Source organism: Xiphophorus couchianus, chromosome 12 (genome assembly GCF_001444195.1).
Source record: "Xiphophorus couchianus chromosome 12, X_couchianus-1.0, whole genome shotgun sequence".
Classification (NCBI taxonomy): domain Eukaryota; kingdom Metazoa; phylum Chordata; class Actinopteri; order Cyprinodontiformes; family Poeciliidae; genus Xiphophorus; species Xiphophorus couchianus.
This window is the reverse complement of record NC_040239.1, coordinates 26,322,976-26,447,475: the sequence shown is the minus strand read 5'-3', so window position 1 is coordinate 26,447,475 and position 124,500 is coordinate 26,322,976. Positions and strand designations below refer to the sequence as shown.

General features: G+C 39.7%; 5 protein-coding genes across 8 annotated transcripts; 3 read left to right on the top strand and 2 right to left on the bottom strand.

Annotated features, from left to right (window-relative positions):
* Window positions 1-28,372: 28,372 nt before the first annotated feature.
* htr7c (5-hydroxytryptamine (serotonin) receptor 7c) lies at window positions 28,373-65,804 on the bottom strand. Its single transcript, XM_028035070.1, has 2 exons — window positions 64,639-65,804; window positions 28,373-30,527 (listed from the first exon to the last, which is right to left on the bottom strand). Exons 1-2 carry the CDS (start codon window positions 65,112-65,114, stop codon window positions 29,789-29,791), a joined length of 1,215 nt encoding a protein of 404 aa, XP_027890871.1. The 5' UTR covers window positions 65,115-65,804; the 3' UTR covers window positions 28,373-29,788.
* A 7,778-nt stretch (window positions 65,805-73,582) lies between these two features.
* Window positions 73,583-90,862, top strand: piwil2 (piwi-like RNA-mediated gene silencing 2). The gene is made up of 24 exons (XM_028032854.1): window positions 73,583-73,697; window positions 76,579-76,989; window positions 77,070-77,163; window positions 77,495-77,606; window positions 78,169-78,332; window positions 78,459-78,549; window positions 78,905-79,015; window positions 79,194-79,311; window positions 79,868-79,992; window positions 80,220-80,300; window positions 80,379-80,492; window positions 81,949-82,137; window positions 82,297-82,381; window positions 82,811-82,903; window positions 83,658-83,798; window positions 85,013-85,126; window positions 85,219-85,407; window positions 86,185-86,286; window positions 86,425-86,541; window positions 87,648-87,736; window positions 87,911-88,016; window positions 89,417-89,670; window positions 89,749-89,856; window positions 90,415-90,862. The coding sequence occupies exons 2-24, from the start codon at window positions 76,579-76,581 to the stop codon at window positions 90,569-90,571; spliced, it is 3,165 nt and encodes a 1,054-aa protein (XP_027888655.1). The 5' UTR covers window positions 73,583-73,697; the 3' UTR covers window positions 90,572-90,862.
* Window positions 90,863-93,908: 3,046 nt separating this feature from the next.
* On the top strand, window positions 93,909-111,799 carry LOC114154375 (poly [ADP-ribose] polymerase tankyrase-1). Of its 2 annotated transcripts, XM_028033421.1 has the most exons (28): window positions 93,909-94,418; window positions 96,397-96,621; window positions 96,889-96,984; window positions 98,040-98,076; window positions 98,304-98,379; window positions 100,160-100,180; window positions 102,069-102,163; window positions 102,239-102,305; window positions 102,450-102,636; window positions 103,427-103,548; window positions 103,732-103,823; window positions 103,928-104,006; window positions 104,091-104,262; window positions 104,417-104,496; window positions 105,403-105,548; window positions 105,643-105,808; window positions 105,916-106,135; window positions 106,255-106,364; window positions 107,360-107,548; window positions 107,659-107,905; window positions 108,749-108,831; window positions 108,929-109,049; window positions 109,134-109,231; window positions 109,340-109,414; window positions 109,515-109,620; window positions 110,127-110,313; window positions 110,391-110,547; window positions 110,632-111,799. In XM_028033421.1, exons 1-28 carry the CDS (start codon window positions 93,968-93,970, stop codon window positions 110,716-110,718), a joined length of 3,792 nt encoding a protein of 1,263 aa, XP_027889222.1. In that variant the 5' UTR covers window positions 93,909-93,967; the 3' UTR covers window positions 110,719-111,799. The 2 variants fall into 2 exon arrangements, with proteins under 2 accessions (XP_027889222.1, XP_027889223.1); XM_028033422.1 differs by lacking the exon at window positions 100,160-100,180 and having other exon boundaries at window positions 110,632-110,801.
* Window positions 111,800-112,024: 225 nt separating this feature from the next.
* Window positions 112,025-118,906, top strand: idua (alpha-L-iduronidase). Its single transcript, XM_028033809.1, has 14 exons — window positions 112,025-112,328; window positions 113,402-113,542; window positions 113,678-113,760; window positions 113,851-113,958; window positions 114,338-114,433; window positions 114,589-114,791; window positions 115,734-115,913; window positions 116,027-116,243; window positions 117,024-117,233; window positions 117,306-117,427; window positions 117,552-117,677; window positions 118,159-118,235; window positions 118,364-118,464; window positions 118,580-118,906. Exons 1-14 carry the CDS (start codon window positions 112,069-112,071, stop codon window positions 118,678-118,680), a joined length of 2,025 nt encoding a protein of 674 aa, XP_027889610.1. The 5' UTR covers window positions 112,025-112,068; the 3' UTR covers window positions 118,681-118,906.
* LOC114154580 (purpurin-like) lies at window positions 118,883-122,397 on the bottom strand. 3 transcript variants are annotated; one of them, XM_028033811.1, is made up of 4 exons: window positions 120,100-122,397; window positions 119,559-119,907; window positions 119,267-119,479; window positions 118,883-119,181 (listed from the first exon to the last, which is right to left on the bottom strand). In XM_028033811.1, the coding sequence occupies exons 1-4, from the start codon at window positions 120,211-120,213 to the stop codon at window positions 119,171-119,173; spliced, it is 687 nt and encodes a 228-aa protein (XP_027889612.1). In that variant the 5' UTR covers window positions 120,214-122,397; the 3' UTR covers window positions 118,883-119,170. The 3 variants fall into 3 exon arrangements, with proteins under 3 accessions (XP_027889612.1, XP_027889613.1, XP_027889611.1); XM_028033812.1 differs by having other exon boundaries at window positions 118,883-119,479; window positions 119,559-119,671; window positions 119,771-119,907; XM_028033810.1 differs by having other exon boundaries at window positions 118,883-119,479; window positions 120,100-120,214; window positions 120,357-122,397.
* Window positions 122,398-124,500: the final 2,103 nt, after the last annotated feature.

The following is a 124,500-nucleotide window of genomic DNA, read 5'->3' as shown; positions in this document are numbered from 1 at the left end:
TGGTTTGAACTGAGAGAAATGCTATTCAAACATGAGCCAAAACTTAATCTCCATAAATGAGGCCTGGCTGACTGCTTGCGAATAATGGACATTCATTTTCTGCTTATGAACTGACCCGAATATTACAGCTTTTGTTTGGTACTTTGTCAGCCCCTGTGTTGTATCAAATGCAACAAAATGAGTGTGCTTGTAGGTCACAGGAGCTGAGAGACGTTACGCTGACATACTGAAATAAAAATACAACTCAGTCCCAGAGTGGAATAGCCAATACTTTCCCCAACTAACAGCAATAAATTCCATCACAAAAGTCAAGAAGTTTTCCAATCTGGAAAAATAAAGAAAAAGTAACTTAATAAAACTTAAAGCTGCTATCATATTTTGCTTGGTGTATCTGAAAACATGTTTGCATGGATCTAAATATTAAAAATAAACAAATCTCATTTGGTGAAACTTGAAGTCAACTTGAGCTGCTAAATGTATTCATCCTCCTCGTAGATTCACTTTTAAACCAATCTCTTAATTTTACCAAGGTTTACGAAAGACTAAGTTACATTTGTCGTGATGGTACCACTTCATTTTGTTGATTGTGTTTGTACTTGTTGGTTGCCTGACAATCTGGGGGTTACTACATAACATAACGCTCCAAACAGTCTGCAAGTCCCCAACAAAGTCAAATAATCACTTTCCACATTTATAGGAAATGCGGAGTAAATATTCAGCAGCGTAGACAGAGCGCCTGCATATTAGTACATGAGATTAAATAATGTTATCATGCCACTGTTGCAACATTCAATTTAAAACAATTGTGCAACTCCCATTGTAGAGGTTCGTCAGCAAACACAACCTCTGAAAATGGCTGAAAAGGTTAGAGTTCAGGGCTGCTGGTCTCAAGCTAGTATTCTTAGCAAGCATACACTGACTTGCAAACATCCTAACCCTTGCAATTTTCATTCTTTTCCTTTGTTTTCAATATACAATTGATGAAACTCAGAGTGGATGAAAAGCATTAAAATGTTAAATCTTGCAACAGATTGCCACAGGCCTGCGCTTTGACTGGGCCATTCTAAACCATTATCTCTTTGATCGAAGCCATTCCATTGTAGCTCTGGCTGTACGTTTAGAGAGGTTCTCCTGCTAACTACCTCTGTGCGGTATAAACTGTGTCTCTAAGGTGTTTAAGCCATTGAATTTTATTTATTTATTTTTTTTGACATGATGGAAATGTGTTGAAATGCCGCATGCTACAATTTGAGATGCATTAAAAGAGAATGCTGGAACATTAATCACTTAAAGTTGCCATAAGTCACCAAATGCAGCCCAGACAAACAGTGGGGACATTAGCCTGTTGCTAAAAAAAAAAAAGAAGAAAAAAGCTGATTTAGTTCAATTTCAAGTAAACGTCAACTCGAATTTTATTTTAGCAACCATAAAATCCCTTAAAATAAATCTATTTTCACCCTCTCCACAAAAGTGGTTTGGTCTCGGACCTGGCTCCTCACCTGAGGACGGTGAAGTCAAAACTGAAGCCTACAGGTAAACAAATGCAACGCGTTACTTCTCCCCACTTCCAAATCCAACGTTCTGAAGGCATTTTAATGCACTTCACTAAGAGCGGCTGCATAAAAGCAGCCGTATGAACCACACTGTCTGTGTGATGCAAACGGTACACAAACCCACCACCCACAATCATCACTCGTACTCTCAAAAGAAAAGAAGCGAAGGGCAAAAGCAGCTGGACTTCTGTTATTTCCTTTCATGTTGACAGACCGCTGTAAGATAAAATAGGAGAATAAAGCTCCACAGCTGAAACTTGGCCATTGTGCAGCTCTTTGGCACACAAGGGGAAAATAAATGGAAGTCTGATTACTGTAGAGGTTGGGCATTCAATAGTGGGGCCCCCAGGAAACAACAGCTGTAAATAATACCGTATGAAAGGGCACAAATAAATGGGGGCATTAGTGTCATAACAGGTTGCTTTTAAATTACCATACAGTCCCTGAGCTGCTCTCTGATAAATCAGACCCTTGTCGTTCTCAGAATTGCATGAATAAAGGAAACCTGCATGCTGAGCTGGCAGGAAGACCTTTTGAACAAATTGGCTGCAGCCAGTTTTCTTTGCACAGCCTGCCCTGACAGTAATTACAGCCCTGCGAGTAGTGTGTGATCGTGCTTGTTTGTACAGTAAGTGTGTAGAGAGCGAGGCTGGCTGCTGCGATAAAGTATGAGGCAGAGCCCCCCCTGGGCGAGAATTGCGGGTGCGGGATCATGCCACTGCTGAGATGACCTTTGGAGTAAAAGCCAGCTCCCCGACAAAAGTCTAGGCGAGCGCATGGTTTCTGGTGCATGGCGATGAACTCCTACGGCATGGCTGCAGCAGCCACGATTTTAACCAGATTTAATGCCACTGTAGGATGATTGAACCCACGACAGAGGAGAACACGTAGAGACAATGTGTCCTAAGAAGGAATAATATCTCGAAAATATTCCAAGAAGACATTTAAGCTGATCTGTGGGGGTCTGAGGTGTTGCACTAATGTCACAAATAAATTTGCTTAATGGAAACACGGCAATTTTGCAAAAACCCGTTTTTGATAAAAGTTTTTCTGAAGCGGTTTCTCGGCTGAATCAAATTTGGTTTATTTCGCAAAGCTGCGATGGAAAGACTTTTTTTTTCACGACATGAGTCACATGAGCAACAGCCGGATGTTGCTACTGACGCAAACCACAAAGAAGACGATAATAGAGCGCCGTGTTTTTTAATGGCTCACCGGGACATATTGACATTTGTAATGCTAACTCAGCTTCAGAGTGCCCTGCAGGCTCCACCCATGTTTTCAGCCCCGTGACATTCATATGTTAGATGTGTCTGTGCTCCAACACACCTGATTCAAATGGCTGAATTACCGTCAAGTGCTAATCACCCAATCATTTTGCAGGTGGTCATTACACCTAAAACCGGCTGAATCCTGAGGACTCGGGTTTGAGCTCCATTTACTCCCTGTGTGCATTGCTGCTTTAACAATTTAACCCAATGGTCAACTGTGATTAATAATCAGCGCTCAATGTTCTCTGGAGTGCAAAAGTTTTCACCCTTGGCTCAAACATGAAGTGGCCTTGAGTCTGAAATTTGATGAGAAACAATAACATTTGAAGAGAATCTACCAAGCTTGACATAAATGGCGACACGTGGATTTAAATTACTGCTGTCAAACAGCTCCAACAAGTTAAAGTTTAAATCATCGTGTACCACTTCGTGAATCAGTTAAGGAAAACGCTGCATCCTCACTCACTAATAGTTTGAAGTGAAATTTGCTTCTGTATTTTAAAATATTGTCACTGTAAAGAAACAGATGAACATACGACTCAACAGAGTGACTACGCTCACCTTGTTTCTCTCCCTCGCCACGTGTCTTTGTGTTCATTTCAAAACTACAGTAAATTAAAACTGTAGATATTATCTGTACCTTATCAAATTTAATATGTATTTTTTGGTGGCAGTAGGACTTCATTATTGCTCTTCTATATTAAATAAAAACGATTGGATTCTATACTAGTTTTAAATCTCTGTTAATACTGTGATGAAGTTTATCTTCAGTATTTTCATACAGTAATTATCTAACGTTGGCCTGTTCTCCCACTCGAGACATCTGTTCTCTCGTTTCACAAGACTATGGTTTGTTGTCTGGCGTGAAAAAACTGTGAACCAGCAGACGTCAGCGGTTCAGAGGAGCCCACCTGGAGCAAATGCACCAAGTAAAAGAATTCCTCTTCTTGTTCCAGCATAGATTTGAAGTATTTGTGCAAAGTTCGACGCGGCCGTTCCCGTGAGGCTTTCTGCATCATGTCGTGCAGAATCTGTGCTTTCTGAGTAGTAATCATATTGCACAGGTAGGTATTTTATCCAAACCTTCCACATAGTCTGTAAAAAAAATTACAAAAAATGTAAAAAGCATTAAGCGTTGTTAATCGTTACATCACTATGCAGCCACGATGGCGGATTTTATGTGCAGAAACCTTTAACATGAACATCTAACATGAACGTTTAAGATGTTCTTGTCTGCATTTTGGGCCAAACTGCTATTACTCACACAAACAACAAGCAAATCCATGTTATTTCTATGTGCTTGGATCTCGTGTAATAATTTTTTCTAGCTTCTGTAAACCCAAATTCATGCTGGAGTTACATAATGTTGTGTCACTGTAGAACCCTAGATTCAGGTCCAATGTAGGTGATAGGTATTTTCCTTTCGAACCTAAATAAAAGAAAGAACCACAGACAACGTATATGAATTTCATGTAGAGCTTTTGCAAAAGGAGAAGGCTCTGTCCATTCTTCCTCCGAAAAATCCACAGAGCATTCTGATCTGCTCTCACAAAGACTCCTGTTTTTATTATCAAAGAAGAACAGGCAAGGGGGCAGTCAGGAAAAACAACAGAGGTCGTAAAGCTTCTAACCTAAACATCTAACAACAACCCCCTTCCAGATGTGATATCTGATCAAAGGTCTGAGCCCGGTTCAAATCTCGGTCAGTACTGTCAAGAAAACAAAATACGACTGCTCACAGGTAGTTACTAAATTAAGAGGTGTTCTTGTAAAAGGATTTAAGGTCTGAGAAACTTAGTGTTATCTATTTCTCGTAAAGTTGAACAGACAGTAGTGACCTCCAGGTCATTTAAAGAAGAGAACACTTTAAACAGAAAATCACAAAGATCTTTAGACTTAATGTGAACTAAAGTAAGAATAAAATGATAATACCAAAAAATCTCTAACAGTAGGTCAACCATTCGCCGTGACCTACAGAAACCCTATTAAAAATGTGGTTCATGGGCAGAGACAGTGCACAACTGATCACAGCTCAATGTGACTATACGGCTGGGTAAGTTACAATTAATCTTTTTAACTTTAAAAAAAAAAAAAAAAGAAAGAAAAGCTTGCAGTAAGTCCCACTGAATAAACAATTTATGTCCAGGACTTGGTACTGAATTAGCTGCTAACAACATTAGCATTCTGGAAACAACCAAGCTAGGGTGTAAAAGTAATATATTTTGCATATGAATGCTTGTCTAAGAAACTGCCCAATAATCTGAAAATACAATTTAAACAATAAGATCCTTATCTATTAGAAGGTGGTCGCTGCAAACTCTGGGATTGTTAGTTTCTGCACCTCCTAATTTTTCCTGTACACTGCTGATCCACGTTTGTCTTCTTTTTTTCCATACATACATTCTTTTAAATTAACTCCCTTATGACCAACTACCTTCAGAACATGAAAATAATATTGATCTTTCTTTTAATTAGAGCAGTTTGAACCATATACGACTCAAACATTAAGCATTTTGAAGCTGGATCAGTGGAAAGTAAACTGGCTCCATTTCCTTCAGATGAAATCCCCAACTAGCACCAACGCCACACACTGCAGACTGCAGTCAGGAAGTAAATGCAGCCAGTTTACTTCTGTTGATCCAGGTTCAAAATGTCTAGAGTCTGTTGTGTACAATTGTTTCAACCTTTCTAATCAAGAAAAAAATAAAACATTATTTTCATGTTTTGAATGTAGTTGGTCACAAGGAGCTTAATGTTAAAAGATTACTAAAAACGATGAGAAAAATAGTGCATCACCAATGTACAGGTAAAAATAGGAAGTGCAGAAAGTAACAAGGTTTACAGTGTGGGAGCCATTTATCCTTTCTTGCGTATCACGTCACAGGCATTTATGCCCGGTTACTCGCTCGGCGCCAACTTTCAAGGCCACAGCATAAACATGAATACGTAGGTACCTATGGCAGGCAGTTTTACCATAAATTCGGTTTCGTCTGACTAGCAGCAGTAACATTCTAGGTATCTAAAAATGCATTTTCACTTGACAAAACTACATTTTGACTATCTGGAATGGCAATTTAAGATATGTGTATTAACATTCTGACTCGTAAGAATAATAATTCAAGATATGTTCAATTGCATGTAAACACAGAGATTGGAAATTGGTCAGAAACTTTGGCTTGTGATAAAATGACTCAAAAATGAATCATTTGTCAAACGTTACTTTAAAATCCATGTCCAATGATCCATAAAGATTACACATAAAGTACACAGAGGCATAAATACAAAAGTTTTTTGTTTTTTTTCCCCCAGATTTCCACGGGATCTCCAGCTGGTTGAGCCGTAACTGTGTGAACACAGTCATCATAATGTCCTGTCCACATTACGCTCAGTCCACCGCCCACGGAAATCAGAATATTTTATTTGACTTGAGAGAACATGCAGACCAAGAAATTGCATTATAATCCAATATGCTGGAAAGATAATTTAATCACTTGCATGGCCTTTCTTGTTGTTTCAGCAATCGTACATTAAATATCAGACAATTTTGGGGAGACATTTTTTTTTCTTTTTTTTCACAGCTGCACTGATACCTGACACCACATCAGGAATTACACCCACAGACAATTTGTTCATTTTTTTAATGAAATGAACCTGAGCAGCTGAAACATAAAGTATTGAAAACAACATATGTTGGTTAAAAAAAATATAGGATAGAGCTGCTATCCTATATATAATCCTGATCGGACAGTAATTTCTTGTTTCAAACGTCTCAGACTTAAAAAGTAACATTTGTGGATTAAGCCATGTTTAATTTTGCTTTGGGAACTAATGCAGTCAGAGAAAGGATTTGCATTTTTTTTACCTGAAAGATGTTAGCCGTTATCAAGTGAGGAAAAACCACAACAAAATCCTCCTGAACTTCAAATCAAGTATATCCTTGGCATGAGATAATGCCTTCTCAAGACAGGAATATCGCCAAAGCTTTTCATCACGCAGCTGCCGGGTTATTTTCATCAAAGCTTTGAAAAAAAAATACGTTTTTCACCCATTGTAATTACAGCACAGTGGTTAAAAGCCACTTTGCATGAGAGTTTTTCCAGAATGACTAAGATGTAAATGCGAATTAACATCAGGATTAAAGATAAAGAGGAAAGTCCCAAAGCAGGTAGTGCACGTCTCTGGGAAAGTGAACAGACGTGTTCACCCGTACTATTTGTGTCCGATCCGATTTTAAGCGCAGTGACGGCTCCGTCTGAAAGAAAAGGTCTCTCAGAAGCACGGTGATGTGAATGTTTAAAGAGCGCCCGTGTTGTGTTTTTTTTGGGTTTTTTTATGTTCTGTCAGGAAGCCTGTTTTCAGAGCAGTTTTCATTTCATCACCAAATCAGCACAGTGTGTGAAAGCATTGCTGGAAATGTGAAGCGTGTGAAGCAGATCGAGGTGGCCACTTGCTCACAGCAGCAACCCACAACAAGTGTCTGAATCCCACACTTCTTGTCAACACACTGTCAACAAAACAAAGGGTGGCTTTTGTATTCCTGGAGAGGAGAAGAATGCCGCGGCTATTAAAGGAAGCGGCGCAGGTCATGGAATTGCATTGGTGGACTGAGGAATTATTTTCTTCCTTTTGGTGCTTTTGTGACACAAACACAACCAGATTTGGGTCAAAGTGGGCCATGGGGCCCAGAGCCGGCGTTGGTGCCCGACCCACACAAGTTTCTTTTACGCATGCTAACTACAATAGACTGATGGTTCAGCATTTAAGTCTTTTGCAGATTTCTTCTGTTTTGCTCAAAAAACCTGAGGAAATATAAATTTCCATTTCCAATTTTTTGTTTGTTTGTTTAGCTGAGAAAAAAATACAACTTTAACCCATTTGGTCTTGTGAGAAAATGTTCCCTGAACACAATAAACACCACTGAGGCTTTGACTAGTAGTGACTCGTTTGACTTTGCTCTGGAGGAATTGACAGATTGGTTTGTTTGGGAATAGGCTGCATAATCTAAAAAAAACAGAAAGAAAAGAAGCAAACTTTGACTGGGACATCCTAAAACTTTTGTTCTACATTTCTTTTAAGATTCTGACCAGTGATTTCTTCCATTCAGAGATGGACTTGCTGATGTGCTTTGGATTACTGCCTTTCTGTTTAAAGGTGATTCATGTCACCACTGGGTGGTCAGACGTTTTCAGCCAGGCATTCTCGTTAAAGATTTTCTGGCATAGAGAATAATTCACGGTTCTATCAATCAATTTCTACTTTTATTTTCAGGATATTTCCTCAAAGTCTTGGGATCATCGAGATATTGTTCGGGGGGGAAACTTCCACGGACGCCATTTTTGTTTTCTTGTTGATTTTCTTAACTTTCACTCGTTCCGTTGAGAGCTGCAGTTTTTTTTTGTGATGAGTCAACGAGTCATTGATGTATTCTTGGGGCAACTGGAAAAGTTCAACACTGTTGGTCCGTTTGCCTATAAAAGCTGGAGTTCCAAACAATTAGAAATGGTTCTGTAAACCCTTCAGTCATAATTCGATGGCTTTGTTTTTCATTTTCTTTCAAATTTCTTCAGACCTGATTGTTTTTTCAGATCTTTAGCTTACGTCACCCTGCCAGGCAGGTTCTGCTCATAGCGAGGAAGAGCTTTTGCGTTTCAATTCATGGTGTAAAATAATGGAACAAGTTAAATAAGGAGTTAAAACAAAGTCAAACTTTAATACAATTTAAAAGGAAAAATAAGGAGGTCATTTTCACAAGATATAGAAATATGGGTCAGAGTTTATATGTAAACTGTGTCTAATGCATATGAGTGTGTGTGTATGGATGCATATATTTAGACATATGTAAACCCAGATAAAATGGAAAATTTACATCTTTTTTTTTAATTTGATTTAATAATGAGGGTCCGTCTGAAAATATTGTATGAGTTTATGGGATAGGAGTTCATAAGTCCATAAGTTCTCACTCCTTCCTTCTGCTTTTCGAGCATATTAAGATTATTGTCATACATAAATATGTGTCTTCCGCATTCCTTGTTCATATGTGCCATTTTTAACTTCTATAATGTTCAAAATAAATAAATAAAATAAAAAATAAGAAGGGATTTCTTCGTTTTACTGGTCAAGCAGCTACCAGATCGGGAAGTTAGCGTTGACACTGAACCTGCTGTGTTCACCAAAATGTACCAAAAACAAACAAACAAAAAAAGTTAGCATGAAACATGTTCTTTTAGCCTGCTAATTCTGCATTGTTATTCCGATGACAAAAATCAACTAAATCTCATCATGGTGATATGCACTTAGCCACTTATAAAATACTCTGTTTCTAAATCAAGCATTTGTTTCAAAAAGTCAACAAATATCTTGGCCCACACTTTGAAGCTCCTGCTAACACAATAAAAAAATATATAAATAAATGTCTTCAGAGTGACTAAAAAACCATAAAGTGATACACAAGCATACAAACAAAAAATAAACTCTTTTGTGCAGTCAGATTTCAATCTTTTGGTTTTTGGCTTTTTGTCGCATTTCACTTCCTAACATGACATTTAAAAAATTTTTAAATCATGTTTACAGTAAAATAAGCTTTTCCTCTTGTTGACCTAATCTATCTAACCGAAAGGCGCCTGCTTGCTGACGACCGGCTTTGCCTGCTACGATCTTCTGTTGCTTCATCTGCTTCCTGACCTGCCCCCGGGCGCCATCGTCGCCTCCGACTGTGATGACGGACCTGAAAAGGGAGCAACAATTGACGCACATGAGGGGAAGCTAACTGAGAGGATTCTGTTCTTCTTTCCGAAGTGTGAAAACTGAGGGTGTTCGAACAGAGTAGTGTTATTTTTCTTTCATGCAATTGTCTTAGTCATGCTGTTTATTTTATTCTTTTTACAATTTGCTCTACATCAGTGGTCAGTTTGTAGTGACAGATCAGAGGTTTGTAGCACATTTCTTTGAAGTGACAATTGGAAGGGTTTTTTTTTTTCCCCGCCCCCCAGGACTCAGTAAATGTTTGATTTTCTGCCTTGTTTTCCACTTTGTTAGTGTTTTTTTTTTACACTGCATTGACTTGTTCCTACCTGAATGTGGCATATTACTCTGAAGTAGAAATAAAGTTGAATATATTAATTTTCTATTGTCACGTTTTTTACCTGAAGGGGTTGTTTGGAGCATCAGGTAGACTGTGAAACAGTGACTAGCTTAAAATAAAATCATGCACCAAAATATAGTATAACTTCACTCTCTGTTTTTATTTTGATGATGATTCTGGTCTTGAGGACCAGATGATAACCCTAACGCTAACGTGTCTAACGCTAAGTAAATTTAGATGCTTTCTAAATTCATATTTTGGGTAGTAGCGCAATGTGTGTCCAAATTCAGGAGCGACATTCTCCTAAAGTCGTTGAGACAAAGGCTGTGCAAATTCACATGTTTCTTCAACAAACGTTTCACTCCAATTTGAAGGACTGCTCTGGTCTTCTGTATCCTTTGCTGTTTGCTCTTTCCCAAGATGCATTGCAGGCCAAAAGCAAGATCTTTGTCCCTGTGACAAAGGCGGACCAAGCAGAATAGGAATAGAGCTTCAAATGCAAGTACTGTTTATTAAAATCTGGCAGGACAAAAGTCAAAAACTGAAAGAGGTTGTGTTGTTAGGTTTTTGTCATTTGCACATATGCTTTATTTATTTATCCAATGAAATTAATTAAAAAGGAGTAACAACACAAAACAATGACAAATGAAGCTCAGCTGGATTTTGAGCTCTGCTAGCTTGCGACTAGCATCGCCACGGTTGCTATGTGACATTGATTGCTAATTAGCAGTTCCAAGAAGTTCTGAAAAATTTAGAAATACAATAATACATACATCCTTAAAAATGTTTCGATGATAAGTTAAGCGAATCGTGAATAACACCAGTTAGTTTTCTCGCACGTGAAGTAAAAAGATTTATCTTCTGACTTTTCATGTACCTTCTTTACCAGTATTGAATCCAACCCAACAGCGTTTTTATTGGAGCATAACAAAAAAATCTATGATTTCAGCAGAAGTAGAATGACCTCAGTCACTCTATAAATTGACAACAATGTTAAATATTTTCCAGGAGCTGATGGCAACAACAACCCAAAAGACCAAGAGACTCATTTCTAGGTCCACTGCAACTCCAGTGCTCTGCAACCTGTACAAGCATTGCCGTCTCGCATCGCTTCCCGCATAAGTCAGTCGCACACCAAAATATCTCAATTTAAACACTTCCAAAGAGGCGCATGCGGCGTGCTGTTTTGCCGTGACGTTACAGTAGGCCGCTGTTTTACAGGTCAAGTCAGTGAGCTCGAGCGATTCACAGAAAACCTGACTTACAAAACACACTTAAGCCTGAAGCATCTCTTCATGATGTAATCCAAACATGTCCAAACATTTTAGCTCAGCTGTGTCGTTCTTCAGTGAACCCCCTCGCTGAGCTGCTACTCATGTATTGTTGCTGCTCTCAGAGAAGAGGTGGAAAGCAGGAAGCAAAATGTCCCGACTGCACAGAAATCGACGGTCTGTTTGAGACAGAGAGCCATCAAGCTTGTTTCTGTTTCTCTCAGACAGCTGCCGTTTGTCCGGCCACTCGCCCCACTGTATGGATTTATTGGGGACGAGAAGGTCAGAGAAGGAGACGGACATCTGTTGAAGCCTTTCAGATGTTTTTCATTGCTAAGAGTGAATTAGCTAAAGGAAAAGGGGCCACAACAAAAACGGACTGAAAACCACTTAAATCTCTGAACGTCGCAGCGGAATATATGTAAACTTTATCTTATAAACCTTTAAACTTTTGTCACGTTTGTGTAGGTCAGTCATTCTTTTTACAAACAAGATGATGATAAAATAATGGTAGGAAGCATTGCACCACTAGAGATCTTCCTCTGGGAATCACATGCTGAAAACCAAACACTTACAGTATTTCTGCTCAGATTAACCGTCTGATATGAAAAGCAAAGCAGAACAAATATAGCAATTTAAATGAATGTATTGTAGTTCACTGTACACTAGCTTTCAACATTTAAGACCCATTACATATTGTTCCTTTCTCAACACGTGATTCACGCAGGGCGATAGTTTGTGACGCACTGTGTCCTATAACCTGCATTTCTGATAAATAAGAGAGAAATCTTCTATAGGTAATGTATTAACAGCTTATAAACTCTTAAAACAGTAACATAATAAAATATAAACAACATGTACTATTACTTTAATGTATGAATATAGCACCGAGTTAATGTCGATTCTTTTTCATAAAATAAAAAAAATGCTGAAAAAGCATTGATCTTAGTTCATTCACTCTGTTGCAACTAAAAAAAATAACCCTTTAAGCAGGTTCATAAATGTTCTGAGCAGGAGAACTTGGCTCAGACACAAGATTTAAATGTCTTCCCACATGTTTCTCTGAGCCAATCGTCCATGTGGGTTAGTGTTAGCGCAAACATGCAAAGACAGCCTCAGAAATTCACACATTCTTTGACGAACTCTCCACGTCTAATTTATTTGCTGCTTCTGCACTAAAGGCTTATTAGCCTTTTTGGAAATAAACTGACAAAGATATTCAGTGTACATACCTGATATATACTGTTTGTGCTACTTGAGTAATAAAGTAATACATCTAAAGAAATCTGGGAACACTTTGTATGTAAAAGAAAAAAAAAAAAAAATATATATATATATATATATATATTCAAAATGATGGGTGTACATAATTTTTGAACCCACTTGTTCAGGGGAAAGCAAGTGGGTTCAGTGAATATTGTGTTTGATATTTTTGAAAATATCAAAACACTTTTCAGTGAGCTTACTTATATAAAATATTTCTAATAAAGTTTGTTCCTATTTTTTTTTTGTTTATTGTATAAACTCAGTGGAGAAAAAAAAGCGATCCCTTAGCTTTATGGCTGTGGGGATGAAGGACTTTGTGAATGAAATATGAAGGAGGGAATACAGAATACAAAGCTGTGAAGAAGCAGATTTAATACGTTTGTAATATTTTATATTACAAAAATATAGAATGATTTAGCGTAGCACAGTGGTGCAGTGGGTAGAGCTGTTGCCTTGCAGCAAGAAGGTCCTGGGTTCGATTCCAGGGTTCTCTGGCTTCCTCCCACAGTCCAAATTGGTTAATTGGTCTCTCTAAATTCTCCCTAGGTGTGTGTGTGTGTGTGTGTGTATGCGACAGACTGGCGACCTGTCCAGGTTGACCCCGCCTCTCGCCCGAAACGTTAGCTGGAGATAGGCACCAGCACCTCCCGACCCCACTAGGGGTCTTTTGTCTTTAGAAAATGGATGGATGGATGTTTTAGCACTTTTTTTGAGAAGAACAAACTAGGGGACAATGATAATATCCTCTCTCTTATGTAAAGTAAGAGAGAGGTTTTGTTGTTTGTTGAATAGGGAGCGCTCTATTAGCCTTCTGTGTAGTGTTGCCCTCAAAATGGTTAGATTCTGAAATTGTGTCTCTTTGTCTCTTTGTTTATTCTAAAAAGCAAAAGAAACCAGAACATTAGCAGTGTAATCAGCACACACTGAACAAACTCTGTTTTGCAGATGACCTAATTAAGATTATTCAATCTGAGGCAAAGACTTAATTATGCTTACCAGTAAGTTCTACAGTACATTACAAACATGTTACAAAATACCTTTTTTTTTCTTCTCTTCATCTCTCACTTTTTTTTAGCTTTCATCCACAAATTAGTTTTTTATAAGTTGGAATAAAAAGTAAAAATTTTAAAGACAGCATAGAATAATATCTGTAGAAACTGGCATTTCTAAAAACTGTTACCAATACATTGGTCCAGAGACTGGAAAAAATGAAATAAGTTCATTTCTTTTTTCTCATACTAAAATGTTCCAGATCTCTGGGGGCGGGGGAATGAATATGAGACAACGTTAATGTTAGAATGGGTCTTAGTCTTTGATAAAGCGTGAGGCTTCAGGCAGAGATAAGGTTATTTATTCAGCAGCATCAAAACAGGGACACAAACAGGCAGAGAACCATGTTCAGCAGGTCACATACAGTCTTAGCAGCAATAGTTTTAACAGGCAGCCTTTTATAGACTACTTCATCCTACAATTAACAGAGCCATCGTGAAACATGGTAAACAAAACATAAAAACACTAACAAACATCTAGAAAATGCCTAAAATTTGATCAACAACCATTACCTGCTGCTTGATGCATATCTAAAAACACGTTTTCAATCCCAGATTTAAATGTATAACATTTAACCCAAAGGTGCATAGTTTACTTCTCCAATTCACAATCCATAAATGGTCTATTGTAATTGACAGAATGTCTCTTACGTCCACCAAAAAAGAACATTTGGTGGCCTAAATATATTCAAAAACTCGCTAAAAGGGAGACATTGTGAATCATAGGTCAATTTTTTGCCATTTTTCACATTTACTCGACTCAAACATTAACAGCTATTGGCTTCATCTTAGGTCAGTATATGCAGTTGAGCAATGGGGGATTAAAAGTTATCAAAATGTTGAATCTTTGTGAAAGCTTGGCAATCGAAACACTGCAACTTTCACATGCATAGGCCAAATTGCACCAAACTCTATATGACTCATCCATGTTGGATGCCCACTGATGCTATGTAGTTATATGCTGACATCATTAAGACTCAAAACAGGAAGAAGTCACTTTTTTGTTGGGAAACTCCATCTCTGACCCTATGTACTTAATCAACATAATACTGTGTCAGACGACAGATGACATGTTGGTCTTACTGGATTTAAAGCACAAAATCTTTTCACTGGAGGGTGTGGCCGCGGCTGCCGGGCGAAATCAGACATCGCACCATTTTCATACGTTTTGCTTCAAATTCCATATATTTCAGTCAATCTGCAGTGAAATCGTAAAATCATCCATTTCATATTAATGCGGATCCTCAGTTGTCAGTTGTTATTGCCTGTTTGTATTTGTGTAGTTGTGTGATTTGGAGAAACAGACAATATAAAATGTGGAAGTAGGACGCAAAAGCCAAACAGGACAAAAAGAAGTGCCTTCTGTTGGTACAGCTCTATCCACTGAAAGGAGAATATGATAAACTCTATTGAAAAAGTGACAGAACAGCTCAGGTATAAATGTCACTATTTGATATATTGTACAATAGCATAAGCTAATTTGCATCCGAAGTCCCTTGACAGGTTACAAAATATATATACAAAACAATAATGAAACTAATAAAAATGTTTGTCATGTTAGGAACTCTCTTAAGGCCTAGAGTGCTGCTTTTAGTCTTTGGACTCTTTGCGAATACGAGCCCTGATCTTTTTTTCTGGTTGATCTCCTCTATCAGTGCGACAGCGGTGTTGCAGAGCGGACAGGCAGGTGACAGATCAGTGGGAAGCTGCTAACTGCTTTGAGCTGTTTGTTCCAAATGGGCAGCAAGGAAATTCAAGGGGCATGTTGTAGGAGGAAGAAGCCATGGCAGGAAAATGAATGAATGAGTGGGAATGAACTGCTGAAGACCAGGAACTGTGCATCAGTGTGAGGATGACTGATTTTCAGTCAGAGAAAATGACCACACAAGGTAACCGTCTGAACACAGGCAGATATGAAAGCAAAGAAGCAGCAAGAGGAGTCTGATTATCACTCATGTGAGCGAAACAATCTGGCGTCTGCCTCGGGGAAAAGCGACATACTTTAAGATCCTCCCGAGGAGCCTTGATGAGTTCCAGCAACGCTGACCTCACCTGTCACACCCTGCAAAGAAGAGAGAGAGAGAGAGAGGAAAAACACAACATCCACGCAGATATGACCTATAGGCTGATAACATTAAAATGGAAACATAAATTAAAAGAAAGGTCGTTTTCTGTTTGGAAAGCCCGTTTGTAAATTAAGCAGCAGAGGTGAATATGAAGGTTGGACCCATGAAAACCTGCCAAAGTTTCACATGCGCTGCAAAGAGAAACACTCATCTGGACTATTTGTTATCGCTACTTTTATTTCATCTTTGTTTTACCACGATAAAACACTATTGAGATTACAAACCTCTTTTCCAAGGGAGTCCTGGCCAAGAGGCAGCAACAAATACAATACAAAAATGAATGTACTAACATTTGTTATATACTTCGGCTCAGTGACGAGGTAAACACAAGAGATCATTCGTTCCTCTACAACTTCCGAGAATCACCTCCTGATTACTTCTGTATTTGCAACTCATTCGCCAACGGTCGCCAGCGTTTCTAGGCATTTGGCTAACTGGGTTACATCTATAAAATGTCTCACACATCAGACTAGAATTAAGTCTAATCAACAATAAGTAAGAGAAATCATTTTAGATGTCATTATTTTGGGACTAAATCCATTAGAACCGCCAGAGATTTCTTGGTGAGTTTGTAACATCGTGAAAATGCCTGACTGTAAAACCTTTGAACTCAGAGAGAGCGAATATAATTTTGCAACATGACTGCATGTGTTTCCTTTCAGCCTAATAACATCTCACACTCCGTCATTTGAAAAAAAAAAGAAAATGCCGTGTTATTTTGGAAATGAAGTCCCTGTTGTTCGGTGAGGTTTTATCGACAGGCTGTTGAGTGAAAAGCGGATGTTGTCGCTGCGCAGCGAAGCTCAGGCTCAGTTTAACCTTTGATTTCACCAAAACTCAGAGTCCACCTTCCACATGACATTCACCTTAATGAAACAAAAACTGTGTGTAAGTAAAGCGCTTCCTGCAAAGCAGACAGTGGAACTTGCAAGTCTTATGAATTCTGATATGAGCCTTAAGTGCACAGACATTACATTCGTCTCCTGACTTACTTTAGTGGATTTTTCTTATAAATTATGCTCTCTTTTTTTCCTTTTAAGGAACTGTGGGGATAAAAGCCTTCACGGTGAGAACAGAAACCGGCTCCCCCTGTATTACTGATAATAAGCTGCCGTTCTATTGATTTTGAGAAAGACAAGACTCCCTGCACCTGTCACCTCGCAGTTTGCGTGATGCACTTAAACGAGGAGGTGGTGGGTTATTTTTGTCGGCTTATGTGAGTCAACAGGCTTGAGCGAGATCTTACAAAAGATGAACAATATTGCTACTGATGTGTTTGAGGGAGTAGGGGGGGAGGAGGCAAATATGGACTTTTAATTTTCAATCAGCGGTGATTGTAGTGTGTTCTGGAAAATTCCAGCTCATTTTCCTGATCGTATCCGCTCCTTCGTGCCTTCGAATCAATAAGAAGCGCCGACCAGCTGAGCTCCAGTGTCTGGGAGCACTCAAACCCCACGAAGGGAGCGGTAACCAGTGCCGTCCTTTGAAGACTCTCTCACCAAGGTGATGCGGGTCGCACGCATCAGCCTCTGCAGAACACCGCTGCCCACGAAAAGGTCACGAACGCTTTAGAAACGTCACAAAGGCGACGTCTCATCACTCGGTAGCAAAGCTGGGAGCAGGACTACGCTGTGAAATATCAGTGCAGAGAAAAGAATGTGTTAAACGGCACATCTGATCAGGTACAGAGAATAGTAGAATAGCGCTCTATAATATTTTGTTGCGTTGACATATGGTAACTAGCTTCCAACTCATGGTGATGACGCCACCTGTTTAGCCTTCAGTGTGTCCTCGCAGACAAAGCAGGCTAATAATAAGACTGATGACGTTCTCTGAATTTACCGCTAATTTGATAAACAAAAGGTTCTTTTCAAGACAGTGGTCTCCAACCACCGAGCCCACACATACGGGCTCCGGCCCTAACGTCCAGTTTTAAAGTGTAAATCTCAACAAGAGCAAGAAAAACCTAAAAATGTTGATATTATGAAATGGCCTTTCCATTGATTTTCAATGCAGATAAAAAAAATAAAACATGTTAGTTTTTTTGTTTTATTTTTTTGTGAAGTGTCATTTGGGACTCCACAAAAGTCTGTTGGAAAAATAAAATAAATTGTTTTCCTAAAACATACCCATCAAAAATCCTAACAGGTACATGTTGAATAGATTTATAATGGCATATAAAAATGTATAATCTTGGTTAATCGTCTAGATACACAGGGAAAGTGCTTGAGCTTTGTGAAAGTAAGTAGGTTGAGTTTTTAGAAGGACTTCTCGTCTACTGAAATATCTCTGTTTCGTTTCAGGATTTATCAGAACAGGTCTTTTTTGAACTCATATAGTTTAAGGGGTAAGAAAATGTTTGGTTTTGCCAAACAACATGTCATGGATTATTTCTTGCACTACTTCAAACCCTCGAACTACGTGTTTACCTACAGTAAATAACAGCAGCACTTATTTGTTGTATTTTTCTCAGTGTCTGAGCGAAATGAAGGACTGCATTTAGTAGCATCTGCAATATAATGGCATGACAATATTTAGATTTCCTCCATCTACTATGTCGTCACCTTCTTAAATTAATGGCCTATGAGTAATTTTTTGCACAAAGTAACAACAAAAAAATCACCACCTCTTTCTTTCCAAAAGATGTTTAGGCAAAAATAATAATAATTTTTGGCTAAAAATGACTTAGGCCATTAAGGTGGCAAGATGTAGCATTAAATTAAAGTGACTTTTAGCGGTCAAACATATTGTGAGAAAACTAACAGCAGGGAGAATTTTTGAGTTTGAATGAGATTTCATTACTATTATTACTTCAGGTCCCCCTTGAAAATGAGATCTAGATCTCAAAGGGGTTTACCTGATTAAATAAAGGAATAATAAATAAATAATTACAACTTGAAGCATTTTGTTTCAAAAGTGAGGCAAAAACTTCACTTGCTCATGTAAGGAAGAATATTCTAATTCCACTGTTGATGGGAGAAAATATGCCAATTCATGCCCATGTGGATCAAAGTAACAATGCTTGTCAGAACAGGAGCAGAACTGACAAAGTTTGCTTGAACGCTGCCGTAATTTTAGTTTTTTTTAACTGGCAATTAAAAAGAAGGCCTCTTGGCTCTCTAACCCATTCCTCAAATTGTTACGTAAATTTTCACTCTTTCAGCTCAAACTGAATATTGAAATTTTCTATTTCATTTTTGGATTCTTAGGCACCTTTTGCCCATTTTCATTCTTTCACGTTCTCCTTTTATAGTTGACATGAAAATTAAGTTAGCTATCACAAGCCACAGTGGTAAAAATGATTAAAAAAAACAACAACATTCCTTTAAGAAGACCTGTTTGTGTGGTCATATTCCTGCTACCCACCACTGGCAGCGAATCTGAGCGAGTCGTCCGCTGTGAGAATCCGCATTGTTGAGCAGAGCGGCGATTTAAGACAAGGACAAGGTGTCAACAATGAGAAATCCTTGCGTTGGCTCGACCTCGCAGCTCAGCGGCAATGTGTGGTGACAAGAGGCAGGTGGCTGACGCCTGCCGTAACCGGTTCGGACAGCGCAGGAACACCTGAGTGTTCTTGAATTTCCATGCTCTCAGACCAACTGCTGTCAGTCTTCATTTGGCATCTCGCTGCACCGCCAGAGTCCTAACAAACTGACAAAGGCAAGCTGTGCAGTTTAGTTACCACCTCACCCACACTTCATGACTACACTCGGCTCTCGTGCTTCTGCCGCACACCCTCACTCAAAGCGACTTTTATCCCACTTAGTGACTGAATAAAGATGAATCGAAATCCTAATAGCAATTTAGAGGTTTCCCGTCACTGTATTTCATTAGAGTTGGTTTCTTTGCATTTGCTTTTAAACAAATGCCATGCTTTTCTTTGAGACTTCATTCACAAATATGCAGTTGAAATCTGATGTTTAAGGAAACTGCACAGCCTTTTTTTTGTCACTCTTTGACATAGGATGCCAAAATATGCTAAAAAAAAAAACACTGACATTGTTGTCCGTAAGCCCCAACTGGCACCAGACCGCACAAGCAGTCTCCAAAAATTAAGATCTTAGTCCCTGAGAGTACAATGAAACCAAAATCTGTTTTTATATTGCCTTTGGAGTAAAGGCTTATTGCTCTTTAAGTGGCTTTTTGGTTCACGTCAGTCTGGGACTCGTTTCTATGTGAATAATGGCACTCTCTTACCAGCTTTATCCAGCAGCTACCCAAGGTCTTTTGCTTTTATTTTCGCACATGGGTGTTTATACTTGCACGCAATTGCTTCAACGGATGAACGTGGCACTTTAAGACTTTTGGAAATTGCATTCAAGGCTCATAAAGACTCATGGAGGCCCACAGATCTCTTCCTAATTTGCTGAAATTTGCATTTCACTCAACAGTCTGGCTGAGGCGTTACCTTCACAGTTTAAATTAACGTTTCAGAAGCTTGCTAAGGCCAGACGTCAACATTTGTGAGATGTGTTGTTTTCTTTAGGTAGTGTAAGCAAATATGTGGTTTTAACTAAGTACATGCAGGAATCAGAGCTTACACTGATTACACAAATCTGCTAAGAAATGTGCATTTGAGAAAAGTCTTCATCAAATCCACAACGCAAAAAAAAAAAAGGTAAAGATGTAAGATCTTAGTCATGTGACATATTGTAAAACAGGAATCAAATTATTAAGGACATCTCAGTCTCACTAATAAGTTATAATTCAATAACTTGCCACAAAAATAACAATTTACAGATCTGTTAACATCTTACAGATCTTAACAGGAAATTATTTTGCTGAAAGCCAGCTAAAAATGACTGAAAACAACTAGAGCTTCCAGTGAGTTGCTACAGCTGGAAGTTAAGGCCGTCCTTTTGCTCAGACGTGTATTTTTCTGTTTCTCAGACACAATCTTTGTTTTAAAACTGGCTTTTAAAGTGTAATTTATCTAGTTGTTTACAAGCACAAAAAAGAGAAAATCACGATTCAGGATATGATTCAAAAATTGTATTTGATATTTATTGTGGCAGTTAAGATTTTATTGACAATTATGGCTTTGACATAGTTTTAAAGTTGTCGTGGATTTGTTTTAATGTTTTTTTTATTTTTTCTATGCCTGCACAATTTACTTTAAGACAAGATGCAGGAGCCCAAGTCAAATTGCCAAATGACTGCTGTCGTTCTCAATTGTCACATTACGCCCATGGAGTCAAAATACTTTTTGCACTATGAGAGAGGTACACTAAATCATCGAGTCAGACGACCACTAGGGCTGCAGTGATTTATTTTACACAAAGTTGGAGCAGAATAGATGCACAAAACGAGTGCTTTGGGCATTATCTTGCATAAAAACTTCTCCTTCAACGAGACAATAGCGTCACATAAAAGATGAACTGTGGCACACAATTACTGCCAAAGAATAATGGTATTATTTTTGTTTTTATAGGCCAAGCTGTTTACGTGTCATTTCAGATGCAGCAATATCACAACAGCTGGGGGCAGAGGGCGGCCTATTATCCACAACCTCGGCCGACTGCTGTTTTCTTTCACTCCTCTCAAAAGGCAGAGAGAATGCAATCAAGGCAGTTGTGCAGATAACAAGCAGCTGACTGACCCTGGCGACTGTGTACAAGATGTACAAGAAAAATGGTGAATAACTAATGGCTGCTGAGCAGGTTTGACGCAGGCTGGGGGGGCGAATCAAAAATCAGCACACATTATCGGTTTGTTAGTAGTTAAACAGGTTTACTTTGTGCCGCTTTCTGATGTTTGTGTAAACTGAATAGACTGCGTAAGGATCGCATTTTATGACTTGCAGATGTTTTTAAAATGCAGGGGTTTCCTGTAAAGTTCCTGAGTAAAGCATATATTCAGAATCAGCTTCATTTGCCACGTTTGTGCACACAAACAAGGAATTTGAGTTTGGTTCAGCTTTGCTCTCAGTAAAGACATTTTAAATGTAAATATACAGAAAAGGCGAGGTAAAAAATTTTTTTTGTTTTCATGTAAATATGTACAAGCAAATCAGATTAGCCTGCTTTCTTGGAATCTATGAATGGTACCTATGAATTGAATCATCCGGTAACTTCCATCGAGTTACTGAGGGACTTTATTGTCCAAATGAGCCATGATGGAGTTCCCATGGGGGGTGTTATTGGGATGAATAGCCTGCCAAATGTGAATACAAGTGGTGTTTTGTTGGTGGACCTCTGTGCTAGGCGTGGGCTATCCATACACCATGTTCAAACACAAGGTGATTCATAAAAATGTTTGGTAGAAGGTCAACTTGTGTCAAAATTGGCCTGGTAGATGACAGATTCTGGAGTCTTTTAATCAGGCCTGCAGCTACATGTCTTGGACTCTCATGGGCAGAGTCTGTGGCGTCAGTAGAGCTGTCAGCTTATCACAATCTGGTTCCGAGTCAGATCCGGTGAGAGGCATAGACTGTTGGACAGACCTGGTCAACCTAAAATCATACTGGAAATATGCCAGTCCCCCAGTCTTTCACTCAGAAGCTCCTTTAATGTTCTGTTAGATTGGAGACATCCAATCAGAATGGACCATTTTCACAACCTCCACTGCAGATGGAGGAAGTTGTGTCATTGGTCCCTAGAGGAAGCAACCAGTGGCCTGATTGGTGGCTGACAGTACCGGAAGCTGCTATGCAGAATAAAAACACCATTGAAGCCTGGTTGTCTATGATGATTTCTGAAACGTTGGAGAGATACCGGCTTTCCAGATAGATTGCCATTTCTGTGGTGGTTATATCAACCCAAGCATGGCAATAGTTCTGAAAGGCTTCGGAGAAGAACTCTGTGGTGGTCTCAAAGAAGATGTGGAAACCACAACAGGAAAGAAAGACCAATGAGTTTGGTTTGGGGGCTTTTGGTTGGGGAAAGCTGCTGACTCAAACAGGCTATCGACTGGCTGGAGGATCTCCATGTACATCAATTAAAGGGCTATATAATCCATTCTGAACTGGCAATCAACTCAATTCTAACATGGCAGAATGGCTTCAGTCGTAGCTTTCCTTAGAATATAATGAAAAAAGTGTTTTGGGGGGCTGTTTTGGAATGGGGGCAAAAATCAGTTAACTTGACTTTACCACCTGAAAAAGCTTGAGCAGAGGCCGTCACGACGACACTGAATTCAAACATTAAAAATGACAGCTAAGATGTGATGCTGTCTCTCAAAACCCTGCACATTCCAAGCAAAGTGTCACAGTGTGATGACACGGAAGTGACAGCACGATTGTGGATGTGTATGGCAGCATTTCCATCCATACACACACACACACACACACACATGGGCGCGCACAAAATTTAGACACGGGAAACACTGATAAAATGCCAAATAGCGGACAGATTCATTTGATAAACGCTGCGTAGGAGGACTTCTTGGCAGCCTACATTCTGAACATGTGTGCAAAAGAGGACGAGGAGCCAACACTCGGAGACTTCAGAGCCTCCAGTAGCTAATGCACAAAATACGTGACAGCAAAATCCACACGGAGCGCGTGGAGAGAAGACTTTGAAGTGCACAGGGGTGGGTGCCCTCTATTCCTCTGATGCTGGAATCCTAAAAAGCTTCTTTTTTTTTTCCCTTCTTCCAGCAACACGACAACATGATTACTTAACACTGCCTCTAGATAATACGAGGAGAAATGAACTATTTTGGCTGTCGCTTTTGACACTGCGCGGATAGGTTCCTTGCGTGTTCTCCTTGCTTCGGGCCCATTCCCACAGGAAACGGCGCAGACTTCCAGCAGACTGGCACGCCGTGATTGGCTGATGGTGGTGACCGTGGGAGGAAGTTGATTTTTCAGGACACCCAACATAAATCGGATTATCATATAATTGACATGTTTACTGGTGTATTTATAGCTTCCACTTGGCTTGAAAGTGGGGAGCATGGCTACAGTCACACAGCACAATTACATTTGAGGATAAGACTGCTGGGTACACATGCCCACACCGGCACACAAATCTGATTTAAGTCAATACAGGCCTCAACAAATTTAACATGGTTGCAAATTGTTGCCATTTAGTGAACGAGCCCCTTTTATTGTAAATGCAGGGGCTTGATTTGAGTATTGTGCTTAAATAAAAGTACTAATATTCCACAGTGAAACTACGTAAGTGGATGTTTTGTTGAAATACACCTTAGGTATTGAATGGTGAGAGACGAAAAAGACTTGGTGGACTTGCAATAACCATTAGATTATGAGTTCTTCTACGCTGATGAAAAATAAAACTGTTTTTGTTTAGTTTGAGTTGATTGGACTGCAGTTTTTTGGTGGACCGCCACTGCTTGAGAGTGTTTCCATTCATTCCAGATTATTTTTTAATGATGACACAAATAAAATAACAGAACTTCTCAGGGAAAACAGCAATGTCTGAGTTTTCCCATTAGCTTTTGCACTTTCAAAGTGTTTGGAGCAATCTCACTTTCATCATCTGCATGGAAGTGCAGTGTATTATTGGTGTGCAATACTGGGAATTCTGGTGTTGATCCGATACTAAGTAATTACAGAGACAGTATCGCCAATACCAATACTGATACAATACATTTTTCTTTAAATGAATAATATGATGTTTCGACTTCATTTAGTTGATTTTGACTGTGATAAAATAAAAGACAAAGATTTTAGGCAAATAAAAAAAAATTATCAACTACATACAATATAAAAGAATGTAACATTATAGAAATAAAATAATAAAATAATTCCCAAATTGCCTTCTCCAACACACAACCATTTTCCATAATAACTGAGTCTGTAATACTATTTTTCCATTCAATAGTTAAAACAAGAGGGTTGTTATATTAATCATATTTAAATTTCACATTTGAGATATATAGCTATACACAAGAGTAGACTTTTGAGTTCCAATTAAAAAAACGTTTTTTCTGTCTCAATAAAAAAATATCAGTTTAATCGGTCTGCTAAAATTGCATCTCTGTTCACAGATTACACAGTAAAAGCATTTCTTTATGAGGGAGATAGCTTCGATATTCCCCTTTTTTATTTAGAAAATGAAGTTTGTGGATTAAATGTCATTATTGCTAAGGTAAATCGTTTGAAATATACATTAAACAGAATGGCTGAATGTCATGTTGCACATTTTCTATGTTTGTGTAAGAAAAGCAATAAAATTGTGTTACATTCTAAATCAGAATGCAAAATTATATAAATAATTTCACCAAGATGACTCTGGCTTTGAAAAAAAAAACATTAACATATTAATAATTTTGTACATATTAAAAAATCTGTTAATTAAAATACAGGGATTTTTATTTTTATTACATCTTTTTTTTTTTTTTTTAGTATTCAGTTAATAAATTGGCGTAGACGACTGGTGTGGACGACTCCGGCTTTGTAAAACTTATCAGTTCTGTGCATGAAAATGCTCCGTGTTATCAGCTATAATTAGCTGGTCATCAGAGTGTAATTGCCGAATTCGCTGTCTCACAAAGGCTGCTCGTAATCTCTGAGTGTTTGGGGTGTGAGGGACACAAAATTGCAGTTCTTGGGTCTGTTTGCCCATGCCTAATCAAAGCATCCCCACTTAATTACTGGGCTAGATCAAAAATAGCAAGGCAAAAGTGTCCATTACCTCGTCAACCCCCCGCAGCCTGTCAGAACCGGCGACGGAGCCCGTGGGCAGCTAATGTGAAAGACTCATCTGCTACTACCCTCTTCGTTCCCTCTGATGAATTATAGCTGCTTCCTCACACGTAAACATTTCACCCTCTTATCCTATTCACTGATAGTGATGAGACACATCAGGCAGAGAGTCACATTCACTGAGAGAGAGCGCCGTCTGCTTCCAGGCACGCTGGTTCTCATTCCCCAAGAGCAACACCTGCTGAGACATGCAACATGTTTTGGGCAATTCACAAGCTTCACTTGGACTGCATACTATTCTTTTTGTGTGTGTTTGTGTGTGAACACGGAAATGTCAGCAAGCTAGTTTGGGTCATGTTCCCAACTGTTTACTGTAGGGATCATCAAAGACTTTTATGCAAGTATTCCCCAAATTAACACACATATGACGCCTCCAGGCTCAAAATCATATGAGAAGAACCTGAGTTAGTTGAGTATTTATTTGTGTAACGCCTTTTATGTGAGTGCTTTTAATTTTGGGAGTTATCCCACAAAATCTTTTATGGCACAGAAAATACATAATGATTTAGCTAATGCTGCACTTTTACTGTATAAATATGACAACAGGTTTTAAACAGGAGAGGCTGGTAAAGATATGACACAGAAACGAGAGCTAATCTGAAATAATGCGTGTCGAACCACAAGCACCATGTTTCATCAAACGTGTTCTCTCCCGTAAAATACCTCAGAGTCACTGTATAACGTTCTCTAAGCCAAGACAATTGCGACATCGTTTTTTTTTTTCCTTATATTTGACACATTTGTCATGAATGATCATGAATATCTGTTTCACTTCTGTTTCCTCTGTTATGTTCACTGTAACAGAGAGGTGGGGCAGAACATGGCAGCGTCGTGAAGCTTGTCCTCCATTACAGACAAAAGAAGAAGAAATGGTGAAAATTATAGTTTTATGTGAAATTTGATGCTTTTTACTTAGATCAACATATATTTTGTGTTTCATAGAAAAGCCATAGATATACACTAGTGTGTTGTATTAACAGTATTTGAATATTTTGTGTAGTTCCTTCCTATGTGAACCTTGTGCTCCTGTGTTCTTTGCTTGTTAGTATTTCCTCCATTTCTTGTTTTTTACCTTCAAATGCTTTACAGGTTTGGTGTTATTCTTGATTTTAACATGACTTCAGAGGGAGTTACTCAAATAAATCAGATGACACTTTGTATCTGCAGTGAATTCCACTTCCCCCCTTTGTGAAAGTTAAAAGTTGGCGGAAAATACGAGAGTTTTGCTTACTTTGCAGACATAAAATATATTCTGAAATCCCAGCATTATCAATAAAATACCCATCTTGACTTTGTGAAAACCCCAGTGTAGAAAGTCTGTTTCAGATGTTGCTGTCCGGGCCAGACCCCCTGCCGCTGTTCATACCGACAAGCCTCAGAAATGTATTCATCTCAGACTGCGGTCGAACAACGGCGGCCGACTGCTGCACAAGATGAAAAGGCATAAAAAGACCTTCCAGTTGGTCAAAAGTTGCAGCTCAGAGTTTTACAATTGCAAATGTCATGACTAATATATCCAAAGTATCATCATATGTGAAAAATCTGAAGATTTCCCGTCATTCTGAAGCTAAAGCCCAACTAAGTTAGATTTTATACGTAGGAAATGTTGCAAAGCAAAAGAGAAAACGCTCCCAAAAAAAACACTAAATTAAAAGATGAACTCAGATAGCAATAATCTTCAAAATCTTTCTGCACACTCCAGACTTTGATTTACCAGCGTTCATTGTTCCTTGCCACAGCACAAACCATGTCAGATGTCAGACACCAACTCATCTCAGAGTCTCCGAACAGTTTGAGTCATGACAGCGATCAGGCCGCTGTCAACCCAGACTGAATAAAAGATCTCGCTCCAAGCAAACAGAGAATAAAAGCGATTTTTTGGGGTCACTGTCCCTTAACACATCTCCATAGTCTTTGTGAGTTGCACAATAAACATGGAAAAAAATATATTTTTTTTTAAATCTTCTGGCCTGCCTCAGAGTTTGGATTTATTTCAGATGGGGGACGAATCAAAGCTGGAAGGGAGGATAATGAATTTTTAATGATAATCTGCACGCATGAGGCATTTGATTGGGAAGTGTTGTGTGAGGACAGAATATTTAAAGATTAGTGAAGCATCCTCAGATCAAAAAGTAAATCTCAATCCGAGGAAGCAAAACCGGGAAGGTACAGCTCTGTGGAAAAGTATTTACCCCCCTTAGCGCTTTCTTCCGTTTTGCTTTATTGTCACACTTTCAAGTTAAGTGAGTAAAACAAAACATGGTTTTCAAATGATGATTTCAATTATGAATGGGGGGAAATATACTGCAACCAATCTGGTGATAATGTGGATTAGATGTGAGTAGTCAAATCTCTTTAGTCAAGTTAGCCTGAATAGAGCTAACAAGCTATTTCTAAGTCATTGGGTCTCCAATGAACCAAAGCGAAAGCCTCGTCCACAACTGATGAAAACATAGGAGAGAGGTAAATCTTCCCAGCCCACCAAATTTAGTCTAAACACATCAAGAAGGTCCAAAACAAATCCAGAGCAACAACTGAAACACCGCAGGAATAAATTGCCTCTTGGCTCGGTGTAAAGTAAGTAAGTTTTTCTCCTCTTCTAGATAATGACTCTCACTGTAGTTTGACTCTCAAGATCACACACATCTCTTTGTAACTCATTCTACACCGATTACTCATCTCCTCTTAGCTTTCTTTGGTTAATGGCATGAAGTCCTTAGGCCCATTCCATGTTGTAAGACAGGTTTTCTTTAAGTGTTTCCTTGATTTGTCAGGCTAATCCCTAATCTGGTGCCATTAACCCTCTGGTGAAATTAGGTTTGATCAGTTTCATCAAGATTTTACAAGAGGATTTTGATTTGGGTCCAGACTGGTTTGGAGAGCTTCTTCTTTCAGTAAATGAAATCAGGAACTGAAAATTGCAGTCTATACTTACTGAGTTTATCTTCGTCTAAACTTTAAAAAAATTTTTAAAAAGCTTACGGTGATCTGAATCTAGTAAGTGGGACAAAGAGTGGAAACATGTAAATGGGCAAAAGGAAGTCTTCTCAGAGCTGTACATGTGACATTACCTGTTAGGACACAGTTAAATTTGAAGTGCCTCTTTATTTACAAAGTGATGAAATACACTGCCGCTTTCTAGGAGGTTTCCTAAAACTAACGACAAAGCGATCACACTGAGCACTCATACGTGGTTTTCCACAGAATAATTTACATAATAAAAAATAGCAGTCAAAAAAAATAATACAGCAGTACATCTATGTTTGAAAAAACAATAACAAATGTACAGTATTTTCCAAAGAATTGAGGTAGAGAAAGCACACACTGTTCGATGATGGCATTGGACAAGGATTTTGTACAGGTCACAGCGGAGTTTAAAACGGGAGCGCAGTCAGGGGGGGAAGTGACCGCATCCTGATTTCCATGCGGGAGTGGAAACGTTTGTTGGCAACCGGTGGAAAACAAAGAGTCTCAGGAACAGACCGATTGTTCGAGTGGAAAGGTCAGGAGCTGCTGTGGAATGAGACCGATCCAGGCGGGATGACAAGAGTAAGAAAAACCCACAATATCAAGGTTCAGGACACATACGGTCAATGAATGAGGTCGTGTTCAGTTCAAGCGTGCGCCGCAGTGTTGGGCCAAAACCATGAAAACACTTCTTCACGCTTGCTTTTTTTTTTTTCCCCCTCAAATCCATGTTTTGGTTGATGTGCACGGTGACACGTGAGACAAATGTTTCATGCAGACACTCAACAGAACCCTCTTCTTCTTTTACAATAAAGAGCAATGCCATCATTAGACAGGACGGCACGCTTTATAACACCACTCCTCTCTCTTCTCCTTGATCTCAGCGACTGTTTTCGGTTCCTGCAACTTTTACGGAACTGCATGAGCGGTCCCATGTAAACGCTACCACGGGAAACAAGGGGACGTGAATATTATTGACTGCAATCTTTGCTGAAGGTGTTCATTTATGTGCCAACGGAGAAACTGAGGAGGCCTAAAAGACACGGTGCCACAAAAACAAAACACTCGTCTCTATAAAACATCACTTCGGTTTATGTACAGAAATCTGTTTGGATAATTTTTTTTGTTGTAGCTGAAAGCCCTAGGGTAATTGTTTTTGTTTACATGTCATTTCTTTCTCTTGCTCCAACATCACACCATAAATCAGGAGCCAGGATGTAATTGTTGGCATATGCACAAAAGCAGCTTCAGTTTAAGTGGCCCATCAAGGATCCACTATGTTGTTCTTTTGTTGTTGTTTTTTTTTCTCCTAAAATAGAAAGACTGAGTCATCTGCAAACTGAAGTAATCCTGCTGTCTCCATGGCTTCGCGGAGGCGCTTAAGAGCGACCAGCAGCAACTTTTTCTTTCTGTCAGTCTGTGTCTTATCTACAGGCCTGCTGTGTGCGCTCTGCCCTTTGTAGGCAACAAGTGCAGTTAAAAAATAAAAATAAAAAAAACTGGCCGCAAAGTATGCCGGTTAACCGTCCAGGCTTTACACCTTCAGAGCCTCGTGAACCCCCACTGCAGACAGCCGCCGGTTGATGTTGCGATAGCGGCAGCGGAGAAGGTCACGGTAGGTGGAGCGCAGGTCTCGGTTGAAGAAGGCGTAGATGAAGGGGTTCATCAGCGAGTTGGCGTAGCCCAGCCACAGCAGCGTGCGCTCCAGCCAGATGGGCACGCAGCTGCACTCCACCCCGCAGATGAACGGCCTGGCGGTGGTCAGGATGAAGAACGGCAGCCAGCACACGGCAAAAACGCCCACAATCACCCCGAGCGTGGTGGCCGCTTTCTGCTCCCGCTTGAAGATGGAGATGTTCTTGCGCTCGCGGTTCAGCAGGCGGGACAGGGCGGCGCACTCCTCGGCCACGCCGGGCGGCTTCAGGCCCTGCATGCGGAGCGCCTCGTTGGCCACCGTCTCCAGGCGCTCGCGCCGGGACAGGTCCGTGAAGCGGTGCTTGGCGCCGCTCTTGCGAGCCGCCCGGAAAATCTTGTAGTACATGAAGAGCATGACCAGCATAGGGATGTAGAAGGCTACGGCTGTGGAGTAGATGGTGTAGCCAAAGTCTTGGCTAATGAGGCACACACCGGCCGTGTGGACGTTTTTGGCCCAGCCGCAGAAAGGTGGCAGGGTGATGGATGCCGACACCAGCCACACTCCCAGGATCATTTTAGCCATCAGCTGGCCGTTCTGCCGTGCTGGGTAGGTGAGAGGCCGTGTGATCCCGAGATATCTGTATGAAAGGAAGCAGAAAGACATCAGGATTAATCTCAACAGGGGGGTTTCAGCAATAGCCAAGACATTAATAAGGCCCCTTGACTTTTTTTTTTCTTCTAAACTCTATGACCATGACGTAGGTTTATCATTCTCGTTGCAATGCAAAAGATTTACCATTTGATATATTTTGACTATAATGGAACTAATGGCAGGATCTGTAATGAAAGGCATTTTATTTGAAAACCATATATCCATTAATAGCATCGTGAAGACCAAACAAAGATAAAGTGGAGCGGTCTAAAGTAGGACCACAAGCCTCTCAGGGAACTCTGGATATATACGGAAGAAGGTTTTCTGGTTAGAAGAGACCAACATTGAAGTTTTGACCCTTACAATGCAACGTAATTAGCTCAAAGGCTCAAAGTCCAAGCAAAAATCCAATGGGAAAGTTGTGGCAAAGCTTTAAAGTTGCTGTTCACAGGCACTTTCTTTTCGGGCTGAGCTGTATTGCTAAGAGAAAAGGCCCCAAAGTTGGCATATGTCAGACAAACGTTGAAGTTTGTGGCTGAAACGCAACAAAATGTTAAAAAAGTAGAAAGTGCTTTTATCACTGAGAGGGCACCCAGACACACACGAGGTCTTTCTGTATATGGTGATATTAAATGCATTTCTTTGAGAGGTCATAGCTGTTGTCGTAGCCTCGAGACTTATCCCCGCTTTACTCCGGCTCCTAGAGCTTAGCAGCAGGAAAAAGGAGCCATCAATCAAACAGGCAGCACAGTGGATTCAAATAGCAGCTGAAGGGTGTCAGAGGAATAAAAATAGGTGTGAAAAGTGCGGATATGTGAAGAACAGAGAAAATAGTCACTATTCTCACAAAACGGGAAGAAAAACAAAATGTGTGTCTACTTCACACCATATTTTGGCTCAATGACCGCATTCATCTAAAGCAGCGAATGTGTCATTGATGAAAAGTTGTACATTTCAGGCTTTAAGTGCTTTCTTTGGTTTCTACTCTATTGTTAATCAAAAGATATAGAAAGGCTTCAGAGAGCAAGAGGCAATTCCCCAAACCGCCCTCCACCTTCGTAGTACAGCGGCGATGCTATCGCCAGTGAGAAAATCAAACTCGGCTCAGTCAGCTTAGGGAAGGATTTGTGCTCACGGGGAGAAGCTTTTAGACGTCGAGTTTGCTCTTCCTTTGTACTCGTTCGCTTTGGTGCTTGTCACTCACGCCAGGCGGCAAAAATTCGCAGGACAAACACCGCCTGACCCATGGGCATCGGTCCGAACGCTGTATTTATTTAAACTTTTAGTGACTCATGCAGGCATCTCTGCTTGTGAGCACATGGCAGCTTGATCAACACATGGCCGCAGGATCATTTAGGGTGGGCAATATGGCTGCCATGCACCGCAGGTGGAAACATTTGCTTTTAAGCACAGAACAGCCCAGCCCCCAGTCATGAGAACATTTGACACTGGTCAGGCTTTTTTTTTTTTAATCAGCGTTACTCTTTGGACCACATGCATGCATAATTTGAAGGTCACCCAAAGCATGTGGTCTGCATTCATTTCATATCAGAATACATCAGCATTGTCATGACAACAGGTGAAACACCCGTCAGTTTTTGTATGATACTTTAGCATTGCAGTTGCCTCTTTGCGTTGCTGTCGCTTGGACGCAATGTGCTTTAGAAATATAGGAAAAATCTTGCGCCACAAGACGACATACTGACTCAGATTTCCATTTAATCTCATATTAGTCACACGCACATCCTAAAGATCCCTTGGCTCAGGTTAGCTGAGCAAAATGGGTATTATCTAACAGATTTAGCTTACGCTGTCCTTAACCACATGTCTGAATGGTTTACTGAACTCGATTAAAACGCACTTAAGCCAGGAAGAGGGGGGATAAAAATAGTCAGATGGACATTATCAAACAGATATGAGACAAACATGGGGATTGGCTCTTGTCAAGCCAAAGGGGATTCTTAGATATACATAATGGATTGCCAGAAAGCCTCTCTGGCTGCATTATTGAATGATGAGAGCTGTCTGTGGGGGGAATTTTGTGTCTGGAGCTGTGGAGGGCAGTTTTCCACAACTATGACTCATATTCAGATTTGATTAGAGACCATTTTTTTTATTATTTAATCTCCCTAAGAAAAAGAAAAGGAATTTATTTGCCAACACTTGCTTTACAAAAGGACCTCCACCAATCTGGCGTAACATTACAAAGGCCTGGCTTAGAGTGTGTTGGTGACACCTTTTGCTAAAAAAAAAAAAAAAATACTGATTGTGTTCAGCCTTCTCATACCAGGCTTGTTTGTTTTTCTTTTTCCAGTACATCCCATAGATACCAAACCGAATGGAAATCTGGGATATTTGTGGAGCTCAAATTGATTGTTTTCTAAAACTATTCTTGAATTACTCCTGCTTTCTGTTCAGCATCCATCCGCAGGCAGCAGGGAGTGCTGTTTCTGTGTTCAGTCTGCGACAATGCCTTCGTTTGTGTTAGGTGTGAAAGTAACGCCCACATAGACGGAAGGACCCAGGATTTCCCAGATAAGCGCTGCAGACACACCTGGTCATCCACATGAAGCAAATGAAAGTGTGATTCATCAAACCACGGCAACATTTTCTAGTGTTTCAGACTCGCAGTAGACCGGGGTCGGCATGTGCATGCGCTGGTGTAAACGGCATGCTTTGACACCAGTGTTGATGCTCTTCAGAAACAGCATTAAATTTGAACTAGGGCTGTCCTGATAACAAATTTTATTGCGACAAATAATATTGTTGTTTTGAGGCCATTGTCAAGTAATATAATAGCACCTATGGAAGAATGACGCAACAACACTTTCTCAAAGACCGATAAACTTGAGAGTCTGATGAACATTTAAACAGTGGAAGTGGAGGACATTTTAAATATCCAAAATAGATAAACAAAACAGCAGAAACAACAAATAAAATGGATTCTGAAGTCTCTGTAGGCAAAATAGTGGGATAGTTGAGACCAAAGCACCAGACTGAAGGCCAGTTTTGGTTGAAAGAGAAAGAAAAGAGAAAAACGAGAAATGAAACAAATGGAAATTATTGAGTTTGTCTTAGTTTATCAAGCGATTAGCTGATTTGTTGTTTATTGTGACTAGCCTACTTCGAACCTTGTCCTTCGCCTTTCAGTGGTCATTATGTAACAGTTTTATTTGCTCCCTCTTTTTGCCATTCATCTGGCAAAAAGAAGGAGCAGCACCATCATATGTTGAGGTTGTTCATGCACAAAACACATTTTATTTCAATTCTAGCATAAACCTGTGAGAAAGAGTTTTAAAAAAACGGCTGTTGTGGTTTCCAAAATCCATGCTATTACTATCAGTTTAAGAAATAACTGGCTTTTTTGAGCTTTATATCCCATCAAAAAGTTGTTTGGTCATCGAAAACATACCCAGAGTGTTGCTTTGATTCTTTCTTTCCCCACTCAGCCTTTGTAAATGGCTTAACGGAGAAATACTGTGATGATGTGCTGAAGACGGGGCGTCAAAAACAGCAGGAGCTTCTTAAAGAGACAGACTCCCAATTTCAGCACATCAAATTGCGAGGTTCAATTTCTTGTAAGTAATGTTTGATATACACAGCATTTTTATAAGAACTGAAGATAATGTAGTTACTCGATAGTGCTTCACGTGCCTGGAAAATAAACAATATTCTTCAAAGACATTAGAATAATCTCCCACGGCGCGTACATCCATTTCATTAATGTTGCTTCGTCAGACTGTTTTTGGTATCGCTTCAAAATGTGCTGGAATTTTTTTTTTTTTTTTTTCTCCATACCATATTTCTGCTGTGACAGGACACCTCACAGCAGAAGCTCATAATCAAGTCAAGAACCAGTGGCGTCCGACTATAATCACCTCCCATTAAGCAGCATGAGCGGAACCAGAGAGCGTGGCGAACACACGGGGGAGTTTAGAGGCTTGTTTTCACATCTCCAGAGGATTTGGGGCATATCCGGCACCACAGCAGCCCCCAGGGATTACCCAGCCACTGACAAAGAGCCAGGCCATGCTAATGGAGAATTCCATTACTTCCGCCAGGCTGCCAGCCACAGCGTGGTAAAGTGAACTATTTTCTGCACTTAAAGGCCGGAAGAGGCCGTGGTGTGCAGCGGCAGTCGGTCATCAACCAGTGGCACCTCGCGAACCTTTCATAGCCAAGAGAGCACACATATTGAAATATTCAAACACAGGAGTTGGTTTGGAGGGCAAAGTCAAAGATTTAGAAACAGGTTTACCAGAAAGAAAAATAAACGCATAACAGGTCGGAGCGACAGTTCCCGTGGAAAAACGGTGCTCATTTGTCTCGCTCGGAAACGTCCTCCAGTGGACCGGAGGATAACTCAAAGCAATTCATTCAGAAAGTCTTGTCAAGTGTTGCCAGGTTTCCTGTCTCTGCCGGTGGCGTGTGAGTGAAATGGTCGCAGAGATCCACACGATGACGGGAGTTGCACCATTTTTGCGAAACGACCGTCTCCGAAAATCCTGAAAAGCGCAGCCTGGCTGCTTTTTTATCCATCACTCAGCTGCGGCTATTCACTGCTTTCACGCATGATTTGTTTTGTATAAAGAGACTGAGAGTATTGAAGGGGGGGGGGAAAAAGAGGAAGTCTGAAAACGCAAGTTTTTTCGCTCACTTCGTGGTCGAATGGAAAAGGAAGAATCTGAAAAGAAACTTATTTCTGTATTTTTATATTGACGTACATTTTTTTTTTATTTACTGGAATGAGTAAATACTCTTTATATCTTAAATTACCAATGAGTAGTCTGAATCTGCAGTATATATGTAGTAGATAAGAACCAAGCTCTTAATTTGGAGCTGTAGAGAAAGAATGAGAGACAGCATGATCCCCACAGCTCACCAAAAGAGACACTTTTTTTTTTTTTTGCCCCACTATCGTCATCTTTGCATCAGCCAGTTACACAGTCTGGGGTTGTTTTCCTGCAATGTACTTGCAATGGCATTGTTACCCATATCAGCGTATAAGAAGGTGTTGAACAGTAACCAAACCACTTTTTTGTCATAGCCTATTGTTCCAGTGGTTTATAGTGATATAAATGAGATGTCAGGTATAGTGTCAGAGAGATCACCGTTTTACTGTTCACAGAATTATAATGTGCTTCCCCTGGACACTATTGACTGGGGGGCGGGGACACTCCAACAGGTTTAGTTTGGCTAGTTTTTAGTCAAAGTATTTCTTCTCACAAAAAAACGTAAAGCATCATGGTAAGGAAACCAATGCCATCGCTGCATAATAACTAAAGTCTGAAATAGAAAAATTATAAGAATTTAAAGCAGCTATTTTCCACAACTTTATTAACCTTGAAGTCTTCTAATCTGCTTCCAGGAGTTACTTTTTCTAATCGCTTCGCTTGATTTAAAACCTCTGACCAGATGTTTGTTTCCTATATTTCCTACATTTTCATTCTTCACAGATGGCATCTCCAAATATTACAATTTGCAGCGACCTCTCGATAGAGTAACGTGTACAGCGAGCGTTTTACAGTGTCAGAGACACACCTAGATTCACAAAGAGGCTGCCCTGTCTGTGTGGTGTAAAGGCGTTTACGATGTCTGTTTTACCCTCCTGTTAATTGTTGAAAAGCGCCAGAGTGGGTATTTTATGGCCTTTCCGGCATAACTCACCACCTGCCAGTTTGGGGAGAGGCTGCTGGCTCGCATCGCATTAGAAATGATAGGCAGCTATTAGTGCCACAGTGATAAATTGATTCCTCCCCCCACCCAACAGTGGGCATGTCCATCCCTGTCAGAGCTGCCCGTCCTTGGAAAACAAAGCACTTACCCTGCAGCCTCAACACAAGACGGAGAGAACAGGGTAAAAGAATGGAAGATGACAACTGAACATTACGCTTAAAGACAACAACTCAAGATGATTCCTCTATCTTTGAGGCGCAGATGAAACTTTCTGAGAAACAAACAGCAGCTTGACTCAAGGGTGGCTCTGAAGACGCGTGACGTTCTATCACTTCTGGGAACAAAAGCTTTCATTCAGACTGGCCTTTTTCAGCCTCGGCTTGTGAAGCCTGCCATTACTGTTCAATGCCGGCTGAGACACATCATTTCAGCTGGAATGATAGTGCACACTTTGGGATAATCACTCGTGGGAGGCCGTCTGTGTTGCATCATTCCCAAATCCAGCATTAGCAGGATAATCAAAAATCCATTTAATTTATTTTTAGGATGCGCCTAAATAGCCTTTCGGGGGCTGTGAGGGAGGGGAGTCAAAAGTGGACTTCATTCCTCGGGAATAATACGCCCTTTTGACAGTCTGCTTTTAGGGAGTTAGCTGCTGTCAGGAAGCTTCCTATTTTAAATTGCTGATGTTTTTTCATGTGTCGCTGCAGAGCCTCGATTCAGTTTCTGGTAAATACTGTTGGGTTCTAATCTTTTAGTCCTCCAATGCATTGTAATGCTAATTATTTCCCTCTGTACATGTTTTATATAGGGCTGGGCGATTAAACCATAACAACATTTGTTACGACAGACAGGTAAGCAATATCATTAGAAGAGACGGCCGACAGAATTTTGATAATTTCACCAAACTACGATTCAGAACTGCTAGGCATTCTGGGGGATGTAAGCAGAGGAAAAGCTTTAGCTGCTCAACCTCTCATGGCTAAGCTAGGCTAGTGGCATCGACTAGCTCACTCACTCTTTGATAAGCTAGCTAAGCTGATAGCTTATCAAAGCTGGCAGCGCAGCAGCAGTTTCACGTTGCCCTCAACATACTCTGCTGTTCTTAACTTCTCGGAGGTCCGTGTGAACTCAATGCAGACTCAAAGCGGGCAAGTACACACAAAGGTACATTTTTAGCTTAGCTTTTAGCTTTTAACGACTGTTTTGTGAGGTACTGACAGTTTTCCGTGGGGGAGAAGAAATCAGGCTAGACGCCCAATTAGCCTATCAAACTTGCTAGTGTCGATTGTGGGAAAAGAAGGAATTTCTCACCTAAAATGCAGGCAATCGTTACGCGTGACTATAAAATCTCAACCATTAACAGATGGTGCGCGGTACGCAGAATACATACAGTACTCCTGAGTATTTGGGAGCAGTATCATGTTTCGCCACCATGCCCCAAAACTGCTTAAAAATACATTGTGGATGAAAGAGTAAAGGTCCCGTCACTTTTGACAGTATTCTGGATATTTAAAGCAAATCACTAATAAATAATTCACAATATCAAATGATAGAAAATGCTTATATCATGATATGTTTTTCAGCTATTGCTGATACTGTATAACATTGTTAAGCACTCTTTCTTTCTCTTTCTAGTTCTGAGTCTGTCCTCCATTATCATCAGACATTGACAACATATTAGCCGTGACCTTTTCTGGTGTTTTGACCTTTCTCTGTCTCTCACAGTGACAACCTGCTAGAGCCTGTTAGCTCATTCGGTCCTAACACTACACTTTGAAAGCTCTCACGTCATTACACACTTTATCAAGCGTTTGACATCACTGTCACATATAAATTCATGAATTTCCTTTAGATGCTTTGGGAGATGGGGGCTGAGAATCTAATCTGAGCTAAACTGTAACATCTACTTTATCACATCTATCTGGTAAGCATTTAATTATAGATCCATGTATTTTTAAAGCATTCCAGGTAATGATTTTATGTAATAAGCCACCACAAATCAGTGCATAATGGTCAAGTGGAAGACAAGGATATGTAGCTTTCAAGGCTTTTGACAAACAGCAATCTGAAAAGAGAGGTATGGATTTGTATTTAACCTCCATTTACTCTTAAAACCCAAAATAAAGTCCAACAGGAGTCACCACAATTACAAAAAAGGTCCAACTGTGTAATTTAATCCAAATATAAATCCTTCTGTTCCAGGTAGGGCTCAAAGGTTTGTCAGAGAAAATTAGTGAACAAAAAGCATCATAAAGATTACAAAGGCAGTTCAAATATCAAAACATGGAGTAAAACAGAAGAAGGTCATAAAACAATATCCCAAACGTTGAGCATCTCACAAAACCCTAAACTGACAGGCAGCAGAACTACAGGTTCATAGTTCAATTAGTTGTCTTGTCACAATGGGAAGTATCAAAGGAAAAAAGTCCTGGCTAAAGCAAAGACAAGGGACATTGGCAAAGAAGGCAACAAACGACACATAAAAAATGACCAAAACCATAAACATCCTTCTTTTCACTTTACGGTTTTGTATTACATTGTCTTGAGCTATCCTGTAAAAGCCCAACTTCCTTGAAGCCTGTGGTTACAGCATAGCACATTGTGAAAAAGTTCTAATGTATTTTTTTTTTTCACATGCATGGGCAGATTGTTGGTTTTTTTTTTTCATTAACCAAATGGCACAGCATTAGCATAGCTACTTACATATTAGAGGAAAGTCATTTAGTTTCTGCTCGCCGTCACAATTTGCTCCTATATGAACAAATGTTTGTTGTCTTCTGGAGCTCAGTGTCAGCCACAGATGCAATAGGTTTCATTTTGTATTTCTGCATGGCTGACATAAATTTCCAGAGTAGTTTCTGTTGTTCGGGCACAAAGACGACACATTGCCTACATGCATATGTGTCTGTTGGAATGACTCAGCCATAGTAATGGTATTGGTAACTAGTTTCTTTTAATTCATCCAGACTTTAGGTTTGAGCTGGTTGCGAATAAGCATTTTAAATGCTTAAAATCAGGTCTAGTCACTTTATTATAGTGCCCTCTTGTCTTACAAATTACTTCAATTCTTAAAGAGCGCCACCTATCTCTCTTTTACGGAACAGGTTAAAGCATGGTTGGTGAGTAATCAACACTGATCACTGAACCTTAGGTACCTTTGACAAATGTTGTGTTTTATTATTTTTGCGACAGACATCGTTTTGTAAACATTAAAAAGAGAAAAAAAATGTCAAAAGTTTTCCAACTGTATAGTTTTGATTTGTATTTCTTTATGTATGAAACTGTATGCATGTGTGTATCTTGTCCTTGTTTAATAGGACTGGATGGACATTAGCATTTTGCTAAATCCAGTATATTTATGACAGCATTGTACGTTCATAAATAAGCACTGTCCCATTTAAATAAAATCAATCAATCAGTCAATCAACAATGAGTCAGAGACATTCTGCTGAGATCCTGGTCCATATTAGCATGATAGCATCTCCCATTCTCAACTAAGGTCCTCTGTTAGATTAAGATCCTGTTCAAGACAACAGTTTGAGATGATTTGGGGTTTTTTTAATTACTATTATTACCCTGTTAAAAGTAACCATGACAAGATGGGTACACTGTTATAAAAGGATGCACGTGTTCAGTAGGATTAATAAGATGAGCCGAGGCGTTTCAATGAGTTACGATTATAAGGCCCAAAATGTCTCAAAAATGTATCCCTCACACTACGAATTACCACAAGGCAACATGAATTTGTCTGTGCCAAATTCTGACCCAACCGTCCGAATACTGCAGCGGAAATTGAGATTCATCTGACCTGGCAATATTTTTCCAAACTGCTACGGTCCTGTTTTGGTGAGGCTGTGTAAACTGCGGCCTTGGTTTTCAGGCTTTAGCGGCCCCGGTGGGGCCCCGGTGGGGCCCCCAGAGTGGCGTTCTGCTGCTGCACCCCTCCTGCTTCAAGGTTTGATGTGTTGTGCATTCAGAGATGGTATTCTGCGTACCGTCTCTGTTTGCAACAAGCAGTTACTCACGGAGCTGCTGCCGTTCTATCATCTCAAACCAGTCAGCCCATTCTTCTCCGATCTCTGACATCAAAAAGGCATTTTGTCCATTCTAATGCCGCTCAACAGACACTTCTTCATTCTCTGCCCATTCTCTGTAAACCTGAGAGATAGTTCTGTGTGAAACTCCCAGTAGATCAGCCATTTCTAAAATAGACACCAGCAACCATGCCATGTCCGAAGTCCTTTAAATCTCCTTTTTATTCCTACTCTGATGCCATGTTTGAGTTTTGACAGGTCCTCTTCGCCAGATATTTCTGTCCAATGCTTCGAGTTGTTCAACTTTGACTCACTAAGGCTAAACTAAAGCAGTCCGAACCCAGCCTGCTATAACTATCAATTTTCTCTTTAGCAATCTTAGTTTGCATCTTTGTTAGCAAAAGCTAATTTTCCATTGTGTCTCAGGTCTTTTCGTTTGACGTACAATAGCAATGCATCCAGCGCATCTTGAATTGAAGTCGGAGTGTTTTCCTGTAAGCAACGAGAGCGCATCTCCATTAGTGAATCCAAGCACCTCTTCACACCGTCTGCTTTGAACGGATTTTTGCCTGCAGGTTATGCATTTCCTGTTCTGTGTCAATTGTTAAAAGGTGTTTCTTTATGGTGGCAGCCATGGCGACCACACTTGTGTTAAAGGCACAGGGCGTCTGCATGCCTCTTTCTTGTTAAAGAAAATTCGATTTCTATAAGTGCATGCCGGCAGCTGTTTGGTCTTCATTTGGAGTGATGGACTAGCCCCGAAAACGATGTTTTCACTTTCTTTTTGGGAACTGGAACTCTGCTAAGCCATTTAGTGAGACTGCAAATTTGCTCAGTTCCTCTTCAGTGTTATCCAGCGACTACATGTCTGAAAATGGGGGGCTGGGGGTGAGAAAGTATGTGGTTGGAAGTCTGTCTTCTTCTCTTTTTTCTGTTATGATGATGAGTGAGCATGAGGGTGAAGGATCCCCCCATCCCCCTTTTTATTCATCACCTTCCCAGAAACGAGGGAGAGAGAGAGAGAGATCCTCAAAGGACACCTCGGACGCCAAATAACCTCAGAGGAAGTCGCTGGTGTGAGAAAGGAAGTTTTTTTTCTGCACTTCTTATTTCACTTCTGACCTTTTAGTGGGGGTTAAAAAAAAGTACACACACACACACACATATATATATATATATATATATATGTGTGTGTGTGTATGTAACAGTTTTTGTTACCAAGGATACCACAGGCAGCTCCGCTTTTTTAGCCCGCTCACTTTGCTTCAATTTGGCATCTAGACTGTGGCTAGTACAGCTGAAGTAGCTATACAGCCCATTATGTGTCATCATTTCATCACTTGGCAAATGAAAAGGGACAGCGAGGAGGATCCGTAGCCAACTTCGTCCACAGCAGAAACTAACGTGTAACATAAAGGCAACTGTTTGGGGCGTTATGTGCTTTATTTTTTCTCTTGTTTTTGTTTTTGCTGTTGTCGCTTTTTCGACATCCCTCCCTTAAAGTGACCTTTTATTTTTGGAAACGTTTAAATATCAGATCTGCGAAAGCCCAGTTGAGCATGAGAGGATGCTGCTAACACCACCGATGTTCAAAAAGAAGAACGAAACCAAACACTATGAGAACAGCCTTAACGTCTATGTTCAGGTCATCTGTGATGTCTGGGGGAAACAAACGCAAATTATTTTGGATTACTTCGACAGGAGCCGTTGATTCATAGTAACCTTCGCGATAATAAATATAAGTATGCAGCACTCTTGATTCCTCATTTACAGAAAAACTACAGTACCTCGCAAAGGACGTCATACACCGTCAACGTTTTCTTGTTTTGTTACATTAGGACACATACCTTAGCGTATTTCATTGTTACTTTATGTAAAAGGCTAACACAAAGTATGGCAGAAATGTTAAGTGGATGGAAAAATGTTGCTTTAAAAAAGCTTCAAGAAATAAAAATCTCCAAAAAAAAAAAAGTGTGGCATACATTTGCACTTGTCCCCTTTTCCTCTGATACCCCTAAATAAAAATGCCTTCAGAAGGTCAGTGAATGACGTCTACCTGAGTGCAATCTCATCTCAGTATGAAGCTGCGCTGTGACGACCGAGGAACACAACAGACAGGTCAGGGAGAAAGATATGAATATGTTTAAGGCACCGTTAGGTTATTTTAGAAAAAAAAAAAGGCTTCGCAGGGCGTCGTTCAATTCATTATTCAATATGGCGCAGCTGTGAACCTAAAAACACACGGCAATCCACCTAAGCAGGGAAGGAATTAATCAGAGAAGCAGCCCAGAAGCCAATGGTAAACCAGGACGTCCTGCAGAGATAAATAGCTCAAGTGGGAGAAGCTGTTGACAGCACAACTGTTCTGTTCCTCATGTGCAGATCAAGGAGCCTCATGCATAAAAGAGTGCGCAGTTTTCACACTAAAACCTGGCGTACGGAAAAATTTTGAAAAGTGCGGCGCACAAAAAAAAAACCAAACGAATCGGACGTAAATATCCGTGCGCACGCACGTGGCCGCGCACCTTTCCTTTATAAATCCTAATTTGCGGGAAATAGAGCGTAGCTGCTGGTCCGCCCTGTCGCCGCCCATAAATACTATTGATGTACTTTGCATCTATCCAGAAGGGCTCTACAAGATATAAATATTGATTTACAGGTGTACAAGACTATGTATGTATGGACTATAAGGGGTTATAGCAAAGAGATATAGATATTGTGTATAAATATAAATATGGGAGCTATATGCACAGATTATACAGAATATACAAGAATGTTAGGAAATGGATTATATATATATATATATATATATATATATATATATATATATATAATACAAATATGTAAATTAGTATAAATACCCGAAGTCTGCCACCACGGCTCATCTTTGCGCAGCTACTTATATACGTGTGATTGCATACACACCTTGATCACCTTAAAAATAATCAAACTTGTTGATTATTTTTAGTCAGCAGCTTTGAGTTCATCTGCTGATCCAATTTTAGTGAGAATGAAAGGACCCCATAGATGCATGTCATGCGCTGCGGCGCACGGACCAACGCGTTACATCTTTATGAGACAAAAACGGAGAAACTATTTACATTCGAGCCAGTGGCGGAGCCAGAGGGGTGGCAAGGGTGGCATTTGCCACCCCCAACAGAGCCCTTGCCACCCCTACTGCCACCCCACTGGAAATGGTCATTTTAAAATATAATACTTATGAGATCGGCAAAGATTTGCCAGGAAAACTGTAATTTCCGACTGTCCCTGAAGGCAGCCCGATGCAGTAGCAGCCTACACTGACGCTGTTCATTGGTTAAGCTGACATGTGGTTCCTGCTTGATCCAAAACACACCCGCGGCTTTAGAGTTGAGGAGTTTTGCAGGTATTTACAACATTTTACCGCTCAGCGGTAACCGCTGCGTTACCTTCCTAATGAGAGGCGGCACTTGTCATACATTTCTAAAAAGAAAAAAAAATGGTTGTGCACCGCTCCGTAGTGCCTCGTTTATTATATTAGCCATGCTAGTGCTGATAGATCGTGTTTTAGACAGATTCTTTTAACATATGTTGTAGTGCACATGCTGCCCTGTAATGTTTTATTCATTTGGCCAGGATATATCTCCCAGCTCTTGCTTGAAATGTGTGTGGTAAGAATATGTGAAAAACCATTGTTAAGTTTTATAATGACTGAAATGTAAGTAGGCTATGTCATATTTGAATTATAACCTAACTAGTTATATTAATTAATTTAATTAATCTATTTTTAATTTAGTATTATTTTAGCTAGCTACAGAAAACTAAAAACTATAGTTTAAATAATAGTTAAAATAGTGTTGTCTCTGCCAAACAGTCATGGAGTCTAAATACCAGGCTGTCTTATTTTGTGTAGAGCCCAAATGAAAAGAAAAGGTAATATCTCCCAGTTCTTCTTAAAGAGGCAAAAACCAGGGCCAGACCAGGACCAGACAGAACCCTGGAGCAGTGACCAACCTGGAGAAGCCAGCCAGGAGACACCAGGCCCAAGTGTATCACCAGCAGGTTAGAGGCTGTGACAGAGAGTTATTAAGTAGTAAAATCCAATAAGCCTAATTCTAAAGGTTAGCATGATGCTTTTTGCATTTTTTGTTGTGTCTGTTTATGCATTTCACAATTAAGTTCCAGAGAGAGATGAGGGTGAACCTTTTAAAGAGGTTTTTCATGAGCTGTTTAGACTTTGTAAGATTTCAGTTGTTATCCCAGTCAGTACTGCATCCTGTGAGCGAAGTTTTTCTGCTCTAAAACTGATCAAAAACCACCTTAGAACAACTATGGCTGATGACAGGTTAAGTCATCTTGGCATTCTCAGTGTTGAGTCAAGGAGGGCACATACCCTCAACATGGATGACTTTGTAAAACATTTTGCTTCTTCCCACCAAAATTGGAGAATTATGCTCTCTTGAGTGTATCCTGGCTTTGAGTTTGCAGTATGTTGTTCCCATTCAAAGCTTATTTGACCATAGCAGTGTTTCTCAAACCTTTATAATTACCACCAGGGTAATGCTGGTCAGCTCTGGTGGTATTGTCTTGCAGTTTACTATTTGGAGCCAGTTTTATTTATTTATTTTTGAGAATTTGTTTTTGGTCATATTCTGGGCTCTGAGTTTACATTTACATGTTCACTGTTCCATAGTGCCGTTTAACGTCTTGTTTGGTCATGGCAAATCTTTGTTAAATAAACCATTTTAATTTGAGTGTGTGTGAGACAATATTTGTTTCCTTTCGTTCATCATTTGTATATGGACCCCTCTGATAAAGCCTTGCTCACCCTTTGGCCACCCCTTGAAAAAAAGTCTAGCTCCGCCACTGATTCGAGCGAGGTTTTCACATACTTTTATTTTTATTTTCTGTGTTTTGTGTGCTTGTTAGCTTATTGTCTGAGGATAAATGCGGTTCAGTTTCATCGTCTATGTTTAAACAATAAAATATTAAAATCATGAAAAACATCGGGTTTGATGCTTCTTGGTCTAAATAACACCGAATGTCGTCAGATTTCAGTGTATTTAGGTGAGTTTCGATGCTTTGCAGTTTGATATTGTCCACAGAAAAAGTTTATATAAAAGGTTTACACGTATATTTAGGCAACCTTTGACGCAAAGTAAATGTTTACACATGCAGAGTTGTGCTTAAAATATGGCGCCGCGCATTTTTTTTTGGTGCGCACTCACGCTTTATGCATGAGGCCCCAGGACTTTGTGGAAAAGTGGCAGGAAGAAAGCCACAGCTGTTCTAGTTTGGAGTTTGCTAGAGGCCACGCAGGGGATTCAGCAAACACGTAGAAGAAGGCGCTCTGCTAAAATATCGAGATGACGGGGGAATTGACGGCGGGCCCCGCCTCCCTCCCAGCGATGCCTGGAGACGCAGGCACCGGCCTCTCTGTGACCCTGCAAGGATAAGCAGCCGATACAAGATGAATATTTAGAAAACATATTCCTCCTACTTAGCAACCACGCGCCATTTTTGTGTTGGTTTATTGTATTCAATCTCATTAAAACACATTCAAGTTTATTGCTGAGAGGTGATCGAATGTGGAAATATTAAAGGGTGTGAATATTCGGCAAGATCGATTTTGACATCTATTTTTAGCCTGCTAACATCTTCCAAGCACTTTTTTCTACATTGTATTTTGTTTTACGTCTGAATGATAACCGATTAAAACTAGCTCTTGTAAAGAGTATCCTTTCTCAAACAGGATAATAAAAGCACCCTGACATCCACTGTACTTTGCCAGCTAGCATTAATTGCCATGTTTTTCATAGACGTTATAAAACCATGACATCGACGGAAACATTCTTGTATTTTTACTATGACAACATGCAGCCGTGCAGGCTAATAATAATTATAACAATCTGCCAGTGTTGGTCATTTATCCCGCTCCCCATCATGTCTTTACCAGCAACGCACCGGAGATCTGGGGAAGATTGTGATCTGCTAAATGATTAATTGGATCTAAAGTATGCCTTCCACATCCTGTCCAGTTTGTCACTTTAATGGAAAATGTGCACTGAGGTATAAATCAGTCAGTATCCTGCGAAGGCACATTCTGATGAAACAAAAAACCAAAAGAAACAAATGAGAAAGTACGTGCAGCTAAGACCCAAAGCCTCAAACAAATGATGAGCGGATGGAGCAGCGTTCCCACGTCTATCGGCCAGCGAGAGATTTCAGTTTTCTAGGTCAAGAAGAAGAAAGTTTATCTAACGTGTATTTTTTTCCCCCCAGATGTCAAGCGTCTAAAGGAGATATACGTGGGTGGAATCGATGTTCAACGTCTGAACAGTGTATAATAGCCGCACTAAAAATATGACTAATGGACAGAAAATCCACTTTGGCTGTTTATCAGAGAGGGAGAGAAAATATTCCTTTGATGTGAAGCAACTTTGTGATGACGGAAGCATATGCAAATGTACGGCATCGCCAGTCTTCTCCAGAACATATCTCTGCCAAGGTACACACACTAAAAAAAATGGCATTAAAGCTGAGTAAACACAGCTGTGACGACAAAGTAATAACCGTGATAATCAGATCGCACGACACTCTAAAGTACACAGGAGCCGTCAGAAACGTCACTATATCATCGGATAACGTCAGACAGAAAGGAATTGTTCTTACATGTACTGCTTATGTACAGTTTGAAACATATTTACTCACATTGTGTAACAAAAATACATCTTTTCTCATTGTCTGACATGACATCAGACTAAACACAAAATGTGACCAATGTGCAGTATTTAAATTGCATTCAGATTATTTCAAGATGAAATATTAACGACTGCTATTTTATTCATACAATGAAGTTTAGTGTATTTCTTAAATGCATATTGTTTGTCTTTATATAACCAGGTGAAAAATGGATACATGTCAAAAATTTATTTTGTAAACCACGTTTAGCTTTTATTTCACCGACTGGTTGTAATTCTTGTTTTTGTCAGCATGTGGTGCTGTTGTTACAGAGAGGTCTAAAATTACCGGAAGTAGAAAAAATCTCGTTTATGTACCGTGGCATCCTCACTGGTAAAACGGAAGTGAAGGACATTTTTTTGAGCCGAGACTTGTTGGAGAAGACGACTCCATGTCCACATGAGCAAAAGATCCAGATGTTTGAGGTGCCACTGCCGTTTATTATACGTTGTTAGATTTGAGCTTTTATGTGAAGCTGCGTTGCTGCTCTTTTAAGTGCTAACCAAGTTGTTAGCCCGCCATTTTACTGAAGCTAAGGCTTTCTACCGATGAAATACTGGTTATTCATTTCTCCATGTATTGAGCCTCATTCTTTTCATTTTTTTGCAGCTCAGAGGGAAAAGTTATTTTTTAAAATAAAGAACCCATTTGATTTGAAGCTCCATGTGCTGCATTAATCCCGGCTTCATTTATAAATTCCCAATTTATCTCATATTTATTCTCTATTTTTGTTTTTAACTTTTACTATTCTTGAGTTAAAGAAACGCACAAAACTTCAATATGCCTGTCCTATAATGTTTCTGTGGAAATGGTAATGAATTATATTCTATTTTAAACATTTCCAGTTTTAGGTCAGCTAAGTTCAAATGCTAAAAAAATAAGGAAAATTTGTATTTTGTTTCTGCACATTTAGAGGTCACATACATTGCTTCAGTATTTGTTATAATCTCCCTTTAAACTCTAATTTTGGGTTGCATCAGTTCAGAGGAGATGTCTTCAAAAATGAAGGCATTTGTCCTTGATTGGATTTGCAAACTAATATATCTGTTTCGATGTTGCGTTGGCCTGTGCAATAGAAACAGGTGTTAAACAAAATTTGGAAATTAAACTTATAAATGTAGTGAATAATAAAACGAAGAAACTCTAGCAAAACCCCAAACAGCAAAAGTTGGTAAGGAAGAAAAGAAAGGGCTACTGTAGCTGCCCTCAAAGGTATAAATTAAAATCAATCAGAATTTTTGCATTTCATTTGGTTTGAATAATATTCAAATGACCCATTTACACTGGGCTGGATGTTATGCTTCATCAGATAAACCACATTCAGATGGTTTAAAGCCTCATGAGCAAACAAAAGAGACAAAAAAACAACTTTTGGTTCTCTGTAAGAGGTATCTAAAATTTTCACTGACCCACCCACTGACCTACAGAAGAACAATAAATGCAAAACACACATCTCTTTTTCTCACAGGAGCCCTACCTTTGTGTGCCTTTCAAAGGTACACCCACGCAATCCACCAACACATGCAAAAATAAAATAAAAAAACAGAGCTCTTACCAAGTAATGAGTCATTTAGCAGCCGAAGCGTATTTTGTGTCCTCTTTTGATTATTACATTTTGAAGCTTTAATAAAACATCATATCTATTAGGAAAATAAATGATATATCAGACATTGTTTGACATGCTTCCAACCTGATATGGATGTTGTTGCATTTCAGTAAATAAAGAATTACCAACACTATTTTTTAAGTAACGTTTACAGATGCATCTCAATGAATGAGAACATCAAAAGCTAGTTCATTTCAGAAATTCAATTCACAAAGGGACTTGAATTCCCTATATAGGTTCCGCACGCACAATTATTTCACCAATGCTGGAAGACGTTTCTAATGAAATCAGCTCAGTACTTGTTTGAAACAAATGACACCATTAGTGACCAGTGACTCTGGAAGGCCGGGTTGCTGCAATAGAGGCCTTCAAGCTCAGGCTAACTCTTGGCTCGGGTGTCTCTTTTAGGCATGGAAATCAAGAATCAGTTCTCTACAAGTTAAATTTCTGCCTGTCTAACAATTCCACTTGTCTATTCTGATAACCTGAGACATATTTGCGTGATGGTATATTGCACACGCGCCGTATTTTGACATAGTTCCTTTACAAATGTGTGCAAATCTTTATCTGCAATGTGCTGGTATCGAAAAAGCTGAATTTTGCAATTGTCATGTTTCGATTAACTAAGAAATTGAATTAAAATCACACATGGATAAACTTGTGTACGTAATGTCATTGTAAATGATGGCAGCGATGGATGTAAACAGTTACACAAGATATATTCATAAGGAGACGTTGGCATCTTATTCAGGCGTCGGAGCCACAAAACCCCTCATACTTCGGCGCGGCTACGTACGCTGCGTTTTAGGGTAATGGTAGCCGGCAATTTTACAGAAGAGTTGTGGATGCAACATGTTCAAATGACACGCAGCTTTTAATGACCTGTGTGATGCTGTGAGAGCTCTGGTGGAGTCAGCTGCACATTGTCCAGAAAAACACATCATCATCCTCGTTGTCGTTTTCAACAAAGGGGTAACATCCTGCAGTTGATCACGTGACTCGTGTGAAGCGATGCAAGTGTTTCCATTGCAGTTTTGCAAAATACGGCAATATCGAAACAGCTAAAAAAAAATCACCTCATTGTATCACAAAAATACAAGTCTTTGAAATTGCAGATTTTCCAGTAAGCCAATTTATTTTCAGAATTTCATTTGTGGTCACTGGAATCGCAGCCGTTGGCTGATTTCGAACAAACCCAAAATGGCGTCACAGCAAAGTTGCCCCAAAAGCATGGACACCATTTCACTTGAAAAGGATGTAATACCTCCAACATTCTCAAACAGCAGACCACACAGCATGCAACGGATCTGCTTGAATGCAAAGAGTTTGATACGTTGCTTAGCGACAGCGGAGAGCTTCGAGCACAGCATCTCAAATGCCATAAATGTCCTGGGTTTACATTAAACTCCTTAACATCAGCGCCATAGTGTATGAACAATCTCCATCTCATATAAACATCCACAGTCGTGTTCAATAAATAAGAAAATGGGTTCCGATGAGGCTCATTCGTCGGATTAAAAGCACATTTTAAAAATATCTCATTGTCTTCTTCCTGACAGCAGATTCTCTGGTTTAATTCAGGCAGTTTGTTCGCTAATCAGGCACAGTGACAGCCTGGTCATTAAAGCAGGCGTTGGTACCTTTGCACTGCCATTTCTGACATTGTCTGTGGCTCACCACAAGAAATGCAACTCTTGTAGCTCAAGTCCTGGGTGCGTTTGTTTGTGGTGGCTGCAGATATCTCTGTACTTTCCACCGATGTGGTTGAATTCAGCGCTCTGTGAACAGCCAGCCTTTTTAGCAACAGCCCTGTGTGGCTTACCCTCATTCTGCAGAGCTTCAACGGGGGTTTCATTTGCTGCTGTAAGCAAATGTAGCTGTATGTATTAAGTATTAAAGGCTCCAGCCGCGCAATAACTCAAAGACTTCTCAAATCACAGTTGAAGCAGCTATCTGTTTGCCGATTAGGATCAAATTATCTGCATGGATCTTATGCTAAATAATGAACAGATTTTTTAAAAATGTTTAATCCTGCTTTGTGGGACTGTTATTAAAACTAGAGCTGTTACCAAGCAACACACTTTAAGAAATTCATTACTTTATAGAAACCCACTGGTGTCACATCTTACTACGCGTCCCGATGCTGTTTCCTAAAAAAAAAAAAAAATGTCATGTCAATCTTAGGTTGCAGCAAGTGACGAGTGTTTTGTACTCTGAACCAAAAGCAGGAACGGATGCTAATCTAGCTGATGGTTCAGTTTAGTTTATGACTTGATTTTCACAAAACAAATGGCAGAGATGTTCAGGTTTTCCTAGATCTCTTCTCCATTGTACGGCAAGCGGGCCGCATGAATTTTGTATGTTCAGCATGGTGTCTGGCTTGATCCGCAGTGACAAGCTCTGATCTCTGAATGGAAGTAAAAGCTGGATACAAACACAAAGCACGGCGGAGGAGCTGTGGAGGAGGCGCATAACAGGTGAAGCGAGAGTTTAGCCCCCCGGATTTGACAAACACGGCTAATACTGCGAGCACCTACAGTTTTTAATCCTAAAGTAATATTTTAAGCTGATCCCATTCACGTGAAATATTTGTTAGTAAAATCACAGCGTGCTTTTGAGGCTGACTGATAATGGCATAAGAACTTTTCTGCTGGGTAAATTCTGGTGAACACTTCAACATGCCATTATGTTTAGCATCATGCATGCAGTCTTAAATTTCGGAGATTAGTCCAAACAGGGCCATAAAGCATAATAATATCAATTAATAGCTCAGTTTTTATAGCTTAATAGAGTGTGAGTTGTGTATATTTTTTAAGACTTGAAAAGTATCCAAAAGATAACAGTTGCAAAATCCCTCCATCTCTCTAATAAATGGTTTTGTTATAGTGTGCTGTGCAGCTGTAGTCACCCCTGTGACTGTGAGTCAGTACTCTGTAGAACGATGCTCTGTGCAAAACAGCTCAGGTTCAGTCAGATGGATGTTGGTGTCTGTTAGCATCAATTTTCAAGTTTTGCCACAGATTCTCACTTGGACTTCGGTCTGGACTTGACCTAAGTCAAGTTCAAGCGAACACTTGAATATGCTTTGATCGAGATTGCCCCACTTTGGGGTTGTTGTCCTGCCCCGTTCTCAGGTCTTTTGCGACTTTGACATGTTTTCATCCATGCCGGCCAGCGGCCACCATGTTTTATAGAAGCGATGGTGTGTTCGTGTTTAAATTAAGGCCTTTTAAAATGAACGAAAACCTTAAAATAGATTTTTTAAGGTTTTTTTTTTTTCCAACAGTGGCCTGTCAGTTTAAGTGGACAGATGGCAATATGGAGGACCATGCCTAGGTAGGTTTGCAGTTGTGCCAAAATCTCTCTACTGTCAGAGTGGATTGAACAGTGTCCTGTGAAAGGTTGAAAAGTTGAGACATTTGTTTATAACCTAACTCTGTTTTAAATTTTTGAGAACTTTAACTGTAACCTGCCTGTCATGTTTTCTGTGGACCTCTGAGGCCTTCACAATGCAGCTGTATTCTCGGAGGAAAGTCAATATAAGGGAAATCTGTTTGCTGACTAGGGTAATTGGTGGTGCTGGATTTTGTTTACGGGTTTCAGAGTAAAGGGGGCTGAAAACAAATCAGCACTGTGCTTTGCAGATTCAAATTTGTGAAGAATGGTTAAAAATCATGTATCACTTTCCTCCTACTTCACAATTACTTGCTTTGTGTGGATCTGTCGCACATCCCAATAAAATACATTTAAGTCAAAACGTAAGAAAAAGTTCATCAGGTGTGAATATTTTTGAAGGCATTGGTTTTAGATTCAATGTGAGAAGGATGTCCCATTTTTTTAAGGAGCATAGCTATTCATAAATTGTCCTGACCCAGTTAGACGTCCGCTCTGGGGGTCTCTGTCTTGCTCAAGGGTAGTTTGGCAGTGATGGGTATACTGAAACTCAATAATAAGACATTGCCCCTCTGGAAACGCCACTATATTTTCAGCACCTACCTGGTCTGAGCTTGGGGATGAAAAAAATAACATCTGGAAAGTCACATTGAACCACAATCAATAATTCATTTCCATCATACTGTAGTCTTGGGTATAGCATGGAGACTAATAGACAATTACAATAGAGTGATCCACATCAGTGAGCGTATATGAGGGGATACAGAGTAGCTAATTAAAATATGCCTCTCTAAACAGGGTGCTTTTAGTCCCTGTTATCCACTCTGGCTTTGCGATCTTTTCGCCGACGAATTCTTCATTCACATGTACGTTAGTCAAAAAGCATTCAAATCTACACGGATGACCTGTAATTTTTTGTTTGTTTGTTTGTTTTGTTTTCAAAGCACTTCTTTTAACGATCCTCCTAAATATTCAGTTCATGTGCAGATAAACTGGATGCCAGCGCTTACGCTGTGTACTTCATCTGCTACGGCATCAAATTGCTAAATGTTTAGTATATATTATCTGTGGCCCACAGCTTAATGTGTGTTTGTGCATGTCTGATTGTAGTCTATCAGCTCTGTCAACAGGAAAGCCATTATCCTACTGCTTAGTAAATGCCTTTTGCAGCTTTGTTTAATCTTAATGATCTTAATCTTCCCTTTGTTGTACCAAAAACAAAACATGATTTATACTGCACTAAAGTCACCAAGTACTTTGCCCTTTTCTGCTTCCTGTCCCCTGAGTTCACCAGGTAAACAATGTCACGGACCAGGAATAGGAAAGCCAAACTGTGTCGAAATGCACATAAAATTACAGCACACCAAGTCGACTTCTGACGTCTTATTGTTTTCTCGCCCCATTTTACAAAACTCCATTTGTAGATTATTACAGCTTTAAAACTGAGTCTTCAAACTGAGGGAACATATTATTACTTTAAAATGCTATTATTTCAGCCTTTGAGTCAGTTTAATTCAGCTGCGGTTCAATATAATGCAGGACTGGGTTTGGCTGGAAAGATCCCAACTTAATGTCAAATATTATTCATGCAAGTCATGGCAATAACCTGGCTTTTCTTTCTTGGGCCTTGCAGGAATTTCCCCTCTCATTAAGGCTTTGATGTTTAAGAATAACTTTGCACATGTTTACTTCAGCTACTTGTGCTGTAAGGACGCTTTGTGTTTATTTTTGGCTCCATGCGATCGGATGGTGGATTTTTTCTCTTTGTTGTCAGTGGCGACACGGATAGTCTTTGATGACATGTGGTATGTAGCTTTTTGTCAAGCGACCCCCGTCGGCCAAGTTGGCAGAATGAGCCCTCGCCAAATGGGGCCTGTTTGAATATGGAAGTAAGGTAAGAAACCTGTTAGCGGAAAATGGGGAAAACATCTGTGCTTTTTCCACTGACTCTCTTCCTTCGGATAAGATGATGGGTAATTTGCAGCGGCAGGCACACATCCAGCAAAGATAGTTTTTTTGTTGGGCGGTCCCCATGGCAACATCTCTGAATCAACTGAATTATCTGGTCGTCCTAGTGGGCTGGTAGCTAACGTCTTTTCATTCAGAAGTCAGTGGTGTGGGACTACTCTGAGATGTCCCAATGCTGTAGTGAATGCCTGGTTTAAAACTCCATGAAGTAATAACATCATGGAGACTACCATCACTCATTAGCTAGTACAATTGGTTACCATGAAAACTGAATGCAAACTGGTGGATGGATGTGATTGTAGACCAACAAGTTACACTGATTTATTAGACAACTGTCCCTGCTTTTTGGGCATCGAAAGATGTAACAGGTGCCACTATCCTACCGACGACTGTCTAATCTCCTACAAGATAAACAAGACTGAGCCGTGGTTTACAGGGAACAGAATATGGCAGATGTTAAAGATGTGCCTAAACAATGATGGAAACATCAAGGAAGGAACTAACAAAGTGCAAAAAAACTGTCATCCTATCAACAACCATCCTTTTTGGAGCCAGAGGTCAATGGGTCAGAGGTGGGTTACACCGCGTACAGCTCACCAGATTGTTACAGACACACAGGAAAGACAGTCTTTGTAGGACTAAAGGACTAAATGTGTTTAGACATTTAAACAGTAAGGGCTGTGATTCAAAACCTGAAGATCCCAATTCAAGCTTTTTATTTTCCATTTCCTGAAGAATTCTGGTGTCCCTAAATTCTTGAGCTTCTCTGGCTACTGACAAAAATGTTCAAATGAGAAGATTTGTCATTTATTATTAGATGTGCGCCACATCATCACTGATTAAGGAGAATTTACATAAAGTAAGAGTGTCTGTCTGGCAATCAGACAGTCCTGGGCCTGAACCCCAGCAGCGTCTAAGCCTGGTGATTTTGTGATAAAAATGTGAAGCCCTACTGTTACTTCAAAGATTTGAATGTTTGCCTTACAGTTGAAAGTCAAGGGGCTCTACCCAATCTTTAGTCTATTGATATTTTGAGACCTGAAATAATCAATTTTTATGTTTCATAACACCTAAAGTGAATTTTCTTTTAAAGGGAATCGATGCCAGAGCCATAGTTAGTAGTGGCTTGCTCCAAAATAAACTGTTTCAAATTGCAGCCCCCTAAAAATAGCAACTGCCAAAGGACAATCACTGTCACAACACTAGCAACATACCACTGCTATCATTTAATTCTCCTACATTGATTGTCTGCTCAGACATCTTAATAGGCTTTAGATCCATTTCCACATGAACCATAGAATCTAATCACACGATTCTTGAGCAGACTTTTGCTTTTGTAGTAAAAGTCTAATAGGTTTTGTGGTTTCTAGCACAAACAGCATATATCAGTGATTGACTTGTAAAATGCATACTCTGATCATATGAATTTTGATGGAATGGTGCACTGAAATATATTATTTAAACTGAAAGTCGCCTTCTCCTATATGATGTTTAACATATTCTGTGGTTATTAATCGCCCACTTCCCTTGCATTCAGGACAAAAACACAATTCCTGTCCTGATTAAACATTACTTTACAAGCGTGAACTGCCTTTGGTCTGATCTCGCCAGCGTTCCAGGAGATGTCCGGTACCTCCGCATGTCAGCGAGATGGCCGACAAGTGGGAAGTGAACAGTCCCTGAGAAAGTGGAGCTTAGGTGTCACATCACATCACCACAGGATGCGTCTCCTCAGTCAGGTCATCTGTGTCCGCTGCTGCGGGTGGATGTTTCTCAGCTGCACTAAGCCAGGGATCGCTCTCCTGGGACAAATGCACACAATAGCCTCACATAAATATTCTCTGACACGAAAGGGGCAGGTCGTTGCGGGAGCCGTGTGTGTGTGAAATCGGCTCATCAGTGACAGAGCCGCTGACGGAAAGGATGTGAAGGCAGCTAATCCCACTGCCGTCTACGCTAAGAGCCCAGGCTTGTAACGTTTCTTCCTCCCCCCCCAAACCCCACCTGCGGTTTCCTGAAAGAGATTACAGGTGATTACGCCTCCACCGCACTTTGTTCAGTGTGGAAAAGTTTACTTTACCCGAGTTGTTTAGGATTTTTCTCTTGGCCTACATCTCATCCACCTGCTCCAACCCCACAAAATGATTTTTGCTGAACAGGGTCGCCCATTCCGCATCAAGCACCTCCGGTCCGTCTTCAATATCCCTTCTCAGACCTCCAACGAACTGCGGGGAAGGAACTCCCATCACTTCCCTCTGCTGTGAATGAATCATTCATATTAGGTTTTGCATTATTCAACGTACAACATATTACTCTCAGCAAAGGTTAAAACTGACTTGAGCCAAAAAAGGTGCAGAGGAATGGGAACTAAAACCACTAGGCTTTTGTTGAAAGTGCATATGGGGATAAAGTGTCTAGTGAAAGACCGAATGTACATTAATCCAGAGAGGATGCCTTAGAAATATAAGCGTCCTCTCTTTTATTCATTCTGCATCACTTCGACTGGGCTTTTCTGCTGTGACTAGGTCAATGTTCTGGAGCGTTACCTTCAAACTCCAGCCATAAGTAACCACTCAAAGAAGCCAGAGGTGAACAGGACATACATACGCATAGCTTTAAAAGGATGAATTTCACAATTTCACTAAAAATAAGGTAATACAGAAAGGCGAGGGGCTAAAAATAGCTAACTTTTTCAAAACTGATACTAGATTTTTCTTTTGTCTGCAATAAATTACGATCTCCAAAGTGCACATGCAAAACTATTGGGTAACAACTCAAATGCTAGGTTCATGATGTTGTTACAGAAGCTGGGTAGGCTCAACCAAACACTGGCTCAACAACAGTAACTCAGTTTGTTGGGTAAGTAGCAAAGAAGCCACACCATTTTTCACTGACCACCATTTTGAACTAAACAATGACCTGATCAGGCTTCACTAAATCTCTTAGAAATATAATAAAATTATGTGTTACAATCGTAAGATGATGCAGTATACTAATGGTAATGTTTGTTAGCTGCTTTAGCATGTTTGCCCCTTTAAGATAAAGGGGTAAACATCTTTCTACCTGCTAAATGGTTATTTATTTATTTAGGTTTATTTGATAGGGACAGACACACATAGACATAGACAAACTGAACAGAACAGCAGTCCCATGTTTGCGTCATAGTGCAATAGCGACGGCTAATTCGCAGCACTTGTCCCTAGCTAATATTAGGGCTACAAAAAAATGGCATGAGAAGAATAGAGTAACCCGTGGGTTAAAATGAATGATTTTCAGATTCTGGGTGGAAGCCAACAACATACATCAGCTCTGGAAGAACACGCAGGCTTCATGTTGTGAGGCAACTGTGCTAACCACAGTGACACCTGCAGCCCTAAATGAGTTTTATTTTTATGCTAATTTGGCATGTTAGTGATGCATTTGATTGGGGGAGCAAAACGTATACACTGTATAACATTGAGCTTACTTACTTGGTCAAAGTGTGAATGTCAAATATAGATAGCGCTAAGTTTAGATATTAGTCACTTCAGTCTGTGTTTTGGGTTTCAGAACCTGAACCGTTACCCTGGTTAAAATTCATAAATTGGCCGTTTCCACACTGACCTGGATGTGTCACACAAATGGCCTAGGAGTAGGTAAGTGGGGGAAAAAATCCAAATATAATTGTTTTTAACCCAGCAGGTTTTATATTGTAAAAAATATGGTTTTGCAATAGAGGGTTAGCTATGACATATATGCTATTCAAGCAAGCTGTAAAACAAATGTAGTATTTTGACTTTTTTCTATTGATAAAAAATCCTATTTTGTTCTGAGGTTGAAAGGCTCATCTTGTATCGTATTACAGTCTGTGTTTATGCATGTAAATGGCCTCCAAAGGCTCTCAACTGAATTGCTTCATCCTAAAACTATATTCAGCTACAGAAATGTCCTTTGCTTGATTTTTATGCTGTACAACATACTAATCTCGCTCTAATTTTTTTTTCACTCTTGGTATTTTAATTTTTATTTATGGTGCGACTTAAAAATGTAAAAACGTCTCTAAGGTAAAAATGACACCGTAACTTTCCTTTCCTGTTTATTCAGACTGGAATTACTGCTCTGCTGCTTTGTTCAGAGGTCAAGAGTTTACAAGCTGTTTATAACTGTATTACATTTGTTTTAAAAGCTGACGTCTAATTACATAAAAAAGTGAGACTTTTTTCTGTTGGCTGAAGCTGAACTAACAAGGACAACAGAGTCTATATGGAAGGTTTTTATACATCTAATTATTAAATTTCCCTCTAACTAGATAAAAAAAACAATACCTAATTCACAATTTTATACATTAAAGAAACCCTTTGGTGTTTTAAAATATTTGCTTTGATCCACAAGCCAAATCTGGGTATCTTTAGCCTTAAAAGGTTTGAAAGAAAGAGAAGTCTCTGAAGGATTGGAAGGATGTGGCCATTTATCAGGCTGTGAAGCACCAACAAAGCTTGAGTGGCAGCCTGGAAACTGTAGCTTTCAGCGTTTACAGAGGCTTGACCTGTAATTAAGGAAGCCAGGAAAGCTTACCTTCAACTTTAAATCTATACACTATATTAAAAAGAAAAAGTATGAAGTAAAAAAGGCAGACTGTCAAAAAGCACTGAACGTACACAGATATTATGGAGGATGTCTCTGTTTTTCCTCCGGCGAATACAAAATAGGTTAATGTTGGACTAACACAACATGTGCAGCTGTGTCTCAGGCACAGCATCCGCGGCCGGTGTACTGTTGAGGTAAACACTTACGACCTTCAGGTACTGCCGCATCTAATCAGACTTTGTCCCACTATCTGTCTCTTTGAGCTCTACAAATTCATTTAGCAAATGGTGCCCAATTTTGGTAATCCAAGATGACAATAACAGACCTTTAATTACACATAATCACGTGTCTAATTGCAAATTGCAATTTTAATGAATTATCCCTACTATTCCCATTGTGAATCACATGCTTAACACACTTCGGATTGTTTAATTAAGACGACTCTGTTTCCATGGAGATCAGGGGGGGGGGGGGAAAGAAGAAGAAACGGTTTGCAGAACTGTCCGTTCCGCTTGGCGCAGAGATGAAAATAATCTCACACTGACACCACATTATTACAGCGTCACCGCGACCTATGTGTGGCCCCTAATCCTCAGCCTCTGTCTCGTTCTCTTTCGTTCTATCCGAGCCGGCACAAAACACTTTCATACTCCAGTCAGCTTTAACACAGCTGACTGGAGCAAACTCCCTTTCCACAGCATGATAGTTGTGATCCAGTTCTTGCAGTAACATCATTAGCCCCTCAGGCGTGCCTCGGTCCCTCGCGCTCAGCTCGTCCAAACGTGCCCGATTCTGGGTAAGCTGAGATAATACCTGATAGGCAAGTGGATGGAAGTAATCTGATCGTCAATACCACAATTAGCGTTTGTCTTCATTGTTGTCAGTGAGGCAGCACAGCTGAAACGGCCACCTGATGATGTTTATGTCCTTCCGGAGCAGATGTGTTATGTTTCGCAAAGGCTTCAGCTTTACCCCTGATTTCATAAGAAATGCAGACCCTTGCAAAAGAATTCACACCCCTTGGGATTTCCACATTTTGCAGTGATACGACCATAAATGTACTTTGTTTGGGCTTTTGATGCGACAGCGCTGCATGGACCTGCTACAAAGGGAAATGAGTGAGTGGCTTTCAAAAGCTACAAAGAAAAATGTCGGGATTCAGTCAGGTACTCTGATACCCCTAAATAAATAATGATAAAAATGCACTTGACAAATCTTTCTGTGCAAGAAGAAATCCATTGTCGAAAGACAACCATAAGTAGTACCGTTTTCTGTGTGCCGCAAGCCATGCACGGGGTAGAGCAAACAAGTAGAAAAACCCTCTAGTGGGATGAGACCAAAAATAAACGGCACTGCATGAAAAATCTAACACTGAAAATCAACCCGTACACATCGCTCCCATTGTAAAACACAACGGCTGCAGAATCATGCTGTGGGCATCCTCTTCTTCAGTGACAAGTAACCTCTGCACGATCAAATGGTTAAGTTCAAAGCATATTCATTTGTAAGAATTACAATTCTTTCGGGTTTTGGACTTTCGGGTTTGTAAAGTCCAACGGATAATTTGAGGAAAGAACTGCACAGATCTGAAAGAGTTTGAGCTATTTTATGAATAATGGACAAAGGTTTCAGATTCTGGTTGTTCAGAACTGGCAGAGAAATACTGTAGAAAACAGGCACCTGTAACTGCAGCAAACGGTGGTACAACAGGACTCAAGGAGGGTTGAGTTCAAATGTATGTTGCTTTTTTTTTTCAAGTCGACATATTCTTGTCCTTTCATTTCAGAATAACAAAAACGAAAGTGGATTTATATTTGCGGCCAAATGATGAGAAAATGTGAAATAACTCGGGGGTGCAAATACTTTTGCAAGGCACTTTAAATAGGTGTTAACGATGTAGAGTCAGGCCCCCAGTGAGTCGGATTCAGGCTTCCTGTCGCTATTTTTTCACCTATAGGGGCTTAGCTTCATGAATAATTGTGGAGCGGAGTGTTGATGCGAAACGTCAGTGTGATGAATCTCATATTTATGTATGTTGTGCAGAAGAGGAAAAACAGGGCAATTTTCTGAAGTGAACTTCTCTCGCTGCACTTTTTTGTGTAAATCCCAGCAGCGTTTGCTCGACTCCTACTTGTAGAAGGGTGTAAAAATAGAAAGATAGAACAAACTGTGCAAATAACAGACATGTGGGATGATGGTAAATCATCTGTAAAAGCCAGAATAGCTGTGAGGTCAGTGGGTCAATGGTCATAGCTATAGCTATAGCTAATTAATTTAGCCTGTTATACATTATTGACAGGTAGCGTATTCATTTTCTGGTCCAGCGGCTTCTATGGATAATTAAAAGATTCTAGGTTTCGGGTTTGGGCTTTGAATGTCAAGCTTTCTAACACATAGACACCCAGTGGTGTGATGTTATTCCTGCCGTACAGTTCATTGCCTCAAAAGGTATTTGATCTTTCAGTGAACTGAAGTGGTTTGGGGCTATTCAACAAATGCAACACACACACACATGTGCACACATGTTCCCACAAGGTATTACAAACAAACGCACACACACACACACATATGACATCTCTGTGTTTTCTGAATGCGTGGCACTTAATGCATGTCCTTACTGAGGCAGCACCCCGAGTCCAAGGTTTTAGGGAACCCAAGATATTTGTTTTTCCATTTCTGTTCTTTGTTGTTGTTGCTGTTGTTTGCTTAGATGTGTTTCTTCATTGAGTTTAATATTAAGTGTGGTGTTTTATGTAGATATCCAGTACACAAATGATCATGTCACACTCCTGCCTCTCCAAGCTAACCCTACTCCCCAAAGCACATCAGCAAGTTTTAAGAACATGCATTACTCCTTCTGCTTTGTTTTGGCATCACATACAGTTCAGAAATAGCTAGTATAAACATGTCAAGAAGGCCTAAAAACCCTAAACGTACCTAATTATTAATCTACCAGTGAATTCCAAATAGTTGGAATGGTCAAAATTATTTCATTTAAAGCATTTAATTCCATATTGTATATTATTGAGAATGATTCCACACTAATTAAGAAGGTTCCAGTGTTTATTTCTGTCTTTTTATTTATTTATTGTGATCACTTAATCAGAAAAGTTGGCCTACTGGAAAGTCTGATGATGAATGCACTCAATACTTGGTCCGGCCTCCTTTAGGATAGATTACTGCTTCATTTCTGCACGGCATGGAAGCACTCACTCTCTGCTAAGGTTTTAAAGAGCCCAGGTTGCTCCTGGTGTCTCTTATATTCCTCTGGACAATATCTCACAGATTCTCTATGGGGTTCATGTCATGCTAGCTTGCTGGTTGGTAAAGCTCAGTAGCACCATGGTAATTAAAGCAGGTACTGGTACTTTTAGCAGGCTGCATAGTGGCGCAGTTGGTAACACTATCCTGGGTCCTGGGGATGAGTCTCAGCTTGGGGGCTTTCTGTATGACATTTGCATGTTCTCCCTGTGGATGTGTGTGGATGTGTGGATTATCTCCAGGTACTATGACTTCTTCCCACAGTCCAAAACATTTAGCTGTTAGGTTTACTGTTCTCTCCAAACTGTCCTTAGGTAGGAGTGTGTGCGGGTGTGTGTGTGCGGGCGTGGCTGTGTGTCTCTTTGTTGCCCTGTGATGTACTGGTGACCTGCCCAGGGTGTACCCCACCTCTCACCTAATGATCAGTGGAAATAGACATTATTTCACCTCCCATGGTAGACCCTGCGAGGGACCTTGTCGATGGCTGCACCAACGTTGGACTTCAATCAGAATTATGGACCGGTACCAGCAATGGCAGCGTGGAAACTTCACACTGTCCCTCAAGCAACGGGGAATATGTGTCTCTCTGGACTCTGGGAACTGGATTTCTAAATGACTCCACATCCAAAATGTACTTAATCTGAAACAATGGCGTTACACCAAACCAATTGTCCCCATAACTCAAGTGAGACATTATCTGTGGTTCAAGAGTGATTTAATGTCTTGTAGCTCTTTGTGGTGGTTGTTGAAACTTTGACTCCACAACTACAGTCATTATGAATCTCCTTCAAATGGGATTTACTCCCAGATTTGGTGGCAAAGGTGAGATGGTCAAAACACACAGCTGCAGTAGACACTGTTCCAGCCTTTTTTATTCAACCTAAAAAGGGATCTAGTTGAGCTAATGGATTGATAAATGGCATTTACAACTGGGTCCATATATATTTGGACACTGATACAAGTAGTCGTTTGCTTTTTTTACCTGTTTACTGAAATATATTCCAATTATAATAATATAATAGACATGGACATAATGTGCAGCTCTCCATGCAAGTGAAACAAGTCATCATTAAAGTTGTGAAAATATAAAAAAAATCTATCAAAAAAAAAAAAGTACAACATCAGGAGAGGCAAAATCTACAGTTTGGCACATCCTGAAAAGAAAAAGAGAAACAAAGAACCGGGTGAACTGAGCAACACAAAAAACACCTGGATGTCCACAGAAGATGAGAGTGGTGGATGAACGCAGAATCGTTTCCATGGTGAAGAAAAACCCCTTCACAACAGCCAACCGCGTGAACAACACTCTCCAGGGGGTAGGCTTGTATCGCAGGCTAACATGAAGAGAAGTCCGCAGGAAAGTACGAAGGGTTCACTGCAAGGTGCAAGCCACTCATAAGCCTCAAAAATAGAAAGGCTTGATAAAAAATTTAAATAAAAAAAGCCAGCATAGTACAGGAAGAACATTCTTTGGACAGATTAAACCGAGATCAACCTCTACCAGATTGCAAAAAGAAAGTGTGGAACAACTCATGATCCAAAGTACATCACATCCTCTGGCTGCTCTGGAACAATTGTGTTTATTCATGATGTGACACAAGACAGAAGCAGACGAATGAATCCTGAGGTGTTCAGAGACAAACTGTCCAAGTCCAGCTAAATGCAGTCACCTTGAGTCAAAACATTTATCTGTAGATTATGTTGTGAAATATATTCAAGATAGGCAAAAAAGTGGAAAAAGTTTCATCTTAACGTCTTTTCCAGTCTTTCAGTTTTTTCCAGTGGTGGAAATTTTTTTTTTTCTTAAATGTCAGATGCTACAAATTAAAAGTGATTTTGGTTTGTAAAAACACCAGAAACCATCTAATAAAGTTATTTAGCTCAACTATAATTTCAGAGAGATGTTAGAAAAGTTCATATTTAACCTCAGACACTCTGCAAACTCTAATTATGAGATATTTTGAAGAGAAAACCTAAAATGGAACTCATGTAAAATAATTCTTTATCCACCGTATCTTGAAGCAGCTGATTTTGACGCAGTAGAATGGAAAATAAATTTTTGAGTCACTTGATCGACATCTGTGGGAGATCCATCAGAAAAAGGAACAAAAACTGCACTGAGGGTTGTTCCTTATATTTTCTTATTTTTTTAATTTAATTTTATTTTATTTTTACTTTAAATTCAGAGTATTGGCCAAGGGCACCAGTCACAACACATTGTCACTATTATTTGTTGTTGTTTTTTGTTGTTATTTGTCCATTTTTATAGCTGAAATTACTGGGATAAAGTAACATTTTACTAATTTTACTAATTACTAACATGCAAGGGCACTGTACGACGGCATATTAGAGCCGTTACATATAGAAAAAAGGAGGACGAGTAAGTTATTGCCAAAAAAATTATGTTCTAGGGGAAAAAAACAAGAAGTTGTCTGAGCTCCAAAAGTTGACAAATCCCACTCTCAAACTTTGAGATTAATCTCAAATTTGAGATTCTGCTCAGTAAAGCTTTAGATAAAACTTGGACATTTCTATGTTTCAATGGTAGAAAAATGTTGACTTTTGAAAAACAGAAATTTTAAAAATGTTCTTCTTGAGCACTTCTGAGGTTGAGCTCAAAATTTCAGAAATTGCTCATTTCAGAGTCTACAATGGTCCTAATATGCTATCATACACTGTAATTGACAAGTTTAAAAGAAATATTCATGAGTTGGGCACCAAAACCGGCTCCCCCCCCCCCCCCCCCCCAACCACCACCACCTTCTCAATCCGGCCGTGCATTCAGCGCACCACATGCCTAGAATCTAATGCCGCTGCTGAAAGTGACCAGTCTCTCTGACTCAGATCAGCCTAAACTTTGCGAAACTTACCTGTCCACGCTGATCACACACAGGGTCATGATAGAGGCGGTGCAGCACATCACATCCATGCCGATGAAGATGTTGCAGAACAAGTCCCCAAACAGCCACTTGCCGCCAGTGAGATCTGTCACGATGACGAACGGCATCACCACTATGGCGACTGACAGGTCCGCCACTGCGAGGGACACCAGAAGGTAGTTCGAAGGTTGCCGAAGTTTCTTCACCACGCACACGGCGATCACCACCAGCGTGTTCCCCATCACGGTGACCGCCGTGATCATCGCCAGCATGACCCCGATAATGATCTTCTCCGGGCGCCCGAAATCCAGCAGCTGCTCCCCGCACGACTCGTTCCACTTGGCCGTGGGGCCGCTGCCGACCGTGGTGACGGACACGTTGCTGACCAGAAGCAGAGTGCCATTGATAACTTCGGCAATATCCTCTTTCTTTGCAAAAGTGGGCTCAATTACCGAGGTATTGAACATCACGACAATGACTTTTCCCGGACAGGAGAGCAAGGGACGCCTCGCCAGTGCGCTCCAATTACGCGCATATTTGGGTTTGTGTAACCGGCTCCTGGACACTGCCCGACGGTGCTAGGTCGAACGCTTTTTCAGCCGCACCACATCGCCCAGTGGTGGTGGTCAAGTGATCCGTCTCTAGAGGTTCTGTAGCTTTCGGGGATACAAAGACCATCAGTAGAGGAGGAGGGGGGGAAAAGGAAAGCCCCTAAAATTATGGAGCTGCACACGACAAAAAAAAAAAAAAAAAAAAAAAAAAAAGTTGAACCGTCTAAATCTGCCTGCTTCCAGAAAGGTTTTTAAGCTTCTCGGCGCGTCACTTCTGCAAACACGGACAGTCTGGAGAGTTGAGCTGCGCAAACCGCACCTATCCGCGTGACGCATCAGTTGGAGCGCACAGACAGCCTGTCACAGCGGCGCTTTCGGTGTGATCCTCAGAGCTCAGAGTCTGCAAAAAAAAAAAAAAATGACTGAACAGTTTCACAGCGGGTTTCAGCACACGGCTCTATCTGCGCGGGGAATGGAGAATACTGTTTCCCAGAAGGGAAAAATTAAGCCATGAGGGACGGAATCATAAACAAATATTAAGCAATACGTCGAGGAAGTTTCTTCTTCGGTGTTTGAGGAAGAAACTTGGATTGAGGGTGTTTTTCAGTGTATGTTTCTTTTTGATAAAAACAAAAGGCTTTTGTTTTTGCTTTTATAAAACAATAAAAAATATATATAAAAAAACCCAGCTGTGATTAAAAATAAATTTTAAAAATCACACAGTGACAAGCTTTTAATGGCTCCAAACACACAGATTTCCATTATTTCGCTTTTTCGCTCTCAACTGTTTCAAATCATCACATTTAAATATCAGAGAACGACAGCCTGACTTAACAACGCGTAAACATTTTTATCATTTATTAAGGGAATATGCCATCCGAACCAAGTTGGCAGAGTGTGGGTGGGTTTTCTTTTTATCTTTTTTTCAATCCAGGAACATTGGAGGATTTTTGATGACCATGTACATCTTTTTATTATTTTTTTTAATTATGCCGCAGCATTTTAATCGGATTTAAGTCCAGACTTGTCTAGGTCACTCTAAATACTTTATTTATTTATTTCATTTTTGAGCAGATCAGAGGAGGACTTGCTGATGTGCTTTGGATCATTGTCCAGCTGTATAAGCTAACTGTGGTTGTTGAGATTAATGGTAGGAACTGATGAGATTTTCACTGTTCTTTTTCTCTGAAATGCTGCCTTTGCTCGTGGACAACATCATTGTGTTTTTTGGGGAATATGTTAAATGAGCTCTTGTGTTCTCTTCGGCGTTTGGAGCTCTGCCTTTTAATGTCATTTTTTTGCCCAGTTACTTTCTTACTGTTGAATCATAAACTCTGACCTTAACCGAGCCCTGCTGAGCTTTAGATGCTCTGGGCTCTTTTGTGACCTCCAAAATGAGTCGGAGATTTTGTTCTTGGAATGATTTCAGGAGGCTATATTCACTCCTGGGAAGATTTACTACTATTCCTTCTCTTCTAGTGTGGATAAATGGATCTCGCTGTGTTTCACTGAAGTTTCAAAACTACAGAAATCGATTTGTAACCCATCACAGAGCCGCAGATTTCAGTGACTTTGTTTTGCTTCTTTTAGATCCCTTCGCCTACTTCGTGTTGCCAGACGGGTTCTACCTGTGTGATTTCTTGATTCTACAGATCGGTTAATCACAGTTAACCAATGGCTTACTAAGGGGGCAATTACTTTTTTCATAAATGTTGTTTTTGGAGCATTATTCCCTTTTTGAATGAAATCCTCATTTGAAGTTGCGGTTTTTATTTTAGTACCGTACTCTAAAATTAAAAACTAAAATAAAACCGTAGTTTTATTGAATAATTTGGTGACCTGAAACCTGTAAGTGGGAAAATATATTTTCACAGCAACTTGTCATTGTGCTACCACTTTAGAACAATGCTCTACTTTGTATTGGTCAACCACAAAATTCTTAAAATACAAATAGAAGTGGTTGTAAACGGCAAAATGTGAAAAGGTTCAACTGTTGTCTTCTCAAGGTTATGCTAAGCAAACTCCAGGGCTTAACAGAGCTTTCTTTGTACATTGTGTAGGAATAATGTACATGAAAGTGTTTCGTAAAACAATCCAGCTTTTCCCTCGTACATTTTGTTTTTTGGAGGAGAGAAAAGTGAATTAAGCTCTTGATAAAACTAAAAACAGCAGAAAGCACTTGTTTATAAATAAATAATAGAAAGTTAAACAGAAAGCATATTTCCCCCAGGAGTTCAGTGGTTCTTCAACTTTGCGTGCATTTGCTTTTCATGGTTGCCTCCTCGATTTCAAGCACTCAGCAAATCAAATGAGAAAACCCAGATCTAAACGGTGGGAGACACTCAGAACATGGGATAAATATCCTAAGCACCTTGGTAGCTCATATCACAGTCTAAGCACCAGAAGCAGTGGAGGGTTTTTTTCCCCTTCTCTTCCCGACTACAGTGGCCTGTGCTGTATCCCCCAAATTTCCCTTTTTCCCTGTCATGGTTGTCCATCCCCAGATCCCAAACACTGCAGCCTACATGCCTCTTACTCACCATTACCCTCTGTGACTGACAGTTCAGTGATGATTGTCACATCAAATTAGCTCTGTTGACCACTGGCAGTTTCAGCTAGGCCTGGTGCTGGTAGGGAAATCCATCCCGTTCAAGCTAAGCACAGCAGCAAAATCTAGATGTCAGCAGAGATAGGTCAAGACTCTCCTGAAGCCTCCGAGGCGAGCTCCCAGCGCTTATGTTAAACAACCTGTCACTGTGTCAGTGACTCTCTCAGGGACCGCTGCAGGACTCATACCAAAGGAGATTAAACGTGCACGTGATAATTAGAGATATGGAGAAAGCATTAAATGAAACCGACATACATCTTGCTTCTCCTTCTCACCCTGCTAAACTTTGGACGACAGTCCTTCTTTTGAGTTGCTGAACTGCTGGGTTGTTTCTTCATCCTTTTTGGTACAAAAAGCTAGATAAGTTTCACCCAAACGCTGATGTTGTCGATTAAAATTTGACAAAAGCCTCAAAATCTGACTTCTTGTCACCAAACGAGAAATCGCTATGTCATACCAACATCAGATCTGAACTCCACCAAACTTTCTGGCTGTCATTAGATGGCCGCTAATCAGATTTACAAATTAATTTGTAAATTATCTGAAGAAGAAGATGTGTTTTATTTTAGACTCACTTTATAACATACAATCTTCAAACTGTGCTCCTTCACCAATAATTTGTTGGAATCAAAATCTATACGAGAATCTATATCTATACAAAATCTTGTACGAGACGTTTTCACAACTTGGATTTTAGTACTCAGTAATAATTGACAGGAAGTGGGTGCAGTGTTGTTGCTCCACCCACGTTTTTACAGGAATTTTGTCTAATTTGTATAATTTTAAATGTTTTTATAAAGAAAGTAAAATTGGACACTGAGGCAGTCGATGACAGAGTCAAAATATCCTGGAAATGTGTACTTCCCTCTGTAACCCTGAGAAGATAAAACAGTTAAAGAAAAACATAAGGATTGATCACTCATTTTAACCCAACTATTACTTGCTCATTAATAAAGATAATAACATCTTCTTTTCAAAGTATTTTGTCTCAGTTGTGAAGGTTCCATATGTGTTCATATTTTGATTATTTGATGATTTCCTTATATCATGTATCTCCTCCTTCCTCTGTAATTACTTCCAGTTCATCATCCTTTGATTACCCTGTTGTGCATATATTTTCTCACCTGTGTCATTGTTGGCTGCTGGATATTTATGTCAACCTCTGCTCTGTCCTTTCTTGTCTCAGTTATCCATTTTGTGGCACTTTGCGTCTTCCTCAACATAAGCAGATCATGACACATTCTCTGTAGTCTTAACGCAAGACAGTCACTTTACTCCATTTTTGGGTTGAAACCTCAAGCAAGTCTGCTGGATCGAACCCATAATCCAACCCTGTTATGATAAATCAATCCATTAACACAGTCCTGCTCTCCATTACCATCATCATCATCATCATCAGCCCCTCAGCAGCAATATTGTACCCCATCAGGTAAAACAAAGGCTGCGTTTGCTTTGCATTGTCCTGACTTGACAAAGATATACTATGGTGTGATTCCATATTAGATTCTTGATGACTGTGGGTTATTGTTACTCCATCTGGTTTAATTATGCTAAGTGTGTGAAAATCTTGTTCCATGTCCCCATCTTTAACTTTGAGCACCTACCCCTCCAAAGGTCTCTGCACGGCCTTGTTGCCTGGTTGAGTCACCTCCTTCCAAATGTGAGCATGAGTAAGGCAGCTGTCTTTCTTGGCATCAAATTACAGAGCCTGTTTTTGTCCCCATACCTTTGAAAATTCCCCAGATGTGTTTTTGGGTCAACCAGTACGGTCACCAGTACCGTCATAATGTTCCATGTGGGTCTATGTGACTTTTCCAGATTCTTTCTTAAGGGGTTATAAGAACGTTGATGAAATCAAAACACTAGAAAATCATGTTCCCTCAATAAGATAAATGGGGCTAATATAGGGAGAGAATATTAAAAAAAAAATAAATATAATAACTCACACGCGGCATTAGACATAGGAATCCAACACAGACGAGCATAATGTGAGCAGTCAGTGAGTTGCAGTTCACCGTCTGTTAATGTGGGTTATGGCTAAAGGCAGACAGGTGAAGATCGCCTCTCTTCATAGGCCAGGAGTGAGACAGACATGAGTTATCTTGTTTTCTTGGCAGCAAATTGCGGTTTTCCGAACATGACCTTAATGAAATGACACATTCAAGCACCAGGCCACAAGCTAGGGCGCAACCAGGTAATTTCATCATGACAACAAAATGTAAGTGAGGAGCAGAAGAGAAAAACACATTTGTTTTAGAAGTGGCTAGCAACAGAAAGAGAGTCCTCTTCTGCTTATAAATTGTTTTTCTTTCAAGTGTTGTACGTAGGCGACCATAGGAGTCGTCTCATTCTCTGTCTTTTTAAACCTGCGTATCCATCCATCCGTTATCGAACACGGTTAACCTGGCAGGATCGCGAGGGGGCCTGGTGTCTACCTCCAGCAGTCATTGGACGAGAGGCGGGGTACAGAGACAGACAGGATGAACCACCAGGCTCACACACACACTCACAACTACAACTTTATAGAGAGACCAATTAACTGGTGATGGGCCATCTGAAGCCAGGATTCGAGGTGTGTACCGAGTAAATTTGCGTGTCAGTTTTCAAAATAAAAGCACGATGAGCCGTGCCGCGTCATGGGTTATTGTATTTGATCGCGCATCAGAGGAGTATTTGTCTTCAGCAGGGGCCGAAATAAAAGGAGCCTTTTATGGTTCATGTGTATTAACGATTTTGATGATGGCACTCATCAAAATGTAATGCTTGTTACCCGTTTTCTCAGTTGTTGATTATGGTATATTTTGTGACTTTATATTTGTGTGTTTTTTATTATGTAAAGCACTTTGAAACCGTATTGTTGCTGAAATGTGCTACACAAATAAACTTGATTGAAATGGAGCCAGCAAGAAGAAACAATCTGACATCTGGGAATACTTGAGCTATATGGAAGCCCGTTTCTGCCACTCTGTTAAAAATGTAAATAAATAATCTCATTATAATGAGATAGTATCTCAAAATAATGAGATATCTCAAAATAATGAGTTAGTATTATATCTATCTCATTATTTTGAGTTGTTTTTCTTTTAACAGAGTGGCAGAAACGGGCTTCCATAGAGATGATCACTCACAAGATTCTTAAATAAAAATAATGAACACCTTCACCTCCACAATTCTCACCTTCTTGAAATGTCCACTATTTCTTTGTTCTGCAAAGATATATCAGTCTTGCACAGCAGAAACAGACTTAAAGCTGTTGGGAGAGTAAAATTCTGGCCTCATGAGTAAAAATATAAGGGATCAGATCAGAGAGCCAATAGGAATCCAAGAAAAAGAGAATTTTTGAAGAATTTTAGTTTTTCAAGAGGCGAATCAAATCTCAAACAATACTGTCTGCCCCAACAAGCATCGCACTCCGAATACACTAAGACAAATGTCTATTGTCAAATCAGTCAACGACAAAAGAAAACAGCCACTGACAGTCAACATATACCATGATTGGCTACAAATAATTTTAATAACTAAAAAAGCTTAGTTAAATAAGATTTAATTGACTCTCCTGTTACTAAACATGAGTTTGATGAACACTTTGTGACAATATTGCATTTATTAATTTTGTTATGTATGTCTATCTGAGTGACAAGTTCTGCCACAGTTTCAACAGCAGATGTCACTAGTGAGAAATGAATGAACCACCGAGTAATGAACCTTTGGGTAAAGCAATGGGCTGGGAAGCTTCATTGCTTCACGAGGCGTCATTTGGCCATCAATTAACCTTCCTGCACATGTACAGGGAGAACATGCAACCTCCATGCAGGAAAACCACAAGCCAGGATGTGAAACCAAGATTTTTTTTTACTGCAAGGAAACAGTACCACCAACTGCACCACTGTGCAGCCCAAACTCTGCTTGTCTCTATGTCAGCGCTTCTCAATTCAGGTCCTCAGACCCCCCTGCCCTGCATGTTTTAGGTGTTTCCCTTCTGGATTGAATCTGTGAGTGATTAACAGCCTTCTGCAGCACCTGATGGTCATGCAATCATTTGAATCAGCGGTTCTGGAATAAAGGCACATCTAAAACATACAGATCAGAGGGGCCTGAGGACTGGAATTGAGAAGCGCTGCTCTACATCAAAGCAGCTCCTGAAGAGGTAATGCTTGAAAATTAACGTAACACAAATTGTTTGCAGAGAAACTGACAGTATCTCACTAAGGAGTTTGAGTGTATACACAAAAGGGAAAAAATAAGAGTGAACCTGTGAAATTCTGAGTAATCCTTGAAAACTGTATCAGTTTCAAAGTAAATGAAACAAAAAGAGATTTCCAGCACCTGTTCTTATCTGAACTGGTCACAAAAACATGCCAAAGTCAATACCATGTTAAAAATCAGTTTAACTACAACAGCTGTCAAATGAAAATAACTTAAATATTCATATATTGTAAAAAAAAAAATAGTATCATGGTGTATATTTTAGTGGCTGTCAAGACATTTTTCAATCAGAGTTTGAATGGATCTATTTAATCTAGGTGGCAGAGATGAAGATTATCTCCTAACTGTGGTTTGTATATTTGTGAACAGTACAGAAGTAAATGAATAATAAAAGTATGCATGTATGTTTATCAAACAACTTCTTTCACATGAAAATGCTGCCATAATTATAGTAAGAGTGTAGAACTGTGTGAATGGTCACTAGCAGTGTGTGAATTTAGTATCTTTTAAAGGCCCAGAAACGGGCCCAGAATTCAGCAACTAAAGCGAAACACTTTTCCTTGCAAGCAGCTGAAGACTTTTGGAATTTTTCAAAAATAACTTTTGATTTGGAAAACTATAATGTGACTGACTGTTTCACGATTTACTCTATTCAATGCAGTTACAATTGGGGAGCTATTCCAGAGGTTTACAATTTTCAAGATACGCACATATATGAAACAATCTAAAAGTAGAATTACTAACATCTTTCTATTTGTAGGACCAGCTGGAGAATATTGTAAATCAGGGGGGGTCCACAAAATGTTTTTCTCAGGTGGGTCAAAATTGACAGGTCAAAACTGCTTGCGGAATGAAAATAAAAATAGGGGAATAATAAAATCAAGCAATTAAACTTGTCTGGTTTTGTTGTTTGCTGTTGAAAACAAATGTTATTCATTGTAGATCCAAAAATGTAAATGGTTTTGCACATGTGGTGTATTAAAATGAAGGCAACAAGTCTTCAGTTTTTGACTGTTCATATTTATTCTGTTGATTTGAGTCACTTTCTTTAAAAACACTTGTTATATTCTGCCAAGTTTAATGAATTAAATAAAAGCTGATTGGGGTGTAGCAAAGGCAGCTTTTCAGTTAAAGTCTCTAAATACATGTGGTTCTACTTATTATAAAAGCTTGGTTATAAAAAGACAAATACTTTGTTATACTTTTTTTTTTAATTGTAAGATAATTATGTTGGTGAAAACTTTTACCCTGATTTAAAAATAAATAGTTTGGACAGGCCAGATTTGTATCACTCTTGAATTGCAGTTGGTGGGCCACACAAAATCACTCAAATGGCCAATAATGACCTCCGGGCCGCACTTTGTACACCAACTGCAATATAGATGTAATATACAGTAGATGGGAAGCTATATTTTGCATGTACTCAAACCCACAAAACCAAATTCTATCCAGGTTGCGCCGATGTTGTCCACTAGGGGGCAACAGAGCACTTTATTCAAAGATTTGATTGACAGATGGCGTAAACCAATGCCTTAATGCAGAATGTTTGGGTGAACCAATAGGATATCAGGTGGGCGGGTCCAACAGAACGCGAGACTAACGAGTCTGTCAGATTGAACAGCGTCTAATTGAACACCTGATGAGACGGAGCGGAAAATAGACGTACACGGATTTCCCATATTACTGTAAGTTTTTGAAAGTAATTGTAATATCTAGATGCGTTTAAATGCTTAAAGTGTAGCCCGAATCTCGTCTACATGTAATTTCAAGCGGTTAAGAGCGTGTTTAGACTTGTTCTTTAACACGTGGATAGGTTAGCTAGCGGAGGTAAATTTTCTCTTTGCCGAAGTGGAAAATTCTCAGTCTTTGGGATTTTATTTTACTTTGCTGATTTAAAAAACTAGTTTGTTCCACACGACATTTGTGTCATTCACTAGATAATAAGACCATAAAGTGTGAACGTGTTTTTAATAGTTCAGCACTTCGGCGCCTTCCTGTCCGGCTAATTAATATTAAGGGTAGAAGAACAGAGATTGTAGCTAAAATGGCTTTTTTTTAAAACCAGGCCAATAGGAGTCAAGGTCTATCAAATTTTTCCTGTTTCGCAACACAAAGGTATTATAGCTAAATTATTAAATATTATAATTTAAATGAGAAAAACAAATTGGTCCCGTTTAGACCGCTCTCCCGTTCCAGAGTTTATCGTTGTCCACGGGCTCAGGAAGCTCGCGCGACAAGGAAGTGTCCATGGGCTCAGGAAGCTCGCGCAACGAGGAAGGAACGTGAGCGTTAAAATCTAATGAAATAAATAAGAGTTTTGCGTTCATTACTGTATGGCAAGTTGTTGCATTAATTTTGCTGTAAGCAAACGGTAATTCATGTACCACTTGCGACCTCATAATATTTCCCCGTTTCCCCTCCTCGCGTGGTTTACAATGGAGGGGATTTCCACTCGTGGGATGTGGGGTTATAACTTATGAGCTCGACTGTCAAACAAAAAGTTTAATTGCTCAGGTGACCCCAATCTTTGAGGGGAAAGAGGCATCAAATGCCCCCATTTGCCTCCGTTTCTTCACTTTCCCTGCTGTCATCTTCATCTCTGTTTCTGTAATAATTTTTGCCAGCTTTTAGAAGTTGCTACATTCCTGAGGAAGACTGATCCTGCCAAAATTGGTAATAAAAATAGAAGTCAATAAATGGCTTGATAAAGTAATTAATGAGGAAAATTGCGTCCAAGAAATACAAAATGAGAACTTTCCTAACTTGCAGCTTAGATCTTGATTATTACCAGTATGAGAGAAGCTGACTCTGAATGTCAGCCTACTAGGCTCCCATACAATACCCTTACCCTTTTGTCACTTTATCTCAAAGAAAAAGCCAGAAGGAATACCAAAAGGGAACATGAGGAACAAAGAAGAAAACTGTAAATTAAAGGACAACAGAGAAAACAGGAAAGAAGAAAATACAGAGGGAAGTAGAGAAAATAAACATATGATGAAAAAAGTGACTGTAAATATTGAATTCATACAGAATGTTGGGGGAAATTAGAAAATAAAGGAAACCGAAACTGACTTTCCCCTCTGAGTTGTTGACGAAAGCTAAGTGTTGGCGGCATAACGTCCAATTTTCAAGTTTGGCCCGTGGGGATTTTATTGATTGATGATAATGCCCTGGTTTTCATCGTTTTGGGGGGACCAATAAACATCCTTAAAATGACTGGAGTACAGCAGCCTTTCTTCTCCAGGTGCTGCTGGTTCAGAGTGAACGGTGGGAAGAGCACTGCGGGAGTATTTATACAGGTGAGCGGATAGACTGAACACGGCGGGTTTACTATCAGCTCATCATACGCTGTCAGAAGAGCATAGATGCAGTGAGTACGCATGGATGCGCATTAAGAAGTCTGACCTTCACAACGAAAATAATAAACTGTTTTCAGTGATGACTAGATAGATATACATGCATTGTCGTGGTTTAAAAGTGTATGTAAAGCAGGGACTAACTAAAGCTTACAACACACGCCCGTGTAAAACTTGCCTCCTTGTTGCTTGATGATGGTCTGACTAGTTAACCGCTGAGTCAGGATGTCATACAGCTGTTAAGAACAAAGAGTATGACGATCTAAGTCATGATTTTATGTTGCTGATTAAATAAAATCATATAGTAATGACCGTGTATACTTGTCTGATAGATGTAGCCGTCAGTTCGTGCTAAGCGTATAACAATCTGACAGAACACGAGTGGCTGAGTAGTTGATGGTTACAGTGTAAGTGTAGCTTTACGGACGAACCGCACAATAAATTTCATATCATCCCAGTCTGAACAAACGGGTGGCAGAAATCATCATGGCGGTACATGGCTGGTAGATGAGTTTCTGAGTGTGACGAACAATGGTGCCGTAAATATCCCGTATTGCTCTTCTTACTTTTGTCCCCTGCTCTACCGGTCCCTGGACTTAGGTTCATCTGTCCCCTGGTCTATTTCCTCCTCTCTACCCCCATCTTACGTTTGTTCGTTTGCCTGCCCCTCCCACCCCCACCACCCTAAGCCCCCCACTCCAGGCGACATTTCCCGTATTCTCAAACCCAAAGCTTGACAGGTATGGGGCAAGGTGAGAATTCATCTATTAAACTGACTGAAGACGAATACATAAACTAAAAGCTGGATCGTAGACATTTTTTATAAGAGCCTGCCCCTTTATTATTAAATTGAATATAATTTCAGATCTTTGTATAACACTTCTTCAGGTTTACTTAGAAAGTGAGCTATTATTGTTACAGGTTAGTTTTCCAAACTGCAAAAAACTGTTAGGGATCCTCAAAAATGTATAACTGGACCGATGTTGATATCCAATAGTAACACTGGTGTTATTCCAGATTTACCAATATTTTATAAAACAAATTTATCCGATTAATTGTAAGAATAATCGGTAGATTACTCGATTACTAAAATATTCGTTTACAACACCCCTAATATATAATTAAACAAATTCTTTTTTTTCTAAGGGATATATTTAGTTTGAATTAATTTCTCATCATTCTTGACCACAAAATCTTTCCCGTTAAATAGATGGATCCAAGAAAACGCCCTGACCTCAGTGACAAAGCAGGCTTCCAAATGTTGGGACGTGGACGAGGACTGCAGCCTGTTGAAATGACTGTAGGACGTAGTAGAGGGCTGCTGCTTTCTACAGAAGGGCTGGGATTAGGACGAGCCAGGGGTTTCCTGCCCCCTGGCGATATCCCTCCAGGACGAGGAGTGCTGCCGCCCTCCACTGCGCCAGGCAGAGGGCTGCTGGTGCAGCCTGACGAGGTGGGAGTCGGCCGAGCCAGAGGCCTTCTGCTCTCATCAGCTGAACCCAAAGTCGGGGTGAGCCGAGGAGCAGTCCTGCCTAGACTGGGACAACAATATGAACAGAAGCACATGTTAGAAATGCCACCAGGCTCATCAGGAGACACGGCTGCTCCACGAGGAGAAGAGGTTGGGGAATTTCTCAATTAAGTGTTTTTCGTAAAATCAGATTTGCTTCAATGGTAACTGAGGTTTCTGTTCCCTTATAGGTTAGTGCGCCGCCCTGTGGTCAAGGGTCAACGCTGGTGTCCATGTTTAGAGGAATGGGTGTGACTTCCTGGGGAAGAGGAACTCCAGCAGTGGGTCAGTACTACAAGACTTTGAAAAAAGGATACATTACTACAAAAACCCTGAACTAGTGTATTTCCTTATGTTGCACATTTAGCATTTTTATTGCCAGCTGCATTTAAGATATCTTAATATTTGACTCCCATACCTTGCTGACATTGATCCTGCTAAGAGGCCTGCAATGTTGACTGAAATCGCTAAGAAATATGAATGTCCATCTGAACTGGCGAGTTTAGGAAATTTGCCCTAAAAATAAAAGTGCATTATGCAATTAAAAGGCTTCTGCACTCCTTCAAACTCGTGATCTAGTTGTTGTATAAAACCTTAAGAATTGATGCTTCTGCAGGAAGAGAATCTGGACATGATGGAGAGGTGAAAGTTCAAGATTTCCCGGTAGGACTCGCCACCCCCATGCAGGGTGCTGGTCACCGTGGAGACTCGATGGGCAGGGGAAACAGGTAGTTTTCTTGATTTTATATGGTACCTCAGATGTTGATTGCAAAAATGGTTAACATCCAATAATGGCAGTATGCATTGTTACTGTCACACTACCAAGTGTAGTTAGCATGATGGTTAAATTTGACCTGGACCCTGAAACTATCTTATGGATTATTTGGATATATTTATTTTGCTACTTGGTCTTCTTGGTTGATTGTAATTGTACTCAGTTATATGAACATTGATATTATTAACCAACTTAAAAATAAACAAATAACCTCAATAGTGAATAAAATACAGTGATTTGCGGTGTAATCTGCAGCCATTTGTTTCAGAAAATCTGAAAGACATCTGCCGATATGGACATTTCAAATATGTTTTTGTTATCTTGTAACTATTGTTGGTCAGGTGTAAGTTTTGATTATGCAATCCAAAAATGGGTTCCATTGATGCTACATGAATATAAAGAATATATTTGTCAGTAAGAGCTAAAATCTGCTTTACTTTTGCCACCATGAAACACATTAGCAGTCCTGGCTGCTATGGTAATTGATGAGTATTATGCTTTCTCCACTGCTGAAGTTTGTCCGCTCAGATGGTTGTGGGACTTGGAAGAGCAGCTCTGCCGCAACTTGGAATGGGAAGAGGACAGGCTTTGCTTTCTTCTTTGCCTTCAGGTCAGATTAAGCCAGTTTGTCCACCATCTGATCCCCAAAGAACCCCGCTGTCTCCGCCTCATCCTGAAGGTATTGAAAGCTTCAGATAACTGACCGTCTGTTAATGCATTTTCTAAACCTCTTTACACTTTAATTTTTCTGAAGGCGTTTTAATATGTATTAAGTTGTTTGTCTTGTTATATAAATAATCCAAAGGAGGTTTGAAAGTTGTTCCAATGACTCAGGACTTGCCTGTGCCTCTAAGTAGTGCACTACCAAAGAAGGAGATGACAATGGAGTCAGTATGGTAAGTATGCTTCTGTTGTGTGCTTTTATATTACAGTCATTAGACAATATCAGCTCTTAGTCACCCACAACATTTTCTCCTGGTTTTATCTTATTTGGAGGCGGTTCCTTCATTCTTTCATCATTCAGTGTTTTAGTGTCTGGTGTTGCAAAATAGTTTGATACATGTTCTTTCTGATACATGTTCTGTATCAGAAAGTAAGGATGGCCATTTCAACCAAAGTAAGTGTTACCACCTCATCCAGCTGGAAATAGTTTATTTAGTTTAACATTTTTGTTAAAGTATTTTACAAATACAAAGCTTATCTGTCCTTTCCCTTTAGTTCATTTCTATTTATATTTTATTGTCTGCGTAGTTCTCCAATTAATAAAGCTGGAACAAAAGGAACTCCCATAACTATTGGATCAAACCACATCGTAGTTTCATGCAAGAATGAAGCTGTGTATCAGTACCATGTCACCTTCACGTAAGTACCTGATTTCATGGCATCGCCCTTTCTTCTCCTTCCAACAAAACATGACGAAAACCAAAGTTTGATTTCAGAATGTTGAATGTTTTGCACTACAAGAATTAATATATTTTGTAAGAAGCTGCAAACAGGAAGTTTTTATCTGCATTTTGAAATGCCTTGAATTTTCCATCAGTCCGAATGTTGAATCCATGACGATGCGTTTTGGCATGATGAAAGATCATCGCTCAACCACAGGAGAAGTGGTGGCTTTTGATGGCTCCATCCTTTACCTGCCAGTTAAACTGAAAGATGTAAGTTTGATAGGGATTGTGTTACTCATTCTAATTGAGAGGAGACCTCTCAAGACAACTCAAGTTTTCTTAAATCTCTTTTTTTCAGTCTACTTAGTTGGTTTGATTTGTTATTGCATCAGCTATTCAAGGTCATTCATTCAGTGAATGACTGCCCTGTGGTTGGACGCTAGGGCAGTCATTCACCCAGCAGCCTGTCATTTTTTGAAGTAAAAGATTTTTTAAAGTTGACAGGAAATTTTAAAATATCACTTGATAATCATGTGTTATTGAAAGATTGGGAGATTAATACCTGAACACTAACTATAAAGTCTTAAAAAATGCAAACATTTTACAAGGACTTATAAAAAGCATTGCTTAGCCTGGTGGCCCGTCAGGCTTAAAATACATTGGGGAAAACCCTGAGTATTTCTGGAATCAATTCCTTAGCAGATTGGAATGCTCTGCGGATTAATTTTACTAATTAATAGCTTTTTTTTTTACCTTGCAGATAAGTGAAAAATATACCCAAACTGACAGTTTTCTTGTCTCCCTTTAACCTTTTGTTGAGATGCAGGAGGTCCTTTTAAAGAGCTCAAGACGGACTGATAACCAAGAAATAGAAATCAAAATAAAGATGACAAAGATTTTGCCCCCAAACTGTGACCTTTGCATCCCGTTCTACAATGTGGTTTTCAGAAGGTATTTCACAAATTTGTTTTGACCTTATTTTTGACACTAAATGTAATCTAATAAAATCTCATACATACATTTGTCTGAAAACAATCCAGACTATTTTAAGAAAATCACTGGTTTCTTTTATATCCCTTCAAGGCCTTCTTTCTGCGATATACATTTTTCCACAATGCTGTAGAATAACATGTAGCTGCACAGATAACAGGATATGACCATAGTTTTTCTCTTTCAAGGGTGATGAAAATCATTGGGCTGAAGCAGGTGGCCCGAAACCATTATGATCCAGAAAGCGCTGTTGTTCTTGAAAAACAACGGTAAGTATCAAGTTTACTTTCACCCTCAGAAAATTTGACTCGCTAACATATTGAGCATTTTTCTGTTTGGCTTTGTAGGCTTCAAGTGTGGCCAGGTTATGCAACCGCTATTAAGCACACAGATGGCGGTCTGTACCTGTCTGTGGAAGTGACTCACAAAGTTTTGCAGAACGACTCTGTGCTGGACTTGATGTGAGTTTACACTTCAAAATAAAGAGCCGTTTAGCCTTAGCAGGAGAATCCAGGTCTGAATGTTTTAGCAATTTTTGTTTCGTCTTGTTGAATTTTGCTAACAGTGCTAAAGTCTTTCAGAAATGTCAACCAATTTCTACATTGAACATGAACAGATGGTTTCTAAAGAATTGTAATAAAAAACGTTGATCTAGTTCAGTAATTCAAATTACAACATTATTACATATATGTTGTAATATGTTTATTACATTATCAGACAAATGTCTGATAAGTTTTCAGATCAAGAGTTGCAGCTAATTCAAGGGCGAAAGTCTTTTTCTTTCAAACAGAGTATATTAGATTACACTGTTATAAAATTATTTTTAATATAGAAATGTCAGCCTACTTGAAGGTATGTTCATGTACTATACAAGGCTTGTTTTGAATGAATTTTGCGTGTAGCATTGAGGCGATCAGCCTGTGGCTCTGCCAAAGTGTTATGAGAACCTAAAGTCCAGGGTTCCTCATCTTCCTCTTGGCAGTACTCTGTAGACTCTTTATGGGCTTTAGATCTGCCCAGTTTGTTGGCCAATCAAGCACAGTGATACCATGGCCGTTAAAGCATGAAGTGCTCCAACATTCCCTGGTAGACAACATGATTTGTCTCCTCAGATCACCCACTATGGACATTTCACACCAAACCTCAAACAAATTGAATCTTGTTTTCAAGAGAACATAAGACCACTGAACACAGCCGTTTCATCCAACACCTTAACCTGAGACACGTCAGACTCTTGTTCAATTTTTAATTAGTATTAAAGGATATTTCAGTATTCTGAGAAACTGAATCTTGGGTCTGCATTAGCTGTGAGCCAGAATCCAGTCAGAAAATGTTTGTAATATATAATTCTTAGTGTAATGAATCTTTTAGTAAATAACTTTTGATAACATTCTAAGTTGGATGTACAGTAGATGGATATCTATATTTATTGTCTTTTTTTTTTATGACAAGGCAAATTGTGAGCTCCATATGTTCTTCACAGCACACTATCTAAAATATCCTTCATGGCTCTGACTCTTTTCCAGAATGTAGTTAGTTTTTTTTCCTTCTTTCATTTGTGTTTATTTCATTTTTCCACACGCTGTCTGTAAGAAAGAGGAACATTACACGAATGTCACTGTCTATTTTGGGCTCTTTGCATAACTTGATGAGTTTAACACTATAATATTCTTATCTGTCTTCTGGGAGGGAACAGTGAATACCTCCTGTCCAAATAAGTATTTCCAGATATAACTGAGGTGATTTGTTGAAAAGATAGTTGGCTAATGACATCTGAATTTGTCCATTTATAATTTCATAATCTTGTCCCAGCATAAAATGTTTGAGGAAAAGTACCATAAACCAAGGTATGGAGCTACTTGAATGAAATTTTTTAAAAAAAGGGAAAGGCTCAGTTGTTGTCCTGGTGTCTTGTAGGAACATGCTGTACAAACAGAGCAAAGAGAACTTCCAAGATGTGTGCACCAAAGAACTGGTGGGAGCCATAGTTATCACACGCTACAACAATCGCACGTACCGCATTGATTCCATTGAGTGGAATAAGTCTCCTAACGACAGCTTCACTTTGATGAATGGCACTAAAACCACCTTCTTGGAATATTACAGGTGAGACTCTTCTGCACTGTCTTTGAACTAATCAAATCTCAACAGGAAAACGTCCAAGTCCGTTAAATATTTTGAGCTAAATCAGAAATTCTGTTCAAGATCAAATGTCCTGCCCTAACTTCACGGATTTTAGATGCATGGCTTTTGATTTTGTTACAGTAAGAACTATGGAATCACAATCAAAGAGATGAACCAACCTTTACTCCTGCATCGACCGAAGGAAAGGTCCAAACCTGGAGGGAAGGTAAAATCTCCATTCACCATCAATGAGTTCACCATGAATTTAAAAGTTTAAAACGACACATTCATAGTAAAACAGTCACTGTCTTTCATGTGGACTGCTCAGTTGACATCCATTACTCTTGTCAGAGTATACTACCACCACCTAGTGGTGGCAGGAAGTCTTGCTCAGCACCACCAAGTTTAAGGTTTATGGATTTTAGGTGTCATAAACATGGTGGATTTTGAAATTAATGGGTTTTATTCTCCCTGATGTCACTGTTTGCAAATCAAAGAGTCAAATCCGCACAATAAATTCGACATCAGTGGTCAGCTACCCAAGAATGATTAAAACTTTTATCCTGAATAAGAAAATATAACTTCAAAGTAAGATGGTCAGGGGTTTATCTTCTTACTCTTTCAGTTTTGTTTCACATCTGTTCCTTTCTTGCAGCAAATTATCACCGGTGAGATCCTTTTGGTGCCAGAGCTCTCCTTCTTGACAGGAATCCCAGAGAAAATGAGGAAAGACATGAGAGCTATGAAGGTAAGTATTTTGCTGGGCCATAACCTTGTCAGCATTTAGTCTACCAAAACTTTGACCTCACTACATAGGTGAGACAGAATTTAAAATGTAATCTAATCTTTGTTGTGTTCCTTAATTCATTATTTTTAAGTTTCTTTAATTCTGTATGTCAGGCTCTATTTTTTGGGGTGATTAAAGTAAGTGAAATGCTACCTCACTATGTTCATATAGTAAGCATGGCATGTTGCTACTTCCACAGTAGCAACACGATAAATAAACCTTAAGTGTTCTTCAGGCGATGCAGGAACATAAGCACATGTCTGAACTTTTTAGATGATATATTGTTGACAGAATGCTACAAAGTTTTTTCCTCACCAAAGACATTTTTTTCCTTTTTTCATGAGGAAGTGGGAGGACATATTTCTATGCTTTCTTTTCTTATTTATTTTAATGATGTTCAGCACTTTGTTTCAGCTGTGGCTGGTGTTGAAGTGCTTTATTAATAAAGTTGATGATGATGATGATATTGCTAATGTGATTATTCATTTAACATCATGAGATTTGTCTTACACATTTTACCAGTGGTGTTAAAGATGATAGGATTTCTGTTCTTGCATATTTTACCATATTTTATTATAGTATGCTAAATACATCTGTTATATAAAGAGTTGAAGACAATTAGTAGAGGAATTAAAGTGCTTTTGGATCGCAATGATGGCAAAAAAAACAAAAACACTTGCGGTAAATGTTAATGAGTGTCTTAATGTTTTTATAGGAGCTGACCAGTCATATCAACGTGAGCAGTGAGCAGCACACCAACTCCATAAAGCAGCTTCTGAAGAACATCAGCTCCAGTCCTGAAAGTGTGAAGGAGCTCAGCCGATGGGGACTGGAGATCGGCTCAGAGATCCTCATAGTAGGAACCTGTCACTACAGAGAAAAGTTTTTAATTACTTTGCGTTTGGGGAAGACGGTAATGCAAAGTTCCTCGGACACATTTTGTCATGTTGCATTACCGGGTCTAACAAGAGAAGTCTTGCTCAGTGTCTGATGCAAATCTGACAACAGTAAACCTTTTAGGTTCTTGTTTTAAGCATTGAACATTTGATTCTTCAAGTGAAATAATCATCAAAGCCAAAGTTCTTCAGTCCTTAAAGTTTAGAGAAAAACTGATCCTGAATCTTTGATATTTTGGTGGTACAAACTAAAACGTATTCAGCAAAACCACTGACACCATTTTTGTTGATTTGAAGAATGTGAGAAGTCAAATTCACTCAGGTGTTGCACCAGCTGGAAAACGATGCATTCAATTGAAACAGGTGCATTGAAGTAGGCGGTTGTCTGAAACATATAGGACAGTGATCCCTGAGGACCATAGTTGGAGACCACTGGGTTAGAAGACAAAATATGGTGACAGTGGTGGTTTTATTTTTTATATTTGTCATCTGACCTAAATGTCATCTAAGTGGGCTTGCCCTTATTTACTCATCTAAAGACAAAGTGCTGCAGGTGTTTTTTATTCAGAGACCTACATGTGCCCCACTTGGACAACTGATTCTAAAGAAACATGTTGTAGCTCTATGCAGAAGTTGGCCAAAATATGTTTTCATGGTTGATTAGTTTTCATTGCGTTTCTACTTTGGCTGTTATTTAACCTGCTGTCAGAATTTTTTGCCACTCAAAACTCTTGCTGTCTTTCTTGTTTATTACAAATATTACTCTAAATCTCTGAAGATTGTTTATTACTAAACTCACAAAGTAGAAAGTTCCTCAGAGGGATGTAAAGAAAATGTAGCAGCAGGTTTTGAAAGGACTTGTGATTTTATTTGAATGATTTAACGCCGGGTCAAATTAATTGGCCATACATTCAGCACAGCACATAGTCTTCAGGATTCAGTGTAGAACAGTCAAAAACAACATTTTGCTGCTCTTCAATTTCAATCCTTTGTCATTCAAATATGCCAACCTGTGATTATGAGTCTTAGTATATTCAAAATATTATCTTTATGTTATTCAGTTAATATATCTGTGCTGGTTTTAGCACATATTCTGATTTTGACTGGTACATCTGAATGATAACCCATTAAATGGTCAAAGTATCTCAAGCTTATTTTTCCCCTTTTGCTGCAGGTTCAAGGAAGAACTTTGCCGCTTGAAACCATCTGTCTCCAGACATCTTGCTTCGCAACCGGAACTGATGTTTCCTGGTCCAGAGAGGTTGTGAGAGATGCTTCAATCAACTCTGTAAGTGATAAATGATAGTTTTTATACTGCAATTGCTTGTTTGGCTTTTGAGGTTGTTTGTGAAGTAATTAACTGATCCATATTCTTCCCAGGTCCCTTTGAACATCTGGGCCATCTTCTATCCGTCTCGTTGTGCAGACCAAGCTGAAGAACTTGTTTCCACTTTTAAGAAGGTAGCCGGGCCCATCGGGCTACGAATGGCTCGCCCCATTAGAGTGGAGCTGCGGGATGAACGAACTGAGACGTACGTCAAAAGTATCCACTCTCATCTCACCAGTGAGGTAAGGGATTCCCTCCTTATATTAAACGTATTTCAAATTTATTCTATGATGTTGTAGTTAGAACTGTGTAATTTAAATTCTAGTTTTGTCGATGTATACTTGTTTATAGTTGCAGCTAAGATAAAAACATTTGCAAGTTGAACCCAAGCTCCCTAGCAATGATCCTGATTTATATTTTCCCAGGTTTCCCATCTGTTAAATTAATGATTTAAACAAGAAATAAAAATTTTATGTTTTAGTTTAGCTTTGTGGTGTGTAAAACCTTGTTTGTTCATTTAATGTTAAGTTTGAACTCAGTGCTTTCCTCTTTTCCAGTAATGTATGTGTGCTTTGTGATGTAAATGAGTGTGAAAGCCTAACACAAAATTTCCATAGAATCAAACAAAGGCTTCTGCAAATCTCAACTTCTCTGCCAGCACTTTTTATTGATTTGTTTTATAAATGCATCATTTACATGTATAGCCTGAAGACCTCTGACATTGATGAATAGCAGGGCTTTCAGACTGAAAGTAATACCAGCTCAGCTGTATTTCACACAGTTTTCAACTGTTTCAAGAATAGTTTCAAAGTTTTTCCATGCCTTTGCACTGGACTGCAGGTCAAATTAAATTTGCTAACAGCAGACACAAAATATGTAATAAACTGTTTCCATTGAGCAAAATAAGTTTTTTTTTTTTTTTTTTTCTTTAATTTTATGAAGACCTTTGTTCAAATCTTATTCAATCCTTTAAATGCAGTGAAGCCAACACTAAGTTTTAGTTTCACACCTGTGTGTAGCCTAATTTGCAGCTGGTTGTGTGCATCATGGTCGGCAATAGAGATGACCTCTATATCGCCATCAAGAAGTTGTGCTGTGTTAAAAGCCCGATTCCTTCTCAGGTCAGTATTGTTTCTGTTTTTGATTTGTTTTCTTGTGATTCATCAACAACAATCTTGTGTTTAAACCCGGAGGGGTTGACATATTTAAAAATATGTATATATTGCAATCCAGACACTGAAAAGTAAACTTCTTTCTAGGCCATCAATATCCGGACAATATCTCAGCAGATGAAGCTGAAGAGTGTGGCTCAGAAGATTCTGTTGCAGGTGAACAGCAAGTTAGGAGGAGAACTTTGGACCGTCAACATCCCTCTGGTAGGTATCAAGTCGTACAATAGCAGAACAGCCACAGCCCTCCTGTGCATTGATTTTTCAGTGCACAGGAGAAATCAAAGAACATGATGCTCACAGTCACTGATATTCCTCTAATCTTGACTTTAAGTTGCTTTTGTATTCTCAATAATTACTTGTCTCCCTCCCTGAAGACTATTTTTTTCTTTATTTAGCAATGGTTCTTTAAGTCATTAAATGCTATTGGGGAAGAATCTCACTGTTCTTGTGGGGATGAAGATGAAGTTCAGTCAGTCTCACATTTAGTCATGGTATCGATGTCCTCTCTATGTGGCTGGCATAGTGCAGCTCAGTCTGTAACCTCCAAACAATCCTTTAGGTCAGGGGTGGGCAATCCTGGTCCTCGAGGGCCGGTGTCCTGTAACTCTTAGATGTCTCCCTGGTCCAACACGCTTGAATCCAACAGCTGAATCACCTCCTAAGTGCAGTCAAGTTTTCCAGAGTCCTGCTAATGACCTCATTATTTGACTCAGGTGTGTTGAAGTAGAGACAGATCTAAAAGTTTCAGGAGGCCGGCCCTCGAGGCCTGGAGATGCCCACCCATGCTTTAGGGCTTCTTATAGTTGTCTTCATCACAGGCTGTCTTAGAGCAAAGGCTCTATAATCAGAGCATGGAAAAACAAGTCTATGAACTGATTTACCCACAGGTTGTCTTGCTTGGAGACATATACGTCCCTGATTTTGCATTAGTGCCTAATGCATTAAAAAAATCTATATTTTCTCTGGTATAGCAGCTTTCAGTGGAAATGTTGGATGTATAACAGAGTGAAGGCCTAATTAAAAGCATCAGATATGGCCACAAATAAATGTGGAATTAAAGTTTTGAGTCCCTTTTTATTAAAGTGGCAGCTATTTTGAGCAGTGCAATTCTAAAATGGAAAAATAACTTTGTATCAGATACCAAAATTATCTACCAGTAAGTTAGGATTTGTGGTGGATGTATAGTTGTCGATGCTTGCAGCTCTTATACCTCTTAAATCAGAGGTTTAAAACCAAAACATGTTCCCAATGGGTTGGGAACCATTGGTGCAGATGTTCTGTTTACAGCAAATTCTCTCCCACTCAAACAGAAAAACCTGATGGTAGTTGGAGTTGATGTTCACCATGACACCAGTAAATCACATCAGTCAGTCATGGGATTTGTTGCCAGCGTGAACAGGTATCTTTCATGTTTTTATTTACTTTTCCTCCAAATGACTCAATCCATGTTTTGTGGTAAGATCTCTGTAATAGTTTCTGAAAAGTGCACCTTGGAGTCACAATTGTAATTTTCACTCTGCATTGTAGCTTAATTTGAAAAGAATCTGAATTGATTCGTCTTTCTCTCGAGTAGCTCCCTGACCCGTTGGTACTCCAGGGTTACCTTCCAGACGCCTACAGAGGAATTGATTCATGGCTTCAGAGTTTGCCTGCTGGCTGCACTGCAGAAGTACCACGAGGTAACAATCTGAATATGTGCTTTACAACTCGATCTCCAAACGGCAGACGGTGGTCCAGATAGGCCTGTCACGATAGCAAATTTTGCTGAATGATTAATTGTCTCAAAAATTATTGCGATAAACGATAATATTGTCTGAAGACCTTTTTACACTGAAAATGACGTAATAATGCATGCGATTTCTTGCCAAAGATAGATACACTTTATTTTCAAAATAATATTTAACACTGGACCTGATAAACAAAACAACCAAAAACAAAAATAAAATGGATTCTCAGTCTCCATTAACAAAAAATGTACTTGAAAAGAAACTAAACAACATAAAGCCAAAGTGGAAATAAATACTGCATTCAACCAAAAGAGTGCAGATTATGAAGTCTGTATATTATGTTGCCCTTCAGTAATCATTAGATTTAAATAGAGAAAACGGGCACATCAACTACCTGATGCAATAGTTCACCCTACATGATTTTTTGCTCCTATTTTTCCCCTTATGACAATCTTAAAACGTTGATCTTTCTAAGATTGTGTGGTGTGTTACGGTAGATCGTCGTTGCCGCTCCGATCCAAATCAGTGGTTTTCCCCGACTGGGAGCTTTAACGCAGCCTGTTGAATGTGACAGGTAGCCAATCAGAAAGCGCGGATTCTCCTCCGTGTTTTCTGAGGGGAAATTAGTCGGGGAATCCCAAACAGCTGACATGGTGCAACCCGAAGTCCAGCGGACATTGGAGATGATATGTGGAAACAACATTAATGTTTATTCAACATGCAAAGAATATAGAAATGACAAGAGGAGGAGTTGGAGCAAAATTGCTACCGCAGTTGATAAACCCGGTAAGTTTTCAGCTGTTCTTCGTTAACGTGACGTAAATAGGTTATAATGATTTTCATTCAGTCAGGACTTTACGCTGACACTAGCCACATGCATTGCAGGTAGATTGTAGTAAAGCATTGATTAATGCCTGGTTTTAAAATTAGTTAACTGAACTTGTAGCCATTATTTTGTGCCCATTATTGGACACCACACGGCAGGAACGAACCCGACGAACCGTTATACCTAGGATTTCTGTCGACTAATGTGTGGTCTGTCAGGTTTTGAAAATGGGCCGACAATCGGCCGACAGCTCTAAGATTGTGTGCGCTGGGATTTACACTAAGGAAATGAGGAAGGGAGGGTCAGTGGAGAGCACCGGAGTTGAGCCTTTTTTTATTCAGTGTCATTAACAGAAAGAGAAACAGGCCGGAAGAGACGATAATGCCGATAATTAAAATGACGTCAATAGTTTTAATTTATTGTACAATTAATTGATTTATCGTTTATCGCGACAGGCCTAGGTCCAGATATAAATCACAATAAAATAATTAGCCAAAAGACAATTTGTTCCGTTTGTTCTGTACAGATAAATCACAACCTGCCTGAGAAGATTGTGGTGTATCGGGACGGTGTGTCTGATGGCCAGCTGAAAATGGTCGAGCAATACGAGATACCACAGCTGATCAAATGCTTCGAGACGTTCCCCAGCTATGAGCCCAAGCTGGTCTTCATTGTGGTCCAAAAGCGCATCAGCACCAATCTGTACTCCTGGACTTCGAACAACTTTGGCACGCCTTCACCTGGAACTGTGCTGGATCACACCCTCACTCAGAAAGACTGGTCAGTTTGATTAGGCTTGATATGCTACTTACGCAAAGCAGCTGAACAACTAATTTATGATTTGTGCCTGACGTTTAGGGTGGACTTTTATCTGATGGCACATCCTATTCGTCAGGGTTGTGGACTTCCTACACACTACATCGCCCTGTACAACACAGCTAACCTCAGCCCTGATCATTTACAAAGGTAAGTGCTCTACCCACATCGCTCTGATTACAATGTGATTTACAGACACCCTGCTCATAACGAGGTGGCAGTATAGTTCTTTGCTTGAAAGATTTAATGAGATAAACATTTAAAAAGCACAAATAAACTGATTTTTACCATGACTTTATACATGAAAGTTTTGCGTGCACGGCAACAATATCAGAGGACGGAATTGGCAAGAAACCTGACTTTTCAACTCAGAAGTCCAACTCCTCTGACTGATATTTTCATTTTGGAAACTTTGACGTTTCAACTTCTGAGTAAAAATTTTAAATCTCATCAATCATCAGCCCTCATAAACAATAAAATTATTTTTGTATTGCTTTCATACAACAACATACTGAATGTCCAAGATCGTTCCCAGTACATTTGGAAAGTATCTGTCAAGAAGGTGATACTTGGAAAACTCTGTATTTGGTAGCACTTGCTATAAATGTTTGAACTTCTGATTTATGTTATTTATTGTTTTTTTTCTTTCCTGAACTTAACAGCTTGAGTTCTGTTAAGTTAACTCTTACTAATTTGGTCTCATGTCAGGCTGACGTTCAAGATGTGCCATCTGTACTGGAACTGGCCAGGGGTCATTCGTGTCCCAGCACCATGCAAGTATGCCCACAAACTAGCTTTCCTGTCCGGCCAGTATCTGCACTCAGAACCGGCCATCCAGTTATCTGACAAACTCTTTTTCCTTTGAGCTGACAGTTATAGACAAGTCATAGAACAGCTTTGATGAAAACATATTGAAGCCTCACAGATTGAAATGACTTAACACATTGTTTTCAGTGTTGCAGAAGGTTTGTTTTGTTGTTACTGTTCTCTAAATTTGTTCCAGAGTTTTCAGTTTTACCCTTTTTTCCCCCCCAAACGATTTCAACAAGCCTTTTTATTTTGTTCCACATTTATGTTGCTGTATCAAAAAAATCTGTAGTGTGTTAATTTTGTGTTGTAAAGCCTCCAATAAAACGAAACATTTACATTTTATTTATTTAAGTGTAAGATTAATACATTATTGTGTTTTGGCTAAGCATCTACATTTAATTTCAACCACTGTGCTGGACAGAGAAACTACTGCATTTTACATCTCCATAAGCATACGTTGTACATATTTTTAAACCTTGGATTTATAAAATAGTATTAAGGAAAACTGTTGCTCTCCTCCCTAACCTGGCAGTCAACATGTTCTACTGTACCTACAAGCGACCTGAGTAGGGAGTGTTCACAGCAGAAGGTCCTGGTAATTAACACCAGTAGAGGTGATGAAATGTCAACCCACCATAATAAATGTGCAAATGTAAACCATAATTAAAATATTCAAAATTATTAGGTCCAAAACTAAATTGAGGCTTGATGTTTCTCTTTTTTTTTTTTATGAATACCTTAAATTTTCATGGATCATATTTTCCTCAATAATCTGTTTGAAAAAGATCCCACAAATATACCAAATTAGACTTCAGTTTTCTTGTGTGTAGCCAGATTGAATAGTGATCTAAGCATGAAATCCGACCTGTTGAAGTTCTTTGACATACTTCAGATGTATCCATTAAGAATTAAATATGGAAATTGTCGTTTCTTGAGCTTGTCTCCAGAAGCCAGCCGTCGACATAGGTGGCAATGCAGAGGATGTGCCTCCTGAGAGGAGCAATCACATCTGTACACTTTACAAACACCCAAAGGTTTAGAAGTAGGGCAAAAAAAGCACTTTGAAGCATACACTCTGAAGAAGCATACACAATACCCTGAAAAGCAAAACACAATAACTTATTGTGTGTGGGGATATATTGGTACACCATATTGCCAAAAGTATTTGCTCTCCCGCCTTGACTCACATTTGAGCGTAAGTGACATCCCATTCCTAATCCACAGCTAGAACAGCTTCAACTCTTCTGGGAAGGCTGTCCATTTAGGAGTGTGATTATGGGAATTTTTGACCATTCTTCCAGAAACGCATTTGTGAGGTAACATAGTGATGTAGGACAAGAAGGCCTGGTTGTCAGTTTCTGCTCTAATTCATCCCAAAGGTGTTCTGTCAGGTTGAGGTCAGGACTCTAGGCAGGCCAGTCAAGTTCACCCACACTAGACTCTGCCATCCATGTCTTTATGAACCTTGATTTGTGCTCTGGTGCACAGTCATGTTGGAGGGGGAAGGGGCCAGCTCCAAAGTGTTCCCACAAAGTTGGGACCAGGGAATTGTCCAAAATGTCTTGGTATGGTGAAGCATTCAGCGTTCCTTTCACTGGAACTAAAGAGCCAAGTCCAGCTCCTGAAAAACAACCCGACCTCCATCAGATTGCCAGATGGAGAAGCACGATTCATCACTCCAAAGAACGTGCCTTCACTACTCTAGAGTCCGGTGGCGGCGTGCTTTCACCACGACATTCAACGCTTTGCATTGCACTTGGTGAAGTATGGCTTGGATGCAGCTGCTCCACCATGGAAGTCCATTCCTTGAAGCTCTCTGCGCACTATTCTTGAGCTAATCTGAAGGCCACGTGAAGTTTGGAGGACTGTAGTGATTGACTCTGCAGAAAGTTGGCGACCTCTTTGCTTTGCCATCCACTGACCCCACTCAATCAGTTTCTGTGGTCTACCACTTCGTGGTTGAACTGTTGTGATCCCCAAACACTTCCATTTTCTTATAATACAGCTGACTTTGGATTATTTAGGAGCAAGGAAATTTCACGACTGGATTTGTTGCACAGGTGGCATCATATCACAGTACCATGCTGGAACTCACTGAGCTCCTGAGAGCAACCCATTCTTTTACAAATGTTTGTAAAAACAATCGGCATGTCTAGGTGCTTCATTTGATACAGCTGTAGCCATGGAAGTGATTGAACACCTAATTCCAATTATTTGGATGGGTGAGCAAACACTTTTGGCAATATAGTGTATGTGGAAGGACTTGTCTCTTCCACATACACTATATGTGTAAGTGAACCAGTTGAGTTGGTGGACAGACTTTGAGAGGGCAGCGTGTGTAAACATTTTCAACTTGTAAATTCTTAGATGTTTGTTCAAAATAGGAGTTGACTCGCCTGGAAAATCAAAATCCCCCTGAACCGAGATGATGTTATAGTAAACTGGAGCTTGTATCCTTTGGCTTTTATTCTCACCACCACCGCAGGGCCAGTCATGGATCTGTCCAAACAAACCATAAAATGCAGGAAATGGCAATGTCAGACTAAATGTTTTGAATTAGGCTGACAAGCTCTTGCACAAATACATCAAATACTTTCTGATTTTTATTTAGTACATCTCCATACAAATAAGATAAGTCTTAAACTGACTACAAAAGCTGCTGAATAAACGGCACCAATCAATGACATACAGTTAACTTACTCTGACTTAGGTGGAATCCATATAAAACACCCAGTCTTTAAAAAAAATAGCAAAAAATCCACTGCGTCTTGATCTGTTTTAAAGAAAAAAAACGTCATGTCTTAAACGTCTTTTCAAATGAAAACTGACTGAAGTAAAAAAATAAAATAAAAACTTCAAACAGGTGAAAGCAACGATGACAGTCACGCGCACTGCTGACATCTTGTGGCTTTATCAGGTATTCAAGTGTTTAATACAAAACGTTTGTCAAATGATCATTGTGTGAATGAGGAAGATGAGAAAAAGTTGAATATGTTTAGTATTGCTTTGGGCAAGCCTATATTGTATTATTGATTTCACACTTTTAGGTCTTCAAAACAATGAAAGTTCAAAAGATTCAAGAGAACATGAAAATATATGTATATTTTTAATTATATTAAAATGTGTTAACATTTTAACACATTTTAATTTCAGTGCACGGTACATAATCCAATAGTTTGTGGCGTTGTTAGAAATTTAAAACACGTTTCATATAAATATATTTTGTTTCCATCTTATTCGATGCTTGCACTGAAGTGAAAGTAAGTGGCTCACTTAAATTTTATTTAAACTATATTTTCTGGCTGAATTTTCTAGTTTTTTTTTTGTTTGTTTTTTTGTCGGAACATTTCTTCCTTCTGTGCCCTGGCTGGAAGTAAACAGCTGACAGGAAACTGAAGCACTTTCACCGGAAAGGAGGAGCAGTTTTTATTGTCGCCTCCGAGCTGCTGTAATGGCGGTGTCTCGTCGCTCTTCGCAGCAGCAACAACAACAGACTACGTTGCAATCTCCACCGAGAAACGGCTCCCTTTCGGGGGCTTCCCCGGCCTCGCCGCCCATGGCTCTGCTATCCCCGGCCGTCGGTTCCTCGGAGAGCGAGAGGGAGTGTAGCGGAGGGGTAGATGTGGCTCTGGCCTCCCCGGACCTACCAGTCCCGGTCTTGGTGAGCAGTGCGAGCTCTACCTCGACTACATCAGGCGGAGGTAGCAGCAGCGTATCAAGCCCCGGCTCCGGAGCCACCAGCCCCATCGACGGTAGCAGCGGAGTCGTCGGGGCCTTCAGGGAGCTGTTCGAGGCCTGTCGAAATGGAGATGTGTCCCGCGTTAAGAGACTTGTGGATTCGGTGAATGTAAACGCAAAGGACATGGCTGGTCGAAAATCAACTCCGCTGCATTTCGCTGCGGGTAAGGATGAGCTAAGCTAATCAGACAGGGGAGACAAACAGGGTAGTCGCCAAGATGGGGTACTGCAGGCAGTTAGCAACGTTACGTTTATTGCAATGTGATTACGGTTTGCCTGTTTGTCCTCGGGGCCCAAATATAACATTTTAACACGCTTTATGTCCACCTTTTTTTTTTTCTTTTTTTTTTTACCCGTCTAAGTGTTGACTAGCTTGTTGTGACGCTCTCCTCGTTTTGTTTATCAGACATTCAGTAGTCGGTAAACTCAAAGATCTGAACAGGACGAAATGTAACCAAAATTTAGCTCGTGTTAGCAAGTTGTTTATGCATCTACAGTAGTTTATTTAATTACTTTCCTGTGGCCAAACTACTTCAAGGAGTGTTTTTTGTGACGTAATTTTTTTTGGTTGAATTTTTACTTGTTGGAAAATTATTACAGCTTCGCCTAACATTTGTCTTTATTCTTGGACTTTTTGCTTTGCTTAATCTCAATGACAGATTTTCTTCCAGGATCAAAAACAATTTTGTGAATTAGTTTCTTCCAAAGCCAAATGTGGCACTCATTACATACTTAAAGACACATTAAACCAGTCAAATAGTCAACTTCAGCATGAAAAAAGTAAATTTGTCTTCATTACTTACACATGTGACATTAAATATTGTAGGTATTTTAAGTAGATGCATAATATAAAGAGGATAAACTAAATTAAAATTAAAAATATGGCTTATTTCAGTCATGAGTGTGACTACGAAACCCCCTTACTTAAAAAGCAATAATGAAAAGTAACGTCATGTTACTTTAACCATCATATTTTCAAGTATGGTTTAAATTTATATACATATGTCTTTATATACTGACATTTACAAGATCAAATGTGATTAACATGATCTGAAATAAATTGAAATGATAGGTTCTACAAAGTCTGTGTTAACATATGCAGTACAGCTGTATAATTATATCGATTCTACGATATTTATCGATCCCCGCCAACTCCTGGAAGGTATGGATTTTTCATCTGTGAGTATCCATACGTTAAATCATAGGGATCCATAAGCTTATACCGTCTTTTTAACATGTCTGATTTGTGACGGCGTAACAACAAGACTTTGCCTCCCCTAACTCGCTTTCAACCTGTGATTAAAGTGCACATTATAAACTACACACCAGTTTTTAAATTGTGTTAATATAAATTGTCATTCTAAATTATAGAAACCATTCGTTATGAATACTTGAGCGTTTCACAGCGAAAAAATTAACATTTTTCCAAATCAGATTTTGTTTTTCTGTAACTCAAGGTCCAAAATGCAGCCACAGTATGTCCAAAAGAAAAACACACGTGCAATCATTTGCATATTGAGAGTCTACAGAGGCTGATCATCTCCTCACTCAGCTCCTGGATCCCTGTTGAAACTTTGAGTTTTATGTCAAATCCACATGAATTAAGTGACAGAAACTAATTTTATCACTGCATCTTTGATTCATTTTGTCCAGCTGTCGACTCTTAGTCTTTGTCCAATCATTGTGTAGTTGGTGCTTTTAATCAGTTTTCAGTTAAGTAAATCCAAGTCTATGGAACACAAAATGTCACTAAAATCACTCTGTCCCTCTAAAGTCTTTCAGAAAATCGTAAAAGTGCATCGAATCGTATCAAATTGTATTGTTTGCCAAATACTGTGATGTATATCGTATCGTGATCAGAGTATCGTGAGATTATGGTATCGCTACACCCCTAATATGCAGGCACAGGATTAGTGAAAAAAAAACATTTTCAATATTGTCTACTCATGGACAAACATAGAGCTTCAGATATTGTCGTTGAAAAGGTAAAAAATATCCTCTTTTTCATTTGTAGAGTACAAATATTGTAGGTAGAATTATTAGTCACTGTCATTGAATGTAGTCGCAGCCTCCCAGATATTTCAACATCCTTCCTGTTTTCCATTTGTAATTTCTGCTGACTTTTAAAAAAAATTATTTTAGGTTTTGGTAGAAAAGATGTGGTGGAGCATCTTCTACAGACAGGTGCCAATGTTCATGCCAGGGATGACGGTGGTCTCATCCCGCTACACAATGCCTGCTCCTTCGGGCACGCAGAGGTGGTCAGCCTCCTCTTGTGTCAAGGTGCAGATCCCAATGCCCGAGACAACTGGAACTACACCCCACTGCATGAGGCTGCCATCAAGGGGAAGATAGATGTGTGCATCGGTAAGGGGCCCTGCCGCTTTTTATTTGAGCATTTGCAATTTTTGGAAATATGAAAGAACATCTTTGAGGATGTCTGAGCAGAAAATCTTACCTTCATGTTTTAAAGTAGAAATGTGATGGTGCTGAATTTAAATTAAGAGTTTTGACACTAAAAAATTTGCTCTGTTTCCCTTAAATACAGCACTTGGTTGGCTGAATGCCTCATGAATGAAATATGCAGTAGTTAAATTATTGAAGTTGTATTGATCTCACCCTCTTTTAACATAGTATTACTCCAGCATGGAGCTGATCCAAACATCCGCAACACCGATGGAAAATCAGCTCTTGATCTTGCTGACCCATCAGCTAAGGCTGTTCTTACAGGTCAGTACCTTGTAGCTCGTCAGGAGCACACTTCCTGATTATGCCTACGCCTTTTATTTTAGTGTCCCTTTAAATGCTGCAATTTGACTACAAGCACTACTGTTTATGTACTCATTGGTAAAAACTACTTTTTTTAATTTATTTTTTTGGAGCAAAGGCATGTTTTTTTGCCATATTTTTCTTCTTTTTTTCTATATACTGACCATCTTGCATATTTTCTGTATCTTAGGACTAGTATTTTGTGGTGCAAAACAAATCACAAGATTATATATCATTGATTGAGGGATGATCTGACATACTTGCTGCTTGAAGCAAATGTTTTGTGAGTTCATAAAGGGGTTTTATTTATTTATTTATTTTGCTCAGGATTTTCTGGTAACTTAGAGAAAAGTGAACATTTTTGAAAAATATTGAAGGAGGTCTAATGGCTAAAGCTGAAGGAAGCGACAGACATGTAGTCATTGTGTCCGCAGACGCAATGCAACAAGTTCTTTAAAGCAATGCCGTGTCCAATCTAGAGGCAAATTCATAGTGTCTGCACTTATATGTACTGGGGTGCAATATTTTGAAGAAACTCTGACTGGATTCCTTTGTTTCTTTGCAGGCAAAAACGTTTTTTTTGCAGTAGAGTGCATGAGCTACATATGACCTTGGGTCAGTCTACCATTAAGTAAAACAAAAGTAGCTTACAGGAGGTGCTATAAATTAGCATGGATGTGTGCCTGAAAAATACTATTCCCCCCTTTAAACGTAATGGAGTATCGTAAATGTTCTGATTCTGCAAAAGAATTGCAGCTCCTTAGCAATGATTCAAACAAAAACAATTTTCATAACTTATTTAATGGCAATGCATGGAAATTGTCAGCACATTTGAACCAAAGTGTAGTATGAGCAAAACTTAGCATGTCTGAGTCCCAACTGGTTCCTCCCACCCCCACATGGATGCAGCATCCATAATTGGTTCTAAATCTATCTCCACCATAAAGAAATGTCAACCCACAGTGTTTAAAATGCCTCACTTTAACAGTGTTGTTCTTTTTTTTTTGTTCTTTTAGGTGAATACAAGAAGGATGAACTTCTGGAAGCAGCGAGGTGAGTTTGTTTCCAGCAGTATACGCAGCTGGAGGCAGAAATGTGAAATGACAAATTTGTTTCAGGTAGAAATTAAACTGCTGGGCGAGTGCTTTTCTAGCTGCATGTTGCTATTGAAAATGCAAAATAAATAGCTGCACAGCAAGCGTACGTTTTCCCTCCCCGAAGCCCAAAAGAACCGTGATGTCAGATGTCTATTGTCGGGTTGATGGTTGGTGTGTTTTCAGGAGTGGGAATGAAGAAAAGCTGATGGCACTGCTGACTCCATTGAATGTCAACTGTCATGCCAGTGATGGCCGCAAGGTAAATTAGACAGCTGTGCTGCACCTTATTAACGACTCCTTTTACACTGTCCTGTCCACTCAAAGTGCTGTTTTGAGTTTCCAAATGGATGTTTTGTCTCTGAATAGAGGAAGCGGCAGGAGCGCTAGCTGAACCGTTCACTACTGCAGTCTGATAATCGCTGGGTTAGTTTGTAAAGAGGATGTAGGGTATGAATTTTTGAGAGTAAGAGTATCAACTCTCACAAAAAAAACTGTTTTATATAATTTAAACGCCCTTTGTAATTATGAATGCTTGCCAGAACATTCTGGAAGGCCACCTGTGCCTGTCCCTTCAACCGTCTTGATCTTCTGATTTTATTCCTTCAAGGTGCACATACTAAAAATTTTAATTTCTGCTCTTTTATTTCAAAGTCCAAACCATTAGACCAGATGAGATAGCTCCATGATGATTCTGTTTGTTCACCAAAAAATAGTGTTGGCACAAATTCCCATTTTAGTTCCAGCTGAAATGTCTTCCATCACGTTTGGATTCTGGTGTCGTTTTGTTGGCAGCGTCGTCTCCTCTTCTAGAGGTCGCTTTGAGTCGGAGGGCACAAATGTTGGGTCGCAACAAGAAACGTTTTAGTCCATTATATTCCACAAAGTTCCTTGTTCTTCCCAAAATCTATCCACATTGTTGGAAAATACCGTTTCCTTTCCATTAATAATCATGGTGAAAGATGTACACACTGAAACACTTGTGGACAAAAATAATATAAGGTGCACTTTTTTTTTTAACATGGGTGGATTTCTTTTTTGTTGTTGTTGCCGTCTTTCTTATACTTCCAGGCATTAATCTTTGAAGATATGAATATAATTTCTCTACATATGCTCGGGCCTTTTTTATGAATAACTCATAAGGTGTCAATCAGCAACTTCTTTCTCACTAAAATCCCAACTCTATCGCAACGTGCTGCGCCGGCCACATTTATTGAATGGCACAGATTTGAAAAGCCTTAAAATAAATTCATCTTTTATTGCAGTGGCATAATATAACATAGAAAATAGAGGCAAAAACATACCTTTTAATTTCAGTATATTTATTCAGTGATGGGGAAAAATGTTTGAATTAAGAAATAACAATTTTTAACTAAATTTGGGTAAAGTGTCTCAAGTTGACGTACTAAATTCTCTCATCTCTTAATTTAGAACGTATCAGCCATTTGATTGAAGTTTCCTGGAACAGAGGTGAATTCAAAGAGTTGTAAGATGGGAGCTCTTAAGGAGACCTTTATTGTTTTTGTTTAACAGTTATTTTTATTATTACTTACCATTGGCTTTTCTTCCCGTCCTTAACACATGTGCTCAAATTAGAGGTTGGATTATTCAAACTTTGATTGTGTGCTTACACTTCTGGAATAAAAGATGGATTTATTAACTTAATTATTTGCTGGCTTTTATTTATTTTATTTTTTTTAGAGGTCTTTACTGTAGTACCAATAAATGTGGTCGACCCAGTAGGGTCGTGATCTTCAGATTTTTTTTTTTTCTTCTTCTTCTCTATGCTGTTTGGTTTATTTTTGGGTCTTTGGGCACATTTCAGATTAGCAGCATCTCCCAGCTCTTTCTGGCGATGTCCTGCATTTATTCTGTCACATTTTTACAGATGAGTGTTATTATTTTTTCTTTTAATAAAAATAAATATTTGTTTTTCATTGACTTAGATTGAGAGAGGGAAATTTCTGTGACAAGATGCTGTCATTTTGTAATTTGTGTTTCGTTTTGTTTTCCGTGTGACTCTGGCAACATTTGTCGATCAGTCAACCTCACAAAAAATGCTGGTAAGTTGACCTTGATAATGGCCACTTGATTGATGCACTGTTGTGATCTTTATTTTTGTTTTTATTTCTTTTTAATCCATCATTTTTTGTTTTGTTTTAATTTGACCAATAAGCTGCCTGTCACTTGTTAATTGCACATCACGGACCTGGGTACGCGGGTCACTCATGTATCCTACCCTGACGCTCCCCTGGTGTGCGTGTGCGCGCGGAAGTGGCTGTGTGAGCGAGAGCGACGTGCTGTTTGAATGAGCTGAGATGTTGTCATGGTGACGACGCGTCTCTTCAAAGCTGGAGAGGAGTTCAAAATGTCCACTGCCTGCTTGTCTTTTGGCGTCTGTCCTCTATCCTCTGCACACTCACCCACACTTCTGTGAATCACTCGGTCAGCCTGTATCTGGTTGGGTTTCTAATTTATTTTTTTTGACAACTTCTCATGCATGCCTCAGGGCCCGCCTCTCTGCATCTTGTCAAGCAAATCATGGAGTGGTCATTGTGAAATTTGTGCCTCCTTCCTCACATCCCCTGTCCAATCAGTTTATGCAGTAAATGAACTTCATTTCACTCATCATCATTCAGGAGCTGTGCTGCCCTTTTATTGTAAAAGCTTTTAATTGCTTGTTCCATGCCATGCTGAATGATCCACAATGCAAAACGCCTCATCAGTTTGACTCCACCACTCTGGTTTGAGATGTTACACTTTGGCCTCGTTTGGGTTTGACATTAACATCACTGCATGAAACTTGAAATGATGCCCCTTTTGTTTTTTTTAGTTTAAAAGCCTGATTTTGGAAGAATTGGAACCACAGATTTGCATTTACTAATGTTGCGTTTTCTTGACCTAAATGAATCCATATGATTTGTTTTCCTCTACCCTTGCAGCAGGCTTTCTTTTTTCAATCTCGGCTTGCTTTTACTCCAGCTTTTCCGCGTCCTGTTACAGTTGGGATTTGATGGGATTAGAAAACATGAACGAGACGTAGTGTCCTGGTACCTCTACATAGAATTAAATGTACACTGTTGGCTTCAGAAATCATCTAGTTAGCAAACATTCAACTGGTGCGTGGTCTAAAAAAACAAAAAAACAACCACTTGTTTCATGTAGGCTTAGGAGGTTCGCCATTTTCTCCATTAAACACGGCAGAAGCAGCATCATGCACTGAGCGGTGTGTTTCTATAGCAGAGACAGAGTTGATGTAAGAGGGATGGAATCTTAACTAAGGGTAATTCTGAGCCATATTCCTGCTATTGGCTGCAAAAATGTTACATTTAGGCCGATTTTTACCTTCCAGAAGAGGAGGACCCTAAACATTCAGTTAGATTCAATTGAACATGTCAAATCATTATATATACTGTACATATATATATATATATGTATACTGTATATATAATCATTTTAACATTTGACATAAATGAAGCTGAATGAATATAAATTAGGCCACTGTTGCATCCCAACTGTAATGCATCCCAACCATATTTTCATAATAAGTAACTGCTCTTTTTGCTCTACTCACTGCATAAAACACACTTGTTAATCTCTCAGACCGAAAGTTGTTTTTTTAAAAAAATTTATTTAATTGAAAGATATTTAAGGTGAGCAGTCAGGATGATTCTTTTTATTGCCGATTTGAATGGCATAATATCCTGAGCAACGGAATAAGTCTTATTTATTTGTGCTGGGCTTGCCCTCAAACTCTGCTGAACTTGCATCATCAAATCAGCCATTCATCTGCAACTCACCCGGCACAGCCTGCAGTAGCAATTTTGCTTCTGGCTCTAATCAGCCACTTGTTGCCATTGGAGACAGTAGACACTAAGCCTGCCTGATCTGTGAGTGTGTGAGAGAGAATGCCTGCGTGTGTATGGGCTAACAGGCAGTCCTCTCTTGCAGTCCACGCCCCTCCATCTGGCTGCAGGCTACAACCGGGTCCGCATTGTTCAGCTCCTCCTTCAGCACGGCGCCGATGTTCACGCCAAGGACAAGGGGTGAGTGGCTCTCAAAGGAAGTAGACAAAACCAGAGTGCCCAGTTTCCTGTTGTCATGTGTGTCTTGTCCTGCAGCGGCCTGGTGCCTCTTCATAACGCCTGCTCGTATGGTCACTACGAAGTCACTGAACTTCTGCTTAAAGTAAGTTGAACTTTGTTGGATAGAAACAGGATTGAGAGCAATGTCTAGGAATCATGAGATTAGCCAAGACACACTTTGTTTGGAAATAATTGTTTGAAACTCGAAATGTTTGTGAAATGCTCTGACAGGCTTTTCCTCCCACAGCATGGAGCCTGTGTAAACGCCATGGACCTGTGGCAGTTCACCCCTCTGCACGAGGCTGCGTCTAAAAACAGGGTAGAGGTGTGCTCCCTGCTGCTGAGCCACGGCGCCGATCCCACGCTGCTAAACTGTCACAGCAAGAGTGCCGTGGACATGGCCCCGACCCCAGAGCTCAAAGACAGGCTGACCTGTGAGTTTCTTCTCAGTTGGAGTCGACCTTTAGATTTAGGGTCGAGTAGAATGAATCCCAAACTTTTATATGTAGTTTTATTTATCCATCCATGTGTCTGCCTATTTATACACTTATGCATTAATCTTATTCATCATCCATTGATTAAGCTGTCATTGTCCCTCCAATGCACCATTAATCTATTTGTCGATTTGATGTTAGTCATTTTTTAATATAAGTAAAACTGAGTCAATATCAATTTCTGATATTTATTACCATCTTATTGCCGTTTGTATATGCGTTTTGGGTCGATATCGGCCCAAATTTTCATGTTGGTGCATCCCTAGTCACCATTAAAGATGTTTGATGTATCTTCATCAACGTCAGTAACAGCTGTTCTTAGACATTTATAACATATTGGTTCAATAAGTAGAACTTGGCTCATAAAAAAAACGGTGTTTATTTCTGTCTTCTTGCCGTTTCTATTTTGAGAATTGAGCAGGGTGGTCATGTGATAGCGACGCAAGATTGTGGGTGTTTTACTGAAACTAAGCAGCAATGTTTATGTGTGGTCATTTTTTCATTGTTGAAAAGGTAGGGAAAATATAAGTAATACTGTTATTACCCCATATTTTAATCCTGACTGCTGTAGAAACAGTCAGCTTTTGTGTTTAAAACTTGAATAAGAGTACTGGGATTAGTAGAAATGTAAGCCAGGAAAACATCCATCATTGTTATGTGTCGAGCTCCTAAAGGCTGCAGGTTTTCAAACCAGCATCATTTTCCCACTTGCCTCTCGTTTTCAACATAGACGAGTTCAAAGGTCACTCGCTACTGCAGGCAGCCCGTGAAGCCGATATGGCCAAAGTGAAGAAGACTCTGGCTTTGGAGATCATCGGCTTCAAGCATCCTCAAAGCAACGAGACAGCTCTGGTAAGAAACAGAAGAGCTTTCCACTGCATTTTCAGAATCTTTTCACAGTATATGCCCAAAAATCCTTTGTTTTGTTTTTTCACCAGCATTGTTCTGTTAGATATGATGAAATACAGTTTTAGCAACATATTTTAGTAACACTTTGAGGTTTTAGTGGACTGATGCTAAAGGTGTGTGTTCCAGCACTGCGCGGTGGCGTCCCCTCATCCGAAGAGAAAACAGGTGACGGAGCTGTTGCTTCGTAAAGGCGCCAACATCAACGAGAAGAACAAAGAGTAAGACGGCAATCTTACTCTGTGTGGAATAACTTGTAAAATGAGGACATAATGAAAACACCAGCAAACAAAATACTGAAGCTCCACTCTTTAATGTGCTTCAGCTTCATGACTCCCCTGCATGTTGCTGCCGAGAGAGCTCACAACGACATCCTGGAGGTTCTGCAGAAACATGGAGCGAAGGTCTGTCACGTTTCTGTCCCGCTCTGGTAGAAAAGTCGGAATTTGACAAGTTACTAGTTTGTGTTGCTGCTCCTGTAACTTCAGGTGAATGCAGCGGACACTCTGGGACAGACGGCTCTCCACAGGGCGGCTCTGGCCGGTCACATCCAGACCTGCAAGCTGCTGCTCAGCTACGGAGCCGACCCGTCCATCGTGTCTCTACAGGGCTTCACCGCAGCCCAGATGGGAAACGAAGCTGTGCAGCAAATTCTGAATGGTAATCAGTGTCCCAATTATTTTAGGGGATTTTTCAGGTGTTTAGACTTTTATGGCAGTGTTGGGCAGATTTTGTGGTGTTAAGGTCTGGATTTTATTTCTTGGTTATGGCTAACTGTCTTATTTTTTGATCATTCTTTAATTGTTTTTCCCAGAAAATGTTCCCACCAGGAATTCTGACGTGGACTACAGGTTCCTGGAAGCTGCCAAAGCAGGAGACCTGGACACAGTGCAGGTAAGTTCCCTGACTCAACAGAACATGCTATAAATTAGTTATTTTCACTAGATCAAAGAATTTTGTAGTTGAGTACAGATTTTTTTTTTTATATGTTGTAACCTGAATAATTTGAATTAACATCAGTTACGACATTTCATTTCTTTTTGAGATCAATAAAATATTTTTAAATTTGAATTTGAAAAATATCCACCATTAAAAAGCTGTCTACAGATTCAAAAATGCAGCAGAATTATGCAAGTTGTAAGATGGAGTTATTTATACAAAAAAATGTCCACAAAAAAAATCACCCCAGTACCTCTTTATTATTATATTTTTGTTTGTTTTTGCACTCCTCAAGACATTTTTAATAAAATAGTTATCTTATGTTTCCATGAAAACTTATTTTTGTCTCTTAACCCTGGAAAACCCAGAAATAGAAAAACATGAAAAAAATAAAAGTTTGACCTTTTGGAGTACTTTGGAGATGAAAACATGTTTTTACATTGTTTATTCTTTTTTGATTTTGTATGGTTTTGTAATTGTATAAAATTGTTTTGCATTTTGTTGCACAAAAATTACATATGTATATACTGTATGCTCTAGACATAGTAATTATGATAAAGACATTTTACTTACTTTTTTAAATTATCTGTTGCAGTGAATCCCAGGCATCTTTCTCAGCTGAAGTTTTTCAGGGTGTGGTATTTTGTGACCCTGTGGGGGAGAGCAGTATGCAGATTTCCTATCTAATAGCATTCAAGGACTTAACTAATAGTGTCTTGAAATGCTATAAGAGAAGTCAGCATTTGTCTTTTTTTTTCTCCTTTGTTTGAAACAGAGATGCTGCAGTATTACAACACCGGGTCTTACAGGGTTAAAACTTTAGGTTGCTTAAATTCCTAATATATCTTTGCCATTTGGCAGCAACTTTGCTCCCCTCAGAACGTAAACTGCCGGGACCTCGAGGGTCGCCACTCCACTCCCCTTCACTTTGCAGCTGGTTACAATCGGGTGGCCGTCGTGGAGTACCTGCTTCACCATGGAGCTGATGTCCATGCCAAAGACAAAGGGTTAGTGTTTTTAAACTTCTATCTTTTACTAGCAACACATCAGTTTTATTACCTTGATTCTAGACATAAATACTTTAATTTATTTTATTTTTAGCGGCCTGGTTCCCCTCCACAACGCCTGCTCCTACGGTCACTACGAAGTGGCCGAGCTGCTGGTCAGACATGGAGCCTCCGTCAATGTGGCCGACCTTTGGAAGTTCACGCCGCTTCATGAGGCTGCAGCCAAAGGAAAATATGAGATCTGCAAGCTGCTCCTCAAAGTGAGGGTCCATTATGCTTCCTGTACAGTTTTCCAAGGATGAATCTGGTGGTGGATGGTTGGAATGAAGCCCTCTGCAAACTAAATATTCTGTGACGTGTTTTTCAGCATGGTGCGGACCCCACCAAGAAGAACCGTGACGGCAACATCCCTCTGGACATGGTGAAGGACGGGGACACGGACATCCAGGACCTGCTGCGTGGGGACGCCGCCCTGCTGGACGCTGCTAAGAAGGGCTGCCTCGCCAGGGTGCAGAAACTTTGCTCTCCTGAGAATATCAACTGTAGAGATGCCCAGGGGCGCAACTCCACGCCTCTCCATCTAGCAGGTACAGACGCCACAAAGCTGATTTAGGTTTAATGTTACACTACTCCAAGTATTACTGCTAAAACATTTCCTAGACTAGCATTTTTTTCTCATTTTAATATTTCTTTTTTTCCTCCTCAGCCGGTTATAACAACCTTGAGGTGGCAGAGTATCTCCTAGAGCACGGGGCCGACGTCAACGCCCAAGACAAAGGAGGATTGATCCCTCTTCATAATGCTGCTTCATATGGGGTCAGTCTCATGGGGGTGTTGATGATTTATAAACATGACTTTTGTTCCAATCCTGAAGTTAGATTTTGACTTTTTTTATTTTTCATCATTACATAACTTTTCTGATTAATAATAATAATAAATCAATCAGTCCCTCCAGGGTGTTGCCATGTTTTGTTTTTTTTTAGATTGTTGCAACCTAAAATGCAAAAAAAAAAAATTCGCAGCTCCTTTTTCAAAACATTACAAAGTTGCACATGAAAAAATTTGCAGCTTAAAAAAGCTTTTATTTTTGCCATACCACGGTCTTACAAAAACGTTTAAATTGCTGCACATGACCTTCCCCGGAAAAAAAAACATGAATTTAACGGAATTAGTGTCTAAAGTGCAAATAACATGTTGAACTATTTACACAGTCTAAGCAAATCCTGCAGAACGTCTTAGTTGTTTTTGGAATTTAAAAAAAGGCAAATGTAATCGTTTAGCGCCACGTTTTCATCTGAAAGGTTCAGCTTTCACGAGACGCCGTGGAACAGAAAGTTAAATTAGGAGGTTGAGGGCATTGGTCAACATTCAGCTGAGTTGCAGTGATTGGTCAGGAAAGAAAGAAATACAGAAAACATTCAGGTGATTGGTCAGATTTAGTGAAAAGTAAAAGTACTCACAAAATTTACGACTAAGTAAACTTCTTGAAGGGGCTGATCTATTGTGTTTTTGTTGGGGGTTTTTTACAGCCATGGCTGTGTATATTAATATTTTTTGGGTTTGGATCCATATTTACTTATTTCATATTTTTCTATTAAATTATAAAAAAACCCAAACACTTTAATTTGAAAATTGATGCCTGTCTCACTTTTAACAGTTGAAATCAATCTGTTGCTACGTTCCTGTTGTGCAAAATACCAGTTTGTTTTACTAATACCGTTTCAGGGCTGTTGTGATTTATATTTTGCTTTAGGAGTTAATGAACCTGAGCAACTTCCTCATCATGTTCGTCTTCTTTTTCTTCGTAACAGCACGTGGACATTGCAGCCCTGCTGATCAAATACAACACGTGTGTAAACGCCACAGACAAATGGGCCTTCACACCTCTCCACGAGGCGGCCCAGAAAGGCCGCACGCAGCTCTGCGCTCTCCTGCTGGCCCATGGAGCTGACCCCACCATGAAGAACCAAGAGGGCCAGACGGCTCTGGACCTGGCCACGGTATGTCTCTCTGTAGGAGAAAGAGAGGTTATGTGTGGGACGGGTGGAGCTTATTACTTTGTTGAAATGACAGAAATGTTTTTCTGGGTTGTATCTTGTGGTTTCTCCAGGCTGACGACATCAGAGCACTCCTGATGGATGCCATGCCTCCGGACGCGTTGCCGAGCTGCTTCAAGCCTCAGGCCACAGTGGTCAGTGCTTCAGTCATCTCGCCAGCTTCCACGCCGTCCTGTCTGTCAGCAGCCAGCAGCATAGACAACCTCGCTGGGCCCCTGACTGAGCTGGCTGCTGCTGCCGCTGCCGGGGCTTCTGGGGTGGCAGACGGAGCCTCAGGAACTGACCGCAAGGAAGGAGAAAGTAGGTTTACTGTGATGGTCAGAGGAAACACCAGGCAGTTTAATAAATGTACAATGTTTTAACAAAAAAAATATATATGTGTCCCCTTACAGATTTCTTCTATTTTTGGATTTTTTTTTCACACTTCCAATCAGTATACAATTTTTCCTGTCGTCTTCTAATCCTAATAACTGGTTCTGCCGACCTTTGCGGCAAAAATTGCAATCAAGTATTTGCAATAACTGTTAGTCTTTTTCTAAATTATTTAATTTAGAGTTATACTGCAGCATCTACATTGGATTCAGCTCTAATTAATGTCGATGAGTTTCTCATCTGTTCTTGATTTTGTTTTAGATTTCAGGGTGATTTCCTTTCTAGCTCTTTCAGCATGCTTTAGATTGTCACACAGGTTTTTGGTATTACAGGTCTGTCAGGAAGAAATGCTGAAGATGTTTAAAATAGGTGGGGCCCATTTCTAGTAAACTCCAGGGCCCCTATAAAGCTGTATTAGGGCTCAACTCCGGGGTGCATTCAAGTATAATTGTACTCTAAGCTACGCATGTGTAAATAACTCCAAAGGAATATTTTCACATACGGCCAAGTCTGTGTGGTTAGCTTTTTTTCCCCTCAATAAGTGAAATAATTTGAAGTGTGCTTCCTGTGTATTCGTAGGTTACATTTGTCTGACATTAAAAATAGTGTGAAACCTTTTTTTCCACACTATTTTTTCACACAAAACAGAAAAAAAATAATAATTTAAGGGATTATGTATTTTTCACAGTAGAAAGCCAGGTAAAAGTCAAAGAATCAAATACTTTTTAATGTCCTGTCTAACGTTTTTCTGTTTGTTTCCTTGCAACATAGTGGCAATGTTGGACATGAACATTAGTCAGTTCCTGAAGAGCCTTGGCTTGGAGCACCTAAGGGACATCTTTGAGAGGGAGCAGGTCAGTAAAAGCTTAATTAAAAACAGAAACAATCTGTGTAACTCGTAGATAAAACTGGTTACTCACCCATTTTTTTTGCAATGTTCATCGCCTCCAGATCACGCTGGATGTGTTGGCCGACATGGGCCACGAGGAGCTGAAGGAGATCGGCATCAATGCTTACGGCCATCGACACAAGCTTATCAAGGGTGTTGAGAGGCTGCTGGGGGGGCAACAAGGTGGAGCATCATGGGAGACTGAACTGCCTGCACCAGACTTTTTAGAAAAAAAATAAAACCTTATTGGTTGTTTTCACTTTACAGGTGGCAACCCGTACCTGACATTCCACTGTGCCAACCAGGGCACCATCCTGATCGACCTGTCTCCTGATGACAAAGAGTACCAGTCTGTAGAAGAAGAGGTATTGATTAGAAGTTAGCTTACCATATAAATATATAGTGCTAAAACAATTTTGTTATTTTGTTTGTGAGCTGATTGTCTTAAATTTAAAATCCTGTTTGTGTCTCAGATGCAAAGCACAATCAGGGAGCACAGGGACGGAGGCAATGCCGGTGGCGTCTTCAGCAGATACAACATCATCAAGGTATTTTTTGTTTGTAATTCTGCGATTAACCAAAGGAAAACTAAGTGTTTAGCTAGTTGAGGCAGCCTTCTGACTAATGTGTGATTTTTGTGCTGCACAGATTCAGAAGGTGGTAAATAAGAAGCTGAGGGAACGTTACACCCACCGGCAGAAGGAGATTGCAGACGAGAACCACAACCATCACAACGAGCGCATGTTGTTTCACGGTAACTTGCATTATGATCAAGATCTACTTCATAACTATGCACCGTTTATGGTTTGTCACATAAAATGGTAATAAGATGCACTGAGCTTTGTAATTGGAAAAGGACAAAATTAGGGGTGCACTGATAAATTGGCCCTGATTCTTTTTTCTTTCCTTAAGTTTGGGAAACTGGTAATTGGCCGATGTTCAAATGAGAAATCAATCTTATTTGGCAATATTATTTACTTCCGCAAAGGTCTTTTGCTTTGAAAGAGGAGTGGTTAACTGCACTATTAAGTGTGGTTAACCACACTTAACAACAGTCACTCCACTGTTGCCAACTGAGTGACTTTTTTGACAAAAAAATTGGCATCAGTCAAAATCAGTAGCTCAGTTTTTGTTTTTTTAAAAGATCGCTAAGCGGCCGTAAAACTCCAATCGGTGCACCCCTTGACCACATGTGGAATGTTCAAATAATGAGAATAAATGTTGTGAGGCACTGTATAAATTGTGTCCCATTTCCTTCAGGTTCTCCATTCATCAACGCCATCATCCACAAAGGCTTCGATGAGCGCCATGCCTACATCGGAGGGATGTTTGGCGCAGGGATCTACTTTGCAGAAAACTCCTCCAAGAGCAATCAGTATGTCTACGGTATCGGCGGCGGCACGGGATGCCCGACGCACAAAGACAGATCCTGCTACCTGTGCCACAGGTTGTTTTCCTCGCATTCGATTCTCTTGCTGTTTTTCTTTGTGTGCCTGACCTCCCTCCTCTCATCCGTGTTTTTAGACAAATGCTGTTCTGTCGGGTAACTTTGGGGAAGTCCTTCCTACAGTTCAGTGCCATGAAGATGGCCCACGCCCCTCCAGGTCATCACTCAGTAATCGGACGACCTAGCGTTAACGGTTTAGCGTACGCCGAGTACGTCATCTACAGAGGAGAGCAGGTAACAGAGAAATCAGGGCAAATTCTCTAATAATTTTGGATCTCTTTTATGTTACTACTAATATGTTGCCATGTTTTCGCTCAGGCCTACCCGGAGTACCTCATCACCTATCAGATCCTCAAACCAGAGAGCACGGCCCAGTCTGCAGCGGCAGCAGAGCAGAAGTCCTAGTTACAGAACAACTGCACAGCCGTACATAAGGACTCGATGCTTGATACGTTCTCGTTTGTATTGGAATTATATGAAGACCTTTCTCACCACCAAACACATTTGCTTTCCAGCCTCCTGCCCTGTAGAAACCATGGTGACCAGTGCTTCATAAGGATATGCTGTATAATACTATACTATTCTTGGTGATGACGTTATGTTTTTGCATCAACTGCATGTTATTACAGAAGCATGTAGGTCCGAGTAGCGTGCCTGGGTTAGTAGTTTGATCCTCTTCACTCTTGACGGGAGGATGCTTGTTAAGACTTTGAAGTATAAACATTTTGTCACCATCGCATTGTGACTGTGAAACCCACACCGCCTCGTCATGCCAACCAGAAACAACGGGACTACTTCACCACCGAACAGGGGGTTTATTTTCTGTAGGTGACTGTTTTTGAACGCTAAACAATAACACTACTGAAGAGATAACAATACCACATTACTTATTACCAAGAACCCTAAAATGTAAACTTAACATATTTTTTGGAGGTTTTATTCAGGGCAGCACACTCTTAACAGGGAAAGGGCTCAGTCAAATCACAGGATTTGAGACTATTATATTGCCAGTACAATACGGATGTGCATGAGAGAGAATGTGTGTGCTCAGCCATGCAAAGAAAGACATCATAATCAAGCATGGTGAAACTGTTGTACATTTAAAAGAACATTTTTGCGTTTCTGTGCTCCATACTTTAGAGTTGTAGATGTTGTAATGTGCTTGTGATGCCTTACAAGTGAAACACCCTGCAGCTAGTGAGCTCATCGAGTCATCCTCTGTCACCATGGTCTTACTCGGACATTCATGCAAAAGGATTTGCACTTTTACCTAGAAATCTATTTAAGTTATTTTGAATTAAAGTTGCAAATTACCAAGGGGGGGGGATATTTGTACAAGTTGTGTAAATGGTTGTGCATAACTGTTGCTGTTTAACAGTTTCTTTGAGTTTAAAATGTAAATGACATCTGAATCGTCCTCTCATGCCTTTTTGTTTCTCCCTTCTTTTCTTTCTTTTTTTTTTTTAAATAAATGTCCTATTAATGACTTCTTGCTTTTCTGTTTGTAAGTTTTACGCTCTGATCCTGGACAGAAAAGACGGGAAAACAAGAGGTTTTCTTTTTGCTTGTTTTTACTTGTGGATGGGGTGCATTCAAGCCAAAAACGTTAGTGTTGGCGTTAACTTACCAGACCACCTTCTGACTTGAAACGGTTCACTTTCACCTTCACTGAAGACTACATTTACGTCGCGTTATATACGTCACCGTGTTCATGTGACCTGCTCACGGTTATCTGCTTCCTGGTTGGTTTGTTGCATGTTAGCTTGTTGTTCACCAGCAACAGCTCAGTGTTGGAGCTTGTACTACAAAAAACATGCTGAGAAAGAGGATAGACCGACAGTTTTGTCACTTTACGGGAGACATGTAAACGAACACGAGTTCATTATGTGGAGGAGTTTGCCTTTTTTTGCTTTATTTTGGTGCTTCTGTGAAACTTCTGGCGCTTATATCATCACAGTTGACGCGAAGCGACCAGAAAGAGAGCTCAGGCCATTCTGGAGAAGCACTGGCTTCTGGTAGGTCGCTTTTTTCTTTCAAAGCGATATTTTTATTGAATTTTCCTCTTAAGCTAAAATCACCACCCTTGGTTTTGCAAACCGCTGTCATGCGCATGCGCAAAAAAAAAGTAAACCAAACACGTGACGCAGTGATTCAACTTGAAAACAGGTTGAACTAAACATAATTTATGAAACCTTTGATCAAGTTTCTGTAAAAATTCAAACAAAGACACATTTTGGCTTGAAATCATGTCACGTGGGCCTGTAAGTAAAAACTACGTATCAAAGTTGGACAGAGTTATTCTAAATCAGTGTCGGCCTAGTTGAAGCACAACTTCAGCTTTGTGACAACTTTATTCAGTTTCTGAAAATTGAATTTAAAAAAGTTTATTATAGCTTTACGCTTAATTTTTTGAAGGTAAACATATAAACGCGGATTCATCTGTGCTGCTCAAACAGACATAATTATTTCACACTGAATGCATATCGATTGAGATTCAGAAACCTCTTTAAGATTGCATATATATCAATCCCAAGATTTTCCTTGGGATTGAGTCCAGACGGATGACGGCTCTCCAGGTTTGAGAAGTCAAACATAATTTATTGGACATTTGACTGTGAGTAATAATAGAGATAATCATTCAATCTTCACAGCTCAGATCTATAAGATATCTGCCCATTTGTTATCTCTTGGTGAAAACCTCCTGATCCAATTCCTTAAGACTCTATATGCACCTTGCTTTTAACATAAGACCATGATGGAAACATTTATGGTGCATTTGTACAGTGAGTCCAAGCTGTGCATTAATCTAAACTCACAGATTCTTATAAAATATGTGATTAAAAACAATTCAATTTGGTAAAACTCTAAAATAACTTTTTTTTTCACTACTTTAGAAGAGACCCATCTGCTATTGTTCAGTTCCAACCTGCATTCTACGTTTATAATTTGCTTCCAATAAGCAAAATATATTTAGAATATTGTGTAATATTCTAAAGGGAAGTTATGTCTGCAAAGTATGAACAAATGACTCAAGACTTCACCACAGAACTGTATAAATGTCATAATTTTAAAACTTTTTCTCCTGCAGTCCTCCACTTCCTCACACCCAGGCTGACCAGTTTGACCTGAGCACTGACCAGCGGCTGAATTTGGCCTATGTGGGCTCGGTCCCACACGGAGGGATCCAGCAGGTTAGGATCCATTGGTTGCTGGAGCTGGTCACTTTACAGTAAGTCAACTAGCAAGCAAAAATATGCTGATGTACAAAATGTGGTTAATTATACACCGTGATTCATATTAGAGAAAGCATACCTACTGCCATATTAAAACAAGTGGGATTTTTTTTTTAAATTCATTTTTGTAGACATGCTGGAGGAAAACCTCAGTATAACTTCACTAAACTGGATGAGCTGATAGAACTGCTGTCAGATAATGGGCTCCAACCAGGTACTGTGCTAAAAACACACTGCCTTTGTTGTTGATAAATATCATCTTCATTGTGATGTTATTTTGATAAATTGTTTTGATATATTTCAGGTTTTGAATTGATGGGCAGCGTCTCAAACTACTTCACTGACCTGGAGGATAAAGCTCAAGTGATTGAATGGAGAAATCTGGTTTATCTCATAGCCAAGCGATACATTGGTGAGTTTTTGTTTACTAATTAAGCTGTTTTACCTCAATGCTACCAGTCAAATGTCCAATAAAATATTAAAATGGAAGAATAAAGGTTGAAACGTATAGGAACATTTAAAAAAAGTAACCATGGTTCACTGTTTGAGAGTGATATATTGAGGACCTCCAAGTCGCCGTAGCAACAATTAGATGCCATTTACATACCAGCTAATTGAGAGTGATCTCCTATTATGGTTAAAATAAACATGTTGCTAAACTCTTCTGGGACTCTGTAACATTAATCTCAACTGGTTTATAGAAAATTATGTCTTTTTTTTTTTTGTAAAATCATAAATTCTATAAAATCTGATTCTATCTAAAAAATATTGTTGCTCATTTTAAATTCCAGACAAATACGGCGCAGGAAGAGTTTCTCAGTGGAACTTTGAAACGTGGAACGAACCCAATAATCATGACTTTGATAATGTCACCATGTCCATTCAAGGTAAACCCCAGAACGCGTACATAACTCCATGCTATTTGTGTTGCACTGGAATTTGACTGCTCACAACGGAGAAACGCAGTCGCCAACAGACATTACTGATGAAGAATTTATATCAGGCCTCACTCCAGATCTCTGTTTCATCCACATACCTTCAGGGTTTCTAAATTACTACGATGCGTGTTCAGAGGGGCTGCGCGCTGCCAGCCCGCTCCTGAGGTTCGGTGGTCCCGGAGACTCTTGTCATTCTCCCCCCCGCTCTCCGTACTGCTGGGCCATGCTGCAGCACTGCTACAACGGCACCAATTACTTCACCGGAGAGACGGGTGTCAGGATCGACTACATAGCCCTGCACAAGAAGGCGGGTCGCACAGTCTCTTTTATGAATGCATGCTGTTGGATCAGAGTTTAGCATATGATCAAAATGTTAATCAAAGGGGCGACGCATGGCGCAGTGGCTAGAGTGGGAACCCCTGTCCTTGGTTCCTCTGACGCATGTCTTTCCTCCCCTTCCTGTCTGATTGCTATCAGATGAAGGCCACTTGTGCTGAAAAAAATATTTAAAGAAAAAACCTTATTGAAGTATTTTAAGTGAAACTCATGAAATGACTCATTGCACACACAGTGGCTTATTTCCGCTGTTTGTTTCTGTTTATTTTAATGATCATGACTTAAAGCTTAGCACAAAACTAAACTGCCCACTCTCAACAATCTGACTCTTTCTTCCTCAAACTCTTGAAAGGGCTTTGTTTCACTATCTTTCTAAGGCTGCAGATGCCCCTGTTACTTCTGCACCTTTTTCAGTCAAACTTTGTTCTTTTACTCAATTTTCTATCAATATCCTTCGATACAGCAGTCTTTGAGCAGCTAGTTTTGTGGCTTAAAGACTAAACATGATTCTCTTTAAGAACACAAAACTGTTCTCTCTTTCCCAGGGATGCCAGGTTCAACCCACAAATTTACAATATTTTTTATAATCATCATTATTATTCGCACCCTCACGTTATTATAAAGGCCATAACAAAACATAGCACTTATGTTTTTTAAAATGTTTTATTATCGGTACTATGTGATATTTTTTATTTTTTAAGGAGCTGAATTTGGGAAAAGGCATAAGAATTTAGATGAAAAGAATTAAACATTTGAAATTGATCAGTTTGTGTGTAATGAATCAATGTAATTATGGCAAAATAGTACTTTTTGAATTAAATCAGTGGAATAATTATATTTGTTAATAGTATTTTTATGAATTGAGATAAAGCTGTGGTATAGAAAAAGGTGACTCTCTGTTTCCGTCTCCCAGGGGGGGGGTTTCTCTTTGCCCATTCTCCAGCAGGAGCTCCAGACAGTAGGGGAAATCCAGAAACGCTTCCCCAGCTTCCGCAGCGTCCCTGTCTACAACGACGAGGCCGACCCTCTGGTGGGATGGTCCAAACCTCAGGACTGGAGGGCTGACGTGACCTACGCTGCAATGGTGGTAAAAGTAAGGCAAAAATAACCCCAAAAAAACAATGTAAGTGCAGACAAAATAAGTAATAATTCATCACTTACTCGGATTCCATCTGTCATCTCTTCTTCTTCTTCTTCTCCAATCAGATAATAAAGCAGCACCAGGATCTGCTTCTGGCTAGCCCCAATAACACCATCAACTACACCCTTCTGAGCAACGACAACGCCTTTCTGAGTTACCACCCGCACCCGTTCACTCAGCGCACGCTGACCGCTCGTTTCCAGGTCAACAACACCCGGCCGCCTCATGTCCAGCTCATCCGGAAGCCCGTCCTCACCGTCATGGGCCTGCTGGCTCTGCTAGGTGACGTTCTCAAAAGTCAGGGTGTCTGTACATCATTTAAGACTTAGATTTGTGTATCTAAAATTAAGACCTTAAAATGTTTTAAATTCATTAAAGAAAATGTAAGTTGGCCTTAAATACAGTAATCACAGGTCTTACATTTTGTTGTGATGGGACTATTTAATCTTTTATATTCTATATAGGTTTTTTATTACAGGACTTTTCTATAGGCAAACGTTTGAGTCGCACACAGACATCTTCTCACACTGCATCCAGTGTCTTGAGGCGGTTAAGGCTACCGGTGGCGAACTTCTAGTACTTGCTACCTAGCTTTTTTTGTGTCATCATGGGTAGTTGTAAATTTACTGGCAGTTCTCCACTGACTCGCTTCTGTCGCCGACCCATACCACATATATTTTGTTCAAAAAAACTTGACGCTATATGGGTTAAGACTATACAGTGTGAGAAGCTCAAAACTGCTCCCAAGAGTTACAAAAAGACCCCAGACATATCATAAATTTGGTACTCTTAAAAAAAAAAAAAAAGCACTTTTTGTTGTTGTTGTACGTTTCTGTGGTGATTGTGACATAGAGCTTAAATTTTATTCATAACAGTTTTTAAATAGTCTCATACAGTATTAAACTTGAGTTGGTGACACCTGCAGAAACACCAAAATCATTGAATCTTTAAAAATTTTGCCTCAGAAGAACAGTGTGATTCAGGAACGGTGATTTTTTAAAACATTTTTTTATGTCATGCATGCGGCTAATATTGAACTCCTGCACGTCATTCCTCTATAAGGAGAAACACAAGTCCTGGCTCAGGTTTTAAACTCTGGACGTCAAGAAAACAGCACCGTGGGCGTTCTCGCCAGCACCCACAGACCTTTGATCCATGGCGGGTCCGACAGCTGGCAGGCGGCGGTCCTGGTCTACAACAGCGACGACAACAGCACTTCCCAACGCATCGATGATGTTGCAGTCGAGCTGAAAGGACTAGCTGAGCAGAAGGGTAAGCTTTTGACAAAATCCTGCAGCTTAGATAGAATGTTTTAGTCCAGCTCAGTATCTGTTTGTTATCCAGGTCTGCTGTACGTCACCTACTACATGGACAATAACGTTACCAACCCACAGCAGCTGTGGCAGAGCATGGGCAGCCCTGACTTCCCCACCGCGCAACAGTTCAGACAGCTCAGGAGTGTGGAGGTAATTATTTCTAAATAAAGCCATCTAAACAAGGTTTTAATTCTGGATGGAAAAAAATTCTGCCGATTATGGCCATAATTTTTAATCTGCAGCTTCTGACCCACTGATGATGTGTCACTGTTAGGACCCCCGGACCGACGGACCTCAGAAACTTCCTCCTGGCGACACTCTGACTCTAAAAGCCAAACTGTCTCTTCCCTCCGTCCTCCTAGTCCATGTTTGTGCCCGGCCTGAGGTCGGACCAGACCAGGTTGGAAAAAGTTTAAGGCTTTGTTACTAACAGGCTGCAGTAATTACACACGCTTGTTCATTCTTATGTGCTTACAGGGCCTTGGAGTCATATCCTTTGAACTTTTTTTTTTTTTACATTGTGTTACATTTACTAAAAACAATCTAATCGGTCAGAATTTAGTGTAATAAATCAAAACAAAGTAATCCTTAATTAAGACCTTGATCGAGAAGGTTTCTAACTTTTTTTTCCGAAAACAAATCTGAAAGGTTTGACATAAATTTGTATTCATACCCCGTTATTGTAACAGCTCTAAACAAAATCTAGTTCAACCTCTTGCCTTCAGAAGTGAGTTGATTAGAAATGGAGACCATCAGCACGGAGTCTGTGTTTGTACCATGACAAAATGTGTTATTAATATGAATATTTTATGGCGTTGCAGCCAAATAAGTTTTAGTTAGCACTCTGTTTTCTACCACAAGCTGTGTTTTGTCTTTGTCAGGTCAATGGTTTACGCTTCATCGGGATCACCAAAGGCCAAGTCCTCGTTATCTGGTCAGATCACTGTGTTGGTTCAAAGTAAGAGCAATGGCTAATATTTCTTTGAGTTTGACTATTTTATTCAAGGAAAATGGATTAAATGAGTCACTGTAGTGTCCTTTCAAAGGTTAGGTGATAGCCTTCACTTCTGACTCCATGTTTTGTAGATGCATCAAGACGTTTGAAGTAGAATTTTCTACGGACCAGAAGGAATTCAGTCGGGTTAATGCTCAGGACACCATTTTTACTTCTTACGTCTACTCACCAGGTAGACATGTTTTCCCCTCTCCTTTTTTTCTGTTCTTTTTGGGGATGTAAATTCTGATCTTCACTGCAGCCTCAGAGCTGGTAATTATATTTTATCCATTATGTTTGTGTTGCAGTGGACCAGAAGGTTGGGGGTCTGTACCGAGTTCGAGCTGTGGACTACTGGGGCCGGGCCGGGCCCTACTCTCTGCCGGAGAGGTTTTCAGACGGGGAGTAAACAGTAGCACATTTTAGAGACATTTAGTCTGCTGATTCCCATGTGTGGCTTGTTGAGTGAAATCACACCTCAGACGACGTTACAGACGCATCCCACTCCTTTACGAACGTAAAAAAACTCACGTATTGAATTATTGCTATTTTATATGAACTTGTTCACATGAAGATTTTTACAAAAACAAAAGACAAACTACTTTTTTTAAAAATAAAATTTATTGTCAGCAGCACAGAACAATTCACATCAGATGTTACCCGTCAGCAAGTTACAATAACATTCTTTGAGAAAATCATGCTATTTATTGGATTTTGCTTTGAACTATCTTGGAAGTGTGTTGTAGCGTTTTATGGAGTGCGGGATTCATCAGACAACTAAGATGAGAGTGTAGTATTGCACGGTTCCCCTGTGAAGAGTTGCATCTTCATCCTGGGCATTTTAGTCGGTCCAGATCGACAAAGTGCAATCAGTCGTCCACCGTCAGCCTGGAAGCTGTTTAACATGCCCCTGTTGAAGAGAGACAAATGCCTTTTAAGTTTAAATGCTCTCTATAGCCTTTATATTGCAAGTCAAATGCGTGCTTGTTGCGTACCCGACTGCAGCACGGGCTGGAACTGTCCGGCCATGCAGATTTCCTCCTGCTTCTGCCGGACGACCCTCTGGATGGCTGGGGGAAGGCCGCGAGGGTTGCGGGAGAAGACCAGCGCGTAGCCGTCCTCGCAGCTTCCGTCCTCCTTAAGGGTGCGGCAGGCATATGTGATGGCGTAGTTGTCGTAGTCTGTGTCGATGATCCAGTAGTTGTCACCTAGCGAAGCAGAGAGACATGTTTGTCTTGACTAAACTGAGATAGAGGAGGATGAAACATGCAGCTCTCGTAGGCTTACCGCCGCTGGACAGGTAGCTGGCCAACCCTTGGTAGTTCATGAACATCTTGCCTGGTGTGTTGGGGTCAGGTACTGAGTACTGAGCAGCCATGTCTGCACAGACAACCCAGAACCTGAAGATGGGAGAGAGTAAGAACATTGCAGCTGAAATGCTGGGAGCTGTGTATTGTACAGATTTCAGTCTAGTAAGTTTAAAAAAAAGAAAAACCAACCCAAAGAGAGTGACTCTGCCTCTGGAGGAGGCCACCATGGCACCGTCGTCCGCAACAGTGTACTCAGCAGAGATGTTGTCCTGCAGGAACAAACCCTCAGGGTCTTTCTTCTGCAGGGCGTACCATTTACCTGCATACTGCCAAGGAAAAAAGATAAACAGATGCATTAACAGATATTTCATCAGATTAGTGTGGCTTTACACAGAGTGTACAGCGGAATTAGCAAAATGCAAAATAAATTTAAAAAAATGTCACACTCTATGCTGATGATATTGTTCGTTATAAGGAGAATGCTATTCTGGAAGTGGAAATAGAAGTTATGTACTCACCCTTTGGGGATCAAAGTCTTGTTTAACTGTGAATCTGTCCACCACACAAGAGGCCAGGCTCTGCTCCACACAGGCCAGGAAAAGCATCACCAACCCCAAGAGCTGGAAGTCCATTCTAAGTCAAGCCAAGAAAGAAACCTAGTTGCCTTTCGCTTTTGAAATCTCCGCATATGGCTTAAATGTAGGACAAATTTATAGAAACCGATAGGAGGTTTCTATAAACCTCTTATTGGTCCCTGAAGGCATCATTTCCTTACCTGAGGTGCAGAGGAAATCCACAGGAAGATTGCAGTTCAGAGATGTGTTGCCGTGTTTTAGCTGTGCCGAGAAGCCTGTGAGCGAGCCTTTTATACCGGAGCCACAGACGGGCTGTCTGAGTATTCTCACTTCTTCAGCCTAAATGTAGATTTTAAATCTAGCATTAATCCAGTTATAGAAATCCCTGCCTGTAAGCTGATGAGCCTTCACGTTCAGGAGCATGCAGGCTTTATGTAATTTTTTTTTTTTTTTTTGCCAGGCTGCAGTTGATTATGGCGGATGCAAAGGAAGATTAAACTTGTTTGAACCCTGAGTCACGCTGCAAAGGTTCTGTGGTATTTTATGTGCAATATAATGAAATTAAAGATGCTTTTGCAATGTTGGACATTTTGTAATGTCCTTAAAACAAATATATTTTTCAGGAAATTATTTTCACGTTTTATATTTACAAGTTGCTACGTCCAGCAACTTTAATATTAGGCTTGCAAATGTATGTTTTTGTATTTCTTTAGCCATAAAGGGGGAGAATGAGATGGCCACCGTGGAAACCAGCTATGAGTAATGTGTTATGTCAGTAGAGGTTCAGGTGTTTTCGTCTTCAGTCAGCTTGTCTGTAAATGCTGCCAGGTCTAATCCTAGGCTGAACGTCTGCTGCACAGAACAAATGCATTTAATAAGGATAATGCCTATACATAAGCAAAGGATCTGTGAATTCAACGATGTTGCTGTAAATTAAGCTGCAGACATGAAAGTATTTTTCTTTTTAAAAAAATCTTGGGTTTTCTGATTTGTGTAGAACCACAAACTGTGAGCAGAATATCGTGGTATTAGTTTGTTTCACCTGTCAAGTCAAAACATCTGCGCTTTGAGTAGCTGCACTAAATTTAAATCCAACTAAATCTGAAACCACAGCAGCTGCTTGGCTCAGTTAACTAATCTGAAAACTGTAGATTTATCAACAATCTCTTGAAGAGGCGGCTTTCCTTAGCCACAGGTGACGCCGGGTTAAACTGTTTATGGGGTCAGGTCTGGTGTGTGGGTGCAGGACAAAGTTGTGCAACAACAAGATGTAAAAATACACGTTGCGCATTTAAATTAACTCCTCACACCTCCATGGCAGATGAAGATTGACGCGATCTATGATAAAACCGAAGGCTTGGTGACCTTATTACAGGCTTGTAGTTTCTAAATTAGAAATTCTGATTTAAAACGGTGACATATTAAATCATTTAAATTGGTGGTTTTCAGGACTAAACTTATAGTTTCTCAATGTTTTTGGTTCTTCGTGTGAGGATTCAGAGTTTACTCAGGCTTTTAGAGAATATAAAGATAAGTTCTTTTAAAGAAATCAACATATTTTAACCAATCACCTTGGAGGTATAAAATATATAAAATCAGGCAAACATCTGAATATATAACTGTGTGAAATGATAAAAATACAAGGCAGAATGTTTCATTCTGCAGAGATGATTCATACACCTTTAGCTGCTAGAAATTGTTTAGGAAAAAGTTAGTTAATCAGCAAGCATTTTGCTTGGATAAGAAAATAAAATAAAACCTATGGGGTTTCATTAAATGTGCATAATATTAAAACCATAATAATCAACCACCTTTAATACATTAATTACTGATCATCTCTAACTCTGAAAAAACAACAAGGAGCAAAGCCATGTATTTATTTTTTTAATACATTTAAAGAACAAAATTATTTATGATGCTGTACAGAGCCAGAGATCTAAAAGGTGTTCAAGTAAATGTACCAACAATAAACTGAATAGTTATGAGGGAGGAAAAAAAATATACATTTTATATTTTATGTCCTGTATTTATGAAATTTCTTCAATTCAAATGTCAACATAAATTTCTGAGTGTAGGTGCATTTGAAGTTATTTCTTCTCATGTAACTAAATTACAGTTTCTGGGAAACTGGAGGAGGGGAGTTGTTTTCATTGCGACAGTGAACCAGCGTGGCCTGACTTTGCCACCGTTACTCCAGGAAGAGGTTGGAAAGTGCACAAGGATGTCTCCAAAGGACAGTCCAGAGCTTTACTTCAGGATGGTGTCTTCATTAGCTGTGAGGTGGAGGGTAAGAATGTAAAGAATCATGCAACAATATTTGGATTATGGACTTGATTTGTATATGAATAAGAGTGAAGATGTTACCTTCTGCTAACTGCTTGGCAATCTTCTCCTGCTCCTCTCGAGCTTTCTTCTCCTCCTCCTCAATCCTCCTTTCCTCGGCTGCAATAGGCTTCAGATAATCTGAGGAGGGTGAAGTCAGAGTTGCAAACTAAGTCCAGTCAGAATTTCCTTTCTAACTTGCTCAGTTTGGAGAGGATTAGTTGAAAACCATCCATGTACAAGATATAAATTGTTCAAGGTGGACATAATTAAAAAGATAATACCCCCACATATTAAAACTATGTTTATTTCAGTTAATTTCATAGTCCCATGTTGTAGACACACTGGGAATTCAACAGGAGAAAAGTTCAGGATTTAAACATTTAAATTAATTATTTGTGTGGTAAGTTACCGATCCTATATAAAGGCTGATTTACATATTCAAACTATCAGGTGACTATTCTACATACTTGTTACATTATAAAAATGTTTGCTATTATAATTTACATTCCATTTAAAATACAGAGAATGCTAGTTTACCTAATCTAACCATGCCATCAGAAGTTGTACGATCATGTCTGGTCTTAAAATATTATCAAAACCATGTTTATTATCACATACTCTCTCATATGTGATATGCAGCATGCATTGCTACTTCTATAAACAAGTTAAAAATAACTGTATGATGACTTATTTAATAACTTACCATATCGCCGTTTACCGTAGATAATGCCAGCAATTAAAGCTGAATACCTGGCAGTCTGCAACAGAAACAAAACCGTTCACTAGTGACAATTTCTAGTTTCCTTGTCATACACACTATGAACACTAGGGGGAGAGACAGGCGTTAAATGACTTGTAAAACATGTTCAAATTAAGCTAAATAACGTGAGTAATACATGATATCACAGGTATTAAATATGAACGATAAAACCTTTACAGTTTGAAAGTGGAGAAACGGAGCACGTGCTTTGTTTTTCAATTAGTAACAATTTATCGTTTCATTGCAGGTAGCTCCAAAGTGTTAGCTTTAGCAACGTAAAATATGACACAAACGTTCACTAGCGTTAATCAGGGTGTCATTTAAACGGACTGCAACATGCACTTCTTTGCTAATCTGGACAGAATGAAAGCTTGTACTATGTTTCCATTTACCCATTCTCTTCGAGCTAATATATCCTGATTATAGTTAGCATGTTGGTGACTCCGGACGAGTTACCCACTAAGTGTGGAAAATTATTCTAGCAGTTTTGCACTAAATTACTTAATGAGCGTTTCGGTAACATATTTAACAGCACAAACCTTTATTAAAGGCGACACTGCAACAGGAGGAGCCATGGTTCAACTGCAGGCCAGCGGTTAGCAACAGAGGTCACTTTTCCACCGTCGAGAGGAGAGTCGTCTTCTTCTTCGGGGAAAGTCTTGCTTACCGCTTAATCTGTCACAATTGAACTGCTGCCATCTTCCGGACACAAATGGCTATGCAAGGGACTGTGCTTCTTCTTCTTTCTTTTTTTTATGGCGTTTGGCAAGCAACTTATTAATGTGCATTACCGCCATCAACTGGAATGGAGTGTGGATTGGGATGCTGCATATATATTCTCCCCCCCAAATAAATAAATAAAATAAATCAATAAAACTTATATCCTTTCTATCAGTTTCGTTTTCTTAAGGTAATTTATTAAATAACAAAAAATATTCTGAAGTAGAAATTTTGTCCAAAATATCATGTATATTTAACTGTAATTTATTTTCTTGTAACCGACAAACTATTTCCCTTCTCTCAACAGAATATTTAGAACAGAACAACAAAACATGTTTTACTGTCTCTTCTTTGAAAACAATTTCCTGTTGGATGTTTTCCCATTTTAAATAATGTACTATTTAACCTTGTATGACCAAAACGCAATCTAGCTATAATGGTTTCCTCTTTTCTATTTCGTCCTGTTCTCCTCATTACACCAACTTTTCTTTGAATACTGTAAAGCCACCTACCAGTTCTATCTTCTTCCCACTGTTTCT

Coding starts and splice junctions, on each gene's coding strand:
- htr7c (XM_028035070.1), bottom strand. CDS start 65,114: ATGTTCAATACCTCGGTAATTGAGCCCACTTTTGCAAAGAAAGAGGAT. Junction 30,528..64,638: donor TGTGTGATCAGCGTGGACAG/GTAAGTTTCGCA, acceptor CCTTTCATACAG/ATATCTCGGGATCACACGGC.
- piwil2 (XM_028032854.1), top strand. CDS start 76,579: ATGGATCCAAGAAAACGCCCTGACCTCAGTGACAAAGCAGGCTTCCAA. Junction 78,333..78,458: donor GTCTCCGCCTCATCCTGAAG/GTATTGAAAGCT, acceptor AATAATCCAAAG/GAGGTTTGAAAGTTGTTCCA. Junction 85,127..85,218: donor GAGATGCTTCAATCAACTCT/GTAAGTGATAAA, acceptor TATTCTTCCCAG/GTCCCTTTGAACATCTGGGC.
- LOC114154375 (XM_028033421.1), top strand. CDS start 93,968: ATGGCGGTGTCTCGTCGCTCTTCGCAGCAGCAACAACAACAGACTACG. Junction 103,549..103,731: donor AAAGCAACGAGACAGCTCTG/GTAAGAAACAGA, acceptor TGTGTGTTCCAG/CACTGCGCGGTGGCGTCCCC. Junction 110,548..110,631: donor TCATCTACAGAGGAGAGCAG/GTAACAGAGAAA, acceptor GTTTTCGCTCAG/GCCTACCCGGAGTACCTCAT.
- idua (XM_028033809.1), top strand. CDS start 112,069: ATGTTAGCTTGTTGTTCACCAGCAACAGCTCAGTGTTGGAGCTTGTAC. Junction 116,244..117,023: donor GGGCCTGCTGGCTCTGCTAG/GTGACGTTCTCA, acceptor TTCCTCTATAAG/GAGAAACACAAGTCCTGGCT. Junction 118,465..118,579: donor TTCTTACGTCTACTCACCAG/GTAGACATGTTT, acceptor TTTGTGTTGCAG/TGGACCAGAAGGTTGGGGGT.
- LOC114154580 (XM_028033810.1), bottom strand. CDS start 120,213: ATGGACTTCCAGCTCTTGGGGTTGGTGATGCTTTTCCTGGCCTGTGTG. Junction 119,908..120,099: donor AAGACTTTGATCCCCAAAGG/GTGAGTACATAA, acceptor TTTCCTTGGCAG/TATGCAGGTAAATGGTACGC. Junction 119,480..119,558: donor CAGCTACCTGTCCAGCGGCG/GTAAGCCTACGA, acceptor CTGCTTCGCTAG/GTGACAACTACTGGATCATC.